This window comes from Myotis nattereri (genome assembly GCF_964212035.1).
Source record: "Myotis nattereri genome assembly, chromosome: Y".
Lineage (NCBI taxonomy): Eukaryota > Metazoa > Chordata > Mammalia > Chiroptera > Vespertilionidae > Myotis > Myotis nattereri.
In genome coordinates, this window is record NC_138094.1 from 36,569,402 (window position 1) to 36,713,580 (window position 144,179).

The 144,179-nt window shown below is 44.2% G+C and overlaps 1 protein-coding gene across 1 annotated transcript; it reads right to left on the bottom strand.

Moving 5' to 3' along the window:
• Nucleotides 1-66,799: 66,799 nt before the first annotated feature.
• LOC308512439 (melanoma antigen preferentially expressed in tumors-like) lies at nt 66,800-69,766 on the bottom strand (the record flags this gene model as incomplete). The annotated part of the gene is made up of 4 exons (XM_081082191.1): nt 66,800-67,355; nt 67,992-67,999; nt 68,529-69,087; nt 69,474-69,766. 4 exons carry the CDS (start codon nt 69,764-69,766, stop codon nt 66,800-66,802), a joined length of 1,416 nt encoding a protein of 471 aa, XP_080938317.1.
• Nucleotides 69,767-144,179: the final 74,413 nt, after the last annotated feature.

The following is a 144,179-nucleotide window of genomic DNA, read 5'->3' on the forward strand; positions in this document are numbered from 1 at the left end:
TTTCCTTAAAAAACTGAAAATGGAACTCCCATTTGACCCTGTGATCCCACTTCTAGGAATATATCCCAAGAAACCAGAAACACCAATCAGAAAGGATATATGCACCCCTATGTTCATAGCAGCACAATTCACCATAGCTAAGATCTGGAAACAGCCTAAGTGCCCATCAGTAGATGAATGGATTAGAAAACTGTGGTACATCTACACGATGGAATACTATGCTGCTGTAAAAAGGAAGGAACTCTTACCATTTGCAACGTCATGGATGGAACTGGAGAGCATTATGCTAAGTGAAATAAGCCAGTCAATGAAGGAAAAATACCACATGATCTCACTCATTCATGGATAATAGAGACCATTATAAACTTTTGAACAATAATAGATTCAGAGGCAGAGCTGCCTCAAACAGATTGTCAAATTGCAGTGGGAAGGCCGGGGAGGGTTGTGGGGCAGGAGGTAGGGGGGTAAGAGATCAACTAAAGGACTTGTATGCATGCATATAAGCATAACCAATGGACATAAGACACTGGGGGATAGGGGAGGCTAGGGGACTGTCTAGGGCGGGGTGATAAAATGGACACATATGTAATACCCGTTGTAATACTTTAAGCAATAAAAAAAATAAAATTAAAAAAAATAAATAAATAAAAATGAAAAATAAAATAAAATAAAATAAAATAAATACTCAGAGGATGGCACTGTAACCACAAAATGATGTACTTCGAGTCCAATGTAACCCGCCGACGGTCTGCATTTTCTTAACAGACTGAAAAGTGATTAATGTGGGTTCTGATGGTGTTTTAATGAAAACAAGGGTGGGAAGGCACACTTGAAAGAGTCAGGCATTGCAAGTTCCAAATCATTGCATGCACATAGTTGTGAAGAAATCAGGTAAAAGTGACTTATTCATATTAGTAAAGAGATGTTTTAAAATCTAACATAGAGACCCTCACTATAAATTATGTTGGAAAATTGAAAGTATTGAGAGCATCAGTGTAGTTAAGAAGAATATGCCTCTGCACTTGAATATAGACAAGCATCCTGCCCATTTCAATTTTGGATGAGCTAGTGAGCAAAGAAAATTAGTGAAAGGCTCACTTAGGGGCATTAGTGGAAAGAATTAGCACTGGAACATAGTAATATTTATGGGAATGTAATATTTCTCATATTTGAAGGAGATTAGTGCCCTTCATATAAGCCATTAAATAATACCGCTAAAGAGCAGTTAAATCTCAATGGCCATCATTACCAAAATTCAGTTTCTACTTTAAATTATTCAGCATTAGAAGAGAACCATGCTAAATGGGTGATAAATTATGAAATGATTAGAGGCCCGGTGAATGAAATTCAAGCACCGGCGTCATCCCACAGCTTGGTCTGCGGCCTCACACAATCTGGGACCCCTTGGGAGATATGGGACTGCCAGGTTAGGTCTGAAATCTCCTGAGGGATGTAGCAGTGCACAAAACGGCAGGCAGGTGGGCAGGAGCCCAAGCTGGAGCCAGGTGCTGTGTTCCCGCTCATCCAAGCCCCACTCCACCTGCCACCACCAATTGGTAGCACTGTGGCATAGGCAGCGAAGGCTCCTGCTGCCACAGCTGCACTCTCCAGGTATGAGCCTGGCTTCTGCCTGAGCAAGGGTCCCACTCTGGGAGCTCCCTGACCACCAGGGGGAAGCTCCTGTGTTGAGCATCTGCCACCTGCTGGTCAGTGTGCATCATAGCAACGACTCATAATGGTCCCTTAGGCTTTTGGCCCAATAAAACCTTACTATTCACAGATGACATCTTGCCACTATTAGAATACTTGTGGCCCTAATTAATTAATACTAAGGAAATACTAAGTAATACTAAGGAATTAATTAGAAGAAATATTGTAATGCCGCTATTTGCCCTTTCTCTATAATAGAAGTGTCAACCAAATTCAGGATTGACCATGACAAATTGAAACACATGCATACCATTGGCGCCAGGAAGAGCTGCATATGTTTCCCACGTGGGCAGGTCAACCTAGAGTGACAGAGAGAGAGCGAGAGGGTGTAAACTTGCTTAATTAGACCTGCTGTCTAAGGTAGCTAAATTTTTTCCAACCCAGTGAAGCAGCGCAACTTCTCTTTCAGGTAATTGTGAGCAACACAGCAGTAAATTTCAACACAAAGCAGGTTATTATTGTAGCTCACCCAGGGAGAACAAAGAGTAAACCATTTAACTGCAGCAGTGTTTGACTATATTCTTCACAGTGAGAAAACCTGAAGTCATTTACAAGTTCCATCATTTCTTCCTTATTTTCAGTCAGGTCAAGTTTCTCAGCTTTCTAAATCTCTGTTTTCTGGCTAATGAAGAGAAAATAGGATACCACCGAGTCTACCATCTACCTATTCCACGACTTCTGTGAGGATCAAAAGACACACGGGAAAATGCTTCACAGACATTTGGTTAGTGTAAAATATTCCCACCTGGCTCTAAACCAAGTCATGTTCCAGGACTGAAGAAACTGCAAGGAGGTGAGTTGCTGGGGAGAGGAAGCCGGGCATTGCTACATGATGTCATTACCCAGATGGACACTTAGCATATTTGCCTTTTATAAATGTAGATTGCCAGTGCACATCATGTATACTGGCTGTGGGTCTGATGGTCACAAAGACATACAGTCACTCAGTCTTTTATATGTAGAGAGAGGCCCGGTGTACAAAAATTTGTGCACTCGAGGGGGAGGGTGGGTCCCCTCAGCCCGGCCTGTGCCCTCTCGCAGTCTGGGACCCCTCGGGAGATAACAACCTGCTGGCTTAGGCCTGCTCCCGGGTGGCAGAGGGCAGGCCCAATCCCTAGGTGCAGCCACTGGTCGGGCTCAGAGCAGGGCTGATTGGGGAGTTGGGGCACCTTCCCCTGTCACGAACAGAGAGGGCGGATAGGGAGGTTATGGCCCCGCCCCCTGTCACACACAGAGCCTCAGGGCGATCAGGGGGTTTGGGCGCTGCCCCCTGTCACGCTGATCCCGGTGCCGGGAGGCCTCGAGGCTCAGCTGATCCCGGTGCTGAGAGGCATAGTACCCTTTTACTATATAGGATAGAAGTCTGGTGCACAGGTGGGGGCCGGCTGGTTTGCCCTGAAGGGTGTCCTGGATCAGGGTTGGGGTCCCCACTGGGCTGCCTGGCCAGCCTGGATGAGGGGATGATTGCTGTTTGCAGCAGGTCACACACCCGTCAGGGTGGGGGTGCCCACTGGAGTGCCTGGCCAGCCTGGATGAGGGGCTGATGGCTCTTTCAGGCTGGTCAAGCCCCACCCCAGTGGATACCCTAACGCCATGAAGGTTTGGCCAGCCTGGGTGAGGGGCTGAGGGCTGCTTTTAGGTTGGCCAAGACCCTGGCGATGGAAGCTCCCAGCCTCTCCTCTTTTTTGTTTTTGTCTTTGTTTTTTTTATATTCTGGGATTTATTTACCTAGTATAATTGAAAATTTGTAGCCTTGAGTGTAGCTCAGAGCCAGCCAGGGCGGGCGGGAGGCTTGGCTTCCTCCATACCAGGGGCAGCCCAAACCTCCTGCTCGCTCCAGCTCCGAGGCCATGGCCAGCTTAAGCAGAAATCTGGGATTTATTTATCTTCTATAATTGAAAATTTGTTGCCTTGAGTGGAGCTCAGATCCGGTCATGGCAAGCAGGAAGCTTGGCTTCCTCCATCACTGGGGCAACCAAGCCTCCTGCTCGCTCAGCTCCATGGCTGCCAGCTGCCTTATTGGTTGGTTTAATTTGCATATAGTCACTCTGATTGGCGGGTGGGCATGGCTTAGGTGTAGTGAAGGTACGGTCAATTTGCAAGTTTGTCCTTTACTAGTGTAGACTAGAGGCCTGGTGCACAAAAATTTGTTCACTCGGGGAGGTCCGTCAGCCCAGCTTGTACCCTCTTGCAGTCTGGGACTCCCTCGGGGGTTGTCCACCTGCTGGCTTAGCATGTCCACCTCAGCTGGAAGTCAGACATCCTTCTGGCCACCCGAGAGCCCTCAGGAATGTCCACTTGCCAGCAGGGAGAAGGCGTAAGCTGCAGTAGGACGACCTTAGCACTGCTGAGAAGGCTGGAGAGGCTCCCAACACCACCACTGTGCTGGCCCCCATCAGCCTGGCTTGTGACTGAGTAGAGCTCCCCCTGTGGGAGTGCACTGACAACCAGGGGGGCAGCTCCTGCATTGAACATCTTCTCCCTGGTGGTCAGCGTGTGTAATAGTGATCAGTCATTTCCAGTTGTTCTCCTGATAGAGTTAATTTGCCTATTACCCTTTTGTTATATAGGACAGAGGCCTGGTGCACCAGTAGGGGCTGGCTAGTTTGCCCTGAAGGGTGTCCCGGATCAGGGTGAGGATGCTGCTGGTATTCCTGGCCAGCCGGGGTGAGGGGCTGAGGGCTGTTTTTAACCCGCTGGTGACCCAAGCTCCCAGACTCTCCTTTTTTTAGTTTATGGGGGATTTATTGTTTTTTTGGGGGTAGTTTATAATTGAAACTTTGTAGCCTTGAGCAGAGCCCATGGCCAGCAAGGGCAGATGGGAAGCTTGGTTTGCTCCATCACCTGGGGAAACCCAAGCCTCCTCCTTGCTCCAGCTCTGTGGCTGCTGTCATCTTTGTGACAGAGTGATGGTTAATTTGCATATTGTTTTTTTATTAGATAGGATGTATAGATATACCCAAATGCACAACAAGAGCACAAGGCTTGTCCTCTGTCCAAAATGTTTTTGAAAGTACACCATGAAATGTTCTTAGATAAGTGAGGAAGTTGATTTTGAAATTGCATGTGCATTACTTGGCATATTATGGACTTCCGGGAGCAATGGAAAGTGTTTTCACCGAGAAGCTAATAATTCAATACTTGCATAATGAAGGAATTATTAGTTCATAAGTGAAAGTGCATGGTGAGTGAGTGTAGCAGGACGATTAAGAATCTTTTAGTAATGTCAACAAGAGATTGTGAGAAAGACAGTGCAAAGTAGAGAAGGAGAAAAATTGACAAATGCGTGTCAAGATATAGGAAGGCACTGATAAATATGTATGTGGACATCATGGAAATTGCTTGCACTTTGTTCAGGAGTGGACAGGTTTTTCCCACCGATGGTAATTTAAGAAATTAAGGAAGATATAGAGGGAGGACAAGATGTCAAAAGATAATACATTCCAGAATAACATTCTACAGTGCATTTAACCATGAGCTTATTGGAGTCTTAGAGGAAATGTAAACATTTTCATTGAAAGAGGAAATAAAGTGGTGCTTTGAATAGTTGCTTTTTCCTTAAAACATTGATCTCCATTGTGATACCCTCACGTAAGTATTTGTCATTTACAGGACCGCTGTCATGTGTGAGAGAGAATTATGCAGGCGTTCCTTGCAAAGAGAAAACCCCTTCCAGGAGAAATTACCATTTGTCTCCAAGAAATGATGATGGCACTACTAGTTATAGGTAACCGGCAACAAAACATAAGGACACCTAATACATGCTAGGTACTGTTGTTGGTGAGGTGAAATTCATCTATCATAACACTAAATATTTACCATTGACCGACTAAGTAGCATGTAGTATATTCAGAGTCCTAATTTCCATTATTTCCAACAGTAGCCAGACCTTGTCACCTTTCTGTTCCTTGTGCACAGGATTCCAGTTGTTCTAAATCCCCAACATTTCCTGATGTTTTCCTCTTCAAACATTGGAACCTACTTAGGAATAAAGTATCTCATTTTAGTTGATTGGCACTTCCCTAATGACCCATCCTTTCATGAGCTTGTTAGCTGTTTGTGTATCTTCTTTGGAGAAATGTCTCTTGAAGCCTTCTGCCCATTGGCATTTTCCTATCTGTGTAGTCAGAGTGTGTCCCTGTTCTGTATCTTAGAAGGTGATTTCAAAATACTTCTGCTTTATTTCCTTCAGTTATTCCGGCAGAGGTGATCCAGGTTCCCGAGTCAGGAAGCATTATGGCCCACCATCTAGGGAGGGTGCACACTGTGACCATGGCCTTTCAGGTTCTGGAGATGAGCACTCCTGTAGGAGACACAGGTGTTTAAAAGGCTTCTCTCTTTTTATCTAGTAGCACACTGCAGTTGTTAACTTGGACAAAATTAATACCGTGTTTTTTTAACATAGTGATCGTGATGGCTGTGGCAGCAGTCCTGGTAGATATTATTCTGAATATCGAACTGGAGGCTCTTACAGAGGTTCCTATGAGAGCTATGGTAAGTGTCCAGACAGACTGTGTGTAAGTGACAGGATTGGATTTAACAGGCCGCCTTGTGATTTACTCTAATTTTACTTCCATTTGCCACAGGGAGGACTATATGCAGTATGGGTTTTGTATTATCTGTGAGGTCTTGTTTTCTTTTGTTAGCAGCTCATTTGGAACAGTGCAATTCTTTCAGGGGTGAAGGATCACACTCATTTATTGTCTTTATTAAAGAAACAAAGTACAACATTTTCTTTTTCTTTTTTTTTTCTCACCTGAGGATATATATCATTGACCTCGGGAGAGTGGTACGGAGGGAGTGGGGCTGAGAGAACTCTACATCAATGTGAGAGAGATACTTTGTTTCGTTTCTTCATGTACAATTCCCATCCAGCGACAGGAATGGACCCTGAAAATCAGGGTCATGCCCTTGACCTGGAGTCAAACCCGGTATCCTGCAGTGCAAAGGCTGGTGCTCGACACACTTAGGCACAACATCCAGGGGGTTCTTTTCACTTTTTTCTTTTTCAGAAGGAGAATTTGATAGTGTGAAGCATAGAAATAATACGAAGGTCAGGATTTCAGCCTGTTTCCAGAAAATGTGCCTTCACATATATTCATAATCAATTATTTCATTTAAAACATTATTCTTCAGCTGTATTTTAGATAAATGTAAGCTCCCTTGCTTGCCTCAGCAATACTGACATATTTTTAGCACAGGTGTATGTATAAAAGCATAGGTTTTCCAACTATGTAAGGCTTTACTAGGGTCATGTCATACTGACTTAAACTTATTCCTTAAGATGTTAAAGTATTGTTATCTGGTCACTGACTTTCCAGGAAGCTCAGGTGGAGCACCACCAACATGAGGGCCCCTCTGACTTATGGTGGAAGGAGTCGCTGGGATGATTATTACAGCCGCAGACGAGATGGATATGATGGAGGGGGATTAACAATTACTGCAACAGCTGATGGGACACCCCTGTAAGAGGTCCTGAGCGTGGTGCTGGCGGGGATCATAGGATTCACCATCTACGCAGGAGAGAGTGAATCATACAGTGCAGTAGCTAAACTATTGGGCTCCTCTGGAGGAGTCATAGGGGAAGCCCCTGTGACAAAGGAAGTAGACACTGAAATAAAAAATAATGCTAAGGTTTGGTTGACATTTAATTTGTAAAGACATTGCCTTCTTTTATTTAAGAATGACTAAAAGCAAACGGTGGGATGGGGAAGAAGCAAGAATTATCGACCCTTTATGAAATTTCTTTATAGAATGCAAAATTTGAATTATTCAAGGTTTTTTCATAGGTGTTCATTTAATTACAATATACTTAAATGTTAAATTGAATACTTGTTGTGTTAAAATTTTCAGAATAAAGTTTCCCACAAAATTGAATTTGTCTGACTTTACTACAAACATACAAAGCAATGTGTTTGGATGGTGAGTTATATTCATGGCCCAGATTTCCCAGGGTGTCTATGACCATAGGTACATAACGTCTTTGAAGTGAACTGTATACAAAATGAAGCACTGTGTTTCTGCTTCAGGGCATGCTGCCCTGTTTTCCAGTTAGGGAGGGTACACAAATGAGGTATTCTCCTTGGAAAACCTAAATGGATAAACGGATTGAAGAACCTCTGACAAGGCTGCAAAACAAGGATTCCTCCAGCTCTGTGGCCCACACTTTGCCCCCTAAGATACTGATAAGGAGCAGGCCGATCCCAGTGGCCTCAGGAGGAAGAGGAGACCTTGAGGAAATAGGAGATGGTGGTGAGCAGCAACAGGGCAATGTGGCGTGGCAGCGCAGCAGCCTAGGCCACGGCATGAGGAGGATTTGCAGACACCTGTGGAAAGGAGTATAGGAAGAACATGTCATGGCAGCCCCTGTTGAGGGCCAGGTGGCAAGGCCTGAAGGTGCTGTGGGCGGCCTAGAGGGAGAGCTCAGAGGAGTGGCTCAAGGAATCTGCTTTGACTCTGAGTGACAGTGGACATGCACACTCCCTCCTCCTACCTAAGCCCCCTGGCTGAGCTGGAATTGCACTGCCCTTGTTGTACTGGTAGTTCCTGTCTCAGGCACACACCCTGCGGCCCTGGTGTCACAGGCTGTATCCCTCCCAGCATCCAGGGGTCCCTTTGAGAGAAAAGCAATGGCCCAGGAACCTGGCAGCACACCGGGGGAGACCCAGGCGGCCCCTCCTCACCCGTCCTGTCCGCTCACTGGGGGCCATCGCCCACTCATAGTTCTTCAGGGCATTGAGCCACAGGTCCTTGTTGATGATCTGGTAGGGCAAACAGACCTGGGTTAGGAGAGCACAGGGACCCGAATAGAATCCCCAGCAGCAGGCGGACACAGGAAGCTGCATGCTGGCATGGCCAGCGACATCCTACCTCAGCAATCCTGCCAGATGCTGCCACACTGTAGTCAGAGAACCAGTAGAAGAAGCTGGGGCTCCTGTCCTGGTGCCTGTGCATGGAGGCTTCTCATTCACAATGCTGGTACCACTGAATGGGAGAGGCATGGGACACCCTGTATCCTGCAAGAGAGGGGTCTGTGAAGCTGGGCACAGCACCTTCCAACCGTGCCCACCACCAGCTGCTATTTTCATTGGGCTTGGAAATGCCCTGGAGAGACCCAGCATGAAGCAATGCAGATTTCTGCTAGTGCTGGATCTTGGGTTGTTTTTAACATTTTTTTCTGATGCCAGCTGCTGCTTGTTTGAGAGGTGTTAGAGAGTCTGAAGCCTGAGCCAGGCCAGGCCATGCATATGGAAAAGCTGCTACAAACAGCTTGGCTGGAGCTGCTAATTAGATGGGGTGGGGACTCAGGAAACCACTAAGGTGGAGGAAAAGTGTGGGCCATATATATTGATTATTAAAAGTTATGCAAATGCCCCCTAGAAATTAGCAAAGTTTTACATGTCTCCCATATGATGAGAGATTACATGCATTGCCCTCTCTTCATTTTTGCATTGTCAGCTTTTATTCATTTTAAAGTGTGCCCAGGTGGTCAACAAGTGTGTACTAGCTTGGAAATAAAGTATTGAATCATTCGTTCAGAGTGATTTTTTTATTTTACTTATAGTCTGTATTATTTTTATTACTTCTCCGGTTAAAATGCCAGAAGTAAAAATTCTCCATTTGAATTGCATTCTTTGCTTACAGTTTAAAATGATTTCATCTCTTCTATTATGAAATAGAATCATTACATAATCTATCGTAAGTTTACATCACTCAGCTATTTTTACTTAAATGGGTCTATGAATATAACATTTTAAAATGTAGCATTTTCATTATCATAAATGCTTAAATTCGCTGATGTCCCAAAGTCAAATTGGCTGTGTAAACATAACTGATGGGATAGTAACTGATGCACATAAACAACTTCAGAAGGAAAATTTGGTATTACTTTTGTAAACAAATCCCAATAAAATTTCTGCCACACAGGGGCCCTGATACAAAGTGACAGCCATAAGAGCCATTCACATATTCTGGGTCTAAAATATTCCCTCGAGATCTACGCACCTCTGCCACATCCCCAACATTCAAGATTTAGCTAATACCCTTGGTTCCCTTGATTTTTTATGAATAAAAGCGTTTTCAAGTGCCCCCACTGATTCCGCCTAAATTACCACCCTTATTTTCCTTCTCAACATTCTTGTGCATAATAGTACTTACTTTCTTTTCCTTGAATATCTGTTGTCTTTACCACAAAACTCATTGCTGAATAAAATATGGTGTTTCTCGTACTTAGCACTCAGAAGGCACACATGTAAATATCTGTTGAAAGAAGAAATTGAGGAATAACGTCTACACAAACTACATTTTGTTGTGCTTAGAAAGTAGCAAAAAGGGAATGACCATCAATTATTCTTCATAAGTCAAATAAATGGATCTTTGAACTCAACAAAAATTATGAGGCAAATCTAATTATTAGCTACTACAAAACCCTAAATATGAACGTAGAGTATAAAGGTCAATATGTAAAGAGCACCTTCAACATACCAGAAACCCAAAGGACATTGAGCAAATTAAAAGGACAATGAGGAATCACCTCACTCCTGTCAGAATGGGTACCATCGACAAATGACAAGTGCTGGCAAGGTTGTGGAGGAAAGGGAACCCTAGCACACTGATGATGGGAAAGCAGACTGGTGCAGCCATAATGACAAACAAAATGGCATGTCCATAAAAAAATTGAAAACGGAACTCCCATATGACCCTGCCATCTCACTTCTAGGAATATATTTTAGGAAACCCAAAACACACATCATTAAGGATACATGTTCCCCTATATTCATAGCAGCACAATTTACAATTGCTAAGATTTGGAAAGCACCTAAGTGCCTATCAACAGGTGAGTGGATAAGACAAACAAACTGCTATACATTGACACAATGGAATACTACTCAGCAGAAAAAAAGGAAGAACTCTTTCATTTGCTAAGCATGGGTGGACCTATAGAGCATTATGCTCAGGGAATAAGCAAGCCAGAACTACACAAGTATCGTGTGATCTCACTCTTATTTGGAATCTCATGAACAAAATACATTGATTTAAAAATCATGGAGGCGGAGACATGGAAGCATGGACAGGCTGTGGAAACTCACAGGGAAGGCAGGGGAGGGTGAGTGGGTGATGGCTGAGACATAACCAACCAAGGACCTTGTGTGAATGTATGCACAACCCACAGAAGCAGACAATGGGGGCGGTCAGGGCCTGGGGAAGGGAGCTGGAGTGGCCTGGAAGGGTCGCTGGGGGGAAGGAAACAGACATATGTAATACTTTCAACAATAAAGATTTTTAAAAAATAACTGCCATGAAAAAAAAATGGAAAGAAAAAGGACATGTTATACGTTTTCAGGGGACAGGGGCTGTGTACACTTCAGGAGGACAGCGGCCTGATGTTAGCTCCCGGTCCATAGCTTCTCAATACCTTTGACTTGGGTAGTCACTGACATTGCAATTTTCTCAGACACCTACCCTTGTCAGCACAGAAGACAGGTGACGTTTTCAAGTTGCCATGACTGCTAAACCAGAAGCCGTGGAACTAGACCGAGAAGGTAGCAACCCTGATCGTCATGGTTCACTGGCTTGTGGATAGCTGACATGAGCTAACCTCTAGGCCAAGCTCCATGGGATTCTCATTACCCAGAGACCTGTGGGGAGTCGATAGTTCCATGCTCTGTCAGAGGTCTTCTCTGGGCATCAGAGGTGGCTTCCATCCCCTCTAAGTTCCAAGGTGTTCCTACCAAGGTGGGGAAACCATTAAGGAGAGGGTGCTGTTGACACATCTCAAAATGGACTGGGGTCTGTGCGAAGGTATATCCTTGCTTTCAAAGAAGAAAGGCTTTACCATGGGCGACACATCTTTGCCCAACATAAGCCTTTCTGGCGGACTTTAAAGGATCATGAATTGGATCAGAGGGGCCCGGGCCCTGGTCATGAGCTGGGGAGGGATGCCAGGAGTAGGAGCAGAGCATGGTGCTCGGTATTCACTATCTAAGGCCGCAAGGGGTCAGCAAGGGCCTGTAGTTGGGAAAGGTACTTTCGTTGTTATCCTTTGCTGTGTAGAGTCTCATTAGCTGCATGCTGAGCCATTCCTAAGTGGGACACAAAGAATGTTTACTGTTTGTATCAATGTTGATTGTGTCAGGATAATTCCTTTTCTGGAAGTGCCAGTAAGCATCTCCCAACAGAGCGGGATCAAGAAGGGGTTGAGGGAGAATTTCCAATCTCCAGCTCTGCCCGTGGTCCCCGAGAAGGGCAGGATTTGGATCGCCCTAACCCCAGCCATCCTGTGATGTTCTTGTTACCTTTGTCCCACACAGCAATGGGGGATGTCCTAGGATTCCTCTGCCTTCAGCACTGTAACTCCTGCAGTAGGAAAGTAAGGACACCCTAAGGCGGCCTTGATTCCCTCGGCTCTGTCATTGGGCTCCGTCTGTCCTGACTCAGAAACACACGGATGGGGCACAGGCAGGTTTACAGCTGTGAGTATGGGAAACACAGAGTTTATGCCTGTATTATTATTTATTAATCATGGTATTCTTTTCCACATGAACAACTGTTAAGCTACTTTTGCTCCACCCTGGATATATAAAATAGGTTCTCACATGGTTATTGATTACTGAGGCAGGAAAGTCCCAGGAGCTGCCCACTAAGCTACAGAGACAGGAAAGCTGGTGTTGCCACTCAATTTCACTACAAAGGCCTGAGAACCAGGGAAGAAGATTATGTAAATTTCAGTCTGAGGGCAGGAGAAGGTGAGATGAGATGTCCCCATTCAATCCATGAGACACAGGGGGGCTCAGATCCTTCTTACCTGGCCTTTTGTTCTTCTCAGATCCTCAGCGGGTTGTTTGAGCTCAATCTCACGGGAGGGCAATGTGTCTGCTAAACTGAGTCAGCCAGTGACATGTCGGTCACAGCAAGGAACACCCTCACAGATACACCCAGAAATAATGTGTAATCCTAGAACCCCGTAGCCCACTCGAGATCACCATTAAATTAATCTTCACCATGAACACCTATCCTAATTTCCCTGAGAATGAGGACCTTGCTAAGATATATGCTTTCAGTGCTAAAACCGGGGAAATCCTGGAAAAATGGCAAGAATCAGTCACAGTGCAGTTTTTCCAGTGCTTCTGCCAGGCTGATTGAGACATCCAAACAGTTCTTGGCATTGTATATACACAGCAGAAATACATATGTGCCAGGTAGAAACTCATCGACGTATCGCAGACCCCTTGAGGGTCCTTGCAAAGAGGGCACACACACACCCGGTATCTCTTCCCTTGTGGGGAAAAAGGAGCCATTTTGGAAAGAGGCCAGGTGATAGGGAGACAGGCATTGTGAGAACCGCCTCCAGATTAGGAGTCCATTGCTCTAAGGGAGAGGACATTCTCCGTAAAACAGAGTTGCAACTCAAGACCTTTACTGCTCAGTCTCCTTGGATAGTGTGTCACAATGAGGTATCCCAAAAGACTGAGAGCACCTGACTCTCCTCAGACCCTCAGCAACACAGTCCCCTTTTCTCAATTGCTCTTCTTTCAGCAATGGGCCCAGAGAGGGACCACCCACTGAGGAGGGCCATCCTGCCAAGAGAGCCTGGGCACTCAGAATTGAAGTGGGCAACAGTAGAAGAAAATCCATCTCTGGCACTCTGCTCTGCGGTAGAGATGAAAGCACTTAAAGTGGAGATTCTCCTGAGAGCGGTAAAATGGCCCCATGCATGCTCGCCCTCTTCTCCCCATGACTGCAGTTGAAGAGGTGGAAAGAGTTGCATGTTCTGGGACTCTGAAACACAGGTAAAGAGGAAACCGTCACTGTCCCAAAAGAATAAGCTAGAGAGAAGGTTTGCATGCCATGGTGAGAGAGGCTCCTGCAATGTTTCTCCAGCCCATTGTGAATGAAGGCTGTGGAAGCATCTTCAGGGCACGAAGGGAGCCTGTGAGCACAGGGCCAGTTGAGTTCCCAGTGTCCCATGAGCTGGCTCCACTGTGTAAAGAGTGTCACTCCTTGTGTGTGAGCAACAGTAATGATCAGCCTTGTCCTCCAACTGAAGCCCAGGCATGGTCAGCATGGCTGTGTTGCCAGACTTGGGGCCAGAGAAGTGCTCAGGGATTCCTGAGGGCCAGTGTGACCCCATAAATCAGGAGGTTAGGGGCCATGTCAGAGACATAAACGGTACCAGGTCACATAACCCAGTGCCATCACCTCTTCCAGCAAGCAGATGGTGACCTACTTTCCAGGTGTGCCGGACAAGGCACAAGACCCTGAGGGCAGACAAGGACACAGGACCCTGAAAAGACCACGAACACAATCTGGCGAGCCAGCCTGAGAGAATGGGAATAGTTTGAGTGTTTCTTCTTACTCAGGACACACTGAGACCTGGTGACTGGATCCAACCTCAGATGCCCTTGTCTTTCCTCCTGTGGGCATCAACATGGTACTTGACTGAGGAATTGAGGACTTCCCTCATGTGACATTGGGAGGAAAGTGCGGACAGTGACTGAGGTTGTCTAGGAAAACATCCAATCCCTTGGTTACTCCAGAACCATGGACAAATCTGGACTCTTTTATTCTTTCTCAGCCATTTCCTTGACACTCTCAGTTGCAATGAGTCCTCATGCCCCCCCTTGTCCCAATCTGCATAGTGTCTGATGCTCGGGGCCCGTTATTGCCACTTCCAGAAGTAGAAATATTGGGAAGTTGAAATGTTGGGACACAGCAGACACAGGGCATACACCTCTGTGGCAGACACAGACTCAAGAGAATCTCCTGTTAAACACCAGTGAGGACTTCATACAGGTCAGGGGTAAACCACAGCAAACTTCCTCCCCATATGAGGACAGCGGTGCCCCCTGATGGCCTAAGATGATTCAACCTGAGAGTCAGAGAAGGCAGCTGAGAGGGAGGTGGCAGACTCTGCTCTGTCTGCTTCTCTTACTCTTTCAAGTCCAATCCAGCTCAGTACCTGGCCCCTCGATAACTCCTACATGCATCTGAGCCCAGTTACCTTTGTATCCCAGTTTTTTTCACATGGGCTGTCACCGGCCACAGGAGGTGGACCAGACCCTCCCCTTAGGACCATTTTGCTTGTTTCTAGGTAGTTTTGGCAGAGGGTTAGTGCTCCTGAGGTAGCTCTTTGCCTTGCCTGAGGAGACATTAGACGTTGAGTAAAATCAATTGCAGGAGGGCAAGTGGGTGAAAAGAAAATGGGATCAAGGGAAGACAGAATGACTTCCCACAACGTTGAAGGTCACAATACCCATGATGGAGAGAGCTCAGTAGGACTGATTGCACTGAGAGGAAAACAGGAAGTGGGATCCTGAGTTTGAGATTCAGGGAGGTGACTTGGCAAGAAACCTAACCCCAGGTCTTCTCCCAAGAGTGTGGCAGGATCTCAAATGGGGCACACCATGTTCTTCACTGTACCCGCTTCATGATCCACTGGGAATCCTCACCTCTGAGCCATGTGACTTCTGGTGGCAAAATCTGCCTCATGCACAGAGAGATGGTTGGCGGGGTGTATTCTTCTGGAAAGAGTTGGATTTGGAGAACAGACAAGTCAGAACCGAGTGGTCCTTGCCAGATTGACATGGCACTGTACTCAGGTAATGACTGGAAGTCCTATTGATCAAGATGCTCCCACAAAGCTAGGGCACAAAGTTTGTATTATTGTTCATACCACAGCACAGACATTCTGAAGAGCAAAGGGTGGTGACACCTTGGCTAAGGGAGGTCAGACATCTGTGATGGAGCAGAGCCGTGTAAATTGGATATGTTAGGCGGTGACAATATTCTATGTGATACCATGGCTTCAGTGTCAGTGCCTAAACCTGTATGTGCTCCATTAAGTCAGTTTCCACAGTAATGTCTTTGGTGTGAGATAACAGTGAAATGGTACTAATCCCTGACCTGTTCTTAAATCCATCAGCTGGACCTGTGGACCAAGTAGACTGAATCCTCATCTCCTGGGAAAAGTGTGGGAAGCCCTGGGTGCATTCCAGTTATCCTCATCCTTCCTGCAGGAAGCAGACCTCTGACCTTCATGGAATTGCACCTTGTCCTCGTTCATTGCGCCTTGTTCTGTCAGGACCACAGGGACCCAGGGCTAGTGCTTCAGGAGTAACCACTCTCATTTAACACCATCCTCTACCTGTGTGCCCACATGATAACACGTGACGTAGACATGCTAAGCATGATGGCTGCAAGAGCAGGCAAAAGGACCACTTGCAAAAATAGTTAATAACCAATAGAGCTAAACAAATACATTTAAACACACTAATATTTATTCCCAATCCCATACTTTCAGGTCAAAGAAATATAATAATTTCCTTTCAGAATGCCAACTAGGGAGAAAGATGAAACATCCGGAAATAGTACATGATAAAGAGAGAGGCACCTGACACGGAGGTTCTGTGACACATGAAAGGTCATGCTCTGTGGTTCTGAGTCTCTGACTGAATCTTATGGGAGAAGAGTGATGGGTACATTGGCCATAGTGACACCTAAAGCACTTCTAATCCCTTCCATCAAAAATGACCCTTCTTCCACATCCAATAAAAATTAAACAGGTGTCCAATGGTGTTACTTGAGAAATGCAGGGACCATGTCTCCCATCTGAGACCCCAAATACCCAGGGAACAGTGTGCTTCTTATTCCAGCAAGGTCTCATCAGAGAGACCCTGAGCACCCAACAGCTTGTCCTGGTTCTCCTGGTAATAGTCCCTCTTATGAAATAGTGACTACCTTCTTAAAAGGAAATGGTGGTCCACCTTTGAGGAGAAACACTAGAAGGGCCAGTGGGGGCTCCCACAGTCCTATGAACATCGAAATAACATGCAACCTATGGGCCCTGCTGTTACAGTCAGGAGCCACAACCAATCTCAGATGCCATGGTGGAGGGTCAGCAGAGCCATTACTCTCTGGTTCGTACTGGTGTCCAGCATAGCGACATTGCTCGCCCCCCGCCCCCTCACACACACACACACACACACACACACAAACACACACACCCTACAGGCAGGCTCACCCCTCTGACAAGCTTTACACAGATGTGGGGCTGGGACTCAGGATCTTCTCCGCGTCTTCATTAACAGGGACTCTTTCCCACTGCGCTGTGACACAACTGGAGAGGGTTTACATGGGTCACTGTTGCAGCTTGGACGATTAAAGCATGATGGTAAACAAAGCAGTACTTGGGAAAATGTCACCAAGTGACTTAAATGGAGAAAATTATAGCAAAGACTTAACTTCCAGGTAGGGTGATCATCCATGTCATTTCTAAGAGCTGACATCTGCAGGGCTGGTAGTCAGAGATGGCTTACAGCCTTTGGATCATGAGGTCACACATCAGGGCTTGTGGCACCTTGGCCCAGCTTCCTTCAACAGTCCTGAACTTCTTGGCCTGATAGTTATGTGTACTTGTACTGTTTGATGCACTTTAACTGGGATTATCACTTGAAATGTGTTGCAGCATCACGGAAATCTTTGGGAACCCCTGAGGAATGGGGCCACCTCCCACAGATTCTGCAAGATCCAAGCAGCCATGGGCTGCTTTTAGAAGCATCCTTTAGATACCTGAGTGCAGAGGTGATTCTGAGAGGACACAGAACCTTTCACTCAAAACCCAGCCTCAAACCTTCCTAGGTTCTGGGAAGTATTGGGAGCATAAAAAGACAGAAAATCAAATTGGAAGGAGGGGAGAAAGGAAGAGAAGGAAATAAATTTTTTTCCTTTATTCTCATTCCCACTTCATTTGTGGAGAACTGAATCCAGGTGGTCTGCACAGGTATGAGAGTGTTATGCCCAGAGCTCGGGGTCCCCAATAATCCACCACCAGGAAGCCTCCTCCGATGCAAAAGCAACGAGTCTTTATTGATCAATTCTAGAATTGGCTCCCAGCCTCTATCCGGCACAGCGGTGAGGCGAGAGAGAGTGTCCCAGGAGAACAAAGGTTATATAGGGCTAGCTATTTGGGGTGGGCTTTAGGGGTGGCGTGAGTTACAGAGATTGGTCAGGGTTTTACAGCATAAGGGTCAGGAAGTGACCATCATATTCTGAAGTTTGGAGCCGTCCTCCACTGTAGCCTTATTAGGACCGTAGCTACATTTCTGGAGCTTCATTGGTCCACTCAGGTGGGTGGTTGGGAGAGTTAGGACAATACCAGCATTCTTGTGGTCACTCTCGCGGGGGAGCGGCTTGGGCTGAGGGCCCAGCCTTGCAAGACAAGATAGAGGAGAGGGAGAAGAGTATGTCCCTGCTTCGTCCTTGAAGAGGGAGGAGGGTGCATTTCTGCTTAGTTCTGCTTAGTTCTTTCAAGTTCCGTTTTGTCCCTTCAAGAGGCTAAGGGATTTAAAGTGGGGATTTCCCAGAGCATTGTGGGAAACCTACCCAATAAGCACACGAGGGGCCTCCTTGTGGCTGTTACAATGAAAGGTTGAATGAGTGGTCATCTGGATGCACAAAACACAAGTAAAGACAACCAGCCAGTAACGGAGAGTTTGCTTTGGGATTGTGTGTGAGAGAGGACATTATCTGAAGAAAACAACTGTGCTCTCAATGCTTTGTGAGAAGAGGAAGGACAGAGAGAGGATGAATTTTCCTCAGAGCCATGTTGCATGAGCACCTGCTCGGGGTGGTGAAGCATCTTCAGAGCAAGGAGGGAGCCTGTGAGCGCAGGGCAGGTGTTGGTCTCATGTTCCCACAAACAAGCACCACTGTGGATTGTCGAGTGAGACTCCCTCCATGTTCTGCGTGGAGTAGGGTTCGGTATCTGAAAGAGGAGCCACAAAGCAAATGAGAGAAAAAGATGCGAGATAATTTTGCAATATTGGGGGACCAGGCGGCAAGTCCCGAAGGACTTCCTCCTTGGTCAGGCCGCTCCAATCTTTTATTGATCTGGAGTAGCCCTTAGGGTAAGGAGGTTTCAATGACACACAGATCAGCAGAAAATTTCCAGGAATAGACAAAGTATCTGATTATCCCATCAATAGATTTCTGGGAGTATCTGATTAACAATAATCAAGAAGGATCTACATAAGTATCTAAGGAATTAAGGGAACTAAGGTGGGGATGCTTCAACTATTATTACCTAAATTAACTGAGTGGTTCCTAGATTAACTGGGTGGTGCACAGCCCTGACCTTTGCTAGGACTTTCAAGCCCTGACCTTTACTAGGACTTTCAAGGGCTACTAGCTTTTGGGGGGTCTCTGTCTAAACTCAGCTAGTGAAGACAATGAATGGACTCCGGCAGTGGGTAGTGCCATGGCTCATGTGAAGAACAACAGTACTAATCATCCCCATCCTGTAATGGCAGCCCAGGCCTGGGCAGTGTAGCTCTTTTTCCACATTTTTATCAAGAGAATAAATAAGGGATCACTGATGGCCATTTTTGGATTTTATAAACCAGCAGTTTAGGGCCATGCCTGGTCATTCTTTTTACTAGGAGACATGATCATAACAACTAAAATCATCGCTGTGTCTGGCACAGGTGGAGGAGACTGCCTGTCCCAGAGCCCTGGACACTGAGTGAGGCTGAGTCAGGGCAGACTGGGCCAAGGGCCCTGAAAACAGCAAAAGCACTCACTGGTGGGTGCAGTGCTGGGGACCTGGTGAGCCTGAAGAGGAGGCAAAGAATCAGGCCAAGGTGAACCCACGGTCCCTTCCACAGAGGCCACACCTGGGCCCTGAGTGAGGCCGGTGAGCAGGAGCAGAGGCCAGGTCATGGTGGAGCTACACCAACAATGCTGCCTTCTGACACCCCAAGCCTGAGCCTGGCTCCACACACTTCTCTTATCCACTCCCCTGCCTCAGAGGAGGGAGGGGCCTCCATGCAAATCTGCTTCCTTCTCCTGCCTCAACACATTCCACTCCATACTGACCTGGAGTCTACATACACCTGCAACCCTGGAAAGAAGAGCTTTCCCAAGAATGAAGCTCTTGCCCTGGCTGGGTGGCTTAGTGGGTCACAGCATCATCCTGGTATGGCAAGGTTGGGTGTTTGATGCCTGGCCAGTGCACATACAGGAATTCATAATGAGTGCTTAGGAAATCAGAACAAAACCTCCACGTCCTTCTCTCTCCTCCCCTCTCTCCCTAAATTCAATCAGTAAATGCTTTCAAAACAGTCAAACTCTTTCATATACTCTAAGTAAGGTCAGACAGAGCCCAGGACAGCATGCAGTAATGGAGCCAGTCAAGGGATACCTACCTTTTCTCTTCAGGGAGTCCTGGTGTCTCCTGGATGAGCTATCCCAGGACTTCCCTTTGTGTGGTGTGGGCAAAGGTAAAGACAGCTTGACTGAGGCAGGTTAGGGCACTCCATTTCCTGGGTGTCAATGGCAGAGCTGGGGTCTGCATATTGCCCTCCACTCCTTCTTATTCCCCTTAGTGAGGATGGCTCCTCTGCATGGCTCCATCCTCTGTCTTTGCAGTGGTTTTATTCTGAAGCAGAGCCCTTGAATGTATTAGCTCTTTTAAGAGATGATGTATCGGGCACAACAGTTTGGGGACCTCATGGGCTTGCAGGGAAGCAGCACTTCAAACTTCATCCCAGGACAGCATAAAGCCCAGCAAGTACCTTCCCCACATCCAGGCTCTTGTGCCTCTAGGGTCCTAAGACTATACATCCCCCTGGGGTGCCAAGACTGCATTCCTCAGGGAAGGCAGCTGAGTGGGAAGGGGCAATTCCCAGATTACTTCCTTCCCATCTTCTGTCCCTTCCAGCTCAGTACCAGGTTCCTTGACCCCTTCTATTTCCCGGTGAGCCCATTGCCCATTGTCGATCAACTTCTTCTAGACTGGAAGGTGTTGCCTGACACACCAGATGCTATTATCAGGGCTTATTAGTATGCCCCACCATAGACTAGGCACCATGGTGCTGCTTGTGAGGCAGCTCTTGGCTCAAGGCTGAGGACACATTACCTAAAAACACCGAATAGCAAGGTTGGATGAGAAACATGGTGCCAGGTGAAGACACACTGACTTCTCAAATTGTGAGGAGAAAAATATTGTACAAAGAAGCAAAGGCTCTGTGAGATTGAGAAGACCCAGAGGTTTAGAATAGCAGAAGTCAAGGTGAGAGATGCGCTCAAAGAAGCAAAGGCTCTGTGGGATTGAGAAGACCCAGGGGCTTAGAATAGCAGAAGTCAAGGTGAGAGATGCGCTGGTTCCTTGTGGAGATTCCAGGGAGAGTCTGTTTCCTGGCTCCTCCAGTTGCTAGGTCGCCAGCATTCCATGGCTGTAGCAACATGACTCCAATCTCTGCTCTGTGGTCCCATCTCCTGCTCATCTTCTGTCCCCAACTCTGCTTGCACGCATTGGTAATCCACTGTATTAGTCAGGGTTCTTCAGAGCAGCAGGAGGATATGAGGACTTGGCTGGTGTGATTCCAAAGACTGAGAAACCCCAAGATCTGCAAGCTGGGGGGCCCAGGAAAACTGTTGGTCTAATTTGGCCTGAGACTAAGGACCTGAGAACCGGAAGAGCTGATGGTTTAAGATCCAGTGTGAGGACAGAGGCCTGTGAGATGGGATGTGATGTCCCAACCCTACAGTGATTCATGAATATAGGGGTGAGTTCCTCCTTATGTTCTAGTCAGGTTCTCAGTGCATTGATGCTGTGCACATAGGGAGGGTGATATCCTTTTAGGGTCCACCACTTCAAATGCTAAACTTCTCTTGAAACTAGCTCAGAGACACACCCAGAAATCATGTTTAGGTTGGGCTGCTGTCCTGTCCTGTGGGCTGTGAAAACAAGGCATACAATTAACAATCCCAGTCCCCATCTCAAAGCCTTCATCCCATCTGCAAACTCCCTTTTGCCTTATTAGGTAACATTCCCAGATCCCAGGGATTAACAACAGGATATCTTTGTGGCCTCATTACCTAGGCTCTGGAACCAGCCTTCCAGTCCTGCACAGTGACACACACACACACACACACACACACACACACACACACACACGCACACACGGCTCTGAGAGGCTGTTCTCAGGATGTTTTGCACAGTAGCACATGGAGGTGTTCCAGACACAGGAGCTACCCCAAACCAACTTTTAAACAGCGTTTAAATTGACCTGGCTGTCCTTTTCTTGAAATACTTTTAATATTAATGGAAACCTGAGAGTCTGTTCCCACTGCTTAGGACTGCACACAAAGTAAGGGAAGGACCTAGAAATATCCATCAGTATAACCTTGCTCACAGTCTAGCTTCTGTAGCCTTCACTAGTGCTTCCCATTGAATTATGCCTTACCATAAACCAAAGAGGACATTTTCCTCCTACAATCAAAGACATTTTAGGACGTCGCTTATGAATTCCCACACTGGTTCCCATGTGGTTCTTTGTTTAAGGAATTCCTTCCCTCCCATCACGGGCAGGAAGATGCTTTCCGTGTGGAGCCTGGGTGACATCCATTGGCACCTCTCAACTTTCTGCCCTTTCCTTCCTTGATGTCTAAGGAGGCACTGGGCCCAGCACCTACCTGGCATTACAGAATTGAAGGACAGGTGATCAGGGTGTGACTCCACCTGAGAGAGGAGAGGCTCCCCCTGGTCCCTGTGAGGCTCTGTTCCAGGAGGGGCAAGGAGATTCCTCAAGCTGGGACTGATGGCTATACTCTGAGTTTGGGAAAATACGGAAGAGAGAAGAACCGGGTACACAAGGCTCCAGAAGCACAAGCCCAATTTTGTTCAGAAGTTCTTCATAGACTCCACATTCATGACACCTGTGGGTGGATGAATTTCTTCATGCTTTCATCTAGGCAAATTAGGTGAATGTAGTTAGGAGGAAGTTGCTCAACAGACAAAGCCCCATGCTATCTTTTGATAGATGGGGCAAAGGAGCCAATTGGGAAATATTTCATCAAGATGGAAAGGACACTGTGTCAAGCTTGGTATGAGGGCAGCGGGTAGGGCCTTGGGGGGGTCAGTTCTGTACAGTGCACAGGATTTGTCCCTCCAACTCTTCCCCAGCTCAGTCCTCATGAAATATTGACTGATTGTTGTGTCAAAGGAGACAGAGAGCCTAAAGGAAGTTCTCATCTGTGGTGTCTCTTGTGGTACGCTTCTTTTTCAAGGGGCCACCAAACTGGAGTAGGTTCCTCGTGTCCATGATGAGAGGTGAGAGGACTTCAGAGAGAACTCCAGCCATGGAGACATAAATGTCCCTGGACACAGGGAAACAGGAATTCAGTGAGCAGGGATCCTGGGAGCTCAGGCAGGTTTGCTCTCATTTCCCCCAGTTGCTTGAGGCACTGTGGTAAGTGCCACAGATGGGATATGAAACAATGACATCAGCCCCCTTCCACGCTGGTGCCTAGAGATGATCACAGAGGCTGGAGTGCCGAACCGGTAGCCAGAGGAATGGTCTGAGATCCCTGAAGGCTACAAACTGACAGGATCCATCAGAAGTTGAGAGGCAGTGGCCCTGCCTTATTGGGGCTAGGCCACCTCATTATAACCCGCACTCCTCCCCACCCAGTGTCACTGGCTCTTCTGGAGCTTCTGCTTCAGAGACCTGAATGCTGAGGGAGGTTGAGTCATGCAGAGGGAGTTCATGAACTTGAAAATGAAGACAAAGGCACAGGCAGATTGCAAGTCCAGGACCATGGCTCCAGTTGAGCCTCAATGAAATAACTGGTACCCAAGAAACAAACTATGCCTGTGCAGTGATCAAGGGTGGTGAGGAGCACAGGGACCCAGACATGCTAGAGGCTCTCAGAGTGCCTCCTGAGCCGAGAGCTGGACAGGGCAGCCTACCCCTGGGGTTATTGGTCTCAGCAGGCTGTCCTGTGTTGGCGGTGGAGGTGGGAAGGTGTTCATGCCTATTCATTCAGAGGCCTTCTCTGAGCCTGGACTGTCTTCACTGTCCCCCCTCACTTCAGACCCCTAAAGGTGGGACCTCAAAGAGTGTCCTGCCTCCTTGGGACCTGGCCAAGAGGGTGTGTCTGGTATATATGTTTAAAAATAAATCTGGGAGGGGCTCCCCATGGAGACAAGGCCCCGGAGCAGAGTTATTCAGGGCGAAGAGCTGAGACCACAGGACCCAATAAGTGTGAGCCAAGGTTTGTTCCATAGTTCCACAACTGTCTAAACCAGTGTTCTCAACATTCCTAATGCTGCGACCCTTTAATAAATTTCCTCATGTTGTGGTGACCCCCCACCATAAGATTATTTTCGTTGCTACTTCATAACTGTAAGTTTGCTACTGTTATGAATAGTAATGTACATATCTGATATGCAGGATGTAGTTCCATTGTTCCTGACCCAGAGTTTGACAACAGCTGGTAAACAAACATTCATGATACCTGCGCATGATTCACTTTCTCATCTATGGGTGCAAATCAAATATAAGGAGCAGTTTAGGGAGCCCGGAGCCTCACCCCACATCCCCCACACACACCCCACTTGGAGGTTTGCAGAGCCCAGAGACCTCTGCTCAGCACAAAACTTAGTGAGCCCTGGACTGAGGTTGGGGACACTGGGGCCCAAACAAAGGTTCCCTGCTGTGTCCCTAATTGTGGCTGCAGCTGCCACACAGCCAAACAGAGCTGCAGCATCTACCCTTGCAGTGTCTCCCCTTGACCAGTGCTTGCAACATCTCACCTGGGACCAGTTTCACCAACAGCAGTCCCTCCCCACCCCTGGAAACAAAGTACTCAGCCTTGTAGTACCTGCTGTGCTGCACATAGCAGATGGTCAGGGCCTCCCTGTCCAGTACGGTAGCCACCAACCCCATGTGATGATTAAGCCCTTGAAATATATGCAGTGCACTTGAGGAGCTGAGTTTTTATTTTAATCTATCAAGGTAACATATACTTTGGTTATTGTTTAGAACACCTTGAGTGTGTCAATGAATCTATTTTATCAAATGCTAGGGAATGCAAATACAGACTCAGCATTCCTGATTTAAAAAGATACAATTTAGCACTCAATCCTTAGTGAGATGGCCTGTGAGAGACATCAAACTAAGAAGACTTTGTGCAAAACTTGAAGGTAAAATACCTCATTAACATTTTTTGTTGTTGTTGTTGCTTAAAGTATTACAAAGAGTATTACATATGTCTAATTTTTCCCCCCACCCTTGACAATCCCCTGGCCTCCCCTACCCCCCAGTATCTTATGTCCATTGGTTTTGCTTATATGCAGGCATACAAGTCCTTTATTTGTGGCTGCTTGGTTCTTCTAGGCCAGGCGAATAGACAAATTAACACACAGAGATTAACAGGAAAACATCAGGGGTTAGTGCATGTGCAAGTAGGTGTCACATAGAATTGACGTAGCCATAAAATTACAAACACATTGAAGCAACATTGGGTATATGACATTTTTAAAGTTTTTAAAGCAAGTTTTTTATTGATATCAGAGAGGAAGGAGTGGGAAAGAGAGGTAGGAACATTAATGATGAGAGAGAATCATTGATCCTCAGCCTTCCGTGGGCACCACCCTGGGGATCCAGCCTGAAAACTGTCATGTGCCCTGATAGGAAAATGAATGCTGATGCCTGGCTCATAGGTCCATGCTCAACTACTGAGCCAGGCCGATTGGACTATGTAGTATATATTTTGAACAAAGGAGAAAGGGGGGACGTTATTTTTCAGAAGTGAGAATGGGCAATTTGCAGGTAGTTGAGGAAGAACAGAACACACGTGTCAGGAAAATTAAGAAACCATGAGACACGGGTTATCTAGCCAACTGACACCAGTCTGAACCCTCTTAGCCAACGGTTAAGAAATAAAGGAAACCAAGTTTCTGCCACCCTGAAGTTTCTTTTGGGGATATTGATTTTCAGCTGTTTATTAAGTAGCCAAAGTGTCAGAGAGCACCTTTGGGCACCCCAGCACCCTCCTGGCCAAAAGAGAGAGAGGGAGAGACCTTCTTCAGAAGATTGTTGCCTTTGCCTGATTGGAGTGAAACATGGTAAACAACAGGGCTTCAGCAGATGTCTATTAGCTAGATACCCCTCCTCCCCTGTCACCATCAATCAGGAGTGTGGGAGCGGTTCCCAGACATTGTTGGTCCCAGGAGGCAGGGTTATAAATTCCCGTGGCTGCTGTGTCCAGTACTGGAATTGGTGGCAGTTCAGCTCACCCAGCACACCTCGTAGGCCCACAGCTGGACAGGGCAGAGGCTGGGTCCAGGATTGCTGGGCCCAGGGCCTGGATAAGAGGGGGAAATGCAGAGGAGAAGAGGGGGATGACTCAGGTGAACCTGGAGGGGAGGGAGAGGCGTCAGTGCAGGCACCCACATGAACTTGCCTTGGGAACGGTCACGTGTGTCCTGAGGAGAAAGAAGGGAGTAGAGCCCAGGCCATGGGGGAGACCCCGCCAGGACAAATAATTGCCAAATGCATCTAGGAAAGAGGTGGGAGAGCTAGGCTGAATATCTAGTTCCAATCTACACTAATAAAAGAGAAACATGGTAATTGGCGTACGACCGCTACCCTTCCCATTTGCTAATCAGCGAGATATGCAAATTAACTGGCAGCCAACATGGCCGCCGGCAGCCAGGCAGTTGATGGGAACAGGGAGGCTTGCTTGCCCCAGCATGAGGATGCGAAGGTTCCCCATCTGCAGCTGGGGGGCTCTGAGCTCCTGAAGCAACAACTCCAAAAGATACAATGTTTTAATTATAGAGTCTAAAGGATGGCGGTTAATTTGCATACTCAGGCTGCAAGCTGAGCGAAGCCATACAGCCCTGAAGCAGCAGGGCAGAGAGGCCACAGGGCCCTGGGAACAGTGGAGCAGACAGGCCTCCTGGCCGGGGATAAGTGGAGCCAAGAGGCGTCAGGACCCCGGGATCAGCGGAGCCCCAAGGCCTCAGGACCCCGGGATCAGTGGAGCCGAGACGCCTCAGGACCCGGGGATCAGCGGAGCCGAGGGCCTCAGGACCCGGGGATCAGCGGAGCCGAGAGGCCTCCCGGCACCAGGATCAGCGGAGCCGAGAGGCCTCCCGGCCCAGGGATCAGCAGAGCCGAGACGTCTCAGGACCCCGGGATCAGCAGAGCAAGAGGCTTCAGGACCCGGGGATCAGTGGAGCCGAGAGGCCTTCCTGTATAGGTTATCAGTGGAGGTGAGAGGCCTCCTTGCCCCTGGGATTAGCAGAGCCAATAGGCCTCCCTGTCCAGGTTATCAGCTGAGCTGATAGACCTACCGGCCCCTGGGATTAGCTGAGCTGAGAGGCCTCCCTGTCCAGGTTATCAGCGGAGTCAAGAGGCCTCCCTGTCCAGGTTGTCAGCAGAGCTGAGAGGCCTCCCAGCCCCTGGGATCAGCGGAGCCGCGAGGCCTCAGGACCCCGGGATCAGCGGAGCGAGAGGGGTCCTGGCCCCAGGGTCAGCGGAGCAAGGAGACCTCCCGGCACCAGGATCAGCGTGACAGGGGGAGCGACCAAACCCCTGATCACCCTGCAGCTCTGTGCATGACAGGGGGCGGCGCCCCAACTCCCCAATAGGCCCTGCTCTGTGCATGACAGGAGGCGGCACCCCAACTCCCCAGTCGGCCCTGCTCTGAGCCTGACCAGGGGCTGCACCTAGGGATTGGGCCTGCCCTCTGCCACCCAGGAGCAGGCCTAGCCAGCAGGTCATTATCTCCCAAGGGGTCCCAGACTGCATGAGGGCACAGGCCGGACTGAGGGATCCCCCTCACCCCTAAGTGCACAAATTTTTGTGCACCGGGCCTCTAGTATAAAATAATAGAGTTGGTTCCTGTTTGTTTGTTTGTTTGTTTGTTTGTTTCTGCTTTTTATCGGTTATGCTCTAGGTGACAATCCCAGATCCACTGGGGCTGAGAGCAGTCGCCTCATTTGTCCACATTCCTCCATCTATGTAGCTGGAAAACTTAAACTCTGCTAGTTCATAGGCATGGGGAACGTCTGGAGGAATGGCAGGGTAGGGGCACACAAGAAGCCAGCCTCACCACCCTGCTGTTACGCTCTGCCCACACGACCTCCCCACAGCCTATGTTGAAGAGATGCAGGGTCACCTGCATGACAGGGACACAGTGTCCTCTGCCCACTCTCTCTCTCAGATAAGGTCTCACAGTTTGCAGAGTCTGAATATTCCCCAAGTCTGAGTGAGGAAGAGAAAGGCAGCACAATGTGTCTGAGGCTGCCTGTCACTCCTTGAGCCAAGTTAAGCAGAGAGAGGTTTGAACCACACAATGAGCGTTTATCCAAGGATGCGGTCAGTATGGGGAGAGCAGTCCCTCACCCTGGAAATTCGGCTCTCAGCCTCTTGGGGAGAAGATAGCTACCTGTAGCTGCCAGCTGCAAGTGTCACATGCAAAGGGGAGGGGAGGGCCTACTATCTGCCCTTCAGGAGCTCAAAGGCTGACCACAAGGTGGCTAATCTCTCAAGACTTTAGGAACAGCTCAGCCTCTTCCTGGGATGAGATTGGAGTGGTCAGCCTTCCTGAGGAAGACCCCAGGAGGGGGACAGGGTGCAGGCACAGCTGCCAAATCAAAGCCTGTCCTGTGCCTGGTCTCTTCGCAAAATGCAGTTCTTTTCTGAGTATTGGGCCATGGAGGCAGCCTGTTTTCAGTAGAGCCTGTTTCATCCTCCAGTGTCCCAGGGCCTCGTATTTATAGTTTGTAAGTAATGATTAAACAACTGCGGCTCTATTCTTATTAGAGAAGCCCTTCCCCACTATGAGAAGCTGATTTTCAAGGACACCCAGGAGATGCCTCAGGCCAGCTTGGATGACAGGGCTGGGCCTCAGCTTTGCTCTTCCCCTCTCCCTCTCTCCTCACAAGCCTGACTTTTGTCTCCTAAAGAGACTATGGAAAAGCAGGCAGCAAACCCTGTCAGACTGAGCATGCCAGACCCCCTGTGTGCCCTGGAGGCGTCACCTGAGAGGAGAACCCTGGGTTAAGGTTCAGCTAAGGGGCAGCTCTGCCAGAGCCTGAGCACCAGGCTGTGGCTGGTGCCTCCCCACCTCTCCTCAGCTTTGTTGGCCTGCTCCTCCTCAGGAGCCCCCTGCCCAGTCGATCTGCTTTCAGGCCCAGGTGTGACTTTGCCAAAGGGATTTGTTGGTGAGAGGAGAACCCCTTCCTGAGGGGGCAGGAAGGCAGGGAGGCTGCCATCACCTGAAGGCTTAGGGGAGGTGAGCAGAGCAAAGGCTGGATTCGGGGCTTGTCAAAGAGCTCTGGTGACCCATACCCCAGGGGTAGACTGAGGAGGGCACCTGTGGAGAGAGACAATGTAATTGCATCTGGCCAGCTCTCCTCTGCCCCGGGGGTTACTAAAATGTCCCCATCCAGACAGTAGGGACAGTGGGCTAGCCCAGGGCAGGGCGCTCTTTTCTAGACAGAGGGCTGCGGTGGGGTGGGAGTGGGGCGCCAAGCCTGGCCCAGGGAACAAGGTAGGTAAGTGGCAGCCACAACCACAGAGGGAAAGGGGTCCCCAGAAACACAGACCAGGGGTGTTGAGTGGGAGGTAAGCTGGGGGTCGGGGCCTCCTGTTTCTCCCTCCACTTCCGCGACCGCCCCCACCCTCATGCCTGGAAGCACAGGGTCCCCCTGGCAGTCCCCCACCCTCTGCCACCCCTTGCAGCCTGGTGGGTGTGGCACAGGCGCCCCTGTCCCCACCTTCTCTGGGCCTGTTAAAACACGCCCCCCCTCCAGCCCCCTGATCTTGGTTTGTTCCTGATCTTGTGATCCCACGAGATTTCGCCCTGGCAGGAACCAGGGCGCAGTCCCAGGAAGCTTGCCAGGCGCAGCCCCCCACCTCTTCCTTCCCGCCAGCCTCCCTGCTGTACAAGAGTCCATGTGGTGAGGAGCAAGGCCTGTGGAACAGGTAAGAGCACACTCTGGGTTCTTGCTGTCTCCAGGGGTGAACTTGCTCTAGTCACTGGCAACCCCCAGCCCCTCCTGAGTCGGCTTTTTCCATCTGGAAATGAGTTCCCACCTGGTTGGAGTGAAGGCCTGAGGTCCAAACCTGGCTCGCTGGCTTGAGGCCTTCAGCTTGCTGCGCCAGAGTCGCTGAGGGGACTTACACGCAACAATTCATGGAACTCTGGCGTCGGCCTTTATTGTGTGACCTCAGCTGGCCGAGTTTGCAGTTGACCAAGGGGGCCCCCACAGGCCCCGCCTCCAACACCCCCGGGATCTGGGTCCTCAAGTCTGTGGGCTCTCAGGCCAGCCCAGCTCTGCTCAGGGCGTGGGGGACAGAGAGGGGGCCGAAAAGAGGCTGCTGGACGGTGGGAAGTGTCCGGGAGGGAGAGGTCGCTTTCCGCAGAGCACCAGGGCCGTCACTCATCATTGTCCTCTGGTTCAGCTGGTGAGAAAGCGGTGGTCAGGCTGGGAGATAAGAGGTGACTTCCACTGAGAGCGGCAGAGCCCTCTCCTGGTGTGAGTGTGCGGGTGCCTGAGTGTGCGTGAGTGTGAGTGTGTGAATTCTCACCTGATGATATGTTCCTGGGTTCCTTTTCATTCCTATTACTGATTAAGGTATTACATATGTGTTCTTATCCCCCACTACCCCCACACCCCCACCCCCACCCCACAAGCATGCCCTCACGCTCACCCCCTGGTGTCTGCGTCCATTGGCTAGGCTTATAGGCATGCATACAAGTCCTTTGGTTGATCTCTCCCCCTTAGCCCCACCCTCCCCTACCTTCCCTCTGAGGGTGATGGTCTGATCCATGCTTCTCTGTCTCTGGATCTGTTTTTGTTCATTGGTTTATGTTGTTCATTATAATCCACAGATGAGTGAGGTCATGTGATATTTCTCTTTCTCGGACTGACTGACTGACTAGCTTTGCTTAGCATAATGCTGTCCAGCTCCATCCATGCTGTTGCAAATGGTCACTGCCCCTTCCTTTTTTGTGGCAGCGTACTATGCCAGTGTGTAGATGTACCACGGCTTTTTAACCCACTCATCTGCTGACCAGCACTTAGGCTGTTTCCAAACCTTAGCTATTGTAAATTGTGCTGCAGTGAACATAGAGGAGCATGCATCCTTTCAGATTGGTAATTCTAGGTTCCTGGGATATATTCCTAGAAGTGGGATCACTGGGTCAAATGGGAGTTCCGTTTTTAGTTTTTTGAGGAAACTCCATACTCTTCTCCATAGTGGCTGCACCAGTCTGCATTCACACCAGCAGTGAAGGAGGGTTCCTTTTTCTCCCCATCCTCACCAGCACTCGCCCTTTGTTGATATGTTGGTGATAGCCATTCTGACAGCTGTGAAGTAGTACCTCCTTGTCCTTTTGATTTGCATCTCTTGGGTGATCAGTGACTCTGAGCATGTTTTAATGTGTCTCTTGGCCTTCCTTTTGTCCTCTCTGGAAAAGTATCTATTTAGGTCTGTTGCCCATTTTTGTGATTGGGTTGTTTATCTTCCTTTTGTTAAGTTGTATGAGTTCCCTGTAAATGTTGGAGATGAAACCCTTATCAGAGAGAACATTGGCAAATATGTTCTCCCATGCAGTGGGCTTTGTTGTTGTCTTGTTGATGGTTTCTTTTGCTATGAAGAAGCCTTTTATTTTGATGTCGTCCCATTTGTTTGCTTTAACTTTATTTTCCATTGCCCCAGGAGCTGCGTTGGTGAAGAGATTGCTTCAGCATATATCTGAGACTCTGCTGCCTATGGATTCCTCTATATATTTTTCTGGTTTCCAGCTTTCTGTTTAAGTCATTATCCATTTTGACCTTATTATTGTGCATGGTGTAAGTTGGTGGCCTAGTTTCATTTTCTGCATGTGTCTGACCAAATTTCCCAGCACCATTTATTGAAGAGACTGTCTTAACTCCATTGTATGTTTTGGCCTCCTTTGTCAAATATTAATTCAGCTTATTGGTTTGGATTGGTTTCTGGGTTCTCTGTTTTATTGCATTGGCCTATATGTCTATTCTTGTGCCAGTGTCAGGCAGTTTTGAGAACAGTGGCTTTGTAAAACAGCTTGATATCTGGTACTGAGATCCCTCCTGCTTTGTTCTTTGACAGGATCGCTGTAGCTCTTTGGGGTTTGTTTGTTTTTTAAATATATTTTATTGATTTTTTACAGAGAGTAAAGGAGAGGGATAGAGAGTTAGAAACATCAATGAGAGAGAAACATAGATCAGCCTCCTCCTGCACACCCCCTACTTGATATGTGCCCCCAACCAAGGTACATGCCCTTGATCGGAATCGAACCAGGCACCTTTCAGTCCGGAGGCCGACGCTCTATCCACTGAGCCAAACCTGTTTGGGCTCAGGGTCTTTTTTTTCATTACAGATGGATTTTTGGAGAGTTCATTCTAGGTCTGTGAAATATGCTGTTGGTGTTTTAATGCGGAGTGCATTGAACATATAGATTGCTTTGGGTAGTATAGCCATTTTAATGAGGTTGTTTCTACCAATCCATGAACAAGGTATGTCCTTCCATCTGTTTATGTCTTCCTCTATCTCTTTTTTCAACATCTTCTAGTTTTCTGAGTGTAGGTCTTTTACCTCCTTAGCTAAATTTATTCCTAGGTGTCTTAATTTTTTTGGTGGGATGATACATAGGATTCTTTTTTCAATCTCCTTTTCTGTAAGTTCACTATTGGTGTGTAAAAATGCCATATATTTCTTGGCGTTAATTTTGTAGTCTGCTACATTGCCAAATTCATTTTCAAAGTTTATTAAATTTTTGAAGGAGTGTTTGTGGTTTTCTATGTACAGTATCATGCCATCTGCAAATAATGACAATTTACTTCTTCTTTTCCAATTTGGGAACCATTTATTTCTTTTTCTTGTGTGATCGCACTGACTAGGACTGCCAGTACTGTGTTGAACAGGCGTGATGAAAGTGGGCGTCCCTTTCTTGTTCCTGTCCTAGAGGGAAATGGTTTTTGTTTTGCACTTTGAGTATGTTGTTGGCTGTATGTTTGTCATATAAGGCTTTTATTATGTGGAAGGATGATTCTGCTATTCCTACTTTGCTGAGTGTTTTTATCAGAAAAGGCTGTTGCACTTGGTCACATGCCTTTCCTGCACCAATTGATATGATTGTGTGGTTTTTCTCCCTCAGATAGTTTATGTGATGTTTCACGTTCATTGATTTGCTGATTTTGTACCATCCTTGCATCCCTGGAATAAATCCCACTTGGTCATGGTGTATGATCTTTCTAATGCAATGCTGAATCCAGTTTGCTGAATTTAGTTGAGGATTGCAGCATTAATGTTCATCTGGAATATTTGCCTGTAAGTCACTTTCTTTGTAGTGTCTTTTTCTGGCTTTGCGATTATGGTAATGCTGGCTTCTTAAAAAGAGCTTGGGAGTATGCCATCCTCTTGAAATATTTGAAATAGTGTGAGAAAGTTTGGTTTTCCTTCTTCTTTGAATGTTTGGTAAAACTCCCCTGTGAAGCCATCTGGTCCAGAGCTTTTGTTTTTTGGAAGCTTTTTGATTACTGTGTCAATTTTATCAGTATTTATCGGTCTATTCAGGATTTTTGCTTCTTCCTGATTGAGTTTTGAAAGCTTGTCTTTTTGTAGGAATGTGTCCATTTTATTGAGCTTGTCCAGTTTGTTGTAGTAGAGTTGTTCATTGTAATTTTTTACAATCCTTTGTATATCTGTGGGGTCGTTTGTTACTTCACCTCTCTCATTTCTGTTTTTGTTTATTTGGGTGCTCTCTCTTCGTTTCTTGCTGAGCATGACTAGAGGTTCATCAATGTTGTTTATTCTTTCCAAGAACCAGCTCTTGGTTTCATTGATCTTTTGTATTATTTTTTTTTTTCATCCCTACGTCATTTATTTCTCTTCTGACCTTACCTGTATTATCTCTTTCTTTTTGTGTACTGTGGGCTTTTTTCTCTAATGGAGAGGCACTCTGAAGCCCAGGACAAAACAGCTTTTACTTACTTGAATACACATTTGTCCTTTAGCAAATCAAACAGGCATATCAATGGTAAAGTTTGGTAAACAATAGAAGAATTTTCATGTTAGGAGGTTGCCTTCAGCCATTTTTCCCACAACAGGATAACAAAATGCTGATTTTCTGCCATGCTGAACATCAAAGTCCATTCGCCTTCTGTGGGACTTCTCCCATTGATATGTTAACTACTTTTGGTCTTTACCCCTTCATTTCCCCCTTTTTGTTTTCTTAAGTAATTTAGAAAGGTGTATGCCATCTTCTGGGCTCAGATTCTTTTAAGACTTGTGATTCTGCTTCTTCAGACTGGAAGAAAACATAGAAGAACAAGAAAGAGAGACAATATTGGTTATTCTAAAAAGCAAATGTAAGGAGATTCAATGAAAAGGATTGAGTTCTTTCATGTCCTTTTAAATATCGTTTTCAGGTATTTAAGGAATTTGTCCATAGTAGGCTTCTTTTTGGGCTATCAGTTCTTTATGGGTCCCTTTCCAGTCACTGTTCCCTTGTGACATGACAGCAATGATGTTCGAGTTCTGGATGGTGGGCAAACGGTGAGAAATGACAATGCAGGTCTGACCTCTTTGGGCTTTGTCAAGAGCCACCGGCACCTAGGCACAGCTGATGACTGCTAGCGTGGCAAGGCGTGGTCACCAGCCCCCATCTCTAGATGTTTCTCCTCTGTCTCCTCAGCATGTTGCTTGGGGCACTGCTATCTGTGGTTGGAGTAGTCTGGTCAGTTCCTCTGTCAGATTCATGTTGCAGGAATCCACAAAGGCTTGGAGGAGTTTTCTGGAAATACACAAGCATATCCTTGACCAAAGATTAATAAAGGGACCCTTCCTTAAACCAGACTCGGTACCTTTCCATTTAACCAGACCATTTTGCTTTGGCTTATTCTGACACCAGTGTAATTCTATGGGTGTCTTGCCATCAGCATTACAAGGGTAAAATTTAAAGTAATTAAGGCTTGGTGTGGTCTACTTACAAGAGATGTCTTCACTATTCCGCCACTTTTGTTTTCCAAGTTGGGATTTTAGAGCCCTTGTAGTAGATGTAACATGCAAGGAGGGCATTTCTTCATAATCTGTTTTGCCGGCTGTACAATATTTTGGCAGGCTGATGTAAAAGCTTGTGAAATTCTGTGACTTGTTTAATAAAATAACTAACTGACAGGCATATTCATTTCCTTTTGTTAAAGGACCAGGACTTGTTCAAATAGTATAGAAAGGCTTCGGTCACTGAGCCATTGAAATTGAGTAGTTGCAGTTCTGTTTACCAAGCCAGCAGCATAAGCAGATAAAGAGAGAATATCAAGAGGCTTTTGGAAATCCTGCAAGTCAGCCTTAGTCGTTTCTAATTCGATTCTTTGCACAGAAGTATGACTGGTCTGCATGACTTGGTCTGAATTCATTGCAATATAAGCAGCTTTACCATGAGATGAACTATCAGTAAAAACAGTGACTTCTCCAGGAATAGGTTTCTGCCTATTCCAACTATGTTCCCCTGAATATTCTTTTATTTCCATTTGCTAATTTAAATCAGTCTAAAACAAGGCTTATTTCCTATCTTCCTTTCTCATTGGGTGGGGACAGTGAATGACACTAATTGGATTTCTGCTATCAGTCTTTGAGTATATTGACATAATATTTTTTTTAGGAAAGCATAATGCAAATTGTTTTCTTTTTGAGGCCTGATACATTTATTTTTATATGCAGTTTTCTAGATATTTGAAGGGAATCTCCTTCCGTTTCTTCTTCCAGAGAAATTTCTAGGCCACAGTTATGGAGTTTCTTTTAAAAACCTTTTTCTTTCTTTTAAATAGTGCTACAAACTTGGTTTCTTTTTGGAAATACCAATTGGAGAGAGATATGCTGGCCAATGCTGTAATGCATACAGATTAAGTAAAACTATCTTTTTACTTATCGTGTTTTATTAATGGTGAGATTTAATGCTTGAATGAGTTTTTTTGTTTTGTTTTTTTTTAAGATATTTTTATTGATTTTTAACAGAGAGGAAGGGAGAGGGATAGAGAGTTAGAAACATCAATGACAGAGAAACATCAATCAGCTGCCTCCTGCACAGTCCCCACTGGGTATATCTCCGCAACCAAGGTACATGCCCTTGACAGTCTTCTTTTTTTGCTCTGGTGAGACTTCTTCTCCAGATGTCCCACATTGGGCGCCAGAATGTTGCAACCTTTTGCTGCAATGATTCAGGATCTGGGAAAGGAGCTGCACACAAATGAATACACTAGACAACAAATATAAATTTAGAAGGCATTGGGGAGCCAGGCGGAGACCTTTTTCTCTAGCTGAGAGGCTCTCTGAAACCCAGCACCCATCAGCTTTCATTTCCTTGGCTGTAGGTTTCTCATATATGCCCTTTATCAAATCAAACAGGCATATCAGTAGTAAAGTTTAATTATCAGGTTAGCAAGATTGCCTTCAGCCATTTTGCCAACAGCCGTGTAATATAATGCTGATTTTCAGCCCTGCTGAATATCAAAGTTCATATCAAAGTTCATTAGCCCTCTATACACACACACACACACACACACACACACACACACACATACACACACACACACACACATACTACTGTTGGTCTTTGCCTCAAGCACTTTACTCTGAGGTTTAACAGTGTGATCAATGCTTCTTTGTGTCTGGATGTCTTGTTGTTCATCAGTTAATGTTGTTCATGAATTTCCACAAATGAGTTAGATAATGTGATATTTATTGTTCTCTGACTGGCTTAATTTGCTTAGTGTAATGCTCTCCAAGTCCATCCATGCTGTTTCAAATTATAAGAGTTCATTCTTTGTTACAGCAGTAGAGTATTCCATTTTGTAGATGTTCCACAGTTTATTAATCCGTGCATCTGCTAATGGGCATTTAGACAGTTTCCAAATCTTAGCTATTGTAAATTGGGCTGGTATGAACATACAGTTGCGTATATCTTTTCTGATTGGCCTTTCTCATTTCTTGGGATATATACCTAGAAGAGAGAACACTGGGTCAAAGGGGAGCTCCATTTTTAATTTTTTAAGAAAACTCTATATGGTTTTCCACAGTGGTTGCAGCAGTCTGCATTCCCACCAGCAGTGCACAAGGGTTGCTTTTTCTCTGCATCCTCACCAGCACTTGTTGTTTGTTGATTTTTTTCTGACAGCTATTCTGACAGGTGTGGATTGGAACCTCATTGTCGTTTTGATTTGCATCTCTTGGACTGTTCGTGCCTTTGAGCATTTTTTCGTATGTCTCTTGGCCTTTTATAGGTCTCCTTTTAAAAAGTGTTAATTTAGGTCCTTTGCCCATTTTTGTGATTGGATTGTTTATCTTCCTATTGTTAATTTGTGTGAGTTCCCTGAAAACTTTGGAGATTCAACACTTATCTGAGATACCATTGGCAAATATGTTCTCCCTATGCATTGGGCTTTCTGGTTGTTTTCTTCAGGATTTTGTTTGCTGTGCAGAAGATTTTTATTTTGATGTAGTCCATTTGTTTATTTTCTCCGCTGTGTGCACTGCCTTTGGAGCTGTATCAATAAAGATACTGGGAAGACCTATCTGATATATTGCTACATAGGCATTCTTATAAGTTTTTTTTTATAGGTTCTCATCTGATGTTTAAGTCCTTCATCCATTTTGAGTTTATTTTTGTGAATGGTGTAAGTTGGTGGTCTAGTTTCATTATTTTGCATGTATCTTTCTAATTTTCCTAACATTTATTGAAGAGACTGTCTTGATTCCATTGTATGCTCTTGCCTCCTTTGTAAATTAATAATAGAGCATAATGACTTGGGTCCTCTTCTGGGTTCTCTGTTCTGTTTCAGTGGAGTATATTCTTTTCTAATGCCAGTAGCAGGCAGTTTTGAGAATGGTGGCTTTATAATATAGCTTAATATCTGGTATTGTGAGCCCACCAACTTTTTTCTTCTTGCTCAGGATTGCTCAGGCTATTTTTAATCTATTTGAATTTTTTCGAGGATTTTTTTCTGTGTCTGTGAAATATTCTGTTGGTATATTAATGGAGCTTACAATGAATCTATACATTGCTTTTGGTAGTATGGACATATTAATGATGTTAAGTCTACCAACCCATCAACATGGTATATTAATCCATTGGTTGATATCTTTATCTCTTTTTCAATGGTCTATAGTTTTCCAAGTGCAGTTCTTTTACTTTCTTTATGAATCAATAAAAATTTACAATTTTTAATTATAAACCTGTGTTTTCTATCAAAATTACTTCTTGTGTGAATTTTGGGACACCCTTTACTTAGGCGACTCCTGTGAAAGGGCCATTTGACCCACAAAGTGGTCACAACCCACAGGTTGAGAACCGCTATTCTAAAATGTCAATTAAATCAAATGGATTCAGTGTGTCCTTTAGAGGCTCTGCATCCTTGTTATTTTTTCATATGGAAGATCTATCTAGTGAAGTCAGAGGTGCTCCTATGTTGGCTGAATATATGTTTACTAGGGTTATATCGTCTTGTTGGTTGGTCCCTTTAGTATCATGCAGTGACCTTTATGTCTCTTGTGATGGCCTTTATTTTAAAGTCTATTTTGTTTGATGTGTGTATTGTTACTTTGGCCTTTTTTCATTTCCATTTGCATGGAAATTTTTCCCATTCCTTCACTCTCATCCTGTGTGTGTCTTTTGTTTTGAGGTGGTGTTCCTGTAGAAAGCATATACTTGCATCATGTTTTTGTATCCATTTTGCTCCACTACACCTTTAGATTGGAGCATTGACCCATTTACATTTAGGGTTATTATTGATAGATATTTATTTCTTTCCATTTCGTTTCTGTGTGGCTAACTTTCTGTCTCTGTTTCTCCTTCTCATTACAGCAATCTCTGTAGCATTTCTTGTAAAGCTGACTTGGAGATGATGTACTCCTTCAGCCTTTTACTGTCTAGGAAGCTCTGTATTTGACCGTCTATTTTGAATGAAAGAATTGCCAGATATAGTAATCTTGGTCTCAGATCCTTGCTTTCCATTAACTTGAGTACTTCATGCCATCTTCTTCTGGCCTGTAGAGTTTCTGATGAGAGATCAGGAGTCAGCCTTATGGGAACTCCTTCGTAGCTAACAGTTTTCTTTTGTCTTGCTGCCTTGAAGATTCTGTCTTTGTCTTTAATTTTTGGCATTTTAATTATGATGTGTCTGGGCACGGGTTTGTTTGGGTACTTCTTCTCTGGGGTTCTCTTTGGCTCTTGATCTTGTGTGGGATTTTTCCTTTACCAGGTTAGGTAAGTGTTCTGCCATTATTTCTTCAAAGACCTTCTCTATGCCTTTCTCCCCTCCTGCCTCTGTGGCACACTCGCTATTCTAATACTGTGATGTAAGTGGTCCTCCTGTTTGTTTGTTTGTTTGTTAAATCTTAATTTTTCTGTCTTTTTTTTTAATTGGGTGATATTTTTAACTCTGTTCTAATTCAGTGACTCAATTCTCAGCTTTCCCTAGTATCTGCCTATTCCTTCTAATGTGTTCTTTATTTGTATTATGTCATTTTATATCTAGGACTGTTCTTCTTTTCCTAGTCTCTATATCTTTTTTCATGCTGTTGAGCTCTTTTACCTTCATAACTCTGAAGTCAGATTCAGATAAATGTCTTCTCTGTGCTTCATCTCTCTCTATATCTGGAGAATTCTCTAGTTCTCTCATTTGGAGGTTGTTTCTTTATTTTCTCTTTCTGGCTTTCTGTGTGGGTTTGTGGTGACAAGTTAGGTAGATCCTCTGTACCTCTCAGTCTCTAGTGCAGAATATTGTTAAAGGATGTTTCTGACTAAGTAGGTCAGGCAAAGAATCAAAGCCTCTAGAGACCTCCTCCGTCTATAGACTGATAGGATTCAACTTAACTTGCCTCCAAGGCAATGGTCCTCAGGTTATAGCAAGAGTTTGTTCCAACAGGGTGGGGCAGTTGCCTCTGCCTGGAGGTTAATTGTTATTTATAATCTCTTAAGTGTCCTCAGGGCAAGGTGTTTCCCAGTAGTGTGTGTTAATTGTGTCCCCTGCAGGAAAGGCAAATGTCTGAGTGGGAAAGATTTTCTCTGCTGCATGAGGAAATGACTCCTCCCAGGAAACCTGAAGTGTCTGTCTTCTGTGCTGGAACCCTTGACTCCCCAGTTCTGGCTTTTTCCCTCACAGCTCCAGTCCACTTCACCCTCCCTTTGCCAGGGCACAAGGTGTGTGGCTCCACAGGGAAATTTGTGCGCTGGCCCTTTAAGAGGATACCTGAATTTCTAGCTGTCTCTCCCTGACAGACAGTGTCCTGCTGCTATTCACATCCACAGGTTATATGGGTACCCTCCTCAGTTCTGGTGCTCTCTGCCAGGCGGCCCAGCTTGGGGATTAGACCCAGAGTTCTCAGTGGCAGTCCTCCACAGCTGAGATATCTCTCCGGGACTTCAGTTGTTGTCTGTGGGTACCAGGCCTTCAAGCCTCCTCTCCTCCTACCAGTGTCTAAGTGGTCTCCAGGTTCGGTCCTTGGGTGTCAGGGTTCTCTCCTGTGAGTTTCCCATTGATTATTCTGGAAGTTTTTGTGTATTTTAGTTGGAATATCAGTTTGTTGCTGGGAGCATGTCCCTGCAGCATCCACTTATTCTGCCACCATTCTTTTAAATATATTTTTATTTATCTCAGAGAGGAAAGGAGAGCTAGTGAGAGTTAGAAACATCAGTGATGAGAGCGATTCATTGAGCAGCTCCCTCCTGTATGCCCCAACTGGAGATTGAGCCCACACCCAGGCAAGTGCCCTTGACCTGAATCAAATCTGGGCCCTTCATTCTTAAGGCCAGTGATCTGTCCACTGTTCCAAACTGGCTAGGGTTCTGCCACCTTTTTCAATCTTCTTCAGAATCCCTCTGCATTGTAAAGTCCCTGCTAACATTCTTGCCCAATAGGCTTCTCTTTCATGTGGTTTCAGGATGGAGTTGTGCATGAAGGCCCTAATGTCCTGTGAGTGCACATTCTGATCAACAGCACCATCAGGAAATGTGCATTGAGGCATGCTCAGTAGGCATATAGTAACAGAAACCTGCCATGTCTCTTACTGTTTCTGTTTCTGTTTGGATCATGATGGAGCCCAACTAAGGCTCTTGTTTCCAATAGAGTGTTAAAGGATACACCCTGGATTTCAAGCCATGTTCTTCTGAGAATACTTTGGAAATGGTGCCCTACTCTAAAATGTATTAGGCCATTCAATTATAAGGCCAGATCTTTTTATAAGGACGAGGCATTTATTTTTATTGAATGAAAATTCTAAGAAACACATAAATATATAAAGATATAATTTGTACTTCCAACAATCATATATGTATTGAAGAAATATGGAGACTAAATAACTACATCTTAATCAATAGGATAGAAGTACAGTAGTTCCTCGCGTTACATTGTTGACACGTTCCTGCAGTGGGATGTAATGCAATATTCCCGTAAGTCAGAACCCACCTACATAAGCACGTATGTCATTCACATGGAGCACACATACACAGCAGTAATGGCGTGAAACAGTAAAAAAAAAAAGGAAAATTAAAAGTAAGATAACAATTCCTGACCTTTACTTGTGGTAAATGAATAATAAGAAAACATAAAGCACATATGTACATACGTAGAAATGATCAAACTTTTTTTAAATAAATAAATGGGGAATGGCTATGTAACCACAAAACTTATGTACTTCGAGTCCAACGTAACCCAAGGAATGTCTGCATTATCACAACAGGCAGAAAAGTGATCAGTGTGGATTCAGATGGTCTGTTTTTAATGAAAAGAAGGGTGGAAAGTTACACTTGAAAGAGTCAGTTATTGAAAGTTGCTAAATCAGAGTGTGCACATAGTTGTGAAGAAATAAGGTAAAAGTGACTTATTCATATTAGTAAAGAGATGTTTTCAAGTCTAACATAGAGACCCTCACTATAAATTATGTTGGAAAATTGAAATTATTGATAGCATCAGTGTAGTTAAGAAGAATATGCCTCTGCACTTGAATATAGACAAGCAGCCTTCCCATTTCAATTTTGGATGAGCTAGTGAGCAAAGAAAATTAGTGAAAGGCTCATTTAGGAGCATTAGTGGAAAGAATTAGCACTGAAACATAGTACTTTTTGTGGGAGATGTAATAGTTCTTATATTTTGAAGGAGATTAGTGCCCTTCCTATAAGCCATTAAATAATACCGCTAAAGAGCAGTAAAATCTCAATGGCCATTATTACCAAAATTCAGGTTATACCTTTAAATTATTCAGCATTAGAAGAGAACCGTGCTAAATCGGTGATAAATAATAAAATGACTAGAGGCCCAGTGAATGAAATTTAAGCACTGGTGGTGTCCCACAGCCTGGCCTGCGCCCTTGCGCAATCTGGGACACCTTGGGAGATGTGGGACTGCCAGTTTAGGTCTGACACCTCCTGAGGGATGTAGCAGTGCACGAAACGGCAGGCAGCCTGGCAGGAGCCCAAGCTGGAGCCAGGTGCTCTGTTCCCGCTCATCCAAGCCCCACTCCACCTGCCACCACTGCTTCGTAGCCTTGTCACATAGGCAGCAGAGGCTCTTGCTGTCACAGCTGCACTTTCCAGCCATTAGCCTGCCTTCTGGCTGAGTGATGCTCTCGCTGTGGGAGAGCCTTGACCACCTGGGGGAAGCTCCTGTGTTGAGCGTCTGCGTCCTGGTGGTCGGTGTGCATTGTACCAACCACTCATAATGTCGCTTACGCTTTTATATATATAGATATGTGTGACCAATTTGGCATGTCCTGGCCCAATAGTATATTAGTATTCACGGATGATATCTTGCCACTATTAGAATACCAATGGCCAAGTGCGTGGATTTGTGCACATTGAAAGGAAATTAATTAGAAGAAATATTTTAATACTGCTATTTTCCCTTTCTGTATAATAGCAGTGTCAACCAAATTCAGATTGACAAGGATGATTTGAAACACATGCATGCAATTGGCGCCAGCAAGAGCTTCATATGTATGGCACATGCACGAGTCACCTTAGCCATATAAATATGTGTGTGTGTGTGTGTGTGTGTGTGTGTGTGTATTTAGATAGATAGATAGAGAATAAACTTGCTTAACTAGACCTGCTTTCTGATTTAGCTCAACTTTTCCCAACCCATTGAATCACCTTAACTTCTCTTCCAGGTAATTGACAGCAACACAGCAGTAAATATCAACAGAAAGCACATTATTATTGTAGTTCATGTGGGGAGAACAACAGGTAAAATATTTAACTGCAGCAGTGTTTGACTTTATTCTGCACAGTGAGATAACCTGAAGTCATTTTCAAGTTCCACCATTTCTTCCTTCTTTTCAGTCAGGTCAAGATTCTAAGCTTTCAAAATCTCCGTTTTCTGGCTAATGAAGAGAAAATAGGATACCTCCGAGTCTACCATCTAAGTACACCAGAGCTTTGAGTGAGGGACGGGGCCTTTGCACCAGGAAGGACAGGGCAAGCAGGATGGCCCAGAAGGCTTTTAGCTTCACCTCAGTGCAGGAAATTGTTGATACCCAGGACACAAGGGCACAGGAGGTTCAGAGGGCAGATTTGGGGCTGGAGTGGGAGAACTTCATGCAAGTTGGGGAGGCTGAGACCCTGGAGCTGAGTTTGGACACAGGCCAGGATATTGGGCTTGATCTTGAGTGCGGGAGAGGGGAGGACTGGGTGGCTGCAGAGCAGTGTGTGCAGGGAGAGGAGAGTGAGGTGCAGCAGGGAACCCAGAGTGAGGAGCAAGGGGAAGACAAGGAGGGCCTGTAGGAGGAGTTGCAGGCACAGGCTCAGTTTATCCTGTGGACAGAGGGCCTTCTGCAGGTGGTGCCATGGCAGGCCAAGTGGGCAGGTGAGGAGGTTTTCCCAGATCTGCAGGTGGGGAGGCAGGAGGAGGTGGTGAGTGAAGAGCTGAGGCTGGAGGCACAGGATCAAGGTGACCCACAAGGGAGTGACCACCAGGAGGAGGGGTGGATGGAGGAGCAATTAATTGCAGGGGAGCAGTTTGTCCTGCAGGGGGAGGGGAAGTGCACCATGGAGGCAGTGGAACAGGTGGGAGAGGTGGAGCCTCAGTCCAAGGCCAAAGCAAAGCCAGAAGAAGAGGAGCCAGTGCAGCAGGAGCAGGCCCAGTCAGGGCCCGGGGCCAAGTCACCTGGTCCCCTCTGGAGGTGCTCCTGGCCGTCCAATTGGAGATGGAGCCCATGAATGAGCAAGCCAGCAGGGCCTTCTCTCGGCTCAGGTGCAGGACTCGGCAGAGGCTCAAGCCCTGTTTCAAACCGAGAAGCCTCAATATCCGGCGCATCCCTGGGTTCTGGCTCACAGCTGTATCCTTGAGGGTAGAGGAGCAGGATCACAAGGAGCATGGGACAGTGCAGGAGAAGCGTGTAAGCGGGGATGGTTCCCATAGAAAAGAACATTGAGGACAAGCTAGGGGCAGTGCGCCCCGGTCTGGCCCAGGATCCTGGAGACACCCTCTGTCTTGTACAGGAACCATAGAAGCATTACCAGGGTGTCCAGGGGCAGAGCTCCAACGCAGAGGCACGCATACACCAGGGGCTGATGCCCACAGACAGGGCTGTGTTGCACAGGCTGTTCTGGGACTAACTAATGCTGCCTTACAGGCCGTCTCTATGTCCAGTTCCTCAGTCAGAAGCAGGAATGTGTGATGTGTAACCTGTCAAGCCCCCAGCACAAAGCAGTCCGGTGGGCATCAGGGTCTGTCAGGAAACAGAGTGGTGCTGTGCCCCTTTCTGCCGTTTATGTGGAAGGAGTGGCCTTAAGGGAAGGAGAGGCCAGGCCAGGCTGCTCTTTCTAGCTGGTCCATGCCCAGCTACCAGTGTGCAGGCTCCTTGACCCAAAGCAGTTTGTCAACCACCCAGAGTTGTCGGCCATGATCAGCGTCCAAGATGAAAATATGCTCGGCCATATGATCGATTTGAAGGTAAGTACACCGGCTCCACGGAATGGTGGAGAGCAGGTGGGGAAATAGCCTGTCCCTGAAAACAGCTACAGGCGGCAGCACTGGGCTGCGATTTCACTCCCTGGATCCACTTTCCTTCTGCAGGTGAGGCAAGTCAGGCATCCCTGGGGTTGCTGCACCATTAGCCTGTACTTCCGCAGCAACCCCTACTTCTGCAACCATGTGATTGTGAAGGAGTATCTCATCACCCTCACAGGTAAGAGGAGGCTTCCTGCATGGGCTGCAGCTGGTGGTGGGCAGGGATGGAAGGCGATGTGCCCAGCTTCACATACCCATCTCCTGCAGGATACAGGTTGTCCCGTGCCACTCCCATTCAGTGGTACCAGCATTGTGAACGAGAAGTCTACAGCCACAGGCTCCAGGACAGCAGCGCCAGCTTCTTCCACTGGTTCTCTGACCACAGTGTAGCAGCGTCTGGCAGGATTGCTGAGGTGGGATGTCACTGGCCATGCCAGCATACAGCTTCCTGTGCCTGCCTGCTGCTTGCGTTTCTGTTTGGGTCCCTGTGCTCTCCTGACGAAGCTCTGTTTGCTCTACCAGATCATCAGCAAGGACCTGTGGCTCAATCCCCTGAAGTATTATGAGAGGACGATGGCCCCCAGTGAGCGGACAGGACGGGTGAGGAGGGGCTGCCTGGGCTCTCCCCTGGTGTGCTGCCAGGTTCCTGGGCCATTACTTCTCGCTCACGGGGACACCTGAATGCTGGGAGGGAAACAGCCTGTAACACCAGGCCCCTAGGGTATGTGCCTGAGACAGGAACTACCAGTACAACAAGGCCAGTGCAATTCCAGCTCAGGCAGGGGGGCTTAGGCAGGAGGAGGGAGTGTGCATGTCCACTGTAACTCAGAGTCAAAGCAGATTCCTTGAGCCACTCCTCTGAACTCTCCCTCTAGGCTGCTCACAGCACCTTCAGGCCTTGCCACCTACCTCTCAACAGGGGCTGGCATGACATGTTTTTCCTATACTCCTTTCCACAGGTGTCTGTGAATCTTCCTCATGCTGAGGCCTAGGCTGCTGTGCTGCCACGCCACATTGCCCTGTTGCTGCTCACCACCATCTCCTATTTCCCAAGGTCTCCTCTTCCTCCTGGGGCCAGTGGGATCGGCCTGCTCCTTATCAGTATCTTAGGGGGTAAAGTGTGGGCCACAGAGCTGGAGGAATCCTTGTTTTGCATCCTTGTCAGAGGTTCTTCAATCCGTTTATCCATTTTGGTTTTCCAAGGAGAATACCTCATTTGTTTACCCTCCCTAACTGGAAAACAGGGCAGCATGCCATGACGAAATAACACACTGCTTCATTTTGTATGCAGTTCACTTCAAAGACTTCATGCACATATGGTCATAGACACCCTGGGAAATTTAGGGCCATGAATATAACTCACCATCCAAACAGATTGCTTTTATGTGTTTGTAGTAAAATCAGACAAGAAGTCCCATATTGTAGAACACTTTCTTCTGAAAATTTTTGGTAATGTTAGTGTTTAAGGTTTTACAAAGGTAATATATGTGTCTCTTTCTTTTTTTCTACTGACCTCCCCCGGGCTTCCTCTATCCCTAGTCTCTTGTTCTTGTCGCCCACTCCCAGTGTCTTCCCTCTGTTGGTCTTTTGCTTGTGCTTATATTCTGAATATTTTAACAATACAATATGTAAAGGTTAAATATTTAAGTATATTGTAATTTAAATCAGCACTTATGAAACAACCTTGAATAATTCAAACCTTGCCTCTAATCCTGAAATTTCATAAGGGTACCTACAATTCTTGATGCCTCCCTCAAACCTACCATTTGCTTTTTGTCATTCTTAAATAACAGAAGCCAAATTCTTTACAATAAAATGTTGTCTGTACCTGATCATTTTTAATTTCAGTGTCTAATTCTTCTGTCACAGGGGCTTCCCCTCTGACTCCCTGAGTGCCCAATCAGGTGAGCTACTATACTGCATGATTCACTCTCTGTTGCGTACATGGTGTATCCTGTGATCACCGCCAGCACCACACTCAGGACCTGTCACAGGGGTGTCCCATCGGCTGTTGCAGTAATTGCCGTGCCCCCATCATACCCATCTCCTGTGTGGCTGTAATAATCATCAAAGGGACTGGACCACCATAAGTCAGAGGGGGCCCTCGTGCTGGTGGTGCTCCAACTGAGCCTTCTGTAAAGTCAGGGACCAAATAACAATACTTGAACCTCTTTATGTATAATTTTATGTCAGTATGACATGACACTAGTAAAGTCTTAACTATTTTGAACACCTATGCTTTTATCTGCCTGAGCTAAAAAGGTATCAATGAGGCTGAGGTAGACAAGGGAGCTTACATTTATTTAAAATACAGCTGAAGAATAATGTTTTAACTTAAATAATAGATTATGAATGAATATGAAGGCACATTCTCTGGAAATGGGCTGAAATTCTGACCTTCATATTATTTCTATGGTTCACGCTGTCCAATGCTCCTTCTGATTAAAAGTGTTAAATTATCTCTTGGCTGCTGTGCCTAAGTCGGTTGAGCACCAGCCTTGGCACTGCGGGATCCCAGATTTCATTCCAGGTCAAGGGAATATTCCTGGCTTGTAGTTAACCAATGGATGGTTCCTTCCCTCTCCCTCTCATTTCCTCCCCCCTTCCTCTCCCTCTCCTTCTCCCTTGCCCTCTCCCTCTCCCTTGCCCTCTCCCTCTCCCCCTCCTCCCTCCTCCTCCCATTTTCCCTCTCCCTCTCCCCCTCCCCTTCCCCTCCCACTGCCCCTCCCCTTCCCCCCTCATGTTGAAATAGGTCAACAGTGGAAAAGTTCCTGTAATGTGGATTAGCAAAAACAAAACACACAGATACATCATGCCGCTTAAATATAATAAAACCACCATTGAAAAATTCTCCAGGCACCTAAAAGTGACAGAAAATCCCAATGCACCAATGTCTCAGGGGAAAAGAGATTGAGAGGCTGCAGGGCCACAACACAGGTGTAGAGCTGAGAAGTGGCTTGAAAGGGGCTGGAGACCCAGCTTCCTGCCTGAGGAGGTCCTTATGGTACAGAGCCCCAGTTTTAGTTTTCAGAGTGGTGGTGTTGACTTTAATAAAGGGAGATCTGCTCACTGCTTCTGCAATAACAAGGAGGCCCCCAGCTTTCTACTGTTCCTCTGCTCCTTGCTCATCCCTCCCGCAGGCATGATGGTCATCTTTCATATTCACCATGCCAGGCCCTTCCCTGCCCCAGACTGAGGGTCAAAGTATGTAGCAACAGGAACTGACATTGCAGCACCACCCTGCCAGGAGCTTCAGAGCAACAGCCCCCCTGAGACTGGGAAAACACCATGCCCTGGGATGTCTTGGAGGCTTGGGCCCAGTGGCCTCCTCTCACCACCACATGCAGGTGGCTGTGATATTCCTCCTGTGGGCCCTCTGCTTGTGCTTAAGCTCCGAAGGTACTGGGAAGCGGATGTCCTCTGTTCCAGACAGGGATTCTGCCAGGACATGGCTGTTGGTAGGGGATCCTCTGCTGAAAGGCACACCCTCATCTTGTCCATGAGTGCTGTTCCTGTGTGAGGTAGAACGTCTGGGGGTACAAGATGTATCAAAAGAGATTTTATTCTGGACACCTGGGTGCTGGTGGGTTGAGACAGAGAAAGTCATCAGTCATGAGAGCAGAGAGAGAGAGTTTTTATTTATTTTGCTGGCTGCAAGCCGCTCTGCTGACATGAGGGTCTGGTCTGTCCTTGGGTCCTCCCATGCCAGGTGTCTTCTGGTTATCTGGGCTATGCTGTGCTCAAGGCTGCAAGCTTCTGCAAGATATCTGCTAAGCAAAATAAGGTTTTCTCTCCCCTGTTTTATTCTCTTTAACCCTTTCTACAGCCCCTGGGAGGGGAAAAGTAGACGGTCTAAAATGGAGGACTGTGATGCCCGGGTGAAAAGGGAAACTCACAGCACCCACAAAGTGGCTCAGGATTACTAATCTTAACAACTGACGAGGGAGAGGTAGACGAGGCATGATAGAGGATGGCAGGTGGGTGATGCATGGTGGTTGGCACCCAGGACAGATAATGGGTGAAGAGATGATGTATGCAAGACAGTGAATGGATGGGTGCTAAGAGATGATATACACACAGACATATGTTTAGTCTTTTAATAAAATTCTAGCACTGTGGTTCAAGTAATAGTATTTCCAGGTTTCCATCTTCTTGTTTTTAAAGTTTGATAATGCCATATGAGCCATGATTATTTAGCCATCACTATCCTTTTCTTTTCTTTTTTTTTTCACAAAAGTGCTGGACTGTGGGGTTGGAAGGATGTTGAAATGTCCGTTTTGTGTAGCAAAATAGTACATTAAGCTTTGTTACTTAGGATATGCATACAAATGGAATCGGGCTTTAAGCCTTCAAAGCACTTTGTAATTTAGAACAGCCTGTGCACCCCAGACATATAATATCAGCAGAAATCAGGTCACTGTTGGTAAGAAGCTATTACAATTGATGCTAACATTTCCATAGCATTAAAAAGGGTCTTGAAAATATGGTATGTGTAGTCCCTTTACCCTCAAGTTGGTATACCTTTTTAAAAAAGTATTTGTATTGATTTCATAGAGCAAGGGAGAGGGAGAGAGAAAAAAAAACATGAATGATGAGAGAGAATCACTGAACGGCTGCCATCTCCTTGTCCCCCACTGGGGATTGAGCAAGGGGCTTGGGCTTGTTCTTTGACCAGGAATAGGACAGTGACCTCCAGGCTCACAATTGGATGGTCAACCATCACAGAGTCACAGCAGGCGGGCTAGGTATTTAGTTCTTCAAGACAGGAACTGATGTGAGTTAGGACATTGGGTGTGCCATAACTAATTGACCTTCCCGCCCCTAACTAACTTTTCTCTGGTTAATTATTTTTGAATCATGCAACAAGACTGATTTTTGTAAAATATATATATCCTGATTTATTTTAAAGTAGTGGATAAGAGTTCCTTTCAATGAGTCTTTAATGTACTAGTGAGGGAAATAGTCTTATTTCTTTTTAATCTTAAAGTCTAGCCAATGTAAGTGTGTCCCATATCCTTCAAAGTTGTCGGTGCTCGTTGCACAAGTATTCCTTAATATTACCCTGAAAGTCACACCATTTGGGCATCGTTTGGTGTGGGAAACTGATATAGGGTTAAGCCTTGGACTGACCTGCTGGCAAAGTCACAAGCAAGTCCTAGCTTAGAGGGCACAGTCCTCTTAGCATAATTAGGCTTGACCTTATAACACTCCCTAGATCTTATCTGGGAATCTAATGGGCTGAGGAAGTGAAAGAAGTATAACCACGGTGTGAACAAGTGAAACTCACATGAAAAGTGTAATTTTGGTAACCACTACCTTGTTTACCTCTCACTATAAAAAGTTTGGTGAGGCCTGAGCACAGTGGAAGTCCTTCCTCTTGAGTTGGACTCGCTCGCCTGGTCCCCCAATATTCCCAAATTATCTCGTGTCTTTTCTTTTTCATTTGTTGTGCGGCTCCTCTTCCAGACCCGAACCCTGAACCATGCAGGACGTGGAGGGTAACACTTACGATAGTTTGGGGTACATATTTTCTTTGGTTCTGTTATATTTTGAGATATTTCCAACATATTATACCATTACTTTAAGCTACGTTCTTTTGGATTTATTAAGAATCACTTTTCCCTGGGACAAGGTAACATATGCAGATTTCTATGTCAATAACCAAGTTTGTGCTTTGGCTACACTTTTGATCTTATATTTAAGTTAATTTGTGTATACTCGTTATACCATATATTAAGTTGTTGATCTTCAATGACTTTTAGTACATAACTCACTTATGTCCCTGTCCTTTATTTGGAGAGCTTGTTTTATGATACATTGAAGGGGGTCGGTACATATTGACCCTTTTACTTTACCTTTATCTTTTAGGGTTTGTCAACAGCCAAGAGTGGGATTTGCCTCATGATTTGTCTTGAGTTCAGAAGTCCATTTATTTGATTTATGAACAATGGTTGATGTTGTTTCCCTAGTTTCTAAGCAGAAGAAATGTAGTTTGTGTAGATATTATTTCTAAGTGTCTTCTTTCAAGTGATGTTTTGTAGCCTACACAATGATTCTGAATAAGACAAAATCCCTACTTATTGGACACTCATTTTCTATGGTAAAAATAACAAACATGCAAGGAAATGTAAATAAGTACAATCATGCACAAAAAAGATAAGAGGAAAAATATAGGGGGTAATTATTTTTAGAAGTGGTATTGGTAGGAGATAGTGTTTCTATTCATAAAATTAAGGGGATCAAGGGATGTTTGTTGAATCTCAAATGTCAGGAAGTAGGCCATGGTGTATAAATATGTGGAAAACTTTTTGGAACCAGAAAACTCAAGTGATTCCTTAAGGTGGGAACTGTGTCCAGTGGCTGTTTAGTTTGTGTCGCTGCCCATCAGTGCCAGGCATCTTGGTGGAATATGTGACTTCAGATTTGTTTCCAAAAAATAGGTCCAGACATCCAAACAGTTTATGTGGAGCAATTACAATGACCTGAGCTATGTTTACTCAAGTTACATTGATTTGGCTAAAAGATCAACCATCATGAAGTTATTGGGAGATTGAGGAATTTTAGTATGTTAGCCAAGTACTATAGTTAAAGGTATATTTCTAGGAACTCATCTTTTTATATTCTTTATTGTTTCAAGTATTACATATAGCATTATATATGTCTCCTTCTCCCCACATTGTGCTCTCCCTGGCCACTCCCACCCTCATCACATGCCCTCGCCTCCCTAGTGTCTGTGTCCCTTGGTTATGGTTATTTGCCTGCATACAAGTCCTTTGGTTGATTTCTTACCTCCCCTAGCCTCCTGCCTTCCCTCTGAATTTTGACAGTCAGTCCCATACTTCTGTGTCTCTGGATCTATTTCTGTTGATCAGTTTCTGTTGTTCATTATATTCCACAAATGAGTGAGGTAATGCAATATTTTTTCTTTCTCTGCCTAGATTATTCCACTTACCATAATGCTGTCCATGTCCTTCCATGCTTTTTGGAAAGGGAAGAGTTCTTTCCTTTTTACAGCAGTGTAGTATTCTGTTGTGTAGATGTACCCCACCATTTTTAATCCATTTATCAGCTGATGGGCACATAGTCTGTTTCCGAATCTTAGCTATTCTAAATTGTGCTGCTATGAACATATGGGTGCATATATGCTTTCTGATTGGTGTTTCTAATTTCTTGGGAAAGACTCCTAGTAGTGGGAGTACTGGATCAAATGGCAGTCGCTTTTTAATTTTTTGAGGAAACTCCGTACTGTTCTCCACAGTGGCTTTGCCAGACTGCATTCCCACGAGCAGTGCACGTGGGTTCCTTTTACTCCACATCTTCCTCAGCCCTTGTCGTTTGTTGATTTGTTGATGATAGCCATTCTTACCAGTGTGAGATGGTATCTCATTGTTATTTTGATTTGCATCTCTAGGAAGAATAAGGATTTTTAGCATGTTTTCTTATGTCTCTTGGCCTTCTGTATGTGCACTTTTCAAAAGTATCTATTTAAGTCCATTTTTTGATTGCATTGTTTATCTTGCTTTTTTTTTTAGATGGCTGAGTTCCCTATAAATTTTGGAGATTAGGCCCTTATTGGATATAACATAGGAAAATATGTTCTCCCAAGCCATGGGCTTTCTTGTTTTGGTTTGTTTGGGTTTTTTATTTTTGGTTTTTGTGTGTGTGTGTTTTTTGTGTTTGTGTGTTGCTGATGGTTTCTTTTTCTCTGCAGAAGATTTTTATTTTGATGTCGTCCCATTTGTTTCTTTTCTCCATATTTTCTATTACCCTAGGAGTTATATTGGTAAAGAGCTTCTTGAAATATGTCTCATATTTTTCTGCCTATGGATTCTTCCAAGATTTTTATGTTTTCCCTCTTACAATTAAGTCCTTTGTCCATTTTGTGTTTATTTTCCTCTATGGTGTGAGGCGGTGGTCTCGTTTCATTATTTTGCATGTATCTATCCAATTTCTCCAACCTCCTGTATTGAAAAGACAGTCTTGACTCCATTGTATGCTCTTGCCTCCTTTGTCAAATATTAATTGGGCATAAAGGCTCAGGTCTATTTCTATGATCTCAGGTGTGTTCCATTGGTCTACTAGTACACGTCTATTCTTGTGCCAGTTCCAGCGAGCTTGAGAACAGTGGCTTTGAAATATAACTTGACATCGCAATTGTGAACGGCCAACATTGTTCTTCTTTCTTAAGATTACTGGGACTATTGCGGGTCTTTTTATTTTTTATTGAATACGAATTTCTGGAGACTTTCTTCTAGGTCTGAGAAATATGTCATTGGTATTTTAATTGGGATTACAGTAAATCTGTAGAATGTTTTGGGTAGCGTGGCCATTTTAATGAGATTTAATCTACTATTACATGAACTTGGTATATTCTTCATTTGTTTATGTCTTCCTCTACCTCTTTTTTCAATGTCCTATAGTTTTCAGTGTACAGATCTTTTACTTATTTAGTTAAGTTTATTCCTAGGTATCTTCATTTTTTTGTTGCAATTGTAAATGGGATTGTTGTTTTTGTTTGTTTGTTTCTTTTTCTGTGAATTCTTTATTGGTGTATCAAAAAGCCATAGATTTCTGGGTGTTAATTTTGTATTCTGCTACATTACCTAATTCATTTATTAAATGAAGAACTTGTTTTATGGAACACTGAAGGAGTTCAATACATATTGATCCTTTTACTTTGCATTTATCTTTTAGGATTTGTCGACAGCCAAGATTTGGATTTGTATCATGATTTTTCTGTCTTTTTTTTTGATAGAGCAAATTACTTGATCTTTCTTTCTTTTTCCCAATGATTCTTTTTTTTAATTTTTTTATTGCTTAAAGTATTACAAAGAGTATTACATATGTGTCCTTCCCCCCCGCACCGACCTGCCTTTGACAATCCCCTGACCTCCCCTAATCTCCAGTGTCTTATGTCTATTCGTTATGCTTATATGCATGCATACAAGTCCTTCGGTTGATCTCTTACCTTTCTCCCTCCTGCCCCCAACCCTCCCCGGCTTTCAAGCTGCAGTTTGACAATCTGTTTGAGGCAGCTCTGCCTCTGTCTCTATTATTGTTCAAAAGTTTATAATGGTCTCTATTATCCATGAATGAGTGAGATCATGTGGTATTTTTCCTTCATTGATGGGCTTAATTCACTTAGCATAATGCTCTCCAGTTCCATCTCATGATTTTTCTTGAGTTCAGAAGTCCATTTATTTGATTTATGAAGAATGGTTGATGTTGTTTCTCAAGTGCTAAGCAGTAGAAATTGTAGTTTGTGTACACAATATTCCTAAGTGTCTTCTTTCAAGTGATATTTAGTAGCCTACACACTATGCTGCATAATGACTATGAATAAGACAAAATCCCCATTTATTGGGCAGTTATCCTCTACCAGAGGCCTAGTGCTCAAATTTGTGCATGGGTGCAGTCTGGCCGGCCCGTCCCCGAACCAGTCCTTTGGTCATCCCTCAATTTGGTCATGCCACAAGCAGCCTGATTGATATGGTAGCACTTCCAGTACTCACTCAAACAGGAGTGGTGACAGTGGGTATCCCTGTCTTGTTCCTGTTCTTGGGTGACTTGGTTTTTTTTTTGGCCTGTTGAGTATGGTGTTGGCTGTATGTTTGTCATATAAGGCTTGTATTATGTTGAGATATGATCCCTCCAGTCCCAGTTTGCTGAGACTTTTTACCAAAAAGTGTGTTGGGTTTTGTCAAATTCTTTTTCTTCTTCAATTTATATGATTATCTTATTTTTATCTCTCAATTATTTTTAATTTTTCTCTCTCAATTTGATGTATAATGTTTATTGATTTGAGGATGTTGCACCATCATTTCATGCCCAGAATAAATCCATGTGCTCATGGTGTATGATCTTTCTGATGTAATGCTGGTTCTGATTTGCTAGGATTTTGTTGAGGATTTTAGAATCTATGTTCATCAGAGATACATTGGCTTGTAATTCTCTTTCTTTGCAGTATCTACATGTGCTTTGGGATTAGGGTAATGCTGGCTTCTAGAAATTGCTTGGAATTGTTCCTTCCTCTTGAAGTTTTTTGAAAAGTGTGAGGAGGATATGTTTTAGTTTGAATGCTTTGTAAAACCTCCTGTGAAGCTGTCTGGCCCAAGGCTTTGGTTGCTGGAAGTTTTTCAATGACTGCTTCAATTACCTTCTGTTTATCCATCTATTCAGACTTTTTTATTCTTCTTGATTGAGTTTCAGAAGGTTGTACTTTTCTAGGAATACATCCACTTGTTCTAGGTGACCAGTTTGTTGGAATAGTATTTTTACAACCCTTTTTATTTCTTTGGGGTCAGTTGTTATTTTGCCTCTTTCATTTCTGATTGTTGATTTGGGTCCTCTGTGCTTCCTGGTAAGCCTGGAAGAAGTTCATCAATCTTATTTATCCTTTCAAAGAACCAGCTGTTGATTTTATTGATATTTTGTAGTGATTTTTTTGTTTGTTTGTTTGTTTTGTTTTTGGTTTCTATGTTATTTAATTCTGCTGTGATTTTTACCATTTCCTTCCTTCTGCTCAGTCTGGGCTTTTCTTGTTGCTCTCTTTCTAATTCTTTAAGTTGTAGAGTTAGATAATTTATTACCAGTTATTTTTTGTATTTCTTTTTTTGTGTCTGTAATGCTATGAACTTCTCTCTCAGAACTGCTTTCAGTATATACCATTGAATTTGAATTGTTGTGTTTTCATTGTCATTTCTTTCCAGGATGTTTTTCATTTCTTTTTTGATGTTTTTGATAACACAAACATTGTTTAATAACGTATTATTTAGCCTGCAAGTATTTGAATTTTTGTTAATTTTTATTGTAGGTTATATCTAATATTAGAATCCCGGTGCACAAAATTCTTCCATGAGGGGTGGTGGTGTTCCTTCAGACCAGCTTATACCCTCTACAATCCGGGACTGCTGGCTCCTAACTGCTGAAGTGCCTGTCTGCCTGCCTGGTCACCTCTAACTGCCCCCCCACCCCCGCCCCTACAGCCTGATTGACCCTCACTGCCTCTACTTGCTATTCTAATCACCCCTAACTGCCCTACCAGCTGGCCTGGTCTCCCCTAACTGCCCTGTGGTCGACCAGGTCACCTCCAACTGCCCCCTACCTACTAGCCTGGTCGCTGACAACTGTCCCTTAACCAGCCTAGTCACCTTTCACTGCCCCCCCCCCCACACACACTACTGGCATAATCGCCCCCAACTAAGTGCCTGCCAGACTGGACACCCCTAACTAAGCCCCTGCCAGTATGGTCAACCCTAACTCTCTCCCTGCCAGTTTGGTCACCTTTTACTGCCCCATCACCCGCTGGCCTTGGCACATTCAACTGCTCCCCTACTGGGCTGGTTTCATTCTACCGTCCCACTTGTCTGCCTGGTTGCCCCTCATATACCCGCAGGCCTGGTTGCCCGACACAACTTGCTGTTCAGTTGTTTGGTTTTCCCTCACCAAGACGCAACTGGCCTGGTCGCCCCATGTAGCCTCCTGTCCAGTCGTTTGGTAATGGCTCATTAACCCCCCCCACCAGTCTGGTCTCCCCATGTAGCCTGCTTGTTCAGTCATTTGGTTGTCCCTCACTAAACCCCCTGACAGCCAGGTCATAGGCAGCCATCTTGTCAGGGCGTGAGGAATAATTTGCATATTACCTCTTTATTATATAGTAGTATGCCTTTGTAATCAGAGAAGATGCTTGATATGACTTCCATCTTGTTTAATTTGAAGAGACTTTGCTTGTGTCTCAAGTGGTCTATCTTTGAAAATCTCCCATGAACATTTAAGTAGAATGTATATTCTGTATCTTTGGGGTGAACTGTTCTGAAGATGTCGATTAAGTCTGTCTGATCTAGTGAGTTGTTTAGGATTGTTGTCCCCTGTGATGGCCTTCATGTTAAAGTCTGTTTTGTCAATATGTTTATTTCTAGTCTATCTTTTCTTTTCTTTTCCATTTGCATGCAAAATTCACTCTCATTCTGTGTGAGTCTTTTGTTTTGAGGTGGGTCTCTTGATGACAACATATCGTTCAGTCATATTTTTGAATCCATTCTGCAACCCAACGCCTTTTGTTTGGAGCATTTAGTCCATTTACTTTAAGGGTTATTATTGATAGATACTGATTTATTGCCATTTTAATTCTGTATGCCTAGGTTTCCCTCTCATTTCTTCTTCTCATTACAGCAGTCCCTTTAGGATTTCTTGTAATTCTGGCTTTGTGGTGTTGTATTCTTGAGCCATTCTTTGTCTGGGAAGCTCTTTATTTAAACATCTATTTTGAATGACGGCCTTATTGGATATAGTAATCTTGGTCTCAGATCCTTGATTCCATTACCTTAAGTACTTCATGTCATTCCCTTCTGGCCTGTAGAGTTTCTGATGAGAAACCAGGTGTCAGCCCTCATTGGAACTTTATTGTAGGAAACACATTTCTTTTCTCTTGCTGCCTTGACAATTATCTCTTTTTCTTTAATTTTTGGCACTTTAATTATTATGCATCTGGAATGGGCCTGTTTGAGTTCTTCTTGTTTGTGGTTCTCTGTGGTTCCTGCACTTTGTGTGACATTTTCCTTTAAGAAGTTAGGGAAGTGTTCTGCCATTGTTTCTTCAAACACCTTCTCTATGCCTTTCTCCCTTTCTGCCTCTTTGGACACACCCACTACTCTAATATTGTTACATTTCCGGTAGTCTCACGGTTCCTTTAACCTGTCCTCTTGTTTATTAATTGTTTTTTTTTCTGGTTTTCCTAATTGAGTGATATTTTCTCTCTGACTAACAATTCACTGATTTGATCCTCAGCTTCCCAAATATGATGTGTATTTCTTCCAGTGTGTTCTTTACTAGTGTTATGTCATATTTTTTATCTAGAACTTTTCTTTTTTCATAGCTACTATATTTTTTTTCATGCTATTGAGCATTTTTACCATGATTGCTCTGAACTCTGATTCAGATAAATTTCTTATCTCTACTTCATTTTTCTCTTCTGAGAATTCTCTAGTTCTTTCATTTTGGTGTTTTTTGTTTGTTTGCTACTTTTGGCTTTCTGTTTGAGTTTGTGATGATGAGTTATGTAGATCCTCTATCAGTGGTTCTTAATCTTCTGGCCCTTTAAATACCCTTCCTCATGTTGTGACCCAATCATTAAATTATTTTCGTTGCTACTTCATAACTGTAATGTTGCTACTGGTATGAATCGTAATGTAAATATCTGATATGCAGATTGGTCTTAGGCAACCCCTGTGAAAGTGTCGTCCGACCGCCAAAGGGGTCTCGACCCACAGGTTGAGAACCGCTGCTCTACACCTCTCAGCCTGTCATGCAGGACAGTGTTACAGGCTGTTTCTGACTAATTAGGTCAGGCAAAGACTCAAAGCCTCAGGAGACCACCTCTGGCTACACACTTATAGGCTTCTGACTTGAATTGCCCCTGTAGGCAGTCATCCTCAGGCAACAGATTTTTTTCAACATGGTGGGGCAGTGGCTTCTACTGGAGACCAATTGTCATTCTTAATCTCTTAAGTTGCCTCAGAGCAAAGTTTTTTACAATCGGGTGTGTCAACTGTCCTATTCCGAGACAGGCAAATGTCTGTGTGGGAAAGATGTCCTCCTCTGCATGAGGGAATGACTCCTCCCAGGAGTCATGGGTGTCTATCTTCTGAGCTGTATCCGCTGAGTCCCTAGTCCTGGCTTCTTCCCTCACAGCTCCAGTGCACTTCAACCTCCCTTTGCCAGAGCACAGGGAAATTTGTGTGTTGGCCCTTTAGGAGGATGCCTTGGTATCCATCAGTCTCTCCATGTTTGATAGCTGGGGGCAAGAAGGGCAGCGTGGTTGGGAGGTGGGAGGACAGTTGAGGGTGAGCAGGCCAGTAGGCAGAGTGGTTAGTGGAGATCAGGCAGGCAGGCAGGCAGGCAGGCAGGCGAGCTGTTAGGAGGCAGTGGTGCTGGATTTCAAGAGGGATATGTGACTTCTGGATTGGCTCAATTCATAAACTGGCAGTCAGACATCCCCCAAGGGGTCCCAGATTAGAGACAGTGCAGGCCAGGTTGAGGGACACACCCTCCTGTGAACGAATTTCATGCACCGGGCCACTGGTATATCCATAAAAATATATTTTGTGATTCCAAGAATCATATGCTTGTTGAGGAAATATGACAACCAAATTAACGCATCTTAATAAATACAATATAAGTATTTTGTCAACAGGCTGAAAAGTGATATGTGTGGGTTCATAAGGTCTGTTTTTAATAAAAAATGAGGGTGGAAAGGCACACTTGAAAGAGTCAGGCATTACCAGTTGCTAAATCACAGAGTGCACATAGTTGTGAAAAAATAAGGCAAACGTGACTCATTCATATCAGTACAAAGATGTCTTAAAGTGTAACATAGAGTCTCTCACTATTAATTATGTTGGAAAGTTGAAACCATTGAGGGAATCAGTGTAGTTAAGAACAATATGCCTCTGCAGTTGAATATACACAAACAGCCTATCCATTTAAATTGTGGATGTGCTAGTGAGCGCATAAATTAAAGGGTCATTTGTGGACATTTTGGATAAGAATTAGTACTGAAACATGGTAATATTTATGGGAAATGTAATATTTCTCATATTTTGAAGGAGATCTGGGGCTCTTCACATGAGCTGTTAAATGCTCGTAGTACAGCTAAAGGCAGTAAAATTTATATTGCCATCATTACCAAAACTAAGTTTATACATTTAAAGTAGTCAGCAGTAGGAGAGAGCCATGCTAAATTGGTGATAAATTAGAAAATTGTATGTGTAATGAATTTGGCATGTACTGGCCCAATAAAATATTACTATGCACAGGTGATATCTTGCCAGTATTAGAATAGATGCAAGTGCACAACTAGCACATGTGGCTTTTCCTGAGTCCAAAATGTAGTTGAAAGCGTAGCATAAAAGTTCTAAGGTAAGTGAGACAGTCAATTTTGAAAGTAAATGGACATAACTTGCCTCTATATTGTGGGCATCCAGGAGCAATGAAAGTGTTTTAACCTAAATGCTAATAATTCAATACTTGCATACCGAAATAACTATTAGTTCTTAGGGGAACGTGCATGAAGAAGTGAGTGTAACGGGAAAATTAGGAAGTTTTTAGTAATGTCGAAAAGAGATTGTGAGCAACAGAGCAAAGTAGAGAAGGAGAAAAGTCGATAGAGGCTTGTCAAGCTATAGGTAGGCACTGATAAATATGTATGTGGACATCATGGAATTCCTTGCACTTTGTTCAGAATTGGAAAGGTTTTTCCCACCAATGGTCATTTAAGAAATTAAGGAAGATGTACAGGGAGGACAAGATGTCAGAAGATAATACATTCCAGAGTAACATATCACAGCACATACAAGCATGAGCCTAAATAGAGTCTAAGAGTAAATTTAAACATTGTTGTGGAAAGAGGAAATAAAGTGTTGTTTTGAATTATTGTTTTCCCATAAAACATTGCTCTCCAATGTGATATCCTCACATAAGTATTTGTCATTTACAGGAACGCTGTCACGTGGGAGAGGAAGTTATGCAGGCGTTCCTTGCAAAGAGACAATCCCTTCCAGGAGAAATTACCATATATCTCCAAGAGATGATGATTGCACTACTAGTTATAGGTAATGGGCAATAAAGCGTAAGACACCTAAACTATACTATACACTGTCTGTTGTTGAGGTGAATTTCATCTATCATAACACTAAATATTTACCATTGACCAACTAAGTAGCATGTAGTATATTCAGAGTCTTATGTCACAACTGTATCTGAGTATGTCCAAAACATCTTTATCACTCATACATAAAAGCTCTCCAGGTAAAGCAGTCGCTACCATTCTCTTCCTCAGTCCAGCTTCTATGAAAAACCAACCAGGGTTCTGTCTGTATTGATTCACCTGTTTTCCACAGATCATAGTATCAGAATGATACAGGATAGGACATTTTGTGCCTGGCTTGTGTCCATTACCATAAATGTGTCCAAGGGTCATCCATATGGCAGTAATCAGTTCAACGCCACTTTTATGGCTGGTTAAATATTCCCTTGCAGCTCTAGTGAGTGCACACAGCTCGTTTACCACTTCAACCGTTGGGGTCCTTTCCACCAGAGGACTGATGTGAGCATTTTGGACTAGTATTTCATAGAAGTCTCCAGTTATTGTGGGTGCAAAATTTAGAGTGGAATTTCGGAGTCATATTGCAATTCAGTGTTAAATGTTTGTTGTAGGAGTTTCCATTATTTTCCACAGCAGCCACGCCTTGTCCCCTTTCTGTTCCTTGTGTACAGGATTCCAGTGGCTCTAAATTCCCAACAAGCCCTGGTATTTTCCTCTTCAAACATTGGGACCTACTTAGGAATAAAATGGTATCTCACGTAGGTTTTGGTTGGCATTTCCCTAACTATCCATTATTTTGATGCTCTTTCCATGAGCTTGTTAGCTGTTTGTGTATCGTGTTTGGAGAAATGACTCTTGAAGCCTTCTGTCCATTTGCCTTTTCTTATTTTTACAGAGGTTCATATGACAGCTGTGGTATGTGTCCAGATATACTGCGTGTAAGTGACAGGATTGGAATTAACAGGCCATCTTGTGTTTAACTGGAATTTTACTTTTATTTGCCCCAGGGAGTACTATATGCAGTATGTGTTTTGTATTATCTTGGAAGTCTTGTATTCTTTTCTTAGTAGCTCATTTGGAACAGTCCAAATCTTTCAGGAGTGAAGGATCATACTCATTTATTTTCCTTATTAAAGAAATGAAGTGCAACATTTTCTTTTTTGTTGTTTCTCACCTGAGGATATATCTCTGCTGATCTTGGGAGAGTGGACGGAGGGAGTGGGGCTGAGAGAGAGCTACATCAATGTGAGAGAGATACTTTGATTGGTTTCCCCATGCATAATCCCCAACCAGGGCCAGGGATGGACCCTGCAAACCAGGCTCATGCCCTTAACCTGGAATCAAACCAGGGATCCTGCAATGCCAAGACCGGTGCGCGACCCACTTAGGCACACCAGCCAGGGGTGTATTGTATAATTTTTTAATCAGAAAGAGCTTTTGACAGCATGAAGCATAATAGGAAGGTCAGAATTCCAGCCCGTTTTCAGAAAATGTGCCTTCATATATATTCATAGTCAATTATTTCAGTCAAAACATTATTCTTCAGCTGTATTTTAAATAATTGTAAGCTCCCTTGTCTACCTCAGCTTTACTGACATATTTTTAGCGCAGATGTATAAAAGCATAGGTTTGCCAACTATTTAAGACTTTACTAGGTTCATGTCATACTGACATAAAATTATTCGTTAAGATGTTTAAGTATTGTTATTTGGTCACTGACATTACAGGATGCACAGGTGGTGCACCACCAACCCAAGGGCCTCCTCTGACTTATGGTGGAAGAAGTCACTGGGATGATTATTACAGCCTCACAGGAGATGGGTATGATGGGGGGCGGTGTGCATAACAATTACTGCAACAGCCGATGGGACACCTCTTTAAGAGGCCGTGAGTGTGATGCTGGTGGGGATCATAGGATTCACCATCTATGCAAGAGAGTGTGAATCATGCAGTGCAGTAGCTCAGCTTATTGAGATTCTCAAGGGCTGCCAAGAGGGAAGTCCCTGTGACAGATGAAATAGAAATTGAACTTAAAAATAATGCTATGTTATGGAAGGCATTTATTTGAAAAGAAATTGCCTTCTGTTATTTAAGAATGAATAGAAGCAAATGGTGGGTTTGGGGAAGAAACAAGAATTTTAGATCCCTTTGTGAAACTTCTGCATAGAATGCAAAGTTTGAATTCTTCAAGGTTGTTTTATAAGTGTTGATTTTAATAACTATATACTTTAATGTTTAAATTGAATATCTGTATTGTTAAAATATTCAGAATAAAGTTTTCCACTAAATGGGATTTCTTGTCTCATTTTACTACAAACACATAAAAGCAATGTGTTTGGATGGTGAGGTGAATTCTAGGCCCTAAATTTCCCAAGGTGTCTTTGGCCACAAGTGCATGAAGTCTTTGAAGTGAACTGCATACAAAATGAAGCGTTGTGTTACTTCTTCATGGCATGCTGCCCTGTTTCCAGTTGTCCGGGGGAGGTAATCAAATGACGTATTCTTGGAAAACCTAACTGGAAAAAAGAATTGAGGCACCTCCAACAAGGCTGTAAAGCAATTGTTCACCTCCTTCCTGTGGCATTTTGTATGTCCTCAATCTTTAAAGGAATAGTATATGTAGGAAGAAAAATTACATATGGAATAATATAAATGTTTGAACAAATCTAAATGTAAGCATCCTTTGGCTTATTGAAATGCCATCAGCACCTTTCTGAAGTGGGAATAACAAGACTGAAACAGAATTTGCCACTTAACAAGCTTTCCTGAATATACCTCTGAATTAAATAAACAAAAGTGCCCGTCGATTGAGATATGTATTTTTCTATAGAACTGCTCATGCACTTCCTCTTCAACTTTTTGACATTTAATATATGCTCTCCACACATCGAGTTATCTTGAAGCCTCAGTATTTTTATGAGTGAATGTCAACAAATGTCCCAACTGGGAAAATTTTTAAAAACTCACCTGTTGGACTGTTGAGTGTATAGTTATCAACAAGCTTTCCAACTTCAATTTTAAAAATCTCCCCCAAAATGTTTTGTTTCTTAGTTATTTTTACTGGAATACTGAATGGGAAATTAATTTTGGAAGCTGGAACCTCAACTGTTGAAGGACTTTAATGTCTATCCTGTTAGACTTGGGGATGGTAGTGGGACAAACCCTGGTCGGTATGGCTCAGTGAGCCCCTTTTTCATTGCCAGCTGGAATGCTGCTGGATTGGTGAAATACCTAATAAAGCCATTTGGATGCCAAATTTACTCAGCTTAATTTTACCACTGTAGGTTTGTACTGATAACGTACTATGGTGTAGAGAAATACTAGACAAACAATACAAAACTTCACATCATGAAATAGATCACTTTATATACAATACCATGGGGAAGTGGACTAGAAAGGAAGATTAAAGGGGAAGAAGGAACAGCATAAAAATCCTGACCATGACAAAAGGCTACTTCTTGTATTTCTAAACAGATATTCTGGGTATCAAAACCTTAAGCTATGTACATACTTTTAGACATATTTATTGTCATTGATTTCACAGAGGAAGGGAAAGGGAGAAAGAGTTAGAACCATCAATGGTGAGAGAGAATCCTTGATTGGCTGCTTCCTATAAGACACCTACTGGGCTAAGAGCCCAAAACGGGGACATGTCCCAGTCTGGGAATTGAATACTGACCTCCTGGTTCACGTGTCAAAACTCATCCACTGAGCCAAGCAGGCCAGGTTTTGGCTCTTCTTTATTCAGAGTCTTCCCTTTGACATTCGTGTGCTCAAGCTGCCCTGTATCCAGCCTACCTGACTGCTGTGCAGATTGGTGGACTCTGGGGTACATTCTAGTAGTAAGGAACCTACTATGTGTGCCTTACTCTCCGTGCTTGTTTTCTAATGCCCTAGAGACTCTGCCCATAGGGCCTTCATGTACATGATCTCTGTGCACCAGCAGTCACCTCCTATCCAGGTCTCTTCTCTGCCCATCTTCATAGATGCAGTCTTTATCTAAGGTTTCTAAGCATCATTGCGTTGATACTATGCTTTTCTGAATATTTTGATGGAAAAGTCCAGATTCCAATATAGAATTTTTCTGGATTTCTCAGTTGTGGTCTCGAGAACAAATAAAGCGTCAAGTGCAGGACACTTGGTTTTAGAGGCAACATGCAGCAATGAGTTTTCTTTTGTTGTGTCTTAATATGGTGGGTTTTTAAAATTGATTCTTTAGAGAGAGGTGAATGGAGAGAGACAGGCACAGAAGCATGCATTCATGTGAGAGGGAAACAATGTTGGATGCCTGGGGACTTAACCTGCAACCTGGACATGTGCCCTGGCCAGAAATCAAATGGCTAAACTTTCTGGTGCACAGGACAATGCCCAGACACACTGGCCAGGGTGCACTGACTTTTATTTTCTTCCTTATCTTGCATCTGGTGGTTAATAAATACCATCAATGCTAATAACAGTGGGCAATTCCAGAGGAGGACATGCTGACAAGAGCTTTACATAAGTTGGCCCCACAGGTGAATCTCCCCACAAGGCAATGGGCATGATCTGTATGTGTGGAGGAATTAACACCCTGACCACAGGATGTTTTGCCTTTGCCCTTCCTCCCTCAGAACCTGCCAATTTTTATGATTTTCCTCATATGCCAGAGGTTCTGATTCCCATCATGGACACTACTCCCTGTCAAGGTGGGGATGGGAAGAAAAGATGCATGTCAGACAGAGGGACAGGGAGAGGGAGAGGGAGAGAGAATAATAGAGAGGAAGAGAAAGAGAGCGTTTGCTGTAAGAGATATACATTTTCTGACCCATGTTCTCTTATCCCCTTTTATGGGGGGTGGGGAGCTCACCGACGGTTACAGAGACTTTGGCATTTTCTCTTCCTACTAAAAGAAGCAGATTGTGCCTGGCCAGTGTGGCTCAGTAGGCCTATGAACCAAGAGGACTTAGTTCAATTCTCAGTTGGAGCAGGGGCTGGAGTTTACGCCTGGATCTCCAGGTGGATGTGCAGGAGAAAGCCAGCCAATGATTTTGTCTCATTATTGATGTTTTATCCATCTCTCCCTCTCCCTTCCTCTCTGAAAACAATAAGAATTGTACTAACAAACAGAAAAATGTGCTTATATGCTGATGGGCCCAAGCTAGAAGAGTGGAAGGTAGAAGAAAAAGAAAGGAATGGCAATAAAAAGAGAACGAAGGGCCAGGTGCTGTATGTGACAAGCTAGGAAGCTGCTGACACCCAGCAGAGAGCAGCAAGCACATGAGTGGCTGGCACTGAATGAGAGGCAGTAGAAGGAGAAAAACCAGGACTGACTTCCTCACATTTAGGGAGACATACGGGCAAATGGAGCCGTGCCCCGGGCCTGGATGTGTGGCCTTCTCCCTAGGTGGTCCTCTGGCAGGCGACTCAGTGAGCAAACTGAGACAGCCTAGGGCCAGAATGAGGTGGCAGGTGGGCAGGGAGCCTGTTCCATGCTGAGCAGCTAACTGTCCATTGACTGTGGGATCCAACAGCACACTAGGACATCTCCCTTTCACTTGGTTGTATTGCCCCTCAGGGTGGCCCTCCATACCCCCATCTCCCCGGTGTGACCTTCACCTGTGTCCACTTAAGTGCTCTCCGGGAACTGGCTTGAGGTTGTCCACTCTTTAGAACCGGGGTCTGTCACTGGCTCAGAGATGCTTTACCACCTCCTTGATTGATGGGAAGGAGGATCATGAGGGGAAAGTCTTCGAACATTAGACCATCCTCTACAAAAGGATGTCGTATTCTTAGGACAGGACACAGAACAAAGCAGGGGTTTATGCCAGCTTAGTATTTTGCTGAAAAGAATGTAAATGTGTTTACAGGCCACAGGAACTTGAATTCAAGAAGGGGATGTATCCAGGGGAATGACAGGCCTGGACTTGTGAGGCCAGTGGTCTGGGTCCCTGGCAGGCTGATATCCCTTTCAGTACTAGGGGCCTGACTGGTGCACAGGGAAGCCCTACCATGGAGCGGCCACAGGCCAGCGATGGAGGTTCCCAGTGGGGAGGAGTTTTAGTCCAGGGACTGGACTAGTTACCTGTGATGGCCCCAGAGTAGTTGTACCACAGTGGTGCTCACTGGAAGCCACTTTTTCCAATCCCTGTGGACGCACCTTGTGTGCGCTGACCCACTGGACAGTCACAGAGGTGAGTGAGTAGGTACCGGTGCACCAGAAAGAACCACCAAACCAGAAAGTATAAATGGTGATGTGATCTCCTGGGACCAACCTCAACCAGCCTAGTGTCTGCGCATCACGATGCTCATGCCTTCTTACTTGGCCAGTAACTGCAGGTGGGAGAGTTGGGTTAACATGTCATGGAGGACACCAGATGGTTAACATCCAGTTCTCTTTATTACTGACATTTATTCACAACCATTCAAGCAAAGGTAATCCCCGCATCTACCACCCAAACCTCAGTCTCTCCCCCTGAGAGATTCAGGTGGATATTTCTAACTCCTTTGGACAAATCTCCCCAAAGAAACCATTGAGTCCCCTGTCAGCATTTCCCCCCACCCTGAGTATTTGTCTGAAACTGGCTGCTGTGTTCCTGTACGGTATACTTATGTCCGGGTTTCAGTGCCCAAGGGCCCAGAGTAAAGCCTATGAGATGTACACCCAGCTGGACACTCAAGCAACAGGATCACAGAATGGGAGTTGGGTCAAGGAAAGTACTACAGCCACAGTGAGGACAGGGGTAAGCGCAGAGCCAGACCATGCTGGGCCGCCCCAACTCCTGCAGCATATGCTTCAGCACGGCATGCATCTGGGCAAGTCGGCCCAGGTTGATGGTGCCGCTCCTTTCCTCGTAACTCTCCAGGGGGGCCGCATAAATCACGCAATTCAGCTTGCTCAGCCCAACAATGTGGCGAAGCAGGTCCTCCAGGACGATCATGGAGATGGGGTTTTCACAGAAACTTAGGGTTGTGAGCTGGGAACAGTGGCTCAGGGCTGGCAGGATGTCCAGGAACTGGGCATCCATGATCCCACACTTATCCAAGTCCAGGTCCTGGAGAGTGGGGGAGGCTCTCTCTAAAAGAAATCGGAGTGACCCAGAACTGATATTGGTCAGGTTGAGCCCACTGAAACTCAGGCCTTTCAGCTGGCTGACATTCAGTTGCTGGGATAGATGTCTCAAGTCTCTTTCGAAAAGCAGGCAGTTAGTGATGGACAGGGTCGCCAAGGGGGTCCTCAGGCACCTGGGGAGACATAGAGCAGTTACATGTGGGGGATGGACCTGGTGGGCAGAGGCAGGTGAGGATGATGCAGGCCTTCAGGGTAAAGAGGCCCATGTCACCAAAGCCTAGAGTGTTCCGGATGATGATCAAACCCAGGATGTTGCACAGTGAAAAGTGACATTCAAGTCAGAGCAAATTTGAGTGGAATCTTTCCCCATCTGTTATCTGCTCCGTGATGGATTCAACTGGATGAAACCTCACACACTCCATTTACTCATCCGTCAAGTGGAGCACATCATACAGCCCAGCCCAAACACACAGGTGTTCTGAACATAAAGGTGGGAGGTAAAGATGGGAGGAGCTCAGAAAGGAGCCTGACCCAGGGTCTGAAGCAGGAGGCAACCAGTGCATTTTAGTATTGGAGACATGTCCTGAAATGCCTGCAACTCGGGCTTCCTTCCAGCCACACCCTAGACCCCTGTCACCATCATCTCTTAGCCCAATGAGGCCTCTGGCAGTTGTGCAGAAAGGGCTAACCTGGGCACAGTCAGGCAACATCAAACGAGAGCTGACACCCTCCAGGAACTTAGATCACTGCACTGTTTACAAACCACCTATCCAATTTCTTAATGACTCCCTCAGGAACCCTGCATTTACCACGCATTCTGTTTGCAAGAGCCTATGGCAACCCTTGGCAGACAGATGAATGATGCAGGTTTGGAGTGAAAGGCTGCCATGGCCAAATCTCTAAGTGCGGAACTTAACCCCTGAAACCTCACCTCTGATTGGCTTTCCCCTTGTCATTGCAATCCTCACTTGGTTCTATTGCATCATCTTCCCTTCCACACCACTTACAAGGATGCCCAAAGCTACCATCCCCTGGCCTGAAGCCTCCATTACGCCAAATCCTAGCAAGGAGTCCCTTTAGTAGCCTCTGTCCTAGTGCATATGTCCTACCTTTGTCTGGGGGGTTATGTGACAACATGCAAGGTGACAGAGCGGTGAACAAGACACTGACTGTGTGGACCGTCTAGTGGCTCAGGCACTCTAGCACTGCTGAGGGACTGCACACAGGAGAGCCCATCACTGTGCACTGAAATGGAAAGGGACTCGATCTGGTCGTCAGGGAAAGCTCGCCACCCCTCACCTGAGGATCTCGTCCAGGCGGCCTCTGAGGATGGAGACATCATCCAAATTGAGCTCCTGGAGGTGGGGCAGGCTGAGGAACTGAGAGGTGACCAGGCTAACACACTGCTCCTCCTCCTCCAAGGTGGTGTGAGAAGACGTGAAGACATGGGAGAGACGGAACCGGCGCAGATTGCCCATCTGGCCCAGGTAAGGAGCGAACTTCCTCAGGGTGGACAGCTTCCAGGTACAGTTTACCTCCAAATCCTGGACAGAGTCCAGCTGCACCATATCCAGGATGTTAGTGTTTTGCTTCGACATCGCAAAAACCTTCAGCTTCTTACAGCAAAGGTGCAGCAAACCTCTCCTCTCGCTGATTTTCTTAATCAGGTAGCTGAGGGACTCATCAAGGACACCTTTCTTGAGGCAAAGGTCTACTAACAGCTCCACGGGGGCCAAGGGTGGACTTGGCCTGGCCGTTAAGCTGCGCACTTTCCCCCTCTTCCTCATGGGCTGCGGGGCCTCAGGCTCCAGCAGTGAGCACAGATGGGCTCTGGTTCCGGCCCACACAATCCAGAACTCCTGATGAACTCTCTTCTGTAAATTAAGCACCTGCAGTTTCCATCTCCTGTGGAGAAAATAGGAGTTATGCTGGGGTGCATTATGATAACAAGGAATAAGACCATGAGTCTAGGAATCTGGGCAGCTGGGCCAGACACCTGACTGGACTTTTGACTCAATGTCCCAGAATCACCTGCTCCTGGTGCTACTGGGATCCTTCATGGTCCCCATTCCTGGTACATTTAGGTGCCACCAGGAAGGAGTGGGCTCGTGTCCCTTCGGTCACCCTCGGCATTTTCACCAGCCGTATATATCCGAAGCCTGTTCCCACAATGACCAAAGCAGTGGCTCCAAGGCCTGCCTCAGTTCTCCCTTTGGCCCTGCACACTCCCGGATCCCAGCTGTAACTGCTCAGATCCCCAGGGTGCTACCAGGCAACTGAATCCCCCATACCTGTGTCGAGTGTCCTGGGCAAGCAGGACATCGAGTCCCTCGAGCACAGCCTGCAAGATATCCTGGTAAGGCTGCCGATGGTTCATCAGGGCCCCCAGAGGGAGGCAGGGGAAGGGCCAAGCCTGCACCATGGCCTTCAGGACTCTGCTGTGCTTCCCAGCGAAGGCTGCCATGAACAGAGGTGGGAAGAGCTCCATAGGAAGCCACTCCAGAGCAGCGATGGCTGAGGCTTCATCCCGCAGCAGGCTCTGACATGCCAGTTCCAGGAGTCTGCGTGGAGCTGGGAGGCTCATCCCCATGAAGCTGCTATGAAAGAGATCATGGGAGACAGTCAGGAGCAAGGCATCTTGTCAGGCTGAGCATGAGCAAACCCGGCCCTTCTCCCTTCAGAGGGACCAGCTGAGGGCCAAAGGCACTCCTCCAGCAACAACTGGAGCGCCCCCCAAATTACCCCAACCCCGTTTTCTGCTTAGAATCTCAAAGCCACTCAGCCCTGCCTCTCCTCTGCCACTGGCAGGACAAGAACCAGGCACCAAGGAGGGGTGAGATGACAACTGGACACCTCCCGCATCTACCCACTGGCTAGCTGGAATTCTGCTGTGCAGTGAGTACTGGGACACCATAGAGAGGATTCCACCCTTTCCAGAAAAAAAGTTTCTGAGGATCACTGAAGGACTGAAAACGCCTGGAGTAGGGAGCAGCCCGTGGCCCAGGACTGCCTCTTGCTAATTTCCAGGAAATAAAATAGATGTGGAAGATTAAGGAACACCCACACAATGGGTACCATTGAGGCTTTTGACGCATTTTAAATGAGGAATATAAAAGCAGCACAAACGTTTCCTGAAGCAAGGGGGAGCTGGAGGTGAGAAAAATAACGATTAATTCCAACATGTACATTTTACTGTGTGTCCCTTCTCTGAATATTAGAATGACCACTTTATCCATGACAACAGATGGCTCACATGTCACCACTAAGGCTCCTCTCAATGAGAGGCTGCAAGCCCTGGTCAGTGTTGCTCAGTGCCTTGAGCCTCCTCCCGTGCCCGCCAAAGGTCTCTTGAGGGCTCCATTCCTAACCCCCGTAGGGGGTGGGCAGGAGCCAGCTGATGGATGTTTCTCACATCAATGTTTCTCTCTCTCTCTCCGCCCACTCCCTTCCTCTCTTTCTAAACATCAATTGGCTGTTATGAAAGACTTTCATTAAGACCTGTTTTCACACAGACAGCCCAGCCGCTAAAAACTACAAAAAGGATTTTGCCACTTTGGCCTACAATAGGTTCCTTAGCAATACTTGACTTTCAGACACAGCAAAAACTTACCCTTTGAACCTCTATGAATGGCAAATGCCAAAACAGAAATCAAAACATTTTAGAATAAGGCAAACCTGCATCCAGAGGCAAAGGCAAAGTCTGCTCATTTGTATGGAAGAAAGGACAAATCTCTGGGTTCTTGGCCTACAGGTCGTTGGGGACCGCCTTAGGCTCCTGACTCACCAGAGCAGCATGGTGCAGGGAGCCCTGTGCTCAGAGCTGGACATTGACTCTCACGCTCTAGATTCTGTTTCCTCCTCTGCCTCCTCAGAAGCCATTATGCCCCGTCTGACCACACCTTCCTTCTGAGGTCCTAGCTGAAATGGCTACTTCCACCTGAGAGCAAAACCTTAGCCCTGGATCTCCAGGCATTTAATCCTGATGGGGTTTTGCACTCTCCACACCTCCAACTGAACCCTAGGTCCATTCATGAAAGGAAAAGAAAAGGAAACCAGCCTGGAAGTAGACTTGATGTGGGTGTTGGTGCCACATCAAAATTCCCTAATGTTCCCGTTAACACACCTTTAGGGAGACAGTGTATCATCTGAAGAGCGAAAGAATTTCAATGCAACTGTATTGAGTACCAAACAGCCCCTGAGACTTGATGTTACCTACAATTGCAAATCCCGTACCCATTCAAAGGGGAACAGAGGGACAGCTGGTCTTCCAGATTTTGAGGTGCAAGCCTTCCAGAGAGGAGGTCAGGCCAAAATCACATCTAGGGATTGATCAGGAGAAGGGAGGGGCTGCACGTTTGGAATGGGACAAAGGGAATTACCCAGGACAAGGTGAACATTGGGGAAACTCAAAGACACTGACTGCATCAACTTGAGAACTTAAAAGGCTAGTGGTGAAGTAGGAAACTGGGTGGATCACTTAAACCCAAGCTGACGGGGCGTATAGGCAGGAGATTCTGTCACCCTTCCTCTGTGGAGGTAAAGGGCATTTCCTCTCAGAAGAACCAGATCAGCTCAGCAACCTGGCTTGAGAAAATTAAATGTGAAAATGTGGGTTGTGGTGAGGCCAGAGGAGGGGTGTGGCAGCTGAACCTGGGATGTGACTTATACAATTCTGAAAGCCACTGAGGGCTGAGAGTCGTGGGCTCTTTGGAATCTTGGAGGCACAGTAAAAAATAAATGTGGGCCAAAATACCTGTGTATCCTTACCAAGGAGCTACTACAAAGGGCATTCATTTTAGCTCAGGAATCCTATTCTACATCCCAACCTTTCACAGGCAACAGGTTATTCCCAGCCAAGTTCCAGGGGCCGGGGCCCTAAACATGACTGCCAAAGTCTGTATAAATAACTAATGTTTTCTCAACCCCAGGGAACAATCCATGCAAATTTGGCTTCAGAAAGCTCCTTCTGGGCCCAGGCCTACAACTCTCACTCAGATTGTGAGGGAAAATGTCCTCTCTCAGGATTAAGCACAGTGCACTGATACACCTTCCCCTTCAGAAGATTTGAAGCTGTACTTGGCATGTAAGGATCTGCCATAGTTTGGGATATCCCCATGCTGTACTGAGTCACACATTGGATCTTTTGAAATCCAGGGAGACACAGACAGAGAGAGAGCCAGAGGGCGGGGGGGGGGGGAGGCAAGAGAGAGAGAGACAGAGGCAGAGAGGAGCAACTTTTCTGTAGGCTCTTCTGTACCCCCTGCATTGTGATGCCCAAACAACTTTCATATTCCAGGCAGAGGGACCACGTGACAGATTACCACAGTGGTGTTGACCTGAAAATTCCAGACTGGCTGATGAGGTTTCTGGAAGTGGTTCAAACTGTAATGAGGTCAGCAGTTGAGTCTAGACTTGGTATCATGGGCTTAAAGCCGGAGTGGTGCCACCTGGGGTGAGATTTTCTCTTTAACACAAACATTACATGCACCAGGCAGAAACTGGAAAATTGGAGGAGCCCAAGCTCAGGCAGCTTCTATGAGATTCCAGTGTCCAGGAGATACAAGGAGGCAGGAGGGACCACTTAGAATGACCTAGAAACAAAGTGTGAGCGAACATGCCTTCTTCATGAGCAAGAAATACTCCTCTATCCACCACCCCCCCCATACGGAGCCTGCTTTCCCAGGGCATGTGTTGTGGCACTGGGGGCAGGAGAACTTCATGCCCAGTATTGGACAGGCTCCGCCGACTCCCAGCACCCACACATGAATTTGGGGGATGTTTTCACCACATCCTGGTCACCTGCCACCTGCTCTCATCATGGCCCTCACTTATGTACAGGACACAGTAGCCTCTGAGCCCATGAGAAGGGCCATCCTGTGCAACCGCCTTCTCCAGTCAAAAAATTGCTACTGTGATCCCAGGTCATCTGCCCTTGTGACCTCTTTTTAAGAAAGGGGGTCCTTAGAATGTGCTCCAAGTCTGGGACCCTCTTTATGCATCCCTGGAATGTCAGTCAGCCCATCAGGAACCTGATGCTGGGGACACCCACTGACAACAGAAATCAGGAGTTCTCCCCAATTCTTCTGAGCTGTTTTGGAGAACATGACAAGCTACAGTGTACAGAAGGAAAATCAACATCCCAGCTGCCTTTCTGGATCCAAAGAGGCACCAAAGAGGCAGGACGATGCCCTTCCTGGGTTCCACAGCAAGCCCTGCCTCTGTGGGCCTTCAGAGGCCCTGGGGACCAGTCCTCATGCATGGGCCTTCCCATCGTCCAATCTCTTCACCCAGCCTTTGAGCAGATACCCTTCCAGCTGGCTTCTTTCCCTCTGCAGTCAGACCTCTTCCTACACTGACCTATTTTGTCCTCTGTGCCTTTTTCAAACTCACAAGTCTCTGCTGGCACTACCTGACCTGCCTGTGCCCAACAATACCTGGTTTCACTTCAGACCCAATGACATCTAGACCTAAACAAAGGATTGCCTCTCTTTCTTGCTCCCCAAGGAGAGCATGCCTCACGTCCAAGACATGCCTGGGTCTAGCCATTGAATGCCAAGGACGCTGTAGGAGGGCTGGCAGGAGGCACTGGCACAGAGTGGACATGTTCTCAGGGATGTCCACGGGTCAGCCGATCCTCGCCCGCCAAAGACAGACTCCTCTCCTCTCTCTCTTCAATACATGATTTACTCAAGAACAGTCACTGAGTGCCTAAGGTGCATTCACTGCTATTCCGGGTGACCTGCAGGGACACTTCATGAGAATGTCACGGTCTTCCTCAGAGTATCTCTGAGGCACGAACCCTCACTTGTCTGAGTAGAGAAATGAAAAAACAAAACAACTGGGCGGGAAAATGTGTAAATCACAGGCTGGTCTTGCTTTGCCCTGTAGAGCATGCCTCACAGAATGGTACCTCCAGGTATAACCTGCCCAGCAATCCTAATAACCATAGGAAAAGTTGTCATTTTTCAATGGCCATTACAAATTTTTATCACAACATTAAAAACTCTGTTAGAAACATACCATACATGCAAATAAATAAAGTTTTAAAATCACTACTTAGCACCCTGTGATTTTAAATATTTGAGAATTAAAAACTGACATGCGCTTTGCAAACTATTTCCTGAGTAGTTTAAACATGGCTTGCGGGTCTTCTGCTCATACAACTTTCCACACAGAGTGAGAGTCTTTTCCATGCCCTGGTCAACTGTCACATTCTTTCTAGGTTTGGATAAGCTTCCAAGGTACCATTCCTTCCTGCTGCCTACATGGGCACATGTCTCTGGGAGAGTTCCTTTAGTGTGAAGCTCTTTGGCCTCATGGCTTACCCTGGGACCTCTCCATCCTTGTTTTGGTCACAACCATGTTGCTCATTTACACTTCTCTGGGAGCTGGCCGTTGTGAACCAGAAGCTGGGTTCTGAGTCACGATGATGAGTAAAAGTAATTCCTCATGTTTGGCAGAATTTAAGAAATTATGGAAGCATTTCACTTTCCAAGTCTCATTACTTCTCTCTCCAGACAAGGGACCTTGGCCGGGGCCATCAACTGACTACCTTCTCCATGTGCAGTAACTGAGGCCTGAATCAGTCGCCTGCACTCGTATCTCTGAGTGAGTCATGGGACGGTGACAAAAGAACAAGGCCCTGGTTCCTGATGTAAGGCTCCCATGGCCATCACCTGGGCCAGCCTGATGGGAGTATGCCTAGAGAAGTCACCAGTGAATGGGAACATGCCACTCTCTGTGTGGCAGCGGTGGACACAATCAGGGTCATGGGCAGAGAGCAGGAGTACCCATTTAGGTGACAATCACCTGCCACAATCCAGGTGCTCAGCAGGTCTGTGCTCAGCCATGGTGTAGGGACCCAGTCAGGTCTTCAGGAGGATAGGGTAGGTGAAGGTTTGATATTCTCAGGGAGAACTAGGAATGACCTGAGAGTATGTAAATTTACTGATGAGGTGCCACCCACAAGATCTGGGTAGCAGTTGTGCATGGAGGCCCCTCCAACAGCTGAGGTAGAGGGAAAGAAAGGGGTGGGGGACCCAGCTCAGCGCTGGGGCCACAGGAGGCATAGCTCCAGGGTGTCTCCCTCTTGGCCTGAGCTCCGCTATGCCCCACCGCCTCATCCTCTGCACAGGTGGATCATACTAAGGAGGGCACCTTCCGGCAGCCCAGGGCTGACAATTCTCCGAGCCCAAACTACTCTGGAGTCATGGCCTTGATCTCTCCTCTCAGGGTCCTGCGACCAGTATGTCCTTAAATAGCCACTCTCAATGTGGCTGAGACACTAGTAACACGAGGGGTTACCACCAGGTGACCTTAGTACCAGTAGCATCTGTGTGAGGCCTGATACTCCCAATGCATGAGGGCGAGGTCTCTCCATCCCCATTCTGTAGCTCCCAGGCCTCCCTGACCTCCTTGGGCTGTAGCCAGGGGACAGGTGGTGCACTACTGTTACTTTGTTTCAAGCACCATCCCTTACCCTCAGTGGTGCAAGCTCAGGGGAAGAGACCAAAACTTACCTGTCACCAAACACCAGTTAAGTCAGTCTGTGGGCTCTCATGCCAGCCCTGCTCCGAACAGAGTTGCTGAACAAGGGGTCCCTAACACACTACAGCTTCTTGTCTCACGCTCGCTCTCTTTTACCCCATGAAAACACAGGAGAACAAATGAGTTTTGGGGGACATGACCTGATAATACAACGGCTGCTCCTGTTTCTGCTCCCCCAGGAGGAGCCTGAGGATGCAGATCCCACCTCTTTCCCTAATGATGAGAATGGAAGAGGTGCAGGGCTTCTCTAGACACTCAAGGAGGCTCCCGTAACCAGCACACCTGAAGATGTCTTCCTTCCATGCTGGTTCAGCTCAGAATGGCCTCACGCCCTCCAGTATTGGTTGCCCTGGTGGTCCATGGTCTCAGCCACCTGTGTCAACCCAGGTCAGAGTAAGAACCAAATGGTCCCCAAATAAGGAAACACCATGTTAACGCATGTACGTAGGAAGCCATGGGCTCCTGGGAAAATCTTCTAGAACACCGTGGAGGAATCTGAAAACTGGAGATGTGCCCTGGCTGGTTGGGCATCATCCTACTAGTGGAAGGGCACAGGGTCGGGGCACGTACAGGAGTCAACAGTATTTCTCTCCTGTCTCTCCCCAACTCCTCTCTCTCTGTCAAATGGATGAAAAGAAAAGAAACCCAGATTACTTGAGAAGGTGGCGGCTGGCAGGACAGAGGGGAAAAGGTGATGTGAGTGAAAGGGGAAAGGAGAGTGTGTGGATGTGTGTGTGTGTGTGTGTGTGTGTGTGTGCGTGCGTGCGTTTGTGTGTCTGTGTGTGAGTCAGGGACAGTTAAATATGGCAGGAGTATCAGAGCCTGGCAGAACCAGTTCTCCTGGACAGGGAGCACCTACCACCTCCGTGGACATTCCACACCATCTGGAAGTGAGGAGCAGCCTCTTGTAGGAACTCATAAACACCACTGCCAACACAGGCCTTAAACACTGCCCGCAACCCGGCAGCCATGCCAGCCCAAATCCTGCTGCCCCACCCAAAGACCAGTAGACCCTAGGACCTCCACCTCCAAAGGTACTGGCCTCCCATAACAGTATGTGAGACATCGCCCCACCCCAGCAGCAAATATCTGGACACCACAGTTGCGCTTTGCCTGAGCGCAGGCCTTCTGAGCCCACCCTCCACAGGCCTCTTCTGGGTGCTGCTGAGAGCACCTGCTGGGCACACTCTTAGCCAAACAAGGGCGCACTGCTCCAGCAGTAGAAATTCTAAATTCCCTCTCCCTGGATACCTGCCCACAGACACCTCAGTCGTGCGGCTTCAGAGCCAGGGCCTTTCAGTTTGCGTCAGTGCGCCGCACTGACAAATGTACCTCAGTTGCCCCTGTTAGCCGCCACTGGACGTGCATATCCAACCACGGACACCGCAGCAAAAACTGAGTCTTCCCACCCAACAGCTGGAGAACTCTGGACACCACAGTTGCACCTTTCCAGTGTCCAGGCCGCCTGAGCCCAACCACCCCAACAGACATTTCCTGGGTGACTCTGTGAGCCCCTGCTGGGCACGCACAATTTCAACCAAGACCACAAGGCAGCAAAAACTGGGATATACCCCTTCCTATAGCTGACTTCTGGACACCGCAGTTGCGTCTTTTCAGCACACAGGGCTACTGAGACTGCTGCCCCTAACGGCAGCTCCTGATGCCACTTTGAGCCCCAGCTGGGCGTGCTCATATCCAAACAAGGCTGCACAGCCCCAGCAGTAGAAATGTGGACTTCCCCCATCCCGACTGCCAAACACCATACACCATGGTCGCATGGTTTTAGCACGCAGGCCCCCTGAGGCCACTGCACCAGCAGGTAACTCTCAGGGCCTCTGTGACGTGCCACTGAGCACACTAGTATCCAACCAAGTGCTGAATGGCCCAGCAGAAGATAGTCGGACTTCCTCCTTTCCATCTGCAGACCTCTGGTCACTGCATTGCACTGATCCAGCACGCAAGTCCCCTGAGCCTGCTGCAAGGCACAACATGCTGGCATCCAGTCCCCACAGTAGCGCTGCTCCAGCACAAGGGCCCCCTGAGCCCACTGCCCCAGTAGACGATACTTGGGTACCTTTGTAAGCAGGCATTGGGCATCCAATTCCAATTATGGATGCTCATCCCCCAAAGCAGAAAATGGGACTTCTCCCTACACGGGCCAGAGGCACAGCACAATCACTCTGATCCAGTGTGTAGGCCCCACAAGCACACACCACTTGCAGACAGCTCCTGGTGCTATCACTGGGCATATGCCTTTCCAACTGAGGGTGCATGGCTCCCTCAGTAGGATGCAGGGCACCACCCCTCCCCCCCACACACCCCGGGTTACCTACCACTGGACAGTCTACTGCTGGATCCTAAACCCCTTTGTGATTCAGAGGGAAATCACACTGGCCAGAATCCCACTGCCTCAACCACAAACTACGAGATACCCGCCTCCGCACACTCATAGGCCTGGGACCTCATAGTGAGTTTCAGAGTAATGCTAATCCAGCGACGGTCACACCACACCAGCTAAAGTCACAGTTCCTGAGCCGCAGGCCCCAAGACTCCTTAATCCCAGGCAATGGTCTTTGGGAACAAACAGTGAGCACATACCAGTGAGACCTCAGAAAACCTTTTCCACCAGAGCCGGAACAATAATCACATCCAAAACACCTTGCAAAACAATGCTGGGGGTCAGTCACATTGCTAACCCGTGATAACACTTCATCCACAAATAAGACACTAACAGTCAAGACCCAACTACCTCAAGAGAACCCAAATAGCTCAAGTAGGGAGCTCCACTAGATGACCTATCCCAGAAGACCTGAGAGATCACACCATTAGAAACACCCCCAAAAGAACCTGCGTAGCAAAGCAGTTGAATCTAGCTCACAGATACAATACCAATATTACAACAAAACATAGGGAGACAGAAAAGCAATCCCCAAAGGAATGAATAAAGTGAAAACTACGGAAAAGGAGTTAAATGAAATGGAGGCAACTAACGTGTCAGATGAAGAAAGTTTAAAATGCAAGAGGAGTGCCTATGGGAGCTTTGTGACAACACCCAACAAAACAACATCTGCATCATAGGCATATCAGAAGGAGAAGAAGTGAAGCAAGGAATAGAAAACATGTTGGAAGAGATAATGACAAAAACTTCACGGATATTGGCCAGAAAATAACTATGCAAGTGCAAGAACCACACAGGGTCCCAAACAAGATGAACCCAAAAAGACCAACACTAAGACCCATCATAATTAAACATCAATGCCAAACTAAGAATCATAAAGGCCATTAGAGAGAGACAGAGAAAGTTACCTACAAGGGATCTCCCATTAGAATATCAACTGATTTCTCAACAGAAACACACCAGGCCAGAAGGGGATGGAATAAAATATACAAAGTGATGTGAAACAAGGGACTGAATACATACCCAGCAAGTCTACCATTCAAAATTGAAGATGGAATCTGGACATTCACAGACAAAAAAGGGCTAAGAGAGTTTATTAACACCAAGCCAGCAATGCAAGAAATGCTAAAAGGACTGCTGTAAAAAGAAGAAACAGAAAGGCAAGATGAAACAAATATATAAGAATAAAAATGATGACAAACAAGTACATATCAATAACAACATTAAATGCAAAGGGATTAAATGCTTCAATCAAAAGACATAAGGTAGGTGAATGGATAAGAAAACATGATCCATATATTTGGAGTCTGTAAGAGACCCACCTCGGAGCTAAGGATTCACACAGACTGATAGTGAAGGGATGGAAAATAAAAGTGTTTCAGGTAAATGGAAATGAGAAAGAAGCTGGGATGGCAATACTTATATCTGACAAAATAGAACTCAAAGTGAAGGCCATAACAAGAGACAAGGAAGGCCACTACATAATACTAAAGGGGGAAATTCAACAAGAAGATATAACTCTGGTAAACATATATGCACCCAATACAGAAGCACCCAAATACATAAAATACACACTTCTGGAAGGTATTAAGGGACAGATAGCAATATAGTCATAGTTGGGGATTTTAATACCCCATTGACACCACTGGATAAATCCTCTAAACAAAAAAAACTCCAAAGAAACAGCAATCCTAAATGACTCTCCAGTTCAGATGGACTTGACATCTTCAGAACATTTCATCCCAAAGCTACTGGATATACATTCTTCTCCAGTGCACATGGGATCTTTTCAAACACAGACTACAGATTAGGACGCGCAACATCTCTTCAAATTCAAGAGCATAGAAATCATAATAAGCATCTTCTCAGGTCACAATGGCATAAAACTAGAAATCCACTGCAATAAAAACAATGAAAAAATCAAACACTTGGAGGCTAAATAGCATGCTATTAAACAATGGTTGGGTTATCAAAGAGATCAAAGAAGAAATGAAAAGCATCCTGGAAACAAGTGACAATTAAAACACACAATCCTAAAATCTATGGGATACAATGAAAGCAGCCCTGAGAGGCAAGTTCATAGCTCTACAGGCCTACCTCCAAAAACAAAAAAAAAAAATGGTAATGAAGTATCTAACCTTGCAACTTAATCAATTAGAAAGAAAGCAACAAGAAATGCCCAAAGTACTCAGAAGGTAGTAGATAATAAAGATCAGAGCAGAAAGGAACAACAAAGAGACCAAAAAAATATAAAAGATCAATGAAACCAGGAGCTGGTTCTTTGAAAGGATACCAACAATCATGAACTGCTAGCCAGGCTCAACAAAAACAAAAAGAGATGACCCAAATAAACAAAATTATAAATGAAAGAGGTGAAGTAACAAATGACCCCACAGATATACAAAGGATTGTAAAAAATTACAACAAACAACTCTACTCCAACAAACTGGACAACCTGTGTAGCTGGACATTTGTAAACAAGGATCTGATGTCCTGCCAAGAAGAAGCGAATGTTCTATCAGGAGCACAGCGAGAACTGCAAGCGAGTCACGCTGGGTCAACATTGCACACAATCTTGAGTTCCAAGAACATTTACGTCCCTGAGAAAGGCTCAGATTAAATAGTTGTAGGTGTAAAACAGAAAGGGAGGGCACAGCTGCAAGTTGTCTTCAATATGCTATAGTAATCCTATATAATAAAAGGCTAATATGCAAATAGACAAGAAGCAGAACGACCGATTGCTATGCTATACACTGACCAACAGGGGGCAGAAACCCAATGCAGGAGCTTCCCCTGGTGGTCAGTGCGCTTCCACAGGGGGAATGCCACTCAGCCAGAAGCCCTGAGCCCGGCTCATTGCTGCCAAGTGCAGCGGTGGTGGCAGGAGCCTCTCACATGGGGAGTGGGCCTAACCCATCAGTTGGACATCCACTCAGGGCTCCTGGACTGCGAGAGGGCACAGGCCAGGCTGAGGACTTCCCCCGCTAAGTGCACGAATTTCGTGCACCGTGCCTCTAGTAATATAGAACAAAACAAGATTTATTTTTTTATTTTATTTTTTATTGATTTTTTACAGAGAGGAAGGGAGAGAGATAGATCGATGAGAGAGAAACATCGATTAGCTGCCTCCTGCACATTCCCTATTGGGGATGTGCCCGCAACCAGGGCACATGCCCTTGACCAGAATCTAACCTGGGACTCTTGGGTCTGCAGGCTGAAGCTCTATCCACTGAGCCAAACCAGTCAGGGCACAAAACAAGATTTAATTGATTCACTGCTGACACATGACCTTGTACCAAACCCCAATAAAAACGATGGTGAGAGTGCAAGGTTTGCTGCATGCCCGAGCGAGCTGTAGCCCTCTGTCTGGCATCAATCATCCTGAGTGCTCATCTTACCTCTGCGTCTTTGGTTCAGTAAACATCCCTCAACTCTTGGCGCCCAAATAGGGACCTTAAGGTAAGTACTGGGAACGCACAGGACTGAAAGGCAAAAAGTCTGCAATGGTATATGCAAAACTTTCGGCAAGCCAGGCAGCGCATTGGGGAACTCCCCAACGGCAGAGAGTCAATATATGACTCTGCTGCGTTCAGTGCTTAAAAGCACTGGGGTTAGTGTGTCTCAAGACACTTTTAGGAAATTAGCTAGAGAAATAAAAAGGCATTGTTATTGGTTTGAGCTGACAGGCAGAAATCAGTTAAATCTAAAGGTTCATGCGCTACGTCACGCTCATCAGAATGGAGATCCTATAGGACAGGAAGTTTGGTCCTTGTGTACTTTGATTACTATGGCTCTTAAATCTTTGCAGTCAAAAGCAGATTATAAGGCTACTCCAATTAAAGTTACTAGCTCTCGTTCTTACTCTGCTTGTGAAACTGATAAAGACATGCCTTCTTTGCCTCCTGGAAATAATACGGACCAAAAAAGGAAAGATTTTGAACGGAAGTTGAAGGGATATGAAGATATAGAAGAGACTGATAAAGAGGACATCCAGGATTTGTCAGAAAGTGAAACTAGTAGCACTGATTCAAGTGGTAGCGAACAAACGAGATTAAAAAAGAAAATCAAAACAAGGGATGACAAACAAGAGTTCTTAAAAGATTTGCTGACTCATACGAAGGCTTTAATATGTGGTATCCCACCGCCTCATGTTAAACCCACTAATAAGTTACAGGAATTAATCAAAAATGCTTTTCCAGTTCAACAGCCACTGTCAGAGGAGCCCGGAGTAACTCCCTCGGCTCCTCTTCCAGACCCACCACATTATTCCACAGGGGCACATAGGCAATTCCAGCTGTCCTTGCCTACTGAAATAAACAAAATATTATTTGATTCAGAACCTGGAGATGAGATTGTTCCTCCCACATGGAGAGAAGAGATAATGATTTCCTTGCATTTCTGATACAGCGGCAGCCAATGCCACAGGATCTGCAATAATATCCCCAATATCCAAATGGTTATGCTAATGTGGCTCATAGTCCTCAGTCCTCATGAGTTTAAACCTCTCAAAAGTTTAAAAGAGGCAATTAATTCTTATGGCATGCATTCCCCGTTTGTGATGGGATTACTTACTAGTTATGCCTCGGAATTTTTGCTAATTCCCCTCGATTTGGAAGCTTTGACCTAAACTGTACTGGATCCAGGAATATATTTACAATTTAAAACATGGTGGAGAGAGGAAGCTGACGTTATGGCTAGAGAAAATGCAGCAAAACAGCCTCCAGGACAAACATTTCAGGAATTAACTGGGTCTGGACAGGATGGGCGATTGCAAGCACAGGCACCTTTTTCAGATTTGCATATCACTCAGATAAATTATGTTGTTTAAGAGCTTGGCAGAGAGTGGATACACCTGGAAAGGCATCTTCTGCTTTTACTAAAATTACTCAACAAGCAGGGGAGCCTTACACTGACTTTCTGTCAAGATTAACAATAGCAGCTGAAACCGGTATGGCTCAGTGGATAGAGCGTCAGCCTGCGGACTGAAAGGTCCCAAGTTCGATTCCGGTCAAGGGCATGTACCAGGGTTGCGGGCACATCCCCAGTAGATGTGCAGGAGGCAGCTGATCGATGTTTCTCTCTCATCAATGTTTCTAGCACTCTATCCCTCTCCCTCCCTCTCTGTAAAAAATCAATAAAATATATTTTTTTAAAAAAGATTAACAATTGCAATTAGAAAGGCTCTCTCTCAGGAAGAGTCATGAAGATTATTTCTTCACTATTTCTTTACAACCTCAAGACTATGAGAAATTTGCATTTACTGTCCCGGCTTTAAATCAAGCTCAACCCACTCAACGGTATCAATAGAAAGTCTTACCACAAGAAATGTTCAACAGTCCTACTATATGAAAGGCATATGTGCATCAGCCTTTAGAAATAGTCAAAAAAAGATTTCCTAATACTCTAATTTATCATTATATACATGATATTTTAATAGCTTCTGAAATTCAATCACAATTACAGGAGATTTACCAATACCTCCTTGAAAAATTCTAAGACTATAGAAGTAGCCCCAGAAAAGAAACAATGGCAGGAGCCATGGAAATATCTTGGGCAAAAATTAACAGATGTCTCCATTATTCCACAGAAGGTTCAAATTAGAAGAGACAGTTTAGAGACTCTAAACGATTTTCAAAAGTTATTAGGAGACATTAATTAGTTGAGACCCAGTCTTGATATACCTACTTATCAATTGACTAATTTATTTCAAATCCTAAAGGGGCCACCTGAATTAAATAGCCCACATGTTTTAATCCCTGCTGCAGAAAAATAATTAACTTGGATAGAACAGCATATACAACAAACAATTAAATAGACTTCTCTCCATAGACAATTTTAAATTATTAGTTTCCACACTGAGCATTCTCATACAGGGTTACTTCTTCAAGATAGTAATGTTATTGAATAGATTTTCTTGCCTCATAAATCACAGCAAAATAAAACAGACTTATATTCAAACAATTTGCCAAATTATTTACAAGGGGAGATTAAGATTAAGACCATTATGTGGTTTAGATCCAGAAGAAATTATAGTACCTTTTACTGTCAAAAAAATTCAAAAATTGTTTCGAATATGTGATAACTAGCAAACTGCTTGTGCTCATTTTTTAGAGAAAATACATAAACATTATCCTACAAATAAAAGGTGACAATTTCTTAAGAAAACTGAATGAATATGGCCTCATCATATTATAGCTAATGAACCAATTCAAGGCCCCACTGTTTATACCAATGCAAACAAGCTAGGAATAGCTGGTTTTCATTTTCAACAGCTAACAAAGGTAATTCAGTCTCCATACACTTCAGTACAATGCGCAGAACTATTTGCCATTGTTTTATTACTACAACATTTTCCTCAAGCTGTAAATATTGTCACTGATTCTCAATATGCAGTAATTACTCACTTACTAAAAGCTTTTGCAGTAATGGAAATACTTCAAAATATTAACACTGATAATGGTTCTGCATATCTATCTACAAAATGTCAAACATTTTTTTTCAATTTCATCATATCACTCACGTCACTGGCATCCCTTGTAACAATACAGGACCAGCTATTATTGAAAGACAAAATCACACCTTAAAGGAAATGATCAAAAAACAAAAACAGGGAGAATCCCCTACATGAAGACTATTAACAGCTCTATTTACTTTAATTTTTTTAAATCAAGATGAGACTGACAGTACTGCTGCTCAGCGACACTGGGTAAAGGATGTTTCACAAGAATTCAATCAACCTGTGTTTTATCATAATGAGTCCTCTCAGTCATGGGATCCTGCATGGGTCCTACGATGGGGGCGAGGATATGCTTATATTTCCACAGGTAAAGAAAAGTTCTGGGTTCCTGAGAGGCGTCTTCAGCGGAGACATGGGAACCAAAAGGAAGTTCTACTTAAGTGCCCTGACTAAGGATTTCTCAGAGATGACCTTGATGGGGTCTCCTACCCGCAAAGCTCTAAGTTCAACGCAACATTCATCTGTACCAACCTGGGGTCAGGTGAAGAATCTTCCGAAAGAGGGAGAACAACTGGTTTGGCATCATGGTAAAGAAGTGACGCCATCGACTTTGTTCCTTGCTATACTTGCACTAATAACCACTCAGGTAAATGCTAAGAATCATATATACTGGGCTTACAGTCCTAATCCCCCACCGAATAGAGGTGTTTCTTGGTTGGATTCAAAGGTTCGAATTTATGTTAATGACTCAAATTGGTTACCCGGACCTTATGATGATCGAGGTCCATTAAAACCAGAAGAGGAAGGTAGAGTCATAGAAAATCATACCACTGGAACTCAGCGAGTGCCAATATGCTTAGGTCAAGGAGACCATTGTTCAACAATACAGGCACAAGCCCTGCTGAACATTTTGAAAACACTATTACCGCAACAAAAAACAGGCATTTGATTCTTCTGAGTGCCCATGGGTTTAAAAATGTTAGTAGGGATAACAACAGTACACCTCCATTACTTCCACCATGTCATGTTCCTATGTTTACACACTTGTCTGATTGAGTCCATTGGGAATCCTGTAGAGGAGAGACAGTTTGGGTTTTATCTAATACTTCCTATGGAAGCATCACTGATTGGAGCCCTTCAGGTTCTGCCCCTTCCAAAGCCAATGGAGCTGATCTACGATGGCATAGAGGAGAGAACAAGTCCATATCCACGCAAGCGAATGTAAGCATCGTATGGCATGATGGAGGATTTGCTCCCCCAACACCTCATCAAGAAGGACATCCTGCTGAATCTGACTTATGGAAACTGGGGTCTGCCTTACACTCTTTGAAAGCATATATTTGCATAAAATAAGCAAATCTATAAAAATAACTCTGGGATATACACCTTACAATTTTATGCTAATAAAACTGCCTTTGCACAAGCCTGTGTTCGATTACCATTTTTATTAATGATAGATGATCAAATTGTAAGTCTGCAGAGACAAATGCATATGAAATATAACTAGAATTATTCATCACTTTGCATTACTCCTGTACCTTAGAATGAAAGTCTGTTTCCATGGGAAAAGGTTAAAAAACATATGTTCAATCATAAAAATCTAACAAAAGAAATTCTAAATTTACAATCTCATATACAAAAAATATTTCAAAAGAAACTGCATAAATTAACTGGGAAAAAAGTGTTAAAAATATGGTTAAGGAATTGCAACAATTAAATCCTATACCCCATTTACAAGCTACTTTAGGAGCTCCTGCTGGAATACTATTATTGATACTCTATCTCTGTATCATTTTATATTTAGTCTTCCAAGGACTCGGGAAAACCAAGCAACTAATTGCAACTAATTAGGAGAAAAACAGCTCTGTTTTCACTGATGCTCCATCAAATGAAGCAAGAAAAAAAAAGGGGGGTTTGTAGCAGGACATTTGTAAACAAGGATCTGAAGTCCTGCCAAGAAGAAGTGAATGTTCTATCAGGAGCACAGCGTGACTTTCAAGCGAGTCACGCTGGGTCAACACTGCACACAATCTTGAGTTCCAGGAACATTTTCCTCCATGAGAAAGGCTAGGATTAAATAGTCATGGGTGTAGAACAGAAAGGGAGGGCACAGCTGCAAGTTGTCCTCAATAAGCTATTGTAATAATATAGAACAAAACAAGATTTAATTGATTAACTGCTGATTCACTAACCTTGTACCAAACCTCAATAAAAGCAATGGTGAGAGTGCAGAGTTTGCTACATGCATAAGCGAGCTGTAGCCCTCTGTCTGGCATCAATCATCCTCTATGGCCGTCTTACCTCTGAGTCTTTGGTTCATTAAACATCCCTCATCAATCTGGACAAAATAGACATATTCCTAGAAAAATACAAGTTTCCAATACAAAATCAGGAAAAAGCAAACAACGTGAACAAGCCGAAAACTAGTGAGAAAATTGAAACAGTAATCAAAAAGCTTTCAGAAAACAAAAGCCCTGGACCAGATGGCTTCACAGGGGAGTTTTACCAAACATTCAAAGAAGAAATAAAACCAATTCTTCTCACACTCTTTCGAAAAATTCAGGAGGAAGGCACGCTTCCAAGCTCTTTTTATGAAGCCAGCATTACCCTAATTCGAAAACCAGAAAAAGACAACACAAAGAAAGAGACTTACAAGCCAATATTCCAGTTGAACAGTGATGATGCAATCCTCAACTAAATTCTAGCAAACTGGATCCAGCATTACATTAGAAAGATCATACACCAAGAACAAGTGGGATTTATCCCAGGGATGCAAGGCTGGTACAATATCCTCAAATCAATAAGCATGATACATCACATAAAAAAAAAATGAGAGACAAAAAAAACACACAATCATATCATTTGGTGCAGAAAAGGCATTTGACCAAGTGCAACAGCCTTTTCTGATAAAAACACTCAGCAAAGTGGGAATAGAAGGATCATCCCTCCCCATATAAAAGCCTTATATTAAAAGCCTACAGCCAACATCATACTCAATGGGCAAAAACTAAATCCATTTCCCTCAAGAACAGGAACAAGACAGGGATGCTTGCTTACACCACTTCTCTACAAAATGGTACTGGAAATGCTAGCCACAGTGATCACACAAGAAAAGGAAATAAATGGCTCCCAAATTGGAAAATAACAAATAAATTGTCATGATTTGCAGATGACATGATACTGCACATAGAAAACCCCAAAAACTCCTTCAAAAAATTAGTAAACTTAATAAATGAATTCGGCAACGTAACAGAGTAAAAAGTTAACACCAAGAAATGTATGGTATTTTATACACCAATAGTGAACTTACACAAAGAGAGTTTGAAAAACAATCCCATTTATCATCCCACCAAAATAATTAAGATACCTATGAATAAACTTCGTTACAAAGGTAAAAGACCTCTACTCAGAAACTGCAAGACATTGAAAAAGAGATAGAGGAAGACAAAACTGATTAAAGAACATGCCATGTTAATGCTTGGTAGAATCAACATCATGAAAATTGCTGTACTACCCAAAACGAACTATCGATTCAATACACTCCACGTTAAAATACCAACAGCATATTTCACAGACCTAGAATGAACTCTCCAAAAATCCATCTGTAATAAAAATAAAATGACCCTGAACCCGAACAGGTTTGGCTCAGTGGATAAGGCATCGGCCTCCAGACTGAAAGGTGCCAGGTTCAATTCTGATCAAGGGCATATACCTTGGTTGGGGGAACATCCCCAGTAGAGGGTGTGCAGGAGGCAGCTGATCCATGTTTCTGTCTCATCAATGTTTCTAACTCTCTATCCCTCTCCTTTACTCTCTATTAAAAACCAATAAAATATATTTAAGAAACAAACAAACCTCAAATAGCTGCAGCGATCCTGAGAAAGAAGAACAAAGTAGGAGGGATCTCAGAACCAGATATCAAGCTGTTTTACAGAGCCACTGTTCTCAAAACTGCCTGACACTGGCACAAGAATAGACGTATAGACCAATGGAATAGAATAGAGAACGAAGAAATCAATCGAAACCACTAGCTCAATTAATATTGATAAAGGAAGCAAAAACATACAATGGAGACAAAACAGTCTCTTCAATAAATGGTGCTGGGAAATTTGGTCAGATACGTGCAGAAAATGAAACTAGGCCACCAACTGGCACCATACACAAAAAACAAACTCAAAATGGATAAAGGACTTAAAGATAAGACAGGAAACTAAAAATATTAGAAGAAACCACAGGCAGCAGAGTCTCAGACATATGCTGAAGCAATATCTTCACCGAACCAGCTCCTGGGACAATGGAAAATAAAGTTAAAATAAACAAATGGGATGGCATCAAAATAAAAAGCATCTTCATAGCAAAATAAACCATCAACAAGACAACAAAGCCCACTGCATGGGAGAACATATTTGCCAATGTTCTCTCTGATAAGGGTTTCATCTCCAACATTTACAGGGAACGCATACAATTTAACAAAAGGAAGATAAACAACGCAATCACAGAAATGGGCAATGGAACTAAAAAGATACTTTTCCAGAGAGGACTAAAGGAAGGCCAAGAGACACATGCTCAGAGTCACTAATCATCTGAGAGATGCAAATGAAAAGGACAATGAGATACCACCCCACAGCTGTCAGAATGGCTATCATCAACAAATCAACAAAGGGCTAGTGCTGGTGAGTATGGGGAGAAAAAGGAACCCTCCTTCACTCCTGGTGGTAATGCAGACTGGTGCAGCCACTATGGAAAACAGTATGGAGTTTCCTCAAAAAACTAAAAAAGGACTCCCATTTGACCCAGTGATCCCACTTCTAGGAATATATCCCAGGAACCTAGAATTACCAATCAGAAAGGATACATGCACCTCTATTTCACTGCAGCACAATTTACAATAGCTAAGATTTGGAAACAGCCTAAGTGCTGGTCAGCAGATGAGTGGGTTAAAAAGCCATGGTACATCTACACACTGGCATAGTATGCTGCCGCAAAAAGGAAGAAACACTGACAATGTGCAACAGCATAGATGGAGCTGGAGAGCATTATGCTAAGCAAAGCCAGTCAGTCAGTCTGAGAAAGATAAATATCACATGACCGCACTCATCTGTGAATTATAATGAACAACATAAACTGATGAACAAAAACAGATCCAGGATTCTGAAGATGGCGGCGATATAGGCAGACGCGTCCCAGGTCGTGTCCCGGAGCAAATGGAGTGAGCAGCTGAAACTAATAACACCCACCCTAATTGGCGAAATTGCTCAGCTGGTGAGACCGTTTGCAGCTGGGAAGGGCAGAACTCCCCTGGAAAGGTAAAAAAACCAGGGATTTGGGCAGGAAAGTTTGCCAGACCTCTGAGCCCAGAGGGTCGGATCGAGACTGCGTGGCAGACAGCCGTGTCCCTTGGGACAGGCATAGCCCCTGACTGGGGAAAGGAGATCCGCGGGATTCCTGGTGCCATCGGGGGATTTGAGAGCTGGGTTCTGTGATCACAGAGGACTGAGCCTAAAGGGGGCAGCCTGAAGAGCTGACCAGACCATGCAGTGCCGGTAAGAGAAGAGCTTACAGAAACCAAGCATTTCCCGTTTCCGTGGCCGGCGTTTGTTTGTTTTCACTGAATCCTGTTCATAAGATATTTTGGATACAGACACACACCTGTGCTGAAGAGAGGGAGAGGGTGTGGAGGAGTGGAATCTGGGGAGAGACTGAGGAGAGAAGGGGGGCCAGGAGAGGTGGCAGCGAATTGAGCGCTGAGACACCCCTGAGCACAGGACTGGGGCATCCATTCTCTCCGGAGAGTGAGACTCCTCCCCCCAGTCCCCAGGCAAGAAGCACAGCCACACCCAGATGCCACCCTTAATGAGATCAAGGATTAAAATAATCTGATCAATCCCTGGGAGTTGACAGGGTCTGGCCTATAGAGGGATTTTCAATCCCAGCAACAACACAGAGCGGGTAACTATTAGGGAACCAGCTCTGTATAGTTGACCTCTCCAAATCAGTTTTAAATGCGATAAGAAGCCGTATAGCCTCAGAGAACAACCCCAGAACACTGCCACCCTGAGGCTGAGCCACAAACTGACTCTTTGCTAAACACAAAATAAGGCAGTCTGGGAAACAAATACGACCTGCTTTAAAATAAGGACTGTGGTTTACAACACAGAGGAACAGTGTATCGCAGGGAAACTCAACACTCTCCTGAATACCTGGCAGGACTAAAGGCGAGCCAGACTGAAGAATAGAAGAACCTAAGGACCTTCACTACTGCAATATTTTTTTTTTCTTTTTTCACCTTTTAACTAAGAAAACAATTTTTTTCTTATATTTTTTCTATTTTTTTCTTTTTTTTCTTTTCTTTTTTTTCCTTCTTTTTCCATCACCTGATTTTACCCTTTTAATTACGACCTTCTTATTTTTAACCAGTATTATTACTGCTACCATTTTACCATTTTTTAAAGGGACATTTTTTTTTTTTTTTGGTTTAGTGTCCTCCATTCTATTTTCATCGTTATATTATTGTTTCTAGTTTGCATCCATCTCCAGGGAGCTGTTGCTGGAATTTGTTGGGATTAGTGGCGGTTCTATAGGGGTAGTTTCCGCATATAAAAATTCTCTTCCCCCTTCCACTTCATTCTCTCTTTTCGCTCTTTTTTTTTTTTCTTTTCTTTTCTCGCTTTTATTTTCCGCCCTCCTTTTTCCCAATTTCATTTTTGCACTCCTTTTTTTGGTCCCTACTTTTCTTTTCTTTTTTCTATTTTATCTTTTTCTCTTCCTTCTTCCTTATCCCCTAATTCTCTTAATTTGGGTGGTCACCTTTATTTGGGGTTATTAATATTGTGAATATATTTGTGTTTAGTGCCTGGTACGTGGTCCCTTGTTGAGTTGTATTTTGTGCCTTTAAATCAACGCTGCAGATCCAAGCAACAGCAGCCTCCTGAGCACCACCTCCTCTGCTGAGGAACAGGAGCTGTACGTGAAGCCTCCCCCCACCAGCCACAAGAGCCACCACAGCTGTGAACAGCACCCACCAGAGGAGCTGCTGCCAACTGAGGAGCAGCTGCTACTGCAACCACCCGAAGAACAACCACAGACCAAGGAGTCACTGCCACCCAGGGAGCAGCCACTGAACGACTCAATGTCTAGATATGTCAGTGAGATCAAACATGGGTAGATAAAGAAACCCCCAAAAGAAAGAGAAGGAGGACTCTCCAGAAAAGCAGCTAATACAGAGGCATGCAACATGACAGAAAAAGAATTCAGAATAAGGGTCCTAGAGTGCATAAACTGGATGGAGGAAAAAATCAACAACTTCTACAAGAAGCAAGAAGAAACAGATGGAAAAGTCAACTACCCATGCAAGAAGCAAGAAGAAACAGGTGAAAAAATCAATAACATATGGAAATAACGATAAGAAACAGATGAAAAAATCAACAACTTAAGTAAGACCCAAGAAGACATGATGAGTGATATAGCTGCAATAAAAAACACCATTGAAAGTATCAACAGTAGATTAGGAGAAGCGGAGGACCTAATTAGTGAATTAGAAGACAAGGAAGCAAAACAAACCCAAAATGTACTGCAATTGGAGAAAAAAATTAAAAGACAGGAGAATAGCCGAAGGGAGATTTGGGACAACATGAAACGAAACAACATACGAATAATAGGGGTACCAGAACAACAGGAAGAAGAACAAGGATTAGAAAACCTATTTGAAGAAATAATATCAGAAAACTTCCCTGAGGTGGGGAAGAAAAAAGTCACACAAGCCCAGAGAGTCCCAAACAAGGTGAACCCGAAAAGACCCACACCAAGACACATCATAATTACCATGGCAAATGTTCAGGACAAAGAGAGAATTTTACAGGCTGCAAGAGAGAGACGGAAAATGACTTACAAGGGATCTCCCATTAGATTATCAAATGATTTCTCAACAGAAACACATCAGGCCAGAAAAGAATGGACGGAAATTTACAAAGTGATGCAAAGCAAAGGACTGAATCCAAAAATACTCTATCCAGCAAGGCTATCATTCAAACTTGAAGGGGAAATAAGAAGCTTCACAGAAAAAAAATGGCTAAGGGAGTTTATCACCACCAAGCCAGCATTGAAAGGAATGCTAAAGGGACTGATATAAAAATAAGAAATAAAAAAACTCAGAAAGAAAACAGCTACACAAAAAAAAGAAATGGCTACAAACAAGTACCTTTCAATAATAACTTTAAACGTAAACGGACTAAATGCTCCAACCAAAAGACATCAAGTGGCGGAATGGGTAAAAAAAAAAAAAACATGAGCCATACATCTGCTGTCTACAAGAAACCCACCTCATTAGAAGGGACTCACACAGACTGAAAGTGAAAGGATGGAAAAATATCTTTCAGGCAAATGCAAAGGAAAAGAAAACTGGGGTACCAATACTTATATTGGACAAAATCGACCTCAAAGTGAAGGCCATAACAAGAGATAAGAAAGGCCACTTCATAATACTAAAGGGATCAATACAACAAGAGGATATAACCCTGGTAAACATATATGCACCCAATGCAGGAACACCCAAATTCATAAAAAAAACTCCTAGACGATATCAAAGGAGAGATCGACAACAATACAATCATAGTAGGGGACTTTAATAGACCACTGACAGCACTGGATAAGTCCTCTAGACAAACAATCAGCAAAGATACAGCAATCCTAAATGACTTACTATATCAGATGGACTTAATTGACATCTTCAGAACACTTCACCCCAAGGCCAGGGAATATACATTCTACTCATGTGCTCATAAGTCATATTCAAAAATAGACCATATATTGGGTCACAAGCAAAGTATCCCCAAATTCAAGATGACTGAAATCATAAAAAGCAACTTCGCAGACCACGATGGCATAATATTAGAAATAAACTACTATAAAAACAACCCAACATACTCAAACACTGGAAGCTGAATAGCATGCTATTAAATATTGATTGGATTACCAAAGAGATCAAAGAAGAAATTAAAAACATCCTGGAAACTAATGACAATGAAAACACAACAATCCAAAACCTATGGGACACAATGAAAGCAGTCCTGAGAGGGAAGTTTATAGCTCTACAGGCCTATCTCAAAAAAAAAGAAAAAATGGTAGTAAGTCATATAACTCTACAACTCAAAGAATTAGAAAGAGAGTAACAAGAAAAGTCCAGAGTGAGCAGAAGGAAGGAGATAATAAAGATTAAATCAGAAATAAATGACATAGAGACCAAAAAAACAATACAGAAAATCAATGACACCAAGAGCTGGTTCTTTGAAAGGATAAACAAGATTGAAAAACCTCTAGCCATACTCACCAAGTAGCAAAGAGAGAGTACCCAAATAAACGAAATCAGAAACGATAGAGGAGAAATAACAACAGACGCCACAAAATACAAATGATTGTTAAAAAAATACTATGGACAGCTCTACTCCAACAAACTAGACTACCTGGAGGAAATGGAAAAATTCCTAGAAAAATACAACATTCCAAAACTCAATCAGGAAGAATCTAAAAATCTCAACAGGCCAATAACTATGGCAGAAATTGAAGCAGTCATCAAAAAGCTTCCAGCAAACAAAATCCCAGGACTGGACGGCTTCACAGGGGAGTTTTACCAAACATTCAAGGAAGAACTAAAACCTATCCTTCTCGAACTACTACAAAAAATTCAAGAGGAAGGAATACTTCCAAGCTCATACTATGAAGCCAGCATCACCCTAATACCAAAACCAGGTAAACACAACACAATGAAAGAGAATTACAAGCCAATATCCCTCATAAACATAGATGCGAAAATCCTCAACAAAATCTAGCAAATCAGATCCAGTAGTACATCAGAAAGATCATACACCATGACAAAGTAGGATTTATCGCAGGGATGCAAGGATGGTACAATATGCACAAATCAATAAACGTGATACATCACATAAACAAATTGAAAGAAAAAAAAAACCAAATAGTCATATCAATAGATGCAGAAAGAGCATTTGACAAAATTCAACACACATTTTTGATTAAAAACTCTCAGTAAGGCGGGAGTAGAAGGATCATACCTCAACCTAATAAAAGCCATATATGACAGGCCCACTGCCAACATAATACGCAATGGACAAAAACTAACACCATTTCCCCTAAGAACAGGAACAAGACAGGGATGCCCACTCTCACCACTCCTGTTCCACATAGTACTGGAAGTGTTAGCCATTGCAATAAGGCAAGAAGAAGAAATAAAAGGCACCCAAATTGGAAAAGAGGAAGTAAAAGTGTCCTTATTTGCAGACTACATGATATTATACATACAAAACCCTAGAGACTCCATCAAAAAGCTATTAGACTTAATACATGAATTTGGCAATGTAGCAGGATACAAAATTAACCCCAAGAAATCTAAGGCAGTTCAGTACACCAATAGTGAACTTTCAGAAAGAGAGATTATAAAAAAAATCCCGGTTACCATCGCACCAAAAAAATTAAGCTACCTAGGAATAAACTTAACTAAAGAGGTAAAAGACCTCTACTCAGAAAACTACAGGACTTTGAAAAAAGATACAGAGGAAGACATAAACAGATGGAAGAACATACCGTGTTCATTGATTGGTAGAATCAGCATCATTAAAATGTCCATACTACCCAAAGCAATCTATAAATTCTACGCACTTGCCATTAAAATACCAACGGCATACTTCATAGATCTAGAACGAACTCTCCAAAAATTCATCCGGAATAAAAAAAGGACCCCAAATAGCTACAGCAATCCTGAAAAAGAACAAAGTAGGTGGGATCACAATACCAGATATCAAGATGTATTACAAAGCCACTGTTCCCAAAACTGCCTGGTACTGGCACAAGAACAGGCATATAGATCAATGGAATAGAATAGAGAGCCCAGAAATCGGCCCGAACCAATATGCTCTATTAATATTTGACAGAGGAGGCAAGAACATACAATGGAGCCAAGATAGTCTCTTCAATAAATGGTGTTGGGAAAATTTGACTGATATATGCAAGAAAATGAAGGAGATCACCAACTTACACCATACCAAAAATAAACTCAAAATGGGTAAAGGACTTAAATGTAAGACAGGAAACCATAAAAATTCTAGAGGAATCCAAAGGCAACAAAATTTCAGACATATGCCGAAGCAATTTCTTCACTGATACAGCTCCTAGGGCACTTGAAACTAAAGAGAAAATGAACAAATGGGACTACATCAAAATAAAAAGCTTCTGCACAGCAAAAAAAACCATCAACAAAACAACGAGAAAACCCACTGTGTGGGAAAACATATTTGCCAATGTCATATCTGATAAGGTCCTAATCTCCAAAATTTATAGGGAACTCATACAACTTAACAAAAGGAAGATAAACAATCCAATCAAAAAATGGGTGAAGGACCTAAATAGACATCTTTCAAAAGAGGACATTCAGAAAGCCAAGAGACATATGAAAACATGCTCAAAGTCACTAATCATCCGAGAGATGCAAATCAAAACAACAATGAGGTACCATCTCACACCTGTCAGACTGGCTATCATCAACAAATCAACAAACAACAGGTGCTGGAGAGGATATGGAGAAAAAGGAACACTTGTGCACTGCTGGTGGGAATGCAGACTGGTGCAGCCACTATGGAAGACAGTATGGAGTTTCCTCAAAAAACTGAAAATGGAACTCCCATTTGACCCTGTGATCCCTCTTTTAGGAATATATCCCAAGAAACCAGAAACACCAATCAGAAAGGATATATGCACCCCTATGTTCATAGCAGCACAATTCACCATAGCTAAGATCTGGAAACAGCCTAAGTGCCCATCAGTAGATGAATGGATTAGAAAACTGTGGTACATCTACAGGATGGAATACTATGCTGCTCTAAAAAGGAAGGAACTCTTACCATTTGCAAAGGCATGGATGGAACTGGAGAGCATTATGCTAAGTGAAATAAGCCCATCAATGAACGAAAAATACCACATGATCTCACTCATTCATGGATAATAGAGACCATTATAAACTTTTGAATAATAATAGAAGCAGAGCTGCCTCAAACAGATTGTCAATCTGCAGCGGGAAGGCCGGGGAGGGGTGGGGGACAGGAGGTAGGGTGTAGGAGGTCAACCAAAGGACTTGTATGCATGCAAATAAGCATAACCAATGGACATAAGACACTGGGGGATAGGGGAGGCTAGGGGACTGTCTAGGGCGGGGCAGGGAAAAATGAACACATATGTAATAACCTTTGTATTACTTTAAGCAATAAAAAGAAATATAGCTAACAAAACAATTTAAAAAGCCTCAGCCCTCAATTTAGATATTCTAATAAAAATTTAATTAAAAAAAAAACAGATCAAGAGAGAGAGAAGCATGGATCAGACCATCACCCTCAGAGGGAAGGTAGGCGAGGGTGGGGCTAAGGGGGAGAGTTCAACCAAAGGACTTGTATGCATGCCTATAAGCCTAGCCAATGGTTGCAGACACCAGGAGGTGAGAGTGAGGGCATGCTTGCGGGGTGGGGGTGGGGGTGTGGGGGCAGTGGGGGATAAGAACACATATGTAATACCTTCATCAGTAAAAAGAAATAAATAAAAGGAACCCAGGAACATATCATCAGGTGAGAATTCACACACTCACACTCACGCACACTCAGGCACACACACACTCACACCAGGAGAGGGCTCTGCCACTCTCAGTGGGAATCACCTCTTAAATCCCACCCGACCACTGCTTTCTCACCAGCTGAACCAGAGTACAATGACGAGTGACAGGCCTGGTGCTCTGTGGAAAGCGACCTCTCCCTCCTGGACACTGCCCACTGTCCAGCAGCCACTTTTCTGCGCCCCCTCTGTCCCCCACGCCCTGAGCAGGGCTGGGCTGGCCTGAGAGCCCAAAGACTTGAGGAGCCAGATCCCGGGGGTTTTGGCGCCGAGGGCTGTGGGGACGCCCTTGGTCAACTGCAAACTCGGCCAGCTGAGGTCACACAATAAAGGCCGACGCCAGAAAGGCCGACGCCAGAGTTCCATGAATTGTTGCGTATAAGTCCCCTCAGCGAGCTCCCACTCTGGCACAGCGGGCGGGGTTTGGACCTCAGGCCTTCACTCCAACCAGGTGGGAACTCATTTTCAGATAGAAAGAGCCTGCGGGGGAGGGGCTGCTGGTTGCCAGTGACTAGAGCAAGTTCACCCCAAGAGACAGCAAGTTCACCCCTGGAGACAGCAAGAATCCAGAGTGTTTGCTTACCTTTTCCACAGGCCAAGCTCCTCACCACGTGGACTCCTGCACAGCAGGGAGGCTGGTGGGAAGGAAGAGGTGGGGGCCTGCGCCTGGCAAGCTTCCTGGGACTGCGCCCTGGTTGCTTTGGGGGCGAATCTCGCGAGATCATGAGATCCAGAGCGAACCAAGATCCGGAGCAGGAGGGGGGCGGGGGGGGGGGCGTGTTTTAACAGGCCAAGGGAAGGTGGAGAATGGGGCACCTGTGCCACACCCACCAGGCTGCAAGGGGTGGCCGAGGGAGGGTGGCTGTTAGTGGGAACCTTGTGCTTCCAGGCATGAGGGTGGGGGCTCTCGCGGATGTGGAGGGAGAAACAGGAGGCCGTGATCCCAGCTAACCTCCCACTCGCCACCCCTGGTCTGTGTTTCTGGGGACCCCTTTCCCTCTGTGGTTCTGGCTGCCACTTACCTACCTTGTTCCCTGGGCCATGCTTGGCGCCCCACTCCCACCCCACCGCAGCCCCCTGTCTAGAAAAGAGCGCCCTGCCCTGGGCTAGCCCACTGTCCCTACTGTCTGGATGGGGACATTTTAGTAACCCCCGGGGCAGAGGAGAGCTGGCCACATGCAATTACATTGTCTCTCTCCACAGGTGCCCTCCTCAGTCTACCCCTGGGGTTTGGGTCACCAGAGCTCTTTGACAAGCCCCGAATCCAGCCTTTGCTCTGCTCACCTCCCCTAAGCCTTCAGGTGATGGCAGCCTCCCTGCCTTCCTCCCCCCTCAGGAAGGGGTTCTCCTCTCACCAACAAATCCCTTTGGCAAAGTCACAACTGGGCCTGAAAGCAGAACGAGTGGGCAGGAGGCTCCTGAGGAGGAGCAGGCCAACAAAGCTGAGGAGAGGTGGGGAGGCACCAGCCACAGCCTGGTGCTCAGGCTCTGGCAGAGCTGCCCCTTAGCTGAACCTTAACCCAGGGTTCAAATCTCAGGTGGAGCCTCCAGGGCACACAGGGGGCCTGGCATGCTCAGTCTGGCAGGGTTTGCTGCCTGCTTTTCCATAGTCTCTTTAGGAGACAAAAGTCAGGCTTGTGAGGAGAGAGGAGAGGGGAAGAGCAAAGCTGAGGCCCAGCCTTGTCATCCAAGCTGGCCTGAGGCATCTCCTGGGCGTCCTTGGAAATCAGCTTCTCATAGTGGGGAAGGGCTTGTAATAAGAATAGAGCTGCAGTTGTTTTATCATTACTTACAAACTATAAATACGAGGCCCTGGGACACTGGAGGATGAACAGGCTCTACTGAAAACATAGGCTGCCTCCATGGCCCATTACTCAGAGAGGAATTGCATTTTGGGAAGAGACCAGGCACAGGACAGGCTTTGATTTGGCAGCTGTGCCCACATCCTGACCCCCTCCTGGGGTCTTTCTCAGGAAGGCTGACCATTCCAATCTCATCCCAGGATGGGGCTGAGCTGTTCCTAAAGTCTTGGAAGATTAGCCATCTTGTGGTCAGCCTTTGAACTCCTGAAGGGAAGACAGCAGGCCCTCCCCTCCCCTTTGCATGTGACACTTGCAGCTGGCAGCTACAGGTAGCTATCTTCTCTCCCAAGAGGCTGAGAGCTGAATTTCCAGGGTGAGCAACTGCTCTCCCCATACTGACCGCATCCTTGGGTAAACACTCATTGTGTGGTTCAACCCTGTGTCTGCTTAACTTGGCTCTAGTAGTGACAGGCAGCCTCAGACACATTGTGATGCCTTGCTTTTCCTCACTCAGACTTGGGGAATATTCAGACTCTGCAAACTGTGAGACTGTTTCTGAGAGCAAGCATGGGCAGAGGACACTGTGTCCCTATCATGCAGGTGACCCTGCATCTCTTCACCATAGGCTGTGGGGAGGTTGTGGGGGCGGAGCGTAACAGCAGGGTGGTGAGTCTGGCTTCCTGTGTGTCCCTACCCTGCCATTCCTCCAGACGTTCCCCATGCCTATGAACTAGCAGAGTTTAAGGTTTCCAGCTACATAGATGGAGGAATGAGGACAAATGAGGTCACTGCTCTTAGCCCCAGTGGATCTGGGATTGTCACCTAGAGCAGAGCAGATAAAAAACAGAAACAGAAACAACTCCCCTATTTCGCCTGGGAACTAGAGATTCAGCCTAGCCCTCGCACCTCTCTCCTAATGCATTTGGCAACTATTAGTCCTGGGGTGGCTGCTAATATCATGCTCTGAGCTACACACAGTCTCTCCTCACAGAGTTTAGGATGAAAATAAAACACACACACACAGACACACACACACACACACACACACAGCTAAACCCAACAAGACCATTGTCTACAAATGGCTGTTTGTAACTAATTTTGCCATGAAAACAAAGGGGCTGGTATGGAAAGTTACAGAGGCAGGAGACTCCTGCCTGAGGGTTGTACAAGGAGGGGCCATCAGGGGCTTGGAAGGATCCTGTTCAGGGCTTGAGGACAGACTGCACAATTTCTGAGAGAGTAAAGTGCTTGGCCAATTTGAGAATGCAAGAGACACTGGGGCACAGGGGAGGTTGATAGAGTGACACAGAGGGCAATGGATGTATCCAGGGAAGGTGAAATTCAAAGGGAATCTGAAGTTTGTCCACCCTTATGTTCATGATGATCCGGTTGCTTGTCAGCATTGCAGAGCTTGATGCACTAAAAAGAAGAGGTCTGTTATATGAAAAGCAAAATGCAGGCCACCTGACTGATTACATAATGCAACCCTATTCTTGTAAAATTAAATGTGAATGTAACATTCATTTATTTCATTGCCTCACCCATTGCCTCACAATGTTCACCATGTTCCTAGGTGACAGTAAGCCTGCATAAGGAAGAGAGACTGAAAGTTCCCGGGCCCCACTCTCCTGGGAAATCAGCAATTCCTATTTATGAACCTCGTAAAGCAGTCCACATGGCCACTAAAAGTGATAATGCTAGTTATCGTAAAATATCTTCCTGTAGTTTTTACAAGTTTCTCTATCACAATTGCCTCTCCTGGACTAGTGGTGAAGAGCTATTTTCATTTTAGAAAGATTAAAAGTGTCAGTCAACCAGCACTGCATTATAATGATCACCATTGTGACTTAAAAACCCTTCAGTGATGGAAGAGAGGGAAGCCCGATGCTTTTGAAGGAGCTGCTGTCTGTGTGTGTGTGTGTGTGTGTGTGTGTGTGTGCGCACACACACTCCTGCACAGCTGAGAAAGGCTGAGTCTAGCCTGTCCTGTGAGGGGATGAAATAGAGATGAGGTGAAAGGGGTACATACTTTTGTCTACAATCACCTACAGTAAGCCTAAGGGGGAAAGAAGCTGCATTCTCAAACTAAGCATGCTTGATGTGGATGTAGATAAAACATACAGCCCTTTTTGACTAAGGAATATTTAGCCTTTTGATTTTGTAGCCAGACTCCTGCCAGGACATTTTGAACTTTAATGCTGTCAGTTGTTTTCAGGTGAAGATACTAAGATGAGGAAGATTAAACATGGGTCCAAAGCAGGGAGGGAAAATCAAGAAGGAATTTGTGGCTGATTTGTGCTTCCATGACACCCACTGTACAACAGGCTCCTGATGTCCTTAGAGGCACCTGCAATGGCCTCTGGACGTCCAGTTCTCTGCAGGAATAGATGTTGTGAAAGTTCTTGGAGAGAATTCAGGGTGACCAGAGTGCATTCGCCACAGTGTGTGGCCCGATTTGTGTGAACCACACCTTTTGAAAATTCTTTTGGCGTAGCTCTCGAGGAGCCCAGTGGGAAAGGTAGGAACCTTCATCCCTGGGCGGCATCCCTTCTCCCAGATTCGGGCCTCCCAGAGACTGGACTTGAAGAGGATAGAACCCTCCCCATGTGAGTAACTGTTGGGGGAGAGGTTGGGTGTGTGGAGAGGAACACTCAGCTGAAGGCCAGCTGCTCACTGAGATACAGGGCTCTCACAGCTCCATGGCCTTGGCCCAGCCTCAAAGCAACTTCTTGGGATGGCGATGTAGGCTGCCCTACCGGTCCTGGTCCAATCCTATTTGTACAGGTTGTCCACTGTTTGCTCCCCTGGTTGCTAAACCTCAAGCTTGGAACAAAATACTTAGAATCCTCAGACTGCAGGAACAATTTGCATGGATATCCCTCCTCACCTGCGAACCTGGTTGGGGAGGGGATGAAAGAGTCAGTGGTCAGTGTCCTTTCAAGTGTCAGAGTGTCAGAGGGCAGAGGCCTGAGGGGCTTCCCCATGGCTGGGCTCTACTCCCCTCTCTCTACTCAGGACACATGTGAACTTTCCCAAGGACAGTTCTTGGGTACCAGCACTGACGCCTCTCCCTCCCCTCCAGGTTCACCTGAATCATCCCTCTCTGCATTTCCCCCTCTTCTCCAGGCCCTGGGCCCAGCCAGGCTGGACCCAGCCTCTGCCCTGTCCAGCTGTGGGCTCATGAGGTGTGCTGGGCAAGCTGAACTGCCACCAATTCCAGCACTGGACACAGCAGCCACTGGAATTTATAACCCTGCCTCCTGGGACCAACAATGTCTGTGAACCGCTCCCACACTCCTGATTGATGGTATCACAGGGGAGGAGGGGTACCTTGCTAATAGACATCTGCTGAAGCCCTCTTGTTTACCATGTTTCACTCCAATCAGGCAAAGGCAACAACCTTCTGAAGAGGGTCTCTCTCTCTGAATCTTTTGGGCAGGAGCAGGTAGGGGTTGCCCAAAGGTTCTCTCTGATTCTTGGCTTCTAAATAAACAGGTGAAAATCAATATCCCAAAAGGCAGCTTAGGGTGGAAGAATCTTGGTTGCCTTTATTTCTTAACTATTGGCTAAGAGGGTTCAGACTGGTGTCAGTCAGGTATATATATATATATATATATATATATATATATATATAATCAAATGAGCAAACAAAAAATAAACAATAAGACTTCTAGAGATTTTTTTGGAGAGCCTGAAAACAGGACAGTCATAGTAGTAGACTTTTATCACTCCTCTGACTTCACTGGAGAGGTCTTCCATGTGACAAAATAATGATACAGAGACTCTAAAGAACACACTGCATCAGATGGATTTAATAGACATTTTGGAACGTTTCACCCCAACAGAGCAGAATATACATTCTTCTCAAGTGCACATGGATAATTCCCAAAGATAGACCTCATGATAGGACACATAACAAGTCCCTACACGTTCAAGGAGATTTAAATCCTATCAAGCATCTTCTTGGATCACAGTGGAATGAAATGAGAAATCAACTAGAGTAAAAACACCCAAAAACATTAAAGCACTTAGAGGCTAAATAGCATGTTATTAAACAATGAATTTGTTACAATGAGATCAAGAAAATATCAAAGACTTTTTGGAAAAAAAGGAAAATGAACAAATAACAACACAGAATCTCTGGGAAATAGCAAAAGCAGTCCTGAGAGGGAAGTTCATAGCACTATAGACATATCTCAGAAAATAACAAAAATCAGCAATAAACTATTTATCCCTATAACTTAAGAATTAGAAAGAGACCAACAACCAGAGCCCAGAGTAAGTAGAAGGATGGAAAAAATAAAGATTACAGCAGAAAAAATAACATAGACAAAAAATTCAATGAAACCAAAAGCTCGTTCCATGAACGGATAAACAAAATTGATAAACCATTTGCCAGACTCATTAAGAAACAAACAGACATGATTCCAATAAGTAAAATCAGAAACCATAGTGGAGGAGTAAGCACTGGCACCACAGAAATTCAAAGGATTGTAAGAAAATACTATAAACAGCTACTTGCCAAAATGCTGGACAATGTGGATGAAATAGATGAAGTCAGTAAAAAATGACATCTACCAAAAGTGATTCAGAAAGAATTAAGAAACCTGAATAGGCTCATAACAACTGCTGAAATAGAAGCAGTAATCAAAGAACTTCCAATCAACAAAAGCTCAGGTCCAGACAGCTTCACAGGGGAGTTCTACCAACCATTCAGAAAACTACAACCTATACTCCTAAAATTATTTCAGAAAATCAAAGAGGAAAGAATACTTCCAAATTCTTTATATGAGGGCAGCATTATTCTAATTCCAAAACAAGGTAAAGACACTAAAAAGAAAGAGAATTACATGCCGATATAGCTGATGATGACAGATACTAAAATCCTCAACCAAGTATTAGCAAATCGCATCCAGAATTATATTAAAAGGACCAAATGCCATGATCAAGTGGGATATATTCCAGGGATGCAAGGCTGGTATGATATTCGCAAATCAATAAACATGATACAACTCATAAACAAACTGAGAGATAAAGATCACATGATCATATCGATAGACGCAGAAAAAGAATTGGAAAAAACCCAACACCCAATTGTGATAAAAACTCTCAGCAACGTGGTAATAGAGGTAGCATACCTCAACATGATAAAGGCCACATATGAGAAACCCACAGCCATCATCATACTGAATGGGCAAAAACTAAAACCATTTCCTGTAAAAGAACAGGAACAAGACAGTGATGCCAATTTTGACCATTCCTGTTTGACATAGGACAGGAAGTGCTACCATAGTGTTCATGAAGAAATAAAAATCATCCCAACCGGAAAAGCACAGGATAAATGAATTTGGTCATGTATCAGGATACAAAATTAACACCCAAAAATATATGTCTTTTTATACACCAAGAATGAACTCACAAAAAGGGAAACTAAGAAAAGAATCCCACTTACCATTGCAGTAAAAGAATTAAGGAAAAATCTCAATGAAGGAAGTAAAAGAACAGCTCTTGGAAAACAAAGGAACATTGAAAAGGAGATAAAGATATCAACCAATGGACTAATAAACTGTGTTGATCCGTTGGGAGAACTAACATCATTAACATGTCCATACTACCCAAAGCTATTTAGAGATTCAATGTAATCTCCATTAATATACCAACAGAATAATTCACAAAGAACAAACTCTCCAAGAATTCCTATGGAGTATAAATAGCCTCAGCAATCCAGGGAACAAAAAAAAAAATATGGAAGGCTAACAATACCAGATATTAAGCTACATTATAAAGCCACCATTCTCAAAACTGCCTGCTACAGGCACTAGTAAAGACATATACACCACTGAAACAGAACAGAGAACCAAGAAGTGGACCGAAGTCATTATGCTCTATTATTAATTTACAAAGGAGGCAAGAGCATACAATGGATTCAAGACAGAGTCTTCAATAAATGAATGAAAATCAGACAGAAACATGCAAGAAAATGAAACTAGACCACCAACTTACACCATACACAAAAATAAACTCAAAGTGGATAAAGGACTTGAACGTTAGTTGGGAATCAATAAAAAAAAAAAAAAAAAACTTAGCAGACTGCATAGGCAGCAAAATATCAGACATATGTCTTAGCGTATCGTTACTGACACAGTTCCGATGGCAATGCACACAAAGAGGAAAATAATCAAATGGACTACATCAAAATAAAAATCTTCTGCACAGCAATCTAAATCCTGAACAAAACAACAAGAAAGCCCACTGCATAGGAGAACATATTTGCCAATGGTACCTCAGATAAGTGTGGAATTTCAAAGTTTACAGGGAACTCACACAAATTAACAATAGGAAGATAAACAATCCAATGAAAACATGGGCAAAGGACTTAAATTGACACTTTTTGAAAGGGGACCTACATAAGGCCAAGAGACATAGGAAAAAATGCTCAAAGGCACTAACAGTCCAAGAGATGCAAATCAAAACGAGAGAAGTACCAATCTACACCTGTCAGAATAGCTGTCAGAAAAAAATAAAAAATAAAAAACTACAAGTGCTGAAGAGGATGCAGAGAAAAAGCAAACTTTGTGCACTGCTGGTGGGAATGCTGACTGCTGCAACCATTGTGGAAAACAGTATAGATTTTTCTCAAAAAATTAAAAATGGAGCTCCCATTTGATTCAGTACTCTCTCTTTTAGGCATATATATCTCAAGAAATGAGTAACATTAATCAGGACAGATATATGCAACTGTATGTTCATACCCGCCCAATTTACAATAGCTAAGATTTGGAAACAGCCTCAGTGCCCATTAGCAGATGAACGGATTAAAAAACTGTGGAACACCTATGCAATGGAAAACTCTACTGCTGTAACAAAGATTGTACTCTTATAATTTGCAACAGCACAGATGGACTTGGAGAACATTATGCTAAGCAAAATAAGCCAGTCACAGAAAGATAAATATCACATTTTCTCACTCACTTGTGGAATATAATGAACATTAACTGATGAGCAACAAGACATCCAGACACAAAGAATCATCGATCAGACTGTCAAACCTCAGAGTAAGGCAAAGACCAACAGTAGTTATATATATATATATATATATATATATATATATATATATATATATATATATATATATCTCCTTTCCAATAACAGACAAACATGGTAATTAACGGTACCTCTGGCATGCTTCCCATTGGCTCATCAGGGCAATATTCAAATTAACTGTCAACCAAGATGGTGGCCGGTAGCCAGGCAGCTGAAGGGAACAGGAGGCTAGCTTGCTCCAGTGAAGGAAGAAGCCAAGTTTCCCCACCTGTCACTGCTGGGCTGTGAGCTTGCACTCTAAGCAGCTATGTTGCAATTATAGACACTAAACAAACCCCATGCTTTCAGCCAGCCGGCAGAGCTGGAGTTGCAACAGAGTTTCTATAATAGAACCCAAACAAATCCAGATAACTGCTTTCAGCAGCCGAGGCCTCAGCGCTGTAGCCAAGCCTCAGAACTGAAGTTGGCTCTCAGTTCCAGTGACAGCCATAGAAGGTAAACAAATCCCAAAATAAAAAAAGAAAAAAAGGAGAGGTTGGGAGCTTCAGTCACCCGCCAGCCTGAAAACGGCCCTCAGCCCCTCATCCAGACTGGGCAGGAACCCCAGTGGGGAACCTGACCCTGAAGGGGGTGTGACCAGCTGCAAACAGCTATCATCCCCTCATCCAGGCCCGCCAGGCACCCAAGCGGGAACCCCACCCTGATCCAGGACACCATTCAGGGCAATCCAGCCAGCCCCCACCTGTGCCCCAGGCCTCTATCCTGCATAGTAAGAGGGTAATATGCCTCCCAACACCGGGAAGAGCAGAGCCGTGGGGCCTCCTGAACCCGGGATCAGTGGAGCCAGGAGGCCTCCTGGCACCGGAATCAGTGGAGCCTGCCAGCACCGGGATCAGTGGAGCAGTGAGGCCTAACTGCCCCTTGTCAAGGGGAGCCGTGAGGCCTCCCAGCAATGGGATCAGAGGAGCAGCGAGGTCTCACTGCTCCTGTGTCAAGCGGAGCTGCGACGCCTCCCAGCACTCTGATCAGCGGAGCCGCGAGGCCTCCTGGCCCCTGGAGCAGCATGACAGGGGGCAGTGCCCAAACCCCCTGATCACCCTGTGGCTCTGTGTGTGACAGGGTGAGGCACCCCAACCCCGCCATGGGCCCTGCTCTGTGTGTGACAGGGTGGAGCCACAACCACCTCCTTGGCCCTGCCCTAAGTGTGACAGGGGTAGGCACCCCAACCCCCTGATCTGCCCTGCTCTGTGTGTGACAGGGGGCAGTGCCCCAACTCCTCTATAGGCCCTACTCTGTGCGTGACAGGGGGGAGCTCCCAAACACCCTGATTGGCCCTGCTCTGTGTGTGACAGGGTACAGAACCCCAACCCCCTTGATGGGCCCTGCCCTGTTCATGACAGCAGGTGGTGCTGCAACCTCCCCATCGTCCCTGCCTTGAGTGTAACAGGGGGTGGCACCCCAACCCCCCAATCGGCCTTACCCTGAGCATGACTGGGGGTGGCATCCCAACCTCCCGATCCGCCCTGCTCTGTGCATGACAGTGGGCGGCGCCCCAACTCCCAATCGGCCCTGCTCTAAGCCCGACCAGGGGTTGCACCTAGAGATTGGGCCTGCCCTCTGCCACACCGGAGCAGGCCTAAGCCAGAAGGTCATTATCTCCCGAGGGGTCCCAGATTGTGAGAGGGCACAAGTGGGGCTGAGGGACACGCCCCCACCAGTGAACAAATTTTTGTGCACTGAGCCTCTAGTATATATATATATATATATATATATATATATATATATATATATATACACACACACACATATACCTACATACATATATCTCTGTGTATATACATATGCATATGCATACGTATACGTATACGTATATGTATATATATCTCCCATAGAGGGCTAATGAACTTTGATATTCAGCAGGGCTGAACATCAGCATTATATTACCCTGCTGTTGGCAAAATGGCTGAAGGTAATCTCCTAACCTGATAACCCTTTTAATGTTTAGCAAACTTGACTGCTGATATGCCTGTTTGCTTTGCTTAAGGGCATATATGAGAAACCTAAAGCCAAGTCAATAAAAGCTGATGGGTGCTGGGTTTCAGAGAGCTTCTCCACTAGAAAGAAAGGTCTCTGCCTGGCTCCCCCATTTCTTCTAAATTTATATTTGTTGTATAGTGTATTCATTTGTGTGCAGCTCCTTTACCTGATCCTGAATCCTTGCTGCGAAAGGTTACAACATTCTGGCACCCAATGTGGGGCATCTGGAGAAGAAATTGCACCAGAGTGAAAAATAAAGACATTTCACCAGAAAGCTGGGAAGTGCACTGAAAAGGTGGGGAAAATTCTCTGTGCACAAAGCCCATGCCAGCTTTGGAAATTGTGACATAAAGTGGGTGGAAAATCTTTCATTTCTGCCAGGCTACAATGAGGATAGTTTGAGTATATGGCAAAAAAAAAAAATTGTAAACATATAGCTTGTACGCTCAAGGTTAAGGAAATTAAAATATCAAAAGGTACTCTCTTAAATCAGGCTCAAGGAAAAAAAAGTAACATGGTCATCTTGAACTATGTGGGCTCTTGTCTGCACTGCATTATGCCTAATTCGTATTGGGGATCAAAAGTCTGTAATACCTAAGCCCTGGGTCCTCCACCTCTAGTGTGGAAAGGCTCAGCAGCTAGAGAAAACGGGGCTAACAGTCATTTTACAAAAGGACCCTTTAATGCTTTGTCTGAAAATTACCATATGACACCTTGGGGCAGGCAGATTTTAGCTAAAATAACTTTAGAGGACAGCCAGTGCCATGAAGAGCAGAATGGGATACGATTTATGAAAACTACTCTGATTTATTAAGCCTTGTCTCTATGTTACGGGCACTTGTCTGTTGATTATTATCAATCTGTCTTGGTTGTTTATTGTTAGTCTATTAAGCATGCCTTCAATTTAATTTAATAAGAAAAGAAAGAGTAGATGGACAGGCCATTATTAATATCTAAAACACCTCCCAACCCATTAATTACTAGTCTTTTGGTGATCCTGTAAAATGTATGCCCACTCTCGAGAGTGTTATTAAAAGTCTCATTTTATTTCCCAGATCGTTATTTGAAATTTGGATAGATGAGACATTCCTCACAATTTAAGGGATATCTCTAGGATTTCTGTACCAGTGAAGAGAAAAACGCTAGCTTAAGAGAAGTCGCACCCCACCCGATTTTGTGTGGCCTCTTGGACTGACCCCCATCTCTTCACAGATGCTATAGTACAAACCCAAGACTGTTTTTCTTATTAAGATGGTGAAATGACACAAGGAAAATAGACAGGCTGCTTTTAGGCAATAAGATTAGTGTTTCCATAATAAGGGGCAGTTCTGAAATAATAATGGACCATATTCCAAGGTTAACATTAAAGCCAATGAAAGCCAGTAAGTTTTCTCTGCTGCAAAATTTGCCAAAGTAAAGCACCTTAGATGGTGATAACTGGCTTTGGAATCTCAAAATTGTTAAAAGTTAAATAGATAGATATACCTAAAATGAAGGCTTTGTGGCAAAGCTTTTCAGTAATAATTATAAATAAATATATTGATCGTGACGGTGCAGTCACTGAGGAGAGGCTGACTGCACTCTCTGTTGGAGGAAAGGGCCAGTGGATATTCCCCCTGTAAAAGCAGAGAACCTGGCAGAGCAACCTTATATCTTATCTCTGAAGGAAAAATGTGGTGGTTTTAAAATTCAAATGTCTACAGGCCTTCTTCCCTTCTCCCCCTACTTCTTTAGCAACCTCATATGTCTAAACATACATTTGTAAAGTTTTGGTAACTTAAAAATCTGTGTTATTTACATTAAGGAATAAAACTTATTAAATCTCTGTTTTGAAAGAACAAAATACTGAAATATTAATTTGAGTTTGACTCGAATGAAAAAATAAAGGACAGATTTGAATCTATTAATTAAATAAGTCTTTGTTAATTTTATTGGAAACATATCCTTAAAAATGTGAAGGTATTACTAATCTAAGAAATGCTAAGTATTTAACTTACCACCTAAAATTTAAGGCTTCCAAGAGATAAAAGTTCAAATTAAATTGGGAGAAATTAAATGCTTGTAATGATACAATGCATAAACTTTAGAAATTCATTATCAAGAAAAATAATTCTTGTGATTTATCTGGAAAAATTTAGTAGCACAATATATATTGTAGTAATTATGTGTACTATGTGTGGTAAAATTTCATCCTAGGGTATAAAATGTAATTGGATTGATTAAAAAAGAGGAATAATTCTCTGGTCTGAACCAAATTTTTAATATAAAAACGAGTTTAAATTTAATTGATCTATTTTAGAATAATTACAACAAATGTATAATGTAATATTTGGGTTACACATATTTGTGATAGTCTTTCCATGTTAAATTTCAAGACTTTAACCAAGAGATAGCTTTGAAACTTTTCAAGTGCCCTGGAATAATTCAAGGGTTTACTCTTCTTAAAAGAAATATTTTAGGAAAAGAAATATTTTCAAACCAAATTATGCCGATCTAATATACTTGAAATCACTTGAAGCTTCATCAAATAAAAATTAATAATTGTGTTCTCTTAAAATACACGTATTTTAAATGTTATAAAAGTGTCACCCTCTAAGGGAGGGCAGGACAAAGTTGCTGAATACTTCTTTAGCAACATCGGATTATTCAGCAGCAGAATTTTAAGATGGGTGCCCTGACAGCCTGATCTTTAGATAGGCCAGTGGGTAGTGCAACATCTGGACTTCATAGGTCAAACGTATAAGTTTACTTACTTTGCTTCCTCAATAAAGATGCATGCTTTAGTCACTTAATAAATTAGCTTTTTACAATATAATCAAGGTCTTATATAAACTCAGTTATATGAGAAGCAGATATTTTATTAGCAATTGGTTCTAACACAGTCCAGAGTAAAATTTCTGTACCTATGCAAATGAGCAATAGCCAAAAGAACGCTGTTCAAAAGTAAATTTTAAGCTTAATAAAAAGGAGAAATTTAAAAATCTCTTCTGCGACTATTTACAAGGGAAACCAAAAGTTAGTATTCAAACATTAAATCGCACCATTAATAAGAAAACATAAAAAAAAGAGTTACTTTTACTTAGTCTGTATGCATTGCGCTATTGGCCAGCATACCTCTCTCTGATAGGTATTTCTGAAAAGGAACCAAGTTTGTAGCTCTATTTAACAGAAAGAAAAAAAGCTTTTAAAAGAAACTCCCTAATTGTGGCCTAGAAATTACTCTGGAAGAAAAAACAGAAGGAGATTCCCTTCAAATATCTAGAAAACTGTAATTAAAAATAAATGTATTAGGCCTCAAAAAGAAAAGTAAACAATTTGCATTTTGCCTCCTTAAAGAAAGCTTATTTCAATATACTCAAAGACTGCTAGCAGAAACCCTCTTAGTGTCATTTACTGTCCCCACCCAATGACAATGGAAGTTAGGAAATAAGCCTTATTTTAGACTGATTTAAATTAGCAAATGAAAATAAAAGAATATTCAGGGGAACTTAGTTGTAATAGGCCAAAATATATTCCTGGAGCAGTCACTGTTTTTACTGATAGTCCATCTCATGGTAAAGCTGCTTATAATGCAGTGAATCAGACCAAGTCATTCAGACCAGTCATACTTCTGTGCAAAGAATCAAATTAGAAACGATCAAGGCTGACTTGCAGGATTTCCAAAAGCCTCTTCATATTATCTCTGATCTGCCTATGCTGCCAGCCTGGTAAACAGAACTGCAACTACTCAATTTAAATGGCTGTGACCGACGCCTATCTATACTATTTGAACAAGTCCTGGTCCTTTAACAAAAGGAAATGAATACGCATATCAATTAGTTATTTTAAGGAAACAGGTCAGGGGAATCTCATCAACTTTTACATTAGTCTGCCAAAATATTGTGCAGCAGACAAAACAGATTATCAAGAAATGTCCCCCTTGCATGTTATATCTGCTACAAGGGCCTCTAAATCCCAACTTGAAAAACGAAATTGGGGGAATAGTGAAATCTCCTATAAGTAGACTACACAAAGCCTTAATTACTTTAAATTTTTCCCTTGTAATGCTGATGGCAAGACATCCATGGAAAGACACTAGTGAAAGAGTAAGCTAAAGGAAAATGTTCTGCTTAAATGGAAAGATACCGAGTCTGGTTTATAGAAGGGTCTCTTTATTAACCTTTGGTTGAGGATATACTTGAGTATTTCCAGAAAAATCCTCCAATTCCTGCAACATGAATCTGAGAGAGGAACTGACCAGACTACTGCAACCACAGATAGCAGTCGCCCCAAGCAAAATGCTGAGGAGTCAGAGGAGAAACATCCAGAGATGGGGGATGGTGAAGACGGCTTGCCATGCTAGCACTCATCAGCTGTGCATTGGTACAGGTTGCCCATGACAAAGCCAAGAAAGGTCAGACCTGCATTGTCATTTCTCACCATTTGTCCACCATCCAGAACTCGAACATCATTGCTGTCATGTCACAAGCTAACTGTGACTGGGAAAGGGATCCATAAAAATCTAATGGCCCCAAACGAAACCTACTATGAACGAATCCTTAAATACCTGACAATAATATTTAGAAGGACATGAAAGAACTCAATCCTTGTCGTCGAACCTCCCTATATTTCCTTTTTAGAATAACCACTAGTGTTTTTCTTTCTTGTTCTTCTATGTTTGCTTCCAGTCTGAAGATGCAGAATGAAGTCCTAAAAGATCTGAGCCCAGCTAATCGCATACACCTTTCTAAATTAATTAAGAAAGCGAAAAAGGGGGAAATGATGGAGCAAAGACCAACAGTAGTGAACATATCAATGCGAGAAGTCCCACAGAAGGAGAATGGACTTTGATATTCCGCATGGCTGAAAATCAGCATTTTGTTACCCTGCTGTTCGCAGAATGGCTGAAAGCAACCTCCTACCATGATAATACTTTTATTGTTTACCAAACTTTACCATCGATATGCCTGTGTGTTTTGCTAAAGGGCAAATGTGTATTCAAGTAAATAAAAGCTGATGGGTCCTGGGTTTCAGAGTGCCTCTTTACTAGAGAGAAATATCTTCACCTGTCTCCCCATGCCTTCTAAATTTGTAATTGTTGTCTAGTGTATTCATTTGAGTTCATCCACTTTTCCTGATTCTGAATCTTTTCTGCAAAAGGTTGCTGCAGGGAAGATAGGGGAAGATGGGGTTAGGGGGAGAGATCAACCAAAGGACTTATAGGCATGCATATAAGCCTAATGGACACAGACACCTGTGGGGGTGATGAGATGAGTAGGAGGTAGGGGGGACAAATGGGGGATAATGACACATATGTAATACCTTAATCAATAAAGAAAAAAATAGCCCTAGCTGGTTAGGCACTGTGGATAGATTATTGGTCTCCAGACTGAAGGGTCCCAAGTTTGATTCCGGCCAAAGACACATGCCTGGGTTGTGGGCTTGGTCCCCAGTGTGAGGCTTGCAGATGGCAGAGGATCAATGGTTCTCACTCATCATTGATGTTGCTATCTCTCTCTCCCTCTCCCTTTCTCACTGAAATCAATAACAAATATTTCAAAAAATAAAAAAAGAAACAGATGAATGAAATAGAGACAGAGTAAAAAAAAAAAATACGTTTTAGAATACCATAGAAGGAATCCTATTATTTTCAGATATTTAATAATTCCTACAACTTTTGTGATAAAATAGGTTTGCACTGTTTTGGTAATATAATATTTAAATTATTTTTCTTAACATATTAATTTTATTGCATGTAACACTGTATTATAAAAGGCTAATATACAAATTGTCCCTTCAAACAGGAGTTTGACCAGGAGATCAACCATGGGGTGGGACTGTGTAGCTGTTGTCCCCAGCTGCACCCTCCAACCAGCCCCACACTGTTCTGTCTGCCCCCCCCCACCCCCTGCAATGATCGAGGACCCACCAGCTAGTAAGCTTCCCACAGCCCTTTCCACTTGCCTTCATCTTCCCCCATCTGATCCCGCACTCAATTGGGGTGGGGCCAGCCAGCCAAACACTTGCATCCCCTCCCCCTGACCAACCCGGCAATTGGGGTGTGCAGGCCAGACACCACGCATGCACGAATTTGTAAACTGGGTCTCCAGTATTATTATATTTAAAATAGTTTTTCTTGGGATATTAATGCTTATTGCATGTAAAATTATTACATTTAAAATAGTTTTTCTGGAAATATTAACATTTATTGAATGTAACATGACACTAAAACCATTTGTCTTAAAATATTAAAAAAGTAAATATAAAAAAGAGGGACACTGTATCAACATGGATTAAAAGGAATGCATTCCTCACTCTGGTGTTATCTACTTCTTACCTCACTAATCAGAAGATGAAGAATTATTTCCTAACAATGAAACAATAAGATAGTGTTCAGTACAGATGCCCATCCACTACTCACTTTCCACATGGCTTCCTGAAATTAAAGTACAGCATTCCTTTTAAAACAGCTCATTACTCTAATCCATGAAAGGCTGTACCATTTACCTTGACTTCCCATCCCAGTAGTGCTTTGCTTTGGAACAGAATGGGCAGGTCTTGTAGGTGGAGGATCCCAACTTCTTGAAGATGGAGTTCTTTGCAGTGGAAGGGAATCCACCCCGGAGCCACTGCTGTGAAGATTAATTGTATGTCTGCCATCCTCTGTGTTATAAATAACATCATTCTACTTGAGTAGGGTCAACATTTGTTAAATGGTCAAGTCTGGTTATTGTGTATAAATCTTTACTAAACAGGATGATGGTCATAAGCATGCTGGTTAGCCCAAAATGATAAAATTCTATCTTTACATGTCTTCAGCACAGTGCTCAGAGTTATTGAAAATCAGTTTGGATAACTGAGAAAGAACTGAAGCAGCATTATATATATGTGCCAATAAAAGAAAACAAAACACACATACACACACACACCGGAATTTGAATGCAGAGAATCCAGATACACTAAGTGAAAGAAGTTATTTAAAAGATACAAGAAAACAGTCTCAACTAGTCTTCAAATTAATTTCATCTCAATAAAAGCTTTTAAAACGTGTAACGTCATAGTTAAAAATTAAAATATAAAAAGTCAAAACATGATGCATTACAAAAAAGTGTTATTTCACGAATGTTATCATATAATTCCTACAGTTCATTTATAAAATAATTCTTTGATCAGAATACTACACTCTATTTTAATAGTATTTAAAGAAAACATGTTGAATAATACATAATTAACAATCACTATTTTCATTTTCAAATTGAAAAGAAGCTTATCTTCCAATTCTGTAATTTGTCATGGGAAAGAAGAACTATGAGCATCCTCATATGTGGCCAAATATGAACTGGCAAACTCTTCTCACCCACATGGGAAAAATGGGAACATTCACCTTCATCTTGCACAAACTCTGCAATAACAGTTTAGAAAATTTCCCGTGAAATGTCACACACCTAATTATCACAAATGGACACTAAGTCTTTGAAATTGGGAAAACTGGTTAATATGAAACCAACTTTTCCTGCTACAGATATATTGAAATGAATATATTTTCCTTTCATAGTCAGTCAAATAAGTAAATAGTTAAATTAAAAGACAACTCCCTGAAAATAGCTCATCAACATTTTTATTCATGTTTCACATACCTCATATAAAAGAAAGAAAGAAAGAAACACCAATAAACTTGCTGAATCATTGGTTTGTAGCCTTTTTCTGGGTCAGAGACCCCTTGGTGAATCTATTTAATACCATAGACATTTCTCTTATGTAATTTCCAAATGGAAATTTTTCTACATCAAACGTAGGTACAAGATCGTCTTATCAAATTAATAATAGAGATTATTATTTTACACAGTACAGGGTTGCACATTCCTATACTCAAAACTAGTATTTCAAATCCAATTCTAAATAATGAAGTGTGTGTCCTTGAAGTTTATGTAGTTAGACTAACTTTTATTTCAGTGGGAATTTTCCAAGGTGAACTGATGTCCTTTATTCAGACGAAAGAAGGGTACTTTCAGAGCAAATTCTTAGTAGTTCAATAAGTATGAATCTTCACTTTAAACCTACATGCTTCCTGTTCCCAAAGTGTAACATTCTAACATGAGATCAATAGAACTGAGTTCTTCAGAGAACAGTTGAAGTGACTAGAGGCAAACAGTAATGCTAAAATAGACTGAATTTAGCTTGAGGTTTAAATCCTATCCGTGTAAGGTCATTAGGAGTGTTTCACACATTATATATTGCATTCATTATTATAAGTGCTATACCTCTTTAGCAATTACAAATCATATTGATCATCAGTATACATTCTCAATCTAATGAATGGTATCATTTCTTTTGCTTTGAATGATATGAATGAAATTGAGGTGTATCTCTTCATTCAATGTTACTGTTTTCACATAAATAATGGTTTCATGCTCATACCTATTTTTAATTTTTTAAAAACATTTGAGTTACCGACAGTTTATGCACTCTTTATTGAATTTATAGGAGTTAATATATCACATAGGCTTCAGGTACACAAGTCTATGATACCTCATTTGCATATTGCATTATGTTTTTACCTAAGTCAGATCTCCTACCATCCCTAGATTTTGAAACATTACCTGTTTTCCACCTGAGGGTCCTTTTGCTTCTCTTACTTCCTCCTCTTCCACTTCCAGACTTCTCACATCACCTCTATTTCTTTATGGAAGTGGTGCCCTCTGCCCACCCCCACTTTGAAAAGATCGTTTCTTGGTGTAGTCTACTTTAATTGTTTTTCCACCCACAGAATAAAATGAGTACACATAATATCAACACTACATAACATTTAACCTGAACAAATGAGCAACTGTTTGAAACTAATTATTATTGCAACCAAAATCAAGACCTACCTCAAATTCTTCTCCCAGACCAAGAATTTCTTTCAAAAATGATAGAGTCTTTCTCATGGTAAGTTTATGAAACACTTCATTATTAACAATATTCCATTGTAGTGTTCAACACAGAACCATATATGTTGGTTATTAAAAGTCCTCCAAAGACCTCTAGTAATAAGAACTAAAATGTCTCACATTCCAGGGGAAAACACATACATTTCATTCTTGTTTTTTAATAGGCTTATTCTTGGTTATCTGGAGAGAGGGATAGAGAGATGGAAACATAGATGAAAGAGAAATATTTTGATCAGCGGCTTCCTTAAATGTCTCATACTGGCAAACCAGCCTGCAACCTGGGCATGGGTCCTGACCATGTATAGATGATGAGACATGTTGGTTCACGATTCTATCCTCTACCATTGAGTAATACTGACTGTGCACTGTGGATTACTTTTTAGGATGTATCTGTTACTTCATTTATGTTTTGACACATCTATTTCATTTTTTCCAGTGCACCCGGCTTAAATAACCTATATTTTAAAACAAACAATCATTCATTAAAAATGATTAGGTACTTTATTGCTCCTCTACCACTTCTCAGATTTCTTACTTTTACTATTTCTTCAGTTAAAATGACAGAAAACAATGTCGAGTATGAATGCAACTCTGTATACATAGTTCTGATTTGTTTCTCCATTCTATTTTTAATCGGCTCCTTGCACAATCTTTAGTATTTTTTGGTTAGTACACTGTTTGATGTTAAATATGGTTCTAAGAAAACAAGCCATCTTGAAGGGGAGATTTGCTATGACTAGGAACTCAGCCTCACCTCCACCCAGATGGGCCTCACATATCACCTGAGAGCCACACTGGCCAAAGACCTTTTTAAGGCAGCAGCAGATCCACGGGCACCGGGACTCCAACCCCCCACCACTGCCACTGCCTCCTGTGAGTCTTAGAGTGTACAATTGAATTGCCGATGCACTCTGTGGCCATTGGCCCATCGCACTCAAGCACCTGGATTCTGCAATGATAGCTAAAATGGGGAGACAAACAAACAACCCCCAAAGGACAGAAAAGGAGGAATTGCCAGAAGAGGAACTCAATTAAATGGAGACATACAATATGTTCGAAAAGGAATTCAGAATAAGGGTCATAAAGTTCATACACCAGATGCATGGGAAATCCACAACTTACATAAGAATCAAGGAAAAATGAAAAAAATTGATAATAGCTGCAAAAAAAAAATATGATGGAAGGTTTCAATAGTAGACTAGAAGTAGCAAAGGATTGAACCAGTGATTTAGGAGACACGGCAGAGTAACACACCTGGAACAACACAATCTGAACAGCAATTGGAGAGAAAAAATAGAAAGCAGGTGGATATCCTAACGGAGATTGGGGACAACATGAAACAAAGTAACATGTGTATAATAAGGGTGTCAGAAGGACAAGATGAGGAACAAGGATTAGGGAACCTATTAGAAGAAATAATCACAAAAACTTTCTGATCTTGGGAAGAAAAAGTCACACAAGCACAGACAGTCCCAAACAAGATGAACCCAATAAGACCTATACCAAGACACATTGTAATTATAATGGCAAACAGTAACAACACAAACAGAATCTTAAAGGCTGTAAGAGAGAGACAGAGAGTCACCTACAAAGGCTCTCCTGTTAGGTTATCAAATGATTTTTAACAGAAACACATCAGACCAGAGGGAATGAAAGGAAATACACAAAGTGATGCAAAACAAGGGACCAAATCCAAGAATACTTATCCAGCAAGGCAATCATTCAAAACTATAGGGGAATTCAGTGTCCTCACAGAAAAAAAAAAAAATCTAAGGGAGTGTTTCACTACTAAACCATCAATGCAAGAAATGCTAAAGGGACTGTTGTAAAAAGAAGGAATAGAAGAGACAGAAGAAACACAGGCATAAAGAAAAAAGTTGCAAAATATCAGTACCTATCAAAATAACCTTAAACCTAAACAGACTAAACACTCCATTCAAAAGATATATAATGGCCAAAATTATAATAAAAAAAAGACCCATATGTATGCTGTCTATGAGAGACCCACCTCAGAATAAGGGCCTCACATGGACTGAAAGTGGAAGGAGAGAAAATAATTTTCAGGAAAGGAGGGGGAAAATCTAGGGGAGCCATAATTATATTTGAAAAAATAAATCTCAAGAAGCCAAGATGGCGATGGAATAGGCAGACGCGTCCCAGGGCTTGTCTGGGAGCAAATGGAGTGAGCAGCTGAAACTAATAACACCCACCCGGAAGTGGCAATGTACACTCAGGTGGTCAGACAGTTTGCAGCCAGGAAGGGCAGAGTTCCTCTGGTAAGGTAAAAACCATGGATCGGGGCAGGAAACTTTGCCACACCTCTGAGCCCAGAAAGGATATAAGCACCCCTATGTTCATAGCATCACAATTCACCATAGCTAAGATCTGGAAACAGCCTAAGTGCCCATCAGCAGATGAATGGATTAGAAAACGGTGGTACATCTACACGATGGAATGCTATGCTGTTGTAAAAAAGATGGAATTCTTGCCATTTGCAGCAGCATGGATGGAACTGGAGGGCATTATGCTAAGTGAACTAAGCCAGTCAATGAAGGAAAAATATCACATGGTCTCACTCATTTATGGATAATAAAGACCATTATAAACTTATGAATAAAAATAGATAGAGGCATAGCAGCTTTGAACAGACTGTCAAACTACAGCAGGAAGGCCGGGGAGGGTTTGGGGGCAGTCGGGGAGGGTAAGAGATCACCCGAAAGACTTGTATGCATGCATATAAGCATAACCAATTGACATAAGACACTGGGGGGTAGGGGAGGCCAGGGGATTGTCAGGGCGGGGAAGAAAAAGGAGACATATGTAATACCCTTTGTAATACTTTAAGGAATAAAGCAATTTAGAAAAGAAAGAAAAAAGAAATCTCAAAGTAAAGGTCATAAAAAAGAGATAAGACCAATTGCTATGATGTGCTCTGACAACCAGGGGGTAAACTCTCAATGCAAGAGCTGCCCTTGATGGTCAGTGAACTCCCACAAGGGCAGCACCACTCAGCTGGATCCTCTGCTGACAACTGGCAAGTGGAGCAGCAGTGGCAGGAATCTTTCCCACCTCCACAGAGGTGCTAAGAATGTTTGGCAACTGGGATTAAGCCTAAGCCATCATTCTGACATCCCCTGAGGTCTCCCAGACTTCCAGAGGGTGAGGGACTCTGCCAAGTGTACAAAGTTCGTTCACTGGGCCTCTAATATTACTAATAAGCTACAATAAGATATAACAGAATTCAAATACTTGGAGGCTAAATAGTCTTTTATTAAATAAATGGAGGCCCCGGATATGAATTCCTGCAAGGAAGCAGTCTGGTCGGCATCCCGAGATGGGGGCACATGGGGCCAGGCCTGCAGCGGTTAGTGGCCATTGGTGGTTAACCAGAAGGCCATGCCTCCAATCTGGGCGTAGGCGCATATAGGGGGTGTGGCTGACCAGGGGAAAGGCTGTGAGTGGTTTGCTTATCAGTCATGCCCTGAATGGGTCATTGGGGGCAGATGGGAGGCAAGGCTGGTCAGGGATATGGCCGATTAGGGCCCAGATAAGGTTGGTTGGCTTCTGCAATGCAAGTCTTAGCCACCCCCCATTCTGGTCATTCTGCCATTCGGGTCACAGGGCTTTTATGTACAAAGATAGATTATTGGACTACCGAAGAGATTAAAGAAGAAATTAAAATCATCCTGGAAATAAATGACAATTAAAAATAAAAATCCAAAACCTATTGGACACACTGAAAATAGTCCTTAGAGGGAACTTCATAGCATTACAGGCCTAACTCAAAGAACAAGAAAAACAGTTAACAAATTATCTAACCCGCACAACTTAAAAAGTTAGAGAGAGCAACAAGCAAAGCCCAAACTGAGCAGCAGGAAGAAAATAATGAAGATAACAGCAGAAATAAATGGCATAGAGTCCAAAAACCGCACAAAAGATTAATAAAGACATGAGCTATTTCTTTGAAAGAATAAGCCACATTGATTAACCTCTAGCTAGGCTCACCAACAGGACTCCAGTAAACAAAATAATACATTCTGAATATTTTAACAATACAATATGTAAAAGTTAAACATTTAAGTATATTGTAATTTAAATCAGCACTTATGAAACAACTTTGAATAATTCAAACCTTGCCCCCAATCCTGAAACTTCATAATGGTACCTACAATTCTTGATGCTTCCCCCAAACCTACCATTTGCTTTTAGTCATTCTTAAATAACAGAAGCCAAATCCTTTACAATAAAATGTTGTCTGTACCTTATCATTTTTAATTTCAGTGTCTAATTCTTCTGTCATAGGGGCTTCCTCCCTGATCATTGCCAATAAGTCTGGGTGGTGGACAAACAGCTTTGGGTCAAGCAACCTGCACCCTGGGAGCTGGGCATGGACCAGATAGAAAGAGCAGACTGGCCTGGCCTCTCCTTCCCTTAAGGCCACTCCTTCCACTTTAACGGCAGAAAGGGGCACAGCACCACTCTGTTTCCTGACAGACCCTGATGCCCACCAGACTGTGTTGTGCTGAGGGCTTGACAGGCTACACATCACACATTCCTGCTTCTGACTGAGGAACTGGACATAGAGATGGCCTGTAAGGCAGTATTAGTTAGTCCCAGAACAGCCCGTGCAACATAGCCCTGTTTGTGGGCATCAGCCCCTGGTGTATGCGTGCCTCTGCCTTGGAGCTCTGCCCCTGGACACCCTGGTAATGCTTCTATGGTTCCTGTACAAGACAGAGGGTGTCTCCAGGATCCTGGGCCAGACCGGGGCGCACTGCCCCTAGCTTGTCCTCAATGTTCTTTTCTATGGGAACCATCCCCGCTTACACCGTTCTCCTGCACTGTCCCATGCTCCTTGTGATCCTGCTCCTCTACCCTCAAGGATACAGCTGTGAGCCAGAACCCAGGGATGCGCCGGATATTGAGGCTTCTCTGTTTGAAATAGGGCTTGAGCCTCTGCCGAGTCCTGCACCTGAGCCAAGAGAAGGCCCTGCTGGCTTGCTCATTCACGGGCTCCATCTCCAATTGGACGGCCAGGAGCACCTCCAGAGGGGACCAGGTGACTTGGCCCCGGGCCCTGACTGGGCCTGCTCCTGATGCACTGGCTCCTCTTCTTCTGGCTTTGCTTTGGCCTTGGACTGAGGCTCCACCTCTCCCACCTGTTCCACTGCCTTCATGGTGCACTTCCCCTCCCCCTGCAGGAAAAACTGCTGCCCTGCAATAAATTGCTCCTCCATCCGCCCCTCCTCCTGGTGGTCACTCCCTTGCAGGTCACCTGGAGCCTGTGCCTCCAGCCTCAGCTCTTTACTCACCACCTCCTCCTGCCTCCCCACCTGCAGATGTGGGAAAACCTCCTCCCCTGCCCACATTGCCTGCCATGGCACCACCTGCAGCAGGCCCTCTGACCACGGGACAAACTGAGCCTGTGCCTGCAACTCCTCCCCCAGGCCCTTCTTGTCTTCCCTTTGCTCCTCACTCTGGGTTCCCTGCTGCACCTCACTCTCCTCTCTCTGCACACAGTGCTCTGCAGCCACCCTGTCCTCCCCTGCCCCCCACTCAAGATCTAGCCAAACTTCTTGCCTGCATCCAACCTCAGCTCCAGGATCACAGCCTCCCTCACCTGCATGAAATCCTCCCTCTCCAGCCCTATAGCTTTCCTCCAAACCTCCTGTGTCCTTGTGTCCTGGGTATCACCACTTCCCTGCACCGAGGTGAAGCTAAAAGCCTTCTGGGCCATCCTGCTTGCCCTGTCCTTCCTGGTGCAAAGGCCCTGGGGTGCACTGTGAGTCCTCAGGCGCCCTGCAGCTGTAGACCCCCAAGTGGAACTGAGAGGAAGCGCGCTGCCCCCAGGAGCCCCTCAGTCTCCCAACACAGCCTGACTCTGGATGCCCCCTGGCTCTGAGACTGGTGCTATGAAGGAGCAGGTGGTGCAGAGCCTGCTGATTCCAGGTAAAGCGCTCGCTCACTGGTGCATGCATCCAGGCCCTGGTGTGCTGAGTGGGTGCACACTGGGCCCATGCACAGGCGCTGGTAATGTGAGCATGTGGTACAGAAGGCACCTGGCCAGGCCCAGCCTGCAGTCTCTGGATGGGCTCCTGAAAAGTCCCCTCCAATCAAGGGCAGGGCAGTGGGCGTCACCCTGCGCAACTCCACCCCCCAGTCTCAGCACTGGTGTATGAACCTGGCCCCTGCAGCCCAAGGTTCCTGAGGAAGCCCACCCACTTTCACACATGAAAATCCTCCCCCAAAAAAGCTGAGTGTGAAAGCTGGAATGGAGAAAGGCATGCCAGTCCCCCACTTTAACAAAAGGCAAGTTTTGTTCATGTGATTGCCTCCTTTGGGAATGGGTTTCCCGTTTCATTCTTGCTTGACAGGAAAATAAACTTTGTTGTGTTGAGGTTCCCCCCTCTAGAATGTTCTGATTGGCTTATGCGGTTGTCTGTGTACAAGGAAGGCTTTGGTCTACTGGCAGAGTTTTGACCTTTTCCCTTTCCCAAGTGCAACCCATGCAGGGTGCTGCAGTGCGCACCTGCCTCCATACACCCCAGGCCTTAGCACCCTCCCTGGCGTGTAACTCCTCTCCTCTGCCCCACACCCCTGCTCACTTCATTGCAATCCTGCCCCACACAGGGAGGGTGGCTCTACCTGTAAACTTTCACGTTCACAGGACAGGCCAATGGCTTCTGTTGAGCAGTGCCTCCATCTTGAAAAGGCCAGCTGTCTTCTGTCTGACCATGGCATGTCTATGTGAGTGACCACCCAAGCCAAGGGAGTTGAGAACCTAAGGGTCAGGATCTAAAGTCTGCCCCCTGCACTCCTGTAGTGTACAAGGTCCCTGTCCCCTGGCCAAATTATAATACTTGTCATCAGAAGTCAGCCATTCTTCCTTCCTCCTCCCAGACAACACCCTGAAAGAAGAGGCCGGCTGTCTCCTCTTCTGTAGCCCTGCCTCTTTCCAGGCAGGCTGAAATGCTGGAGATGCTGCTCCCACAGCCCCTTGTGAGGTCTTTGCCCAATACTTTTACATTTCCCTGCTACCAACAACGCAGAGTCAGCAACACCTTGCAAGCTTCTTTATGGTTCTTTCAGTGACACTCATGTTAGGTGGCATATGCTCTCTGACTCTTCCGCAGGCGATCCTTTTCTCCTCTTTTCCTCCTGTGTAAAGGGAATGGACAGAATCCCTCAGCCAACCTTGGTGTGTGCCCACACACTGCATCGTTTCTGTCCTTCGGGGCCATATTTGATGTTCTGCTCCCTCTCCTCTGAATCTGGAGTGTCCCCTTCTATACACACACACCCACACTCACTGGCATGCGCCTGAAGGTGTGTGGGGCCCCTCTGAAGCACATGTCCACAGTCAGTACACCGTGCCTTTTCCGGGCCTGTTTAACTTTCCTACCCCAGGACTTCAAAAGTCTCGTCCAGATCCTCCTGCCATTGCCAGCATTGTGGGCTCAGCTCAGCGGAACTGAGCGGTGGGTATAAAAACTGAAAGAAATGTGAATTAGAGGCACTGAAAACTGGTAAGGCATGGGAGGGTAGGACTCCGCTGGAGTGGCAAGAGGCCTAAGTGAGTGACGAAAGCACCGACAACAGGATTGCAGAAACATGATGAAGAACCATGTTTGTTGCCCAGGGCCCTAGGCCAGTCATCCTGAAAGCCATGGTGCTTACAGCACCCCCATCTGCTTACATTCTGTGGGCACCAGGACTCCCAGTTTCCCTTTGCTGCTCTCACACACATTCCTGGCGCACTAGGGTACCTCCAATTTACCCAGGCCTGGTTTTCCATATTCACTTTTCTAAGGAGATTCACAGGGGCAACTACTCACCTTTTAATGCCCAGCAGGAGGGCTCCTCCTCTCCAACAGGTCCCCTCGGCAGCTCCCTCCTCTGGGTCCTGCGTCTGCGGGGTAGTACTGCAGAGGATTGGGCCACAGGTCCTCGCTGATGATCTGGGAAGGAACACAGGGCAGAGGGGGACCAGACCAGTCTGCTAGTCTGCTTTTCATGCACGTGGGGCTTCCACCATCACATTTTCTGACAGTGGCCAGAGCAGTATCAATCACCTCAGCAATCTTGCCTGACCCGGGCAGGGTATGTTCAGACAACCAGTTGAAGAAGCTGACGCTCCTTGTATCTTGCCAGCGGCTGGGGGCTCCACGTTCATAATCCCAGAACCAGAGGATTGGAGTGGAACTAGAGGCCCTGTACCCTGCCAGAAGGCTGGATTCCCATCGGTCCAATGTCCACACCCACCCACCATTTTCCTGCTCTTCCAAAGGCCCATCCTGGGAACTGTCACTCACCTGCAAGGCTGACATCATATTGCTTAATGATCAGGTCATTCAGGAAGTAGGGGTTGCTCCAGAAGAAAAACATCAACCTGCAGCGGTATTTGGGAAGGCTCACTTCCTTCACCTGCCAAGAGATGCAAATAGTAAAGTGTCTTGTCTGCCAGCTTCTGGAGTGAGCCTGCCTGCAGGAATCACCCACCTCCCCTCCCTTTCTTTCTGCTCGGACACGTCCCACTGGGTGCCAAAGCCCTCATCCCACGCTCCACTCTGCCTCCCAGTCTGACCTCCACATTGATCAAGTAGTTCAGCAGGTCTTCATCTTCCTCAGTGATGATGGCTGATATCTCCGGGTGGTTCCGGATCTGCTTTTGGTCAAGGAGCTCTCAGAGGCTGTGAAACGAAATGGGCAGCTAAAAGCCACGGAGCCATCCTGGGGGCATACGAGAGTTGGCCGTGGATGGCAGACATTGCCCCTGTTCCAACCTCCTCACCGCCTACCTTTCTTCACACATGCTCACAACAATGGTACCTGTGGGTTCATGTTCACCTGAGCATGAACCTGCCCTAACAATCGGAGGGTTCATTTCCAGACATGTTCTGAGACCTCCCTGTCCTCTGTGTGCCTGTGCAGATGACGCAGTGTTTAGGGCAGCGGTTCTCAACCTGTGGGTCGCGAACAATGAAAATACATCCTGTCTATCAGATATTTACATTATGATTCATAACAGTAGCAACATTACAGTGATGAAGTAGCAACGAAAATAAATTTATGGTTGGGGGTCACCACAACATGAGGAACTGCATTAAAGGGTCGTGGCATTAGGAAGGTTGAGAACCACTGGCTTAGGGTGTCTGCATGGACTCTGGCCTTGTCCCTTGGGATCGCCTACACGAAATGTATGGTCTCCAGAAACAGTGGCAGCACACAACTTCTAGAGGTCCATGTGGGTCACAAAGGCTTCATTCCGGGTTGGAAATAAGCCTTTTATTGCACACGAGTTGCAATAAACGGGTGTGTGTGTTTGTGTGTGTGTATACCTCTGGTCCTTTGTGTATACCTGTGTGTGTGTCTGTGGAAGAGGGAGGAAGCCTGCCTGGAATTCCTATGGGCATCTGATGTGTTGAGAGTGGACACTGGAAGCATTCGCCTTAAACCTGGCTAAAACGAGCTGAGTGTTTACACTGAGCTTTTTGGTCAAAAAGGGAGAAACACAAAACACTACCTCCAAGGATCTTTCCACTGCCCAGAAAAGGTGCCCTTCCACTATCTGATTGTGGTGTGGTATGTTGTGCCCATACTTCCTGACCTGACACCTAGAAGCCGGCCATCGCTTTGCCCAGTGCTGTGCCACTGGGGAGGGGAGGCCCTTTCCTCTGTCCTCCTCCCTTTCACCTTCTCCTGGATCCTCCTCCACTTACTTCCTGTGGTCTTTGTCAGCAGTGAAGCTGGAAGGGCTCAGGCAAGGATACAGCTTGGGCCCAGAAGTTGGGGATGCACTGGATGATGGCCCTTCTGCACTCAAGAATGGGCTTTCTATGCCAAGAGGTCTTGCGCTTCACCTGAACGTAGGCCCTGCTGGCTCGGGCGCTCTCAGTGCTCAGCTGGACCTGAAGGGCCGCCAGCACCTCCAGTGTGGGCCAGGTGCTTGTCCCACTGGGCCCTGGCTCTGCTCACTGCTCCTCAGGCTTCGCCTCTGCTTCTACCTGGGACACCGCCTCCTCTGCTGCACTCATTTTGTCCCCAGCCTCAGCTTCCACCACCTGGGAGAGAAGGTCCACGTCCAGTAGCTGCCCCGCCCCAGCAGCACCTGGGCCCTCGCCTCCTAGGGCCTTGGTTTCTGCACAGCCTCACGCTTAACATGGAGGTCACCTCGCCACCCATCCTGCCCTGGCCTGCGTGGTCCCTCCCACGCCCCACCCTGCACCTGTACACACAAGCTCCTGTGTTCACCTGAAGGGCCCTTGCGGGTACACTTCTGACACAAAGTGCTGGCGAGATCTGCAGTGTACTGACCCAGCAGGACCCGCCCCCCTCCCCCGAACCCCCCACCTCCAGATGGCACTGGTCCTGAACTGTGCAGCTGCCAACAAGCAGGTGGCAGTGTTTGGAGCTCACTGCATGTCCCCAGGTCCCTTATCTGGATCCTTCAGGCATAGTCTTGGTTTCACAGGGTAATTCTCCTACCGAGGGGGTTTGGGGCCATCTCATGGAAAGGAGGATGCACTAGCTATGCTGGGTGCGCTGGCCATGCACAAGATGCTCTTTGCACATGAACTTCAATCAGTGAGGGAGACTGCACTTGACCCCATTCTGCTCCGCCCCTCCCTTCTCCAGAACCACTGCTGGCCACCAATCTCCATGCAAACTCCTCCTTGCCCCCCCTTCTGAAGTATATATAATCCTCTGGCCTTTTCCTGGCTGTCACCACCTGCTTTTCGCATTGATGCAAGCGCCAGAGTTTGCACATGGAGAATTTGCTTTCTGTGTCACTTACAGACTGGTACACATTTGCCCCTGGTAGAATGGACAGTCACAGTCCTGGCTGGTGTCTCCATGAGCTGGAGCCTGATCCCAAACACCAGAGGTTGCTAGTCTGGCAGGTAAGGGAATTCACCTCGGTTTTGTGTTGGATTCCAGGTCAGGGTGATTAAGGGAAGAAAGGGATCTCTTTTCTTCTTCTTCTTCTCCTTCTTCTTCTTCTTCTTCTTCTTCTTCTTCTTCTTCTTCTTCTTCTTCTTCTTCTTCTTCTTTTTCTTTCTTTCTCTCTCTCTCTCTCTCTCTCTCTCTCTCTCTCTCTCTCTCTCTCTCTCTCTCTCTCAGCAGTAAACATATCCTGGGGTGAGAAATAAAAATGTAATAATAAACAGGTTCATAGGACCTGGGCAAGAGAGTGTGGGAAACTGTTTATTGCCTTCACTATCTGATAAGCATAGACAGAGAACTCCCGGAAACCCCCGAAGGCTGGGTGCCTTTGAAGCCCTCCCAAAGGTGGGAGCTAGGCGCCACCTCTGTTTGTCCAGACAGTGGTAGCTGAAACTACTCCCCCATTTATTATTATGTAAATCCTTGCTGATGGGCTAGTCTGCCTGTTACTAGGGGGTCACCTGCCTAAGGGCTATGCTATGGGTGCATCCCAGATCAATAAAAGCTTGGTGAGGCCTGAGCAAAGAAGAAGTCCTTTGGGACTTGCCGCCTGGTCCCCCAATTTTGCAAAATTATCTCGTGTCTTTTTCTCTCATTTGCGGTGCGGCTCCTCTTTCAGATACCGAACCCTACTCCACGCAGGGCGTGGAAGGAAACACTCAACAAGAGAGGGCACCCCAACCTGGAAGGTCTCTGAGGTCCAAGCTGGAGCCAAGGGCAAGGCCTATGGCTATAGGGGACTGTAGCCTCTATTCTTGCAGATCCAAGGCTTAGGAGAACAAAGCCAAGAAAAGGGCTCATTCTCTGGGCCTGCAGGTGATTGCTTTGCTATCTGCATCTCATTTCTTTCATTCTCACTGTCTTTTCTTCTGAATATGTGGGTGCATATGCCCTTTCTGAGTGGTGTTTGTCATTTCTTGAGATATGTTCCTAGTAGTGGGATTCCTGATCAAATGGGAGCTCCGTTTTTTCAATTTTTTGAGGAAAATCCATAGTATTCTGCATAGTTGCTACACCAGTCTGCATTCCCACCAGTAATGCAAGAGGATTCCTTTTACACCCCATCCTCGCCAGCACTTGTTGTTTGTTGAATTGTTGATGATAGCCATTCAAAACAGTGTGAGATGGTATCTCATTGTCCTTTTGATTTGCATCTCTTGAATGATTAGTGATTTGGAGCATGTTTTCATATGTCTCTTGGCTTTCTGTATGTCCACTTTCGAAAAGTGTCTAAGTCCTATGCCCATTTTTTGATTGGAATATTAATCTTCCCTTTTGTTTAAATGAATGAGTTCAGTATGAATTTTGGAGAATAGGTCCTTATCGGATATAACATTGGCAAATATCTTCTCCCAGGCAGTGGACTTCCTTGTTTTGTTGTTGTTGTTGTTGTTGTTGTTGTTGTATTTTTTGACTGCTTCTTCTCTGCAGAAGCATTTTAATTTAACGTCGTCCCATTTATTTCTTTGCTCCTCAGTTTCCATTGCCCTAGGAGCTGTATCAGTAAAGATATTGCTGAGACAGATGCCTGCTATTTTGCTGCCTATGGATTCTTCTAAGATTTTCATGATTACCCACTTACCTTTAAGTCCTTTATCCACTTTCAGTTTATTTTTGTGTATGGTGTAAGTTGGTGGTCTAGATTCATTTTTTGTTTGCATGTATCTATGCTATTTGTCCAACATTAATTACTGAAGAGACAGTATGACTCCATTGTATGATTTTGCCTCCTTTGTCAAATATTAATTGAGCATAACTGCTTGGATTGAGTTCTGGGTTCTCTGTTCTGTTCCATTGGTCTATATGTCTGTTTTAGTGCCAGTAACAGGCAGTTTTCAGAATGGTGGCTTTGTAATATAGCTTGATATCTGGTATTGTGATCCATCCAACTTTGTTCTTCTTTGTCAAGATTGCTGTGACTATTTGGGGTCATTTTTAATTTCATAGGAATTTTTGGAGACTGTGTTCTAGGTCTGTGAGATATGCCATTGGTATTTTAATGGGGAATACATTAAAACTATAGATTGCTCTGGGTAGTATGAACGTTTAATGATGTTGATTCTACCAATCCATGAATGTGGTGTGTTCTTCTATATGCTTTTGTCTTCATCTATCTCTTTTAAATTTCCTGTAGTTTTCTAAGAACAGGTCTTTTACCTCCTTAGTTAAGTTTATTCCTAGGTATGTTAACTTTTTGTTGCAAATGCAAATGGGATTTTTTGTTGTTGTTGTTGTTGTTGTTTTAGTTTTTCTTTCTGTAAGTTCATTATTGGTATATCAAAAAGCCATAGAATTCTGGGTGCTAATTTTGTATCCTGCTGCATTGCCAAATTCATTTATTAAATCTCCTAATTTTTTGATGGATCCTTTAGGTATTTCTATGGACAGTACCATGCCATCTGTGAATAATGACAGTTTTACTTCTTCTTTTCCAGTGGGCATGCCTTGTTTGACTTCTTCTTGTCTGATTGCATTGGCTAGCACTACTAGTACTCTGTCAAACAGAAATGGTGAGAGTGGGCATCCCCGTCTTGTTCCTCTTCTTAATATTTTTTGCCCATTGAGTATGATGTTGTCTGTAGGTTTGTCATATAGTGGGTATGATCCCTCTATTCCCACTTTGCTGAGAGTTTTTATCAAAAGTACAGTCCCAGTGTAGAAAAATTTGTGCACTCGGTGGGGCGGGGGGGGGGGGGGTAGTCACTCAGCCTGGCCTGTGCCTTCTTGCAGTCTGGTACCCTTGGACGATGTCCACCTGCTGGCTTAGGCCTAATGCCTGAGGGATCAGGCCTAAGCTGGCAGTCAGATCTCCCTCTGGCAGCCCGGGAGCCCTTGGGGATATCCACTTGCCAGAGGGTGCAGGCAAAAGCTGCAGTGGGATATCCTTAGCGGTGCTGAGGAGGCGGGAGAGGCTCCCACCACCACTGCTGTGCTGGCAGTCATCAGCCTGGCTTGTGGCTGAGCAGAGCTCCACCTGTGGGAGGGTACTGACCACCAGGGGGCAGCTCCTGCATTAATGTTAGGGTCAATTTTCATATTACCCTTTTATTATATAGGAGGACAGAGGCCTGGTGCACGGGTGGGGGCCGGTCGTTTTGCCCTGAAGTGTGTCCGGATCAGGGTGGGGGTCCCGCTGGGGTGCCTGGCCAGCCTGGGTAAGGGGCTGATGGCATTTTGCAGTCTGTCGAAGCCCTCCAGTGGGGATCCTCAACCCGTGGGGGTGCCTGGCCCACCTGGGTGAGGGGCTGAGGGCTTTTTTCATGCTGGCCACATCCTCTTCAGGGTTGGGGGGGGGGTCCCTACTGAGGTGCCTGGCCACCATGGGTGAGGTGCTGATGGCTATTTGCAGGCTGACCAAGCCCCGCAGTAGGGACCCTCACCACATGGTTGTGTGGCCAGCCTGGGTGAGGGGCTCAGGGCCGTTTTCAGGCTGCTCACAGCCCCTTCAGGGTGGGAGAGTCCCGCTGGGGTGCCTGGCCAGCCTGGGTGAGGGGCTGATGGCCATTTTCAGGCCTGCCAGGTCCCTGGGCAACCTACGCTCCCAGCCTTTCTCTTTTCACTTTTTCTGTTTTTCTGGCATTTATTTATCTTCTATAATTAAAACTTTGTAGCCTTGAGCACAGCCCAGGTCTGGCTGGAAACCTGCGTTGCCTCTGGCAACCCAGGCTCCCAGCCCTGCCTTGAGCAGAGGCTGGCTGGAAGCAGGTATCAGAATTTATTTATCTTCTATAATTGAAACTTTCTAGTCTTGAGTGGAGCCAAGCGCTTGCCAGAGCAGGCGGGAAGCTTGGCTTCCTCCATTGCCGGGAGCAACCCAAGCCTCCTGCTTACTCTAGCTCTGTGGCCACCATCATCTTAGTTGGGTTAATTTGTAAACTCACTCCTGATTGGCTTGTGGGCGTGGCATGTAGGTGTGGCTTGAGCATAGCAGAGGGATGGTTAATTTGCATGTTTCTGTCTTATTATATAGGATTGGGTGTTGAATTCTATCAAATGCTTTTTCTGCATCAATTCCTATGAATATTTCTCAATTTATTTATGTGATACATCATGTTTATTGATTTCTGGATGTTGTATCATCCCTACTTCCCCAGAATATATCCACTTTGTCATGGTGTATGCTCATTCTGAAGTAATGTTGTATCCAATTTGCTAGAGTTTTGTTGAGAATTTTAACACCTATGTTCATCAGAGATATATTGGCCTGCATTTTTCTTTCTTTGTATTGTCTTTATCTGGTTTTGAGAATTAGAGTAATGCTGGCTTCATAGAAAGTATTTGGAAATGCTCATTCCTTTGAATTTTATAGAATAGTCTGAGGAAGAAGGTCTTAGTTTTATTTTATTGTTGAAACACTTGGTAAAAATCCCCTGTGAAGCCATCTGGCCCAGGCTTCTGTTTGCTGCAAGGTTGTTATTGGTTTTGTTGTTGTTGTTGTTTTTTGACTACTTCAATATCCTTAGTAGTTATTGGCATAGTCAGATGTTTTATTCTTCCTGATTGAGTTTAGGAAAGTTGTATTTTTCTAGAAATATGTCTACTTTTTCAAGGTTGATCAGTTTATTGGAGTAGAATTGTTCATAGTATTTATTTACAATCCTTTTTATATCTGTGGGGTCTTTTTCTATTTTTCCTCTTTCATTTCTGATTTTTTAAATTTCGGTCCTCTCTCTTTGCTTCTTGGTGCACCGACCTAGAGGTACATCAATCTGGTTTATCCTTTCAAAGAACCAGTTCATGGTCTTATTGATCTTTTGTAGCTTTTTTGGTCTCTATGGCACTTATTTCTGCTATGATCTTCATTTTCTTTCCTGCTGCTCACTTTGGGATTTTCTTGTTGCTCTCTCTCTCCAACTCTTTAAGTTGTAGAGTTAGATAATTTATTAACTGTTTTTCTTGTTCTTTGAGTTAGGCCTGTAATGCTATGAAGTTCCCTCTAAGTCTGTTTTCAGTATGTCCCATACATTTTGGATTTTTATGTTTTCATTGTCATTTGTTTCCAGGATGATTTTGATTTCTTCTTTGATCTCTTTGGTAACCCAGTCATCTATCTTTATACACAAAATCCCTGTGACTGGAGTGGAAGAATGACCAGAATGAACAGTGGCTAAGACTTGCATTGCAGCAGCCAACCAGGCTTATCTAGGCCCTGATTGGCCATAGCCTTGGCCAGCCTGACCTCCCATCTGTCCCCAATAACCATTTCAGGGCGGGACTGAAAAGAAAACCACCCATGGCTCCTCCACCTGGTTAACACCACCCCTATATTCCCCTAACACACAGATTGGAGGCATGGCCTTCTGGCTAAATGCCAGTGGCCACTAATCCCTGCCAGCCTGGCCCTGATGGGCCCCCATCTGGGGAGGCCGACCGGACTGCTTCCATGCAGCAATTCATACACTGGGCCTCTAGTTATTTAATAACAGACTATTTAGCCTCCAAGTATTTGATGTTGTTACATTTTATTGTAGTTTATTTCTAATACTAGAGGCCAAGTGCATGAACTTTGTACACTAGGAGTCCCTCACCCAGTCCTGTACCCTCTTGCAGTCCAGGAGCCTTCAGGGGATGTCCGACTGACGGCTTCGGCCTAATCCTGCTTGCCAAACATTACTAGCACTGCGGCGGAGGTGGGAGTGATTCCTGCCACTGCTGCTCCACTTCCTAATACCTGCCGAGCTTAAGCACAAGCAGAGGGCCCAGAGAACAAACATCACAGCCACTTGCCTGTGGTGGTGAGAGAAGGCCACTGGGCCCAAGCCTCCAAGACATCCCAGGGCATGGTGTTTTCTCAGTCCCAGTGGGGCTGTAGCTCTGAAGCTCTCGGCAGGGTGTGCTTCTAGTTGGTCAATGTCAGTTCCTGTTGCTACATACTTTGATCCTCAGTCTGGGGCAGGGAAGGGCCTGGCACAGTGAATATGAAAGATGACCATCATGCCTGCGGGAGGGATGAGCAAGGAGCATAGGAACAGGAGAAGAGTAGGGGAAGCTGGGGGCCTCCATGTTATTGCAGAAGCAGATCTCCCTTTTATAAGAGAAACAACACCACTCTGAAAACTAAAACTGGGGCTTGGTACCATAAGGACCCACTCAGGCTAGAAGCTGGGTAAGCAGCCTCTTTCAAGCCTTCTACCATCTCTAAACCTGTGCTATGGCCCTGAAGCCTCTCAATCCCTTTTTCCCTTAGACATTGGTGCACTGGGATTTTCAGTCACTTTTAGGTGGATGGAGAATTTTTTCAATGTGGGTTTTATTATATGTAGGCAGCATAATGTATCTGTGTGTTTTGTTGTTGCTAATCCAAGTAGAGGACCTTTTTCTAGTGTTGTCCATTTTCAACAGAAAGCATGGAAGGGGAGGTGGGAGTGAGAAAGATGAGAGAGAGAGAGAGAGAGAGAGAGAGAGAGAGAGAGAGAGAGAGAGAAACATCATGGTTAACTAGAACCCAGGGACATGTCCTTGACCTGGAATCAAATCCGGGATCCTGCCATGCCAAGCCAGATTCTCAACCCACTTAGACACAGCAGCCAGGGGGCATATTTTAACATTTTTTCATCAGAAGGAGCATCTGACAGCGAGAAGCATAGAAATAATACGAAGGTCTGAATTTCAGCCCATTTCCAGAGAATGTGCCTTCATATTCATTCATAATTAATTATTTAAGTTAAAACATTATTCTTCAGCTGTATTTTAAATAAATAAATATCTCAGCATCACTGACACCTTTTCAGCACAGGCAGATAAAGGATAGCTTTTCTAAATATTTAAGACTTTACTAGGGTCATGTCATACTGACATAAAATTATTCATAAAGAGGCTCAAGTATCATTGTTTGGTCACTGACTTTTTAGGAGGCTCATGTGGAGCACCACCAACACAAATGCCCCCTCTGACTTACAGTGAACCAGTTGCTGTGATGATTATTATAGCCGCACACTAGGTGGTTATGATGAGGGGCAAGGCAATTATTACAACAGCAGATGGGACACCTCTGTAAGAGGTCCCGAGCATACTGTTGTCAGAGATAACAGAATTCGTGAATTATTCAGTACAATTTCTCAACTTATTGGGCTCTTTCTGGGGGAGTCAGGGGGAAAGACAGTTAAATTAAAAATAATGCTAAGGTACGGGTGATATTTAATTTTTAAAAAATAGGTCTTCTGTTAGTTAAGAATGGGTAAAAGCAAATGGTGGGTTTGGGGAAGAAGCAAGAATAGTAGGTCCCTTTATGAAATTTGTGGATAGGATGCAAAGTTTGAATTACTCAAGGTTGTTTCATAAGTGCTGATTTAAATTACAGTATACTTAAATGTTTAAACTGAACATATTGTATTGTTAAAATTTTCAGAATATAAGCACAACCAACAGAGGCAATACACTAGGGCGAGGGTTGGGGAGACCTAGGGGAGGTCATTGGGGACAAAGAATAAAAAGAGTGACATATGTACTACTATCTGTAATACCTTAAACAATAAAATTAAAAAACAACAACTTCAGAATAAAGTTTTCCACAAAAAGGGAATCCTTGTCTTATTTTACTACAAACACATAAAACCAATGTATTTGGATTGTGAGTTGAAGTCTTGCCCCTAAATTTCCCAATGTGCCTTTGACCATAAGTGCATAATTCTTTGAAGTGAACTGCATACAAAATGAAGCAGTGTGGGATTAAAAGTAACAATTCGAAGAAGTAGCAGCTGCTTGTGTAGCCCGCCCCCATCCAAGGAACAGCAGCAATCCTGATCTCCACACCCTCTGTCTGAGGAACAGCAGCTGTGTGTGAAGTCTCCCCGAACAAGCCCAGAGGAGCCAGCGCAACTGTGAACAGCACCCACCAGAGGAGCTGCTACCAACTGAGGAGCAACTGCTACCACAACTGCCCAAGCAGCAACCGCAGCCCAAGGAGCCACTGCCACCCAAGGAGCAGCCACTGAAAGACTCAACATCTAGATATGGTGGTATGATAAACATTGGTAGACAAAGAAAACCCCAAAGAAAAGAAAAGGAGGACTCACCAGAAAAGCAGCTAAGTGATACAAAGGCATGAAACATGACAGAAAAAGAAGTCAGAATAATTGTCCTAGAGTGCATAAATCAGATGGAGGAAAAAATCAACAACTTATGCAAGAAGCAAGAAGAAACAGATGACAAAAATCAGTAAATTATGTAATAAACATGAAGAAATGAAGAGTGATATAGCTGCAAGAAAAAACAGCATTGAAAGTTTCAACAGTAGACTAGGAGAAGTGGAGGACCGAATTAGCAAATTAGAAGACAGGGAAACAAAACACACCCAAACTGAACAGCAATTGGAGAAAAAAATAAAAGAGAGGAGGAGAGCCTAAGGGAACTATTGGACAACATGAAATGAAAGAACATATGAATAATAGGGGTGCCAGAACTACAGCAGAGGAACAAGGGTTAGGAAACCTATTGAAAGAAATAATATCAGAAAACTTCCGAGAGGTGGGGAAGAAAAAAATCACTCAAACACAGAGTGTTCCAAACAAGGTGAACCCGAAAAGAACCACATCAAGACAAATCATAATTACCATGGCAAATGTTCAGGACAAAGAGAAAATCTTAAAGGCTGCAAGAGAGAGAGACGGAAAGTTACATTCAAGGGATCTCCCATTAGATCATCAAATGATTTCTCAAGAGAAACACATCAGGCAAGAAAAGAATGGACAGATATTTGCAAGGTCATGCAAAGTAAAGGACTGAATCCAAGAATACTCTATCCAGCAAGGCTATCATTCAAATTTGAGGGGAAATAAGAAGCTTCACAGACAAAAAAAAATGCTAAGGGAGTTTATCACCACCAAGCCAGCAATGCAAGAAATGCTAAAGGAACTGGTGTAAAAAGAAGAAATAAAAAGCTCAGAAAGAAAATAGCCACACACAAAAAAGAAATGGCTACAACAAGTATCTTTCAATAATAACTTTAAACGTAAATGGACTAAATTCTCCAACCAAAAGACATCGAGTGGCTGGATGGATAAACAAAACATGACACATACATTTGCTGTCTACAAGAGACCCACCTCAGAAGAAGGGACTCACAGTCTAAAAGTGAAGGGATGAAAATATATCTTTCAGGCAAATGGAAATGAAAAAAAAAGCTGAGGTAGCAATACTTATATCAGACAAAATAGACCTCAAACTGAGGCCATAACAAGAGATAAGGAAGGCCACTTCATAATACTAAAGGGATCAATACAACAAAAATATATAACCCTGATAAACATATATGTACCCAATGCAGGAGCACACAAATACATAAAAAAAAAAATCCTGGAAGATATCAAAGGAAGGATCGACAACAATACAATCATAGTAGGGGACTTTAATACACCACTGGCATCACTGGATAAATTCTCTATACAAACAATCAGCAAAGACACAGCAATATTACATGACTCACTGAACCCGATGGACTGAATTGACATCTTCAGAACACTTCACCACAAAGCCAAGGAAAATATATTCATCTCAAGGGCTCATGGGACATATTCAAAAATAGACCACATATCGAGTCACAAACAAAGTCTCCCCAAATTTGAAAAGATTGAGATCATACCAAGCATCTTCTCAGATCACGATGGCATAATATTAGAAATAAACTACAATAAAAACAACCCAAAATACTCAAACACTTGTAAGCTGAATAGCATGCTATTAAATATTGATTGGTTTACCAATGAGATCAAAGAAGAAATGAAAATCATCCTGGAAACTAATGACAATGAAAACACAACAGTCCAAAACCTATGGGACACAATGAAAGCAATCTTGAGAGGGAAGTTTATAGCTCTACAGGCCTATGTCAAGAAACAAGAAAAAATGGTAGTAAACCATCTAACCCTACAACTCAAAGAACTAGAAAGACAGCACAAGAAAAGCCCAGAACAAGCAGAAGGAAGGAGATAATAAAGATTAGAGCAGAAATTAATGATATAGAGATCAAAAAACAATATATAAAATCAATGAAACCAAGAGCTGGTTTTTTGAAAGGATAAACAAGATTGATGAACCTCTAGCCAGGCTCACCAAGAAGCAAAGACAGAGGACCCAAATAAACAAAATCAGAAATGATAGAGGCAAAATAACAACACTCCCCACAGAAATATAAATGATTGTTAAAAAATACTATGGACAGCTCTACTCCAACAAACTAGACAACCCGGATGAAATGGACATATTCCTAGAAAAATACAACATTCCAAAACTCAATCAGGAAGAATCAAAACATCTCAAGAGGCCAATAACTATGGAAGAAATTGAAGCAGTCATCAAAAAGCTTCCAGCAAACAAAAGCCCAGGACCAGACGGCTTCACAGGGGAGTTTTACCAAACATTCAAGGAAGACCTAAAACCTATCCTGCTCAGACTACTACAAAAAATCCAAGAGGAAGGAACACTTACAAGATCATTCTATGAAGCCAGCATCACCCTAATACCAAAACCAGGTAAAGACAACACAATGAAAGAGAATTTCAGGCCAATATTCCTCATGAACATAGATGCCAAAATCCTCAACAAAATCTTAGCAAACCAGATCCAGCAGTATATGAGAAAGATCATACACCATGACCAAGTTGGATTATTCCCAGGGATGCAAGGATGGTACAATATCTGAAAATTAGTAAATGTGATATATCATATAAACAAATTGAAAGAAAAAAACCACATAGTCTTATCAATTGATGCAGAAAAAAAAACATTAGACATAATCCAATACCCATTTTTGATAAAAACTCTCAGCGAGGTGGATTAGAAGGATCATACCTTAACATAATAAAAGCCATATATGAAAAACCCACAGCCAGCATCATACTCAATGGAGAAAAACTAACACCATTCGCCCTAAGAACAGGAACAAGACAGGGATGCCCACTCTCACCACTTCTGTTTGATATAGTACTGGAAGTATTAACCATTGAAATTAGACAAGAACAAGAAATATAAGGCACCCAAATTGGAAAAGAAGAAGTAAAATTCTCCTTATTTGCAGATGACATGGTATTCGACATACAAAACCCTAAAGACTCCATCAAAAAACTATTAGACTTAATAAATGAATTCGGCAATGTAGCAGGATACAAAATTAACATCAAGAAATCAATGGGATTTCTATACACCAATAGTGAACTTACAGAAAGAGAGACTAAAAAAACACTCCCATTTACCAGCACACCAAAAAAATTAAGCTACCTTGGAATAAACTTAACTAAGGACGTAAAAGATGTCTACTCAGGAAACTACAGGACGTTGAAAAAAGAGATAGAGGAAGCCATAAACAGATGGAAGAACATACTATGTTCTTGGATTGATAGAATCAAGATCATTAAAATGTCCATACTACCCAAAGCAATCTATAAATTCAATGCACTTCCCATTAAAATACCAACGGCATATTTCACAGACCTCTCCAAAAATTCATCTTGAATAAAAAAGGACCCTGAATAGCTGTAGCGACCCTGAGAAAGAACAAAGTAGGTGGAATCTCAATACCAGATATCAAGATGTATTACAAAGCCACTGTTCTCAAACCTGCCTGGTATTCCCACAAGAACAGACATATAGATCAATGGAATGGAATAGAGAGCCGAGAAATTGGCCCAAACCAATATGCTCAATTAATATTTGACAAAGGAGGCAAGAACATACAATGGAGTCAAGATAAATGGTTTTTGGAAAATTGGACAGATACATGCAAGAAAATTAAACTAGACCACCAATTTACACCATACACAAAAATAAACTCAAAATGGATAAAGGACTTAAATGTAAGACAGGAAACCCTAAAAATACTAGAAAAATCCAAAGGCAACAAAATCTCAGACATATGCGGAAGCAATTTCTTCACTGATACAGCTCCTAGGGCATTGGAAACTAAAGGGAAAATAAACAATTGGGACTAGATCAAAATAAAAAGCTTCTGCACAGCAAAAGAAACCATCAACAAAACAACAAGAAAGCACACTGCATGGGAAAACATATTTGCCAATGTTATATCTGACAAGGGACTAATCTCCAAAATTTATAGAGAACTCATACAACTTAACAAAAGGAAGATAAACGATCCGATCAAAAAATGGGCCAAGGGCCTACACACCTTTCAAAAGAGGACATTCAGAAAACCAAGAGACATATGAAAACATGCTCAAAGTCACTAATCATCCAAGAGATGCAAATCAAAACAACAATGAGGTACCATCTCACACCTGTCAAAATGGCTATCATGAACAAATCCACAAACGACAAGTGCTGGAGAGGAGGTGGAGAAAAAGGAACACTCATGCACTGCTGGTGGGAATGCAGACTGGTGCAGCCACTATGGAAGACAGTATGGAGCTTCCTCAAAAAATTAAAAATGGAACTCCCATTTGACGCTATGGTCTCACTCTAGGAATATATCCCAAGAAACCAGAAACACCAATCAGAAAGGATATATGCACCCATATGTTCATACCAGCACAATTCACCATAGCTAAGATCTGGATACAGCCTAGGTGTCCATCACTAGATGAATGGATTAGAGAACTGTGGTACATCTCCATGATGGAATACTATGCTGCTATAAAAAAGAAGGAACTCTTACCATTTGCAATGGCATGGATGGAACTGGAGAGCACTATGCTAAGTGAAATAAGCCAGTCAATGAAGGAAAAACACCACATGATCTCACTCACTCATGGATAATAAAGACTATTATAAACTTAAAAAAAAAAAGAAGAAGAAGACTATAGGATTATGAAAGAGTGCATTCATTCATTCTTTTAAATACATACTGAGATCTTACTGTTTCCAAATAATACATATAGTTACCAAAAAAGAAAGAGAACTGTGCTTGCTTCGGCAGCACATGTACTAAAACTGGAATGATACTGAGCAGATTAGCCTGGCCCCGCGCAAGGATGACATGCAAATTCATGAAGCGTTACATATTTTTTATATGAAATGCTGAAAGGTATTCTTTAAGAAGGGGAAGAAGGAAAGGTAAAGATAAAAATTATGAACAACAAATACATATCTATCAACAAGTGAATCTAAAAATCAAGTGAGTAAAAAATCTGATCAGAGTAAACTGGTGAATATAATAGAATTGGGCATAGAGAGGGGGTGGACTGACAATTCTTGAGGGGGAAAGGGATGTGGGGGGTGTGGGGAGTGTGGGAGGAGACTGGACAAAAATCGTACACCTATGGATGAGGACAGTGTGGGGGTAAGGGCAGAAGGTGAGGTGGGAACTGGGTGGAAGGGAGCTATGTGGGAAAAAGAGGAACTGTAATAATCTGAAAAATAATGATAAAAAAAATAAATGAAGCAGTGTGTTACTTCTTCATGGCATGCTGCCCTGTTTCCAGTTAGGGAGGGTAAACAATTTGCATATTCTCCTTGGAAAACCTAAATGGAAAAAAGGATTGGGGAACTCCACCAAGGCTGCAAAACAATTCTTGACCTCCTTCCTGTGACATTTTGTATGTCCTCAACCTTGAAAGGAATAATATAAATAGGGAAAAATTGCATACGGAATGATATAAAAGTTTGATGAAGTCTAAATGTAGGCATCCTTTTGCTTACTTAAATGACATCAGCACTTTCTGAAGTGGTTATACTAAGATTGAAACAGAGATTACCACTTAAACGGAACCAGTTAGCTTTCCTGACTATACTTCTAAACGGAGTGAACAAAAGTGCCCCTAGATTGTGATATGTATTTTATTGGAGAACTATTCATGCACTTTCTCTGCAACTATTTGATATTTAATGTACCACAAAGGGTATGATCAGTCAAACTATGAGTTATCTCGAATCCTCAGTATTTTTATTAGTGAATATAAACAAACATCATGAATGGGAAAGGTTTTTAGAAACTCACCTCTTGGACTGTTGAGTGTATAGTTATCAACAAGCCTTCCAACTTCAATTTTAAAAATTACCCCAATAATGTGTGGTTTTTAACATTCTTTTTATTAAAATAGTGTATGTGAAATTAATTGAAAATTTAGGAAGCTGGGACCTCAACTTTTTAAGGATTTTAACATCTAGCCTGTCAGATTGCGCGTTGTGGGGTGGCACAAACCATGGATGGTATGGCTCAGTGAGCCCATTTTCCAATGCCAGCTGGTATGCTCCTGGATTGGTGAAATACTTAATAAAGCCATTTGGATGCCAAATTTACTCAGCCTAATTTTTCCAATGTAGGTTTGTACTGATAACGTATTATGGTACAGAGAAATACAACAAGACAAACAATACAAAACGTCCCAGCATGAAATAGATCACTTTATATACAATCCCATGGGGAAGTGGAATACAAAGGAAGATTAAAGGGGAAGAAGGAACAGCATAAAAATCCTGACCATGACAAAAGACTCCTTCTTGTATTTCTAAATGGATATTCAGGGTATCAAAACCCTAAGCTATGTACATACTTTTAGATATATATTTTTATTGATTTCACAGGGGAAGGGAGAGGGAGAAAGAGTTAGAACCATCAATGGTGAGAGAGAATCATTGATTGCCTGCCTTCTACAAGACATCTACTGGGCTAAGAGCCCACAACATGGGCATGTCCCGGCCTGGGAATTGAACCCTGACCTCCTGGTTCACAGGTCGAAACTCATCCACTGAGACAAGCAGGCCAGGCTTTGGCTCTTCTTTATTCAGAATCTTCCTTTTGACATTCGTGTGCTCCAGCTGCCCTGTATCCAGCCTGCCTGACAGCTGTGCAGATTGGTGGACTCTAGGGTACATTCTAGTAGTAAGGAACCTACTAGGTGTGCCTTACTCTCCCCGCTTGCTTTCTGATGGCCTAGAGACCCTGCCCATAGTGCCTTCATGTACAAGATGCCTGTGCACCAGCAGTCACCTCCTATCCAGGCCCCTTCTGTGCACATCTTCACAGATGTGGTCTCTATCTAAGCTTTCTAAGCCTCATTGCCTTAATATTATGCTTTTATGAATATTTTGATGGAAAAATCCAGATTCCAATAAAGAATTTTTCTAGATTTATCATTGTGGTCTCGAGAACAAATAAAGCGTCAAGTGCAGGACACTTGGTTTTAGAGGCAACATGCAGCAATGAGTTTTCTTTTGTTGTGTCTTAATATGGTGGGTTTTTAAAATTGATTCTTTAGAGAGAGGTGAATGGAGAGAGACAGGCACAGAAGCATGCATTCATGTGAGAGGGAAACAATGTTGGATGCCTGGGGACTTAACCTGCAACCTGGACATGTGCCCTGGCCAGAAATCAAATGGCTAAACTTTCTGGTGCACAGGACAATGCCCAGACACACTGGCCAGGGTGCACTGACTTTTATTTTCTTCCTTATCTTGCATCTGGTGGTTAATAAATACCATCAATGCTAATAACAGTGGGCAATTCCAGAGGAGGACATGCTGACAAGAGCTTTACATAAGTTGGCCCCACAGGTGAATCTCCCCACAAGGCAATGGGCATGATCTCTATGTGTGGAGGAATTAACACCCTGACCACAGGATGTTTTGCCTTTGCCCTTCCTCCCTCAGAACCTGCCAATTTTTATGATTTTCCTCAAATGCCAGAGGTTCTGATTCCCATCATGGACACTACTCCCTGTCAAGGTGGGGATGGGAAGAAAAGATGCATGTCAGACAGAGGGACAGGGAGAGGGAGAGGGAGAGAGAATAATAGAGAGGAAGAGAAAGAGAGCGTTTGCTGTAAGAGATATACATTTTCTGACCCATGTTCTCTTATCCCCTTTTATGGGGGGTGGGGAGCTCACCGACTGTTACAGAGACTTCAGCATTTTCTCTTCCCACTAGAAGAAGCAGAGTGTGCCTGGCCAGTGTGGCTCAGTAGGCCTATGAACCAAGAGGACATAGTTCAATTCTCAGTTGGCGCAGGGGCCAGAGTTTACATCTGGATCCCCAGGTGGATGTGCAGGAGAAAGCCAACCAATGATTTTGTCTCATTATTGATGTTTTATCCATCTCTCCCTCTCCCTTCCTCTCTGAAAACAATAAGAAATGTACTTAAGAAATGGGAAAATGAGCTCCTACACTGATGGGCCCAAGGTAAAAGAGTGGAAGGTAGAAGAAAAAGAAAGGAACGGCAATAAAAAGAGAACGAAGGGCCAGGTGCTGTATGTGACAAGCTAGGAAGCTGCTGACACCCAGCAGAGAGCAGCAAGCACATGAGTGGCTGG